The 125,612-nt window shown below is 32.6% G+C and overlaps 4 protein-coding genes across 4 annotated transcripts; 2 read left to right on the forward strand and 2 right to left on the reverse strand.

The window, feature by feature from the left end:
• Positions 1-6,548: 6,548 nt before the first annotated feature.
• Positions 6,549-80,902, forward strand: LOC111418389 (proton-coupled amino acid transporter-like protein CG1139). Its single transcript, XM_071199826.1, has 8 exons — positions 6,549-6,825; positions 14,623-14,684; positions 32,182-32,289; positions 32,346-32,496; positions 48,896-49,017; positions 79,019-79,103; positions 79,174-79,634; positions 79,695-80,902. Exons 1-8 carry the CDS (start codon positions 6,820-6,822, stop codon positions 80,104-80,106), a joined length of 1,407 nt encoding a protein of 468 aa, XP_071055927.1. The 5' UTR covers positions 6,549-6,819; the 3' UTR covers positions 80,107-80,902.
• Positions 80,903-83,342: 2,440 nt separating this feature from the next.
• Positions 83,343-84,738, forward strand: LOC111425128 (uncharacterized). Its single transcript, XM_071199828.1, has 2 exons — positions 83,343-84,013; positions 84,237-84,738. Exons 1-2 carry the CDS (start codon positions 83,671-83,673, stop codon positions 84,596-84,598), a joined length of 705 nt encoding a protein of 234 aa, XP_071055929.1. The 5' UTR covers positions 83,343-83,670; the 3' UTR covers positions 84,599-84,738.
• A 309-nt stretch (positions 84,739-85,047) lies between these two features.
• On the reverse strand, positions 85,048-86,055 carry LOC111421596 (putative nuclease HARBI1). The gene has a single exon (XM_023054764.2). The coding sequence runs from the start codon at positions 86,053-86,055 to the stop codon at positions 85,048-85,050; it is 1,008 nt and encodes a 335-aa protein (XP_022910532.2).
• An 11,896-nt stretch (positions 86,056-97,951) lies between these two features.
• Positions 97,952-121,401, reverse strand: LOC111417663 (RAC serine/threonine-protein kinase-like). Its single transcript, XM_071199795.1, has 3 exons — positions 120,605-121,401; positions 103,702-103,935; positions 97,952-99,134 (listed from the first exon to the last, which is right to left on the reverse strand). Exons 1-3 carry the CDS (start codon positions 121,394-121,396, stop codon positions 98,907-98,909), a joined length of 1,254 nt encoding a protein of 417 aa, XP_071055896.1. The 5' UTR covers positions 121,397-121,401; the 3' UTR covers positions 97,952-98,906.
• Between the last annotated feature and the right edge of the window lie 4,211 nt (positions 121,402-125,612).

The raw sequence follows: 125,612 nt of genomic DNA on the forward strand, positions 1-125,612 counted from the left end.
TGTTGTGTCTTAGGCGACCTCTGACTTGTCCTCGCAAAATCGACAAGTTTGATCCTTAGCTTGCCTATTGTTGAAGAGTTAGTAATTCATCCTGTTTTGTATACCCTATTATTAGACAGATGTCTATATCTATACCACAGTTCTGATATATCAGTTGCTTTAGAGTCTCTTGCAGAGATGATGGAATTCTCAGCATCTAAAGTAGTATGACGCCAATATTAATTATTCTAGTCTTCATCAAACGCCCGGGATTTAAGAGGGATTTAAGAAAGCTTCGACATGAACAAAAATATATAGCTGCTTCTTCGCTAATTGTACTTCGATTTTGGAAATTCTGAACAATACAAATTGGTTCCTTTTTAATATGTCAATGAGAAATAAATTATCTTTTCTAAAATTAAACCTAATATAGTTTTACCTTAATATTGATGCGTGTGGTGTATGCGCAATCTTTAAACACTAAAGGAAGTGTGCTTAATGATATAGGCTATATACTAAAAATAGCAAATATTCAATAAGAGCATTTTGAAAGGTATTAGTATGGTAATTAAGTTGATTGAGATTATATAAAGAGAATATGTTAAATCGATCGAGTAAAAGGGGTGGAGGTGCCGGACGTGGAAACGATCTACAATATTAAGTAAATTAAACGTTCTATGAATGGTCCTCTGAATGATGAAATGAATCCGGTTGGAGTGTCAAAAAATTTAATGGGTGGAACTAAATTATTATACATAGATCGTCTAATTTTGTACAACTATGGACATCTTACCACTAACAAACAAGCTTACCGGTTCTCAGTAAAAGAGTTCAAATGAATGTGGAAAAATAAAATTAAAACTAATTGGTAGTACTAGAGCTTCTTGTTAAAATGAATCAAGATTCGTTACTGCCTTAGTTAAACGTATTTGTTGTGTTTAAACGTTTCCATAGAGTATCTTGTTGGTTTGAGTAAAATGTTTGATAATGAAGAACCAATTTATAATTACAACAATAAACGCAAGATAAACGACCTGTTAGTCGATTACGAATAATAATCACGGCTTCAAAATCGGACCACAATGTCTTTTCGATACAAATCTTGTGTATCCAAGCAACTATAAGGAACCTCATGGACTGAACCTTGGTCAGAGTATGAAACAGCAATACCCAAAGAGTCGCCGATTGCAAATCAACCTAACACCATCCTCATTATTTTTCTAAATAATGCAATTTAGTTATGAGGGTAAAAAACGTTATTGACTCAGAAATATTCTTCTAATTCTTCTAATCTTAAATTAAAAAAATTGTATCATAACACCATCAAATTCGTAAACTTTTTTGCTGTAGAATTTCAGTTCTGCTTCGTGGTAAGAAACAAAAGATGCAAGAAGATTTATGTTTGAGATCTGCAGATGAACACAATTTTTATTTCCATGATGCAAATTATATTCCGGTAAAAATAAATGTTTTTCTTCAATCGGGCGTCAATAAAAAAAATTTCAACAAATGTTCAACAAATTTGCTTGAATTAACTTGCAATTACGATCATTCCTAGACTAATATCACTTCGAAACTTTAAAATTTGTTAATTTAAAAGTCAAATTTTTATGGGAATCTAGTTTGCATACAAATTTTATTAAGCATCCTCTAAATAAAATTATTTTTGATTCATAGAAAGGGGATTTTCAATTCCCCGTAAAATAAGTTAGCGCAGAACTCTACTAACATGGTGATTTGCATCTTTCGTAAAACACGTAGCATTCTTATCGCATTCGATCGCATTCATCGACGTTGGTAGAGATATAAAAAAATCCAACATTATTTTTGGACTTTCTGGCCACGTAAGAAACCGTGCATATAAAATTACTTAATTATCTTTATGAGGCTAGCTAATTCCTTGCGTTTTTTCTACACGTGTTCTTCTTATCATAATCCTAGAGTCTTCTCGATTTGATCTGTAATCCTGTGAACCTAATCAATGGTGGAATGTTGGTTGCGAAATCTAAATTGGTGGTCTGGAATCAATTGTGTTTTAATCTCTTCAACAAAAACTTTTCGAATATTCGAAATGACAGGAAACAATAACATCTCACGCAACAGATAATCGTTAGCGTTCTAAATGGCGATTCTAGGGTTGTTTTTGCTCATGAGTAGAAGTATTTCGCTGTATAGCGCTCGTTTCTCTTCTATGTACACGAGTCTATATCATTTACAGAACAGATGATTCATTTTCAACTCCAAAAGTTGTCCATATAATATAGTTTGCTGGACACTTATTTAGCAGAATAAACCTTACTTTTTGGTGCTTGTTGCATATTGCCTGTTTTTTCGTCGTTTCTGCAACTGCCTTGCCACTGGACACAATAGATAGTTGTCCAATTCAGGTTCACCGCAATTAGGGCATCCCGATGGTACATTTCTGGGCCTAGCGCACTTATTCTACATTTCATATTCCCTATTTTCCCGAGATTATCTCACTGATCTTTTCTCGTACATTCGGTTGTTCGAAATCCTCTTTTGCAACCTCTCTCCCTCCATTCTCGCTACATATCCCACCTACTATAACCGTGGCAGTCTGATAAATTCTGAGAGTGAAGCAAAATCCTTCTTTCGAACTTATTAAGCATTTTTTATTTAGCTCCGTTACCCTTTTTTGTATTTGTGTTTTATTCTTATTAGTTTTCAGGCCAATACGTTTGGTGTGATATTACTCTTATTTGCGTAAGCAATCCATTGTTGGGTCTTATTGTCCTTTCCTACGTCTATCTGTCTTACATGTATTCAAGACATTGTTTCAAACTTTTCAAGAGTTTAAACATATCTGTTACATTATAGTTTGTCTCCCTTTTTATAGATAGAGCATTAGATAGAGCATAACACCTTTTTCCAGTTCTCGAGGACTCCCTCTTCCACCCACATACTTTCATCTATTTCTGGTGCTTTGTTATTCTTTTGTGATTTCATTTCTTGTTCGATTTTCTTTCTTTTCCCTCAGCACTCAGATTTATATCTTGCCTTTTGTTTGGCCTTTCTATATTCTTCATCATACCAGGCTGCATTCTTCCTCTATTGTTACAATTGCTGCTTTAATTGCTTTCCAGTGATACTTTACTGGTTGATGTGGTTGCCCTTCTTGCATTGATTCTTGTATTTTCTAACCTTTCTTTAATTTCCGGTAAGTTTTTTCTTTTTCCTCGGTTTTCGTTGTTTCTAGATATTCTATATCAGCAGCACGCCCCTCTATATAATTTAACATATAATATGATAATAGCTGCTCTTTTATCTACAGGGTGCCCGGAAATTGCGTTCATATATTTAAAGGTGTGATTCTACATAAAAAATCATGAAGAAAACTTCATATAAAGGTGTGTCCTAAAATGCTTCCTAAGGGAGGTAGAGCGCTTTGAAGAAGACGTTCAATATGTGGTTATTTCTCATTATTTCAAAAACTACTAGGGTTAGAAACACGAAATTTTGCATATCTAGCTGTTTTTACAGGTCGAATACGATAATCGAATAAAAAATTAGAAAGAATGTGCAGTTGCGGAAATAAGGGATAGGGGGCGCAATTTATTTCCCATATTTCTTTTTGCTTTGGTCTTTTCACTATTTTAACCTCAAAATTAGAATCTATGGAAAAAAATACATAAAAAATGTTCTGCTTATAAAATGGTCTACGACCACTCGTTTTCAAGATAAATAATACTAAGTAAAATACTGCACACAAACATGTGTATTAAACTATCACTAAAAATCTTAATAGGCTTCTTTCATTGGTTTGATTTCAGCTGTCAAATGGGTGATAAAAAATTACTTCGTACATTGTCTACAAAAATTTCTGCGAATCATGGTTAATTTTATCAAAATGATTCAAAAGATGATTATTACTAATTTTTCATAATAACTTAAAATTTGACCAAAACCTTAATAAAAACAATCTAAACAAAACGTATTAACAATTTAACAAAAATAAAAAGTTTAACTTAAAACATAAACAAAAAGCACTTAAATTTTTAACAAATAACACCAAAAAAAGTTATAAGAATTGTTCAAAAATTTTACCATCCATGTCAATGCAACATCTCACTCGTTTAATTAATGAACGTCTTACTTTCCAAAAAATACCTTGTTTGTTTCGAATAGTGTTACAACCGTCCCTTACACGTTGTTTTAGCTCTTCGACATTGTTAACTGGTGTTGCATACGCTAAATATTTAAGGTAACTCCAGAAAAAGAAGTCTATGGGATTCAAGTCCGGCGAACGTGCGGGCCATGCTACGGGCGCTCCTCGACCTATCCATCTTTCACGGTAGGTTTCATTTAAATATTGCCGTACTTGAACGCTGAAATGAGGAGGAGCCCCATCATGCATAAACCGCATTTCCCTTCGTGTTTGATACGGCACTTCTGCCATCAGTTCAAACAAGGTATTTTGCAAAAAGTTAAGATAAGTTGTACCGTTGAGGCGGTTATCAAGTACATGCGGACCAATTAAATGATCCCCAATAATACCAACCCATACATTAATAGAAAATCTTTCTTGATGTTTCGTGGCTAAAACATTGTGTGGGTTTTCATCGGCCCAACCATGGATATTATGGAAGTTAATGACGCCATCTCGGGTAAATCCAGCTTCATCGGTAAACAACACTTTTTCCGGAAAATTTCTGTCATGGCGCCATTGTTCCATAATCCAACGACTGAACTGTAGTCTTGGGATGCTATCGGTGGGTTTCAAGGCCTGCACCTTTTGGAAATGATATGGATGCAGTAGCTGATCTTTAAATACCTCCCAAACGGTGGTTTTCGGCACAATTTCTTGTACCGATAATCTCCTAGTGCTTACCGTAGGATTGATAGCGACTGCATCGAGCACCCTTTCTTCCACTTCTACAGTCCTCGTAGTGCATGATCTTCCAAAGTCGTAACGATTTTCCTTAAAGCACCCAGTTTCACACAATCTTCTATGAACAGAAGCGAACGTTCGTTCACAGGAAAGTTGTAGATTTGGATATCGTTCTGCGTACAATCTTCGTGCTTCTCCGGCATTTCCATCAGCTCTACCGTACGTAAAGTGAATGTTTGCCATCTCTTCGTTTCACTATTGAACCATTTTGATTTAATTAAACGTAAATTATAATGGTTGTTGCACTAAAATAATTTTATTTATATTAGAATCACACCTTTAAATATATGAACGCAATTTCCGGGCACCCTGTATAAGGACAAAGTACATAAGGATGTATTTGATTTCTCGTTTCCTGAATTGCTGTGACCATCAATCCATATTTTCCTAATTCCTCTATTAATGCTGTTTGAGTACCTGGTTTAGTTAGAGTCCGTATTTTCCACGTATCCAATTAGTGATTCATATTCCTTTTCGTAAGTCGTAGTCGAAAAATCCGTCTTGTGTATCGAGGCAGTTGTTTATGTTTCTGAACAAAATTTTTTTTACAGAACTATGTAGTGAACCCAATGATTAATCTTACAAAGCGTGATCATTTGATACAATATCTCGAAAAAAGTTATTTAATAAGAAATCTTTCTGAAGAAGCTGACACATAATTACAACATCAACAAAGGAAGCAAATTTAACAGATTTTTTTGGGCAGTAGCTAAGATAAACATTACTTTTATGACTTTTCTGGCAACAACTTATTCTCTTGAATGAAGTTTTATCATACTGAGGAAAGTAAAGATATGGCCAGCGATTGAATGGAGTAAGGATGCTAAGTGTGGATCGGGAAAAAATGAAGAGCAATGATCAATTTTGCACTGTTGTCACAGCATGGAATCAACGATTTCTTCCTATAAAGACATATCCATGAATTTCTTATTTAAAATTTGCATGTCAATTTGTAATACAAAACTGTTTTTAAACTTTGTTATGGATTATGCTTTATTAGGTCAATATAAACAATTTTCGTGCATAACATTTTTCTTGGTCAATTATACTTGCTAAATAGCCATAGAACTAAACTATCTGGTACCTCATATTCGACTTTGCACTTTTTATTTTGTACTTTGTATATGAGAGAAAGTAAAAAATTATAAATGAACCCGATTGGCTGTTGACCCATACCGTACCGACCTTGGTGAAACTTGACGTAACGACCTTGGCGATGTATCCTTGAGCTTTTCTTTAAAATTGATTAAACTTCCTTACATGACATCAAAAAATGAACGTATCAAATTCATCAAGTTAATTACTTTTACTTAATAGTAAAATTAATGAATGAATTGATATTAACTGAGGAATTTAACACCATTTTTTGTAAAACGTTTGTTTAACTTTTTGTTAGACTCCTTTGTGTATTTTGATAATAATCATATATCTCTAACTAAATCTCAAATATAATTATTTATCAAGTTTTTGATTATCCTAATTTTTTTAAATAAATATTTTTTTCTGAATATATTAAAATTTGGATATGATTGATGATTGAATGTGGCCCCACAAATTTCATTTCTCTCCCCACTTTAGCCGTTGTCCCCCCGCTTTTTATCCAATGTCCATATAAACTATTGCAGGTGCAATAGCAAATTTAGTAACTTGTGCGATTCCGTTCAAATATAAACCGAAACGAAATCGACTCTCACAAACGCGTTTTGTCGTCGTCGTAGTCGGTGAGAGTCACTCAGTCTCACTCGCTTCTCCAACTTCAATCGATACAATTTTCTATCGATATCGAGGGGGAGAAATTCGAGATTTACAGATTTATACGGTGGTGAACAAAAAATATATAGAAAACTTAGTGGTTTGGTTTCTTTAAGTTTTTGGTTTTTATTTAATATTTGAAATTTTTATTAAAAAAATTTTCAAAAATTAATGCTAAGATGTCGGTAAGTTTCCCTATTTTTTAAACGATTTTATTATATAATAATATAAATATATATTCTTGTATGGAACAAAATTTAACGTTTTATAAACTACAATTTTTTTAAAACGTTATAATATCATTGTTCATACTCATGTTTTTTTAAAAAATAGACATCACAATTAAATACAATTAAAAAGTTTCTCATAATCGATAACGAAATAGATAAATAATAAATATTATTGTAATTTATAACAGAATAGTGATTTAAATTGAGATAAACAGCATATCTAGCTATTATTTTCGATAACATAAAAATTAATTGAAATTTTATGTTACATTTAAACTAATCACTCTAAATCTGTGTTACGTCCCAGAATTATTTCATTAAAAATTTATAGCAAAAAAATATTTAATAAGATTAATTTTATTGTAATCTCTTCACTAAATGCTAACTAAAGATAAGAATAGTGAGATTATATATATATATTAACATAATATTATACTGTGTCCGCCAAAAACTCTACGTTTCTAAAATTTTGTCTATATGGGATGTATAACGATAGTTAATTTTCTTTTTATTTTTGTCTTGTTGAAAAAACATTTTGGAGGAGAAGGATAGTGAATCTATTTGATAATTTCTTATTTAATAATTTTTCCCAGAAAATGTCAATAATATTATTTTATAGTTTTTATATCATACCATAAACTAAATATGGCGATTCTCAAAAATACGGTCGAAATGATTTTTTGATAATTTCGTACTATTCTTTATTTATAAATTTTACAATTTATTTAATAATTTTTTCCTGGAAAATTCGATAATTTTATCTTATCTTTTTTATATATCATAAACTAGAATTTTTAAGCTACCATTTAACATACATATCATATCATGATTGTTAAAAATACAGTCGATTGGACTGATAATTTTGCATATTTGATTTATAAAGTTAGCAATTTCTTCTTTAATAATTTTTTCCTTGAAATTTCAATAATATTATCGTATAGCTTTATATTATTTCATACACTAGAATCTTTAAGCAACAATTTAACATACCTATGATATCATGATTCTTAAAAATACAGTCGATATAATCGTTGAAAATTTCGCATCATTTTTGATTTATTAATTTAACAATTTCTCCTTTAATAATTTTTCCCTGGAAATTTCATTAATACTATGTCTTTGTAGTTTTTTATATCATATCATAAAGAATATGATAAAATATTTAGCTGCAACTTAACATCCATATCATATTAAGCTTTTAAAAATACAGTCGTTATGATTTTTTGAAAATTTCGTATTATTGTTTATTTATAAAATTGACAATTTCTTTTTGAACCATCTTTTCTTTCGATAACATTATCTTATACTTATTATATCATTTCTTAAACTAGAATTTAAGCAACAATTTAAGATACATATGATATCATGATTCTTAGAAATACGGTCGATATGATTTTTTGAAAGTTTTGTATCACTTTTAACCATCTTTTCCTGGAAATTTCGATAATATTATCTTATAGTTTTTATATCATTTCGTAAACTAGAATCTCTAAGCTTCAATTTAACATATATATCATATCATGATTCTTAAAAATACAGACGATATGATTTTTTGAAAATTTTGTGTTATTTTTTATTTATAAAATTAACAACTTCTTTTTGAATCATATTTTCTTGGAAATTTTGATAATATTATCTCATAGTTATTATATCATTTCTTAAAGTAAAATCTTTAAGCAACAATTTAACATACATATGATATCAGGATTCTTAGAAATACGGTCGATATGGTTATTTGAAAATTTTGTATTATTTTTTATTTATAAAATTGAGAATGTTTCTTTTAACCATCTTTCCTTGGAAATTTCGATAATATTATCTTATAGTTTTTATATCATTTCTTAAACTAGAATCTTTAAGCTGCAATTTAACATATATATCATATCATGATTCTTAAAAATATAGTCAATATGATTTTTTAAAAATTTCGTATTATTTTTTATTCATAAAATTAACAACTTCTTTTTGAACCATATTTTCCTGGTAATTTCGATAATATTATCTTATACTTATTATATCATTTCTTAAACTAGGATCTTTAAGCAACAATTTAATATATATTATGATATCACGGTTCTTAGAAATACGATCGATATGATTTTTTGAAAATTTTTATTATTTCTTATTTATAAAATTGAGAATGTTTCATTTAACCATCTTTTCCTGGAAATTTCGATAATATTATCTTATAGTTTTTATATCATTTCTTACACTACAATCTCTAAGCTTCAATTTAACATATATATCATATCATGATTCTTAAAAATACAGACGATATAATGTTTTCAAATTTTTTGTTATTTTTTATTTATAATTTAGACAATTTCGTCTTTAATATTTTTTTTCTGGAAATTTCAAGGATACCTATTATCTTATAATTTTTATGTTATATTATAAACTAGAATTTTTAAGCTTGAATTTAACATACATATCATATCATGATTCTTAATAATGCAGTTGATATGATTTTTTTAAAATACGTGAACGCTGAGTTTTTGGCGGACATTATGCATATGTATAGTTATTTTAATTCAATTTAACAATTTTTTAAAGTTATCACTTATTATTATCTATTTTACTTTTCGTTATAATAATTTATTTAAAGAAATCTTGATAAAATTATAAAAAGACTTAAAAAATGAATATCTTAACAATAAATACTAATTTAAACATAAATGTTTATTCAAATTATTCAAATGACCAAATCGCTTATTATACATCCTCTTTAAGAAGACATTTATCCTTTCATTTAAGAAAAAAACGTGTTTTATCTCTCATAAATAAATCGGAAATGATTTTTTTAACCTTTCTTGTTTTTCTAACTAACACACTAAATGAACACTTTTTGCAACTTTTTTATATCTTGTTTCTCAATATTCTTATTATTAAACTTATTTATTATTATACCTAGTTTTAAAGATGATATTTTAAGCCTTTATTTAAAATATGATTCAGAACAAAAAGTAACGTTCTTACTGATTTTATGTCCGTTTAGTATCAGTTTATTTGTTGCAAATTATGCAATATAATTTTGCAATATTGAGCACCTCAGTGTGTTTTAATATGCTTTACTTTTAATTACTTTCTTAATACAACAATTTATGCGATCTTAATTTTATGAGTCGTTGTTAATGTGCGATTCCTGATTATAGATAGACTTACTTAGATGTTAATGTTAGTAATAAAATTCGCAAACAAGACTGCGTCACTGTAACTCGAATTCACACTGTGCTTGGTTAGAAATCTGTATTGAATTTAAGCACAACCATGCAAAGAATTGTTGACTTAACATATCGTTTCATATCCTTTTTATTGTTACATGGGTTTTAGTTACAATATTATATATTATTAATATAAACATTATTTTGCATTGATCAAACTAATTTTATTATATTGCGTGTTGGTTCACTAATAATTTTCTAGGATTAAGTTCGATGCTTTCCCTGTATATATGAATGAGTTTTTCTTACATTTACTTTTAACGCTCTTCAGACATTTAAAGATATCTCTTCCAGTACCATTTTTTACATAAAGGCTTATTTATGCTTTCTCCTCCTTGAATTATACTTTACTGTAGTTGAGTGTCTTAATTGTGTTTGCTTGTTTGTATCTCTTTATTTAACTACAAATAATCTACTGTAACTGACTTATTAAGTCATCATATTCGATGTTATACCTCAATGTTATAGCCGATATCATTCTTGTATTTAACATTTATATCAACGATATCTTTATAGTAATAAAATACGCTCAATGCTTGATGTACGTTGATGAGTTACAATTATTTAGTCGAATGCAGTACATGTTTATTGTATTTCAAACTTTACAATCTTAACCCTGAAAAAAAGGTGAACGCGATCAGGTGCAACTACATCTTTAGTAGCATTTTAGAGTGACTCAGACATAGATTTCATACTCTACTGAAAATTGATATTTTTAATCATAATTAGTAAACACTTTGCAAATGAGATTAACTTTTTGATAACAAATAAAGTCAATCAATTAGAAAAGTTGTTAGTGGGAAAGCCGACGAGTTGATAGTCAACACTTATAGATTTATCAATTAGCTTTCATCCACTAAAGCATCATATCTTAAGAACTACTTGAGACGTAATGATGAAATTAACAACATTTTAATCAACTGTAATAAAAGTTTAAAATGCCATAAACAATTTCATAATTTCCATAACTACAGTTTTTATTATTTTTATAACGCAACTCGGCATATTTGATTATTGTAGATTTTAAGAATAAAAATTGAAAATATCGTATTTCAAGAACAAATGGAGATATTATCATGAAATAAAGCACATTTTAAAGCAAATATAATGAAGATTTAATACACCATAAATAATTTCTTATTTTACATAAACATCGTTGTAATGATTTGTTAAATCCAACTCTGCACGTTTGATTGTTATAGAAATGAAATATAAATTTAAAAGAATCGTATCTCAAGAACTAGTAAAGATATCGATATGAAATAAAGATCATTTTAAAGCAAATTTGATGAAGATTTAATGTACCATAAATAATTTCTTATTTTGCATAAACATCGTTGTAATGATTTGTTAAATCCAACTTTGCACGTTTGATTGTTATAGAAATGAAATATAAATTTAAAAGAATCGTATCTCAAGAACTAGTAAAGATATCGATATGAAATAAAGATCATTTTAAAGCAAATTTGATGAAGATTTAATGTACCATAAATAATTTCTTATTTTCCATAAACATCGTTGTAATGATTTGTTAAATCCAACTCTGCACGTTTGATTGTTATAGAAATGAAATATAAATTTAAAAGAATCGTATCTCAAGAACTAGTAAAGATATCGACATGAAATAAAGATCATTTTAAAGCAAATTTGATGAAGATTTAATGTACCATAAATAATTTCTTAAAACTCAACTCAAAAATGCAGAGTCGAATTTAAAAAATCATAACAACGATAATGATGGAAAATAAGAAATTATATGGGACATTAAATCTTCATTAAATTTGCGTTAAACTGTTCTTTATTTTACGATGATATTTTTACTCGTTCTTAAGATATGATTCTTTTATATTTATATTTCATAATAATCAAACGTGCAGAGTTGGATTTAAAAAATCATAACAACGATGTTTATAGAAAATAATAAATTATTTATGGCACATTAAATCTTCATCAAATTTGCTTTAAAATGTTTTTTATTTCATGCTAATATTTCAATTCGTTCTTGAGATACGATTCTTTTAAATTTATATTTCATATCTATAATAATCAAGCGTGCAGAGTTGGATTTAAAAAATCATAACAACGATGTTTATAGAAAATAAGAAATTATTTATGGCACATTAAATCTTCATCAAATTTGCTTTAAAATGTTTTTTATTTCATGCTAATATTTCAATTCGTTCTTGAGATACGATTCTTTTAAATTTATATTTCATATCTATAATAATCAAAGGTGCAGAGTTGGATTTAAAAAATCATAACAACGATGTTTATAGAAAATAAGAAATTATTTATGGCACATTACATCTTCATCAAATTTGCTTTAAAATGTTTTTTATTTCATGCTTATATTTCAATTCGTTCTTGAGATACGATTCTTTTAAATTTATATTTCATATCTATAATAATCAAAGGTGCAGAGTTGGATTTAAAAAATCATAACAACGATGTTTATGGAAAATAAAAAATTATTTATGGCACATTAAATCTTCATCAAATTTGCTTTAAAATGTTTTTTATTTCATGCTAATATTTCAATTCGTTCTTGAGATACGATTCTTTTAAATTTATATTTCATATCTATAATAATCAAAGGTGCAGAGTTGGATTTAAAAAATCATAACAACGATGTTTATAGAAAATAAGAAATTATTTATGGCACATTAAATCTTCATCAAATTTGCTTTAAAATGTTTTTTATTTCATGCTTATATTTCAATTCGTTCTTGAGATACGATTCTTTTAAATTTATATTTCATATCTATAATAATCAAGCGTGCAGAGTTGGATTTAAAAAATCATAACAACGATGTTTATAGAAAATAATAAATTATTTATGGCACATTAAACCTTCATCAAATTTGCTTTAAAATGTTTTTTATTTCATGCTTATATTTCAATTCGTTCTTGAGATACGATTCTTTTAAATTTATATTTCATATCTATAATAATCAAGCGTGCAGAGTTGGATTTAAAAAATCATAACAACGATGTTTATAGAAAATAAGAAATTATTTATGGCACATTAAATCTTCATCAAATTTGCTTTAAAATGTTCTTTATTTCACGATGATATCTTTACTTGTTCTTGAGATACGATTCTTTTAAATTTATATTTTATTTCTATAACAATCAGATGTGCAGAGTTGGATTTAAAAAATCATAACAAACATTGTTTTATGGAAAATAAGAAATTATTTATTATTAAACATATTATATATATTATTTACTATTGTTTTGTAATATTTTTAATTATTATTATGGTTTTGTTTTTTATCCTTGTTTCTTTTTGTTTTCTAATTATTGAATTATTCAGTTTACTTAGTTAGTTTATTTAATTAATTGTCACAATGTCGTGTTGTTATTCTAGTGTAACAATTAAGTGGTACAATGTAGTACCTGTTTTGTACCCTACTAGCAAGTTTGAATTTGAAAGGATTAAAAATTTCTTTATCTTTATTAAAAAGGAAATGAATCAATTAGTTTACTTTTAATCTATTTTAGTTATCGTCTTTAATAAATTACTCATTTTGAATTTGGTGCACAATATTTTTGGGTTCAATACTTAGTTATTTCTTTTTGATAAAATTATCTTACATCCGCATTTTGATTGCAATTAATTTCCGTACTTAAAAAAGGGAACTTTTTATGAATGACTAAATTATTTTCAAATTGTTTTTTCCTACACAAATTACAGGAAACTTTAATAATAACTTTAATAATAATAATTTCCTTTTTAAATTTCTTGTATCAGACAGAAAAATTGCAAATAAATTAATTTTTGAATTAAATATCCAAATCATTCAGATTACATTGTCCGAGTCCTCGACGGAAAATTTTTTAATTAAACATATTTGCGCATATATTAAAAATAACTTAGTTTCTACGTTGTTGAATAACTTGAATTCTAAGTATTTTTTTAATTTTTTGTTGTTGAAAATTGCTCATCGCAAAGAAATTGTTATTGTTTCATTTATTTACCTTTCTTTTTTCCTTGAAAATGAAACATTCCATTTTTTTTTAATTTGTAATGTAATTTCCATAATTCTGCCGTTCAAAACGAATTTTAGATGCCAAAAATCTTATTCTAATTTATGCAAATTGGCGGCTTCCTCACGATTCGGTAGTTAACACGTTAAGAACGAAATTATTTCTTCCTATTTTCTCCAACCTCGGACGAAATATTCTTGTTTTTTTTATTTCTCTTTCATTTTAATTCACAAAAAAATTCATCCAAACGAAGAAGTAGAATTACGTACCTCCTTGAAGGTTACCTTATTGTTGTCCTACTTTAAACAATTTTTAACGTCCGTTTTTCACGGTATATAGGTATCATTATTTGGCACTTTCAAAACGTTTTGAAAGTAACTTTTCGATCGAAATTTCTACCGAAAACACTTACAATTATAAACGGTTACTCAACGACACAAATGAAAGTGAAATTTAGATCTATTTTGATGATACGTAGATGTTAGTATTTTTCTTTGAAAAGGGAAAGTAAAAATTTTGATTTTAATTTTTGTTTTTACAGCTTTCACAAAAGGATTCGAATAAATACCCATCTACGTTCACAGTGGATAACTTCAGTTCAACGTAAGTATTGAAAAATAAAAATTAATTAATAACAAGTTTACTATCTTGCACTAAAAATTAATACGAAGTGGTAAAATAAAAAAATATCAAAAAGGGAACGGTTGTACACCTTGAATGAATAAATACGCTTCCTTCAGAAAAGAGAAAGGTTCTTGCAGCCTTGAGAAACAAAGCAAAACGGATATTTAATAGATGATTGAATAAACCACTAATCTAAACGTTAATTTTATCTTATTCGCACCTATTAAACAGTAGTGAATTACCACTATCTATTTATTGTTTGTCATAGCTGCGAATTAAGTTGAAATATAATTGGGTGATTTTTAATTTTTAATTGTTAGGTAAAAATGTAACGCGTGATAATTTTAAATTACTAAGCAACTACGAGAATTATCTTTAAATGTCAAGTAGAGATAAATATGAACTTCATAAACGTGTTAAAATGCAAGGTAAAAAAATCAATATAAAAATTATTTAAAAACAGTGATAAACATGATTAATGCGTGACCGGAATGTACTTAACTTATCTATAAAATCTAATACAAAACTAATTTTTCCACACTTATTTGAAGTACTTATCACTTATCAATTAAAGTTAAACTCATGACAATGTATAGATAGAATATATTAAACATTTTTTTACATTATTCTCAGAATTATATACTACTTAAATCATGACAGAATGATTTTGAAACAACTTCAAGTTTAATAGAATCAAAAGTCAAAAAACGTTTATTAGTTTAGATGAGGTTAATGACATCGAAAACGTTTTAAGTGGGCACACATCTATATCGAAGGCATAAACTTTATTCATAATGCATTCAAGAGTAACAAAAATTGTATCTACTACAAACTTTAAAAACCAAGGCATGTACTCACAACATACAAAGTGTCTCTTAAACCACAACAACTACTTTTATATGTATATACTCGCCGAATTTATGCCCCTTCAAAATCTGTCTTCCATTCATGACGATTATTTTCTCGTTGAATCCAATTAGAACCAATTATTAATTTTAAATCAGGGCAGATGTAGGTCCTTGCTGAACCTTAGTATTGCTCCAAAGTCTTGTTCCTAAAATACAAAAATTTTGTATTTTAGGCGACTTCTGTCGGCGCAGTCATACAGATTATGTTCAGCTGTCTCTGACTTGTCGTTGTAAAGTCGACATGTTTGATTCTCAATTTGTCCAATGTTGAAGAGATAATAATTTAGAACTCTGGTCTCCATCTGTGTGTATCCTATATGTTAATCAACTGTTTTAAGTAGCTTTTTTGTAGTCCACAGCCGAGTTGAGGTTTAATAAAGGGTATCCCCGCTGCCTTTTTGGCCAGCTTGTTCGCCTTTTCATTATCCATAATATCTTTATGATCTGGAACCCCCCGTAAGGTAACTTCATTATCCCTGGCGAGTTTTCTGAGGTTATTGTTTTATGATCAATGTGGATTCACACGTGTAGGCCCAAATTATCTTTAGAGCGGCCCGACTGGCCGCAAAGATGTTTATCGATACCTCTTTCTGTCCCTTCTCAAGGTTCAGAATGGGGCAGAAATTTATTTCAAGAAAAATGGTTGCCCCCAAGCATAAGGTCATAATGCAGCTTTTTGATTCGCTGATGCCTATACCTACTCCGGATCCAACTATCTTTGAAGCGTCAGTGTACCAGGCTATGGTATTGAGTTGAGGCTTACCCTTCGTCCATTCTTCCCTGCTTCTAAACATGATCTTATATGGCTGGTGGAAATTAAATTTTGTGGATTTAAGATCCGTTTTATTTAGAATCCGGTGGTTTAGGCTCCAGTCCCTAAGGTTTTTAAGATGATTATTAGAATTTAGAATTTTAATAATTGCTTTAGAGAATTCATGTTTTTTGACAAGTTTTTGGTTTGTTAAATGAAGGTTATAATCAAATAACGTACAATACATACAATTATTATTATTTTATGTTACTATCTTTTGGTGCCGGCAGAATGGACTAAGGTACGGGTATCTTACATATCCAAAGCGGGCCGTTCGGTCCCTACTCCTAATGCCTTTCGACCCATCAGCCTAACGTCATTTCTGCTGAAAACCCTTGAAACAGTTCTGGAACGGTATATCCGTACGGTGCCATTGGTATCTGGTCGCCACCAGTATGCTTATCAAGCGGGAAAATCAGCAGAATTGGCTCTACACAACTTAGTTGGTAGAGTATCCAGGACGCTTCAGGATAAAGAAATCTTGGTTTGTGCGTTTCTGGATATAGAGGGAGCGTTCAACAACGCAATACCACAATCTCTTGAAAGAGCCGCTCTTGACAGGGGAGTGGAAGCAACTATAGCGGGTTGGATCCGCAATATGCTAGATAGTAGAATAGTTTTACTTCACTCCACGGTGATACGATACGCTTCAGGCCGGGAGGTGGCTGCCCGCAGGGAGGGGTGTTATCTCCCCTGCTTTGGTCCCTCCTAGTTGACGATCTGATTGCGATAGTCGAAGCCGTTGGTGTGGAAATACAAGCTTATGCTGATGACATTGTCGTTATGGTCAAAGGAACCTATTTGCCGAGGATATCTAAAGTCCTCCAGGTGACCCTAGATACCATTTGCGCTTGGTGTAAGGGAGAGAACCTCTCAATAAACCCGCAAAAGACAATTGTTGTGCCCTTCACCAGGAAGCGAAAGTTGGATGGACTAATCCGCCCAACTATCCAAGGTGAAGAAATTCCTTTCTCAAAGGAAGTCAAATATCTAGGAGTAATCCTAGACAAAACCCTGTCATGGAATGGACATTTGCAGGGAGTTTTGCACAAAGCTACACTATCCTTGTGGACTTGTCGTAGTCTTTGTGGAAAAAGTTGGGGTCTTACCCCTGAAAGACTGTACTGGCTCTATGTGACTGTGGTTAGACCTATGATCACATACGGAGCAGCAGCCTGGTATAGGAAAGTCCGACAGACTTCAGCTATCAGTAAACTTTCACGAATTCAACGAGTAGCTGGATTGGCAATCTCTGGTGCGATAGGCACAACGCCAACTCTAGCAATGCAGGTTCTGCTTGGCCTATCTCCTCTGCATTTGCATATAGAGAAAGTGGCTAGAACAACCATTTACAGATTTAAGCAATATGCTCAAAACTGTTCCGACATGTCCTACCAATGGGCTGCGGAAGACATTATAAGCACTGATACTGTGCTATCGATGCCGTCAGATTTGGCGGTATCACTATCAGTGATTAATGCTCGATACCAGATTGTACTGCCTGAGCGGCAGTCCTGGATCGAAAATGAAAATTCTCTGGTTCGGTCAGACATTTGCTTGTACACAGATGAATCAAAAACGCCTGAAGGGGTAGGAGCAGGAGTATACTGCCAGACACCTCGAATTAAGCAAGCCTACAGCCTGGGTACGTACTGTACTGTATTCCAGGCGGAAGTATTTGCTATTGACATGGGTGCTAAAATCCTTCTTGAAAGAGGGGTGAAGAACATGACAGTACGAATCTTCTCAAACAGTCAAGCCGCTCTCCAGGCGCTGCAAGCCGTGAAAACGGTGTCGGCTCTGGTTAATGATTGTAAGAGAACATTAAACACACTGAGTTGTGATAACAGAGTCTCTCTGATCTGGGTCCCGGGTCACTTTGGTGTTGCTGGCAATGAAGCGGCAGATAAGCTAGCACGAGATGGCAGCGCTGAAGCGTTTGTGGGACCGGAACCAGCAGTTGGTGTATCATTTGCGATGGCCAAATATAGGATTGGACTGTGGGCGGAAGAGAGACTTCGCCTACTGTGGACCAGTTCTCCTGGAATGAGACATGCTAAGGTGTTTATCAACATCGCCACTGTCAAACCCGGGAATATTTTGGGACTTGCCCGTAGTAGCATAAAAGTTCTAATGGGTGTTTTTACTGGGCACTGCCGATTAAAAGCACACCTCAACTTGTTGGGTTTAGCAGACGATGTTGAATGCCGACTATGTGCGGAGGAAGCAGAGACGGTTGAGCATGTTTTATGCCACTGCCCTGCCGTTAACCGTATCAGATTCTCGATTTTTGGGTCGCAGTTTATCTCCTCAAAAGATCTGAATGACCTTTCGCCGAGCAAGGTATTAATGTTCGTTAAGAGCATTGGACTGCACGGTGAAATTTGATAATGATATCTATCGGGGTACAATAGATCCTTAGGGTCGCGGTGCAAAGTTGGTTGGTCCGCCTACCCGATATGTATTCTATGTAATGTAATGTACTATCTTTTGTCCTAAATATTTGATCCTTTTTGTACTTCGATGACGAATATTTTGTGGACTTCATTCAACATAACTTTCGTTTTATTTAAATTCGTTTTTAATCCCACTTTTCTGTATTTGCCGTTTATTTAAGTTCTTTAAGTTAATATGTTGCAGTTGCTTTATTAGATACTTATACATTGGCTTCCAACGGATTCATTGCCGATTTTATCTAACTTCCTAACTCCAAGGACTTTTCGTAGGTATTTCATTTCTACTGCTTCTATGTTATTCTTCTGCTGTTCTCTTTGTGATATGTGTACTAAACATGTCAGAGCCCTAAGTCAAAATTGGCTTATATGGTGTTTTATATACGCGTATTTTAGATGCTTGACACCTTTTTCATGTACAGGAATTTCTTGCTTAAGCTGTAGTAGATTCGGTTAGTTGTTTCCATTTGTTTGTTAATTTCAGTTTGCTGTTTTCCATAATCTTCAAATATTGTATCTAAACATTGTATTTGGTTTACTTGTTCTATCTAGTTGTACGTTAATGTTTCGTTGTCTTTTAATATTATCACTACTTTTATCACTACTTCTCCGCTTCTATGACTATGTCATTAGCGAATGTTACGAATAGTGGTGAATAAGGTGTCTCACTTGATTGCGAGTTGTTTTGTACATTTTAATTATCATTCTTACAAGTTTTAAGTCTCGGTGCGCAACCTCGACTTAATTAATTGACATCGGCCGCAGACAATCTCAGCTTAGCTAGACCTGACAACGTTGAAAACTGTTTAGTTGTTATATTGAAGTAGCATCTCTATAAGCGACCACGGCTTTATTATGGTACATGTGTTTCTGATGGTTATTCCTGAGAGTTTTCATTTCAGTATAAATTTTGAAAATCTTTACACTATCTTTTTTAAATTGTTGGTATATGTAAAAGTAAAGATGCAAATTGATTTTCATGGAAGTAACAAAGTTATAATGGTTAAATGGGTTGATATTAAGATGATTATTTTGAGAAACATATTTGTTGGTATCAATCCCTTAGGAAATGTGAAAAGATGGAATAAGAATAAAATAAACGGAAGGTCCGCAAAATAGTAAAATTTTATATAAACATATGGGACGAGTAAATTTGGCGGGAATGCTCATAGAATGGTACAAGTTCCACTAAAATCTAGAAAATACCTGGAATGTACCTATGAACCGAAAAGATTTTCTGTGTCATCATCATCAAGTTTGTACCAAGGCGTAGCCGTTAACTTCCTCAGTTGAAATCAACTGAAGATTCTCGTGGACCAAGTTCTAACGATTTGTCACATGCCATCCAAAGTCCTACCATGATCTCTCCCCTCAGATCAATCTTCGAATTACAGACCACTTCTCACGTTCCCCGGATGGAACAGTAGTTCGGCCATCCAGGATTGTTTCGCCATTTGGCTTGCGTACGGATGAGCACATTTTCCGGAGAGTCCGCCCCCAGTCCTTCAGAGGGGACGTTAAGCCGTCGGTCTCAGTACCTGTCGTACATCTCTGGTGTTTCTCTTCGTACACGAGAGTCCCAAGACCAACAGTTTACAACACACACTATCAATAACAGACTTAAGCAAAGTTTCAAACACAGAAACCGCCGATTCAAGTCTTCAATATTGGAAAATCAAACTGAAATATATTTTATATTTTAAGATCCTCAGTCAATTTTAAATCGATTTTAGTAGGTTTGATAATCATTATTTATTTGGGATATACGATGCTTATACAGGTATATATTATAACATACAATACACTATATTACTAGATTTTGTATGCCCGTGTTCTGCCTCCATACACCTTTTGTCCATTGTGTACTTCTCTTCCAAAGTTCCTATCTCCATTGCTCTTCTTATATCACCATCTTTCTTTTTGCCCGGTGGATCCCATCTATGCTCTGGCATCTTCACTATGTGACCAAACCAAATTAAACCATTCCTTTCTATTCTGTCAAGCACTGTTGTTTCCGCATCCATTCAATTTCTTATCTTATCATTTCTATGTCTATCCAATTTTGATACTCAGGCTCTTCTTCTCAGGTAATCCATTTCAGCAGCATTAAACTTTTTCCTGATGTTTTCATTTACCGTTCCTTTCTTGCATCGGTTTGATATACTTTTATTCCGTCAAATTGAATTTGGGCATAATACAAGTTTCTTACTTTGTAGGAATCTACTTCTAATTAATTGCACTGAGGTATTTGACATTATTAACTTGTTTAATTACCATGACGACCTTAATTAGTACTTTTAGTACATTTCGCGTACAAATTAACTACTAAACATCTGTTTTTATGGTTAAAATGCATGCATGGAATAAATTCTAGTTGTGGTTCTTATCCTATCTGTATTACTTTCTCCATTAATTGTTGTATTATATACAAGTAGTCCGTACAAGATCTTCCCGGTATGAATTCCTTCTGGTCGTCGCCAATTTTATCATCTATGCCCTCAATAAACTTCTCTTGCAGGATTTTTCCGAACTAACGACTCAAGGTGCTTGATGTGCTGAAACCTGTACAACGTTTTAGATCACGGTTACTATCTTCGTTAAATATTAAAACCATGTATGAACTCTTCCATTCAGTTGGTATCTTTATTTGTTCACAAGATTTGTTCATTAAACTCGTTAGTCTGTGACTTAACAAGTTGTCTCCTTACATAATTAGTCCACCTTGGATGTTCCCTGGTCCTACTGATTATCCATTCTTCATTGTTTGTATGTCCTCTTTAACTTCGTCTTCCAATATTGTGACTTTCCTCAAATTCTCGTTATTCCTTGGTTCTCCACAAATATATTAATAATTGCGTTTATGAATAAATCCATACTTTTCTATTTAAATTGTAATCATCAATTGATTAAGATATCCCAAGAATTCGATTTGTCAACATTATCTTGAAAACGATGAAAAAAGCACTAAAGTAAATATGTTGAAAGGTGTAATTTTGGAAAATTTTTTGGTCATTCAAGTTTGTTGTGATAAAATCAGTATCACTGATGTATCGTTCAAAAAAAAATAGTCAAATACTTAAGCTTAATTTAGATAATAAAATCGATTTCAAATTGATGTTTGAGTAATTGATATTTCAAAATATCAATATCTAACACAAAATTCATTTACTTCAAATCAAGCCGCGCGACAATTTACTTTCAAATTTGTTATTGATTGATTACCCTACGGCAGATTGCAATCAACGAACAAGATAAAAGTCAATAATATACTTATTAGAAGATTCTTTTTTGAGCAATCGACATTAAAACTATTTTTATTGAGTAATAATTTCGGTGGAATTTTACACGTTTATAAGTTTTTATTAACATTTAAGAGAGAAATGATATAAAATATATCAATTAAACATTTTATAAACGACAGATACACATTGATATCGACATATATTTAATTTATTAGATTGAGGAAGTGTACAAGTTTTGATTGATGATGTTAAATACCTCTTGAACGTACCACAGACACTCTTTGAAGAGAAAACTGTAACACTGATTTGCGTGATTTGGTGTTCAAAGGAACACTTTGAACTTGATCTTAAATTAAATATGTAATATACTAATACAGGGTGTCCCGTTAAGCGTACGGAGCGGCTGTATCTCAACACCGGTAAGGCCTAGAGGTTTGGGAAAAAAATTCTTATAAGCAAAGTGGTTAAGAGAAATAGCTGGAAATTATTTTGAAGTTCGTAATTCGACCGCTAGGGGGCGTAACTGCCATTGAGAAACATAAAGTTCCCGCTATCTCAGAAACTTAGACGATGAGCTATAACTTTGACAACATCATTTAGTAGCTTGGATAATACTGCATCGCTTTTGTTTTGCGATATTTCTCATATCTGTCATAATAAGGGAGGGGGAGGCCAATGCGTTTTCAAATGTTTACATTTTAATATCTCCTGGACCATTCAGCCGATTTGAATATTTTTGGTCTTGTTTGAAAGAGCATTTCATACTCTTTTAAAAGATATTTTCAGTAAGACCGCTTGGTTTAAAACAAATAAGCTAGAGGGCGTTATCTGCAGCGGTTACATATTTTTGTGATTTTTGAAAGAAAGTTAAATGGAACGGTACTATTTACTTCACAGACCCTTAATCACCATAAAATTTGCTAAATATTAGTGAAAACCGCATCTCGATAACTCCATCCATTCTCGAATTATAAAAGAAAATGTTAAAAATTCGTATATCATAATCGGATCAAGTTACCTTAGGAAACAAATAAGAGAGAACAAAAATTTTATTACTCCTTCACACTTTATCCAAGCTTAGAACTGCTTCAAAACTAGTTTTGAGGCGTGTTGAAAAGCCAACGGATCAATGAAACATCAACAATGATAATAAAACAAAATAAACCAAAATACTTAGAATAACTTAAATTTTTGGCAAAAATAACTCACTAATGTGCGAAATGCCTTCCATAAACCTCGATGCATTTATTTAATCTAGTTTCGACGAAAAAAAAGCGCTGCTTAAGTCTCGGCCCTGGACACGTTTCTACTGGTATTTAGTGTTTTGTCATATTCTCCCTGGTTATTGGGTTTTCTTGAAAAGTCAGGTCGTTTAGTCTACCCAATAGATAAAGGGGTGAAAGCAATGTGGGTTTTGCTCGAACCAAGAATGCATATTATGCAAGTTTACATCAGCTTGTGGACAGATGCTTCATGCATCCATAGCATTTGTGATAAAAGATTTGGATTTGCCCAAATCATATTTAAAAGTCAATGGTAATAGTTCAGTCTGTTATCATAATCGGTATCTGTTAAGGCCTGATGTAAAACAACGTGGTGGAGATATTATTCTCTTGAGAACTCTTGTGGAATTGTTTTCGGAGTTCCCAGATTATGTGGGATCACATTGCACACCAATGTGATTTACGAATTCATAGAGATGTCTGAATGGGCTACACGTTGCCAGTTTTCCGTAATCGCTAAGTCAATCTTAAAAACACTTCTAGAGAAAAATGTCTTTCTTTGTCGTAATTGCATTGCACATTTTTGTCATGCAGTTGCATCGTATTCGAAACATTGAAAATAAATCATCATACGCTCTATCATACGCTTCTGCGTTAGTAAATGGCATGTTTACAGTTACCATGGTTATGTGATTTGTTTTTCTCGATGAGGTAACTGGATCCGATTGATGGCACTCGAGTTTTTAACATTTCTTCTATAACTCGAGAACGGGTGGCGATAACGAGATGCGGTTTTCACTAAAATTTAGCAAATTTTAAGGTAACTAAGGGTCTGTGAAGTAAATAGTATCGTTCCATTTAACTTTACTTCAAAAATCATAAAAATATGTAATCGCTGCAGATAACGTCCTCTAGCTCATTTGTTTTTAAGCAGACGGTCTTACTGAAACTTATCTCTAAAAAGAGCATAAAATGCTCTTTCAAACAACACCGAAAATATTCAAATCGGTTGAATGGTCTAGGAGATATTAAAATGTAAACATATGAAAACGCATTGGCCTCCCCCTCCCTTATTATGACACATATGAGAAATATCGCAAAACAAAAGCGATGCGGTATTATCCAAGCTATTAAATGATGTTGTCAAAGTTATAGCTCATCGTCTAACTTTTTGAGATAGCGGGAATTTTATGTTTCTCTATGGCAGTTACGCCCCCTAGCGGTCGAATTACGAACTTCAAAATAATTTCCAGCTATTTCTCTTGGTCACTTTGCTTATAAGGATTTTTTTCCCAAACCTCTAGGCCTTACCATTCTAGAGATACAGCCGCTCCGTACGCTTAACGGGACACCCTGTATAGATGGACAACTCGGATTAATTTTCGTATACTGTATTTTTAGTTCAATCTTGTTGTGTTTAAACAATTATATGTTATAAATTAAAACGTTGAAATTTATTAAATTCGGCGAATAAATAGATATAATCACGCACTCCACATTACAATTCACATCATTTCTAGACTAAAAAATTGTCATAATGATTTCTTATTGCAGTTAAATTATGTTTTTTTTTGAACTACTTAATCTATGAATGTAACACGTTTTGAATTGTACTTGCATTTTATCAATAGGTAGCAATATATAGCACCTGGTATATAATTTCAAGTAGGCACTCACGTTTTCAATACTAAAACCTTCTAAATTAATTACAAAAATTGTCGATAATTATATTTCTTAACGCTTGGGGTGAGGTCTATTGAAAGTGGTATTTAGTATAATCTAGTTTGAAATTTCAATCAACAACTGCCAAATACTTATAGATACTGGTCGTTGTTTTGATCATTTTCAAACAAATTTGTTTCATGTAGGTTCTTGATGAACCTTAGTATTGTTCCAAAATCTTGTTCCTTTATCTCAGTAGCTGTCAGGTAAACCTTTCCGAAAATTTTGTCTTAGGCGATCTCTGCCGACGCAGTTATACAAAATATGTTCAGCAGTTTCTGACTTATCGTTGCAAAGTCGACAAGCTTGTCCAATGTTGAAGAGATGGTAATTTCGGGACTTGTGGCCGGTCAGAAAACCTGAGAGCGTCCTTAAGTCCCCTTTGCTGAGACATAAAACCTCGTTGGTTTTCTTTTGCGACGAAGTTTTCATACTCTTCGCTTGTCTGTATCCTAGAAGTTCTTCAGCTTTTTTCACAGCCAGATTGGAGTCCAATAAAGGGCGCCCTCGCTATCTCTTTAACCAGCTTGTCCACCAATTCATTACCCATAATGTTTTTCTGACCTTGAACCCACCGTACAGTAACTTCATTACCCCTGGCAAGTTTTTTCAACTTATCGATATATTCCATGACCATTGCAGATCCACACATGTAGGCATAAATTGCATTTAGAGCGGCCTGACCGTCCATAAAGATGTTTATCGATGCCCTGTTCTATTCATTTTCAAGGTTCAAAATGGTGCAGAAATTTATGGCAAGAACTTCAGCCTGAAAATGGGTTGCATCTGAACATAAGTACATCTATATGCCATAATAATACAAGACCGTCAGTTTTATCGGTGCATAAAGACCACTTTAATCTTAAATCGCTATTAAAAGAAATATAAAATATGAGAAATCAACCCAACTCATAAACCCAACTCGTAGGCACAATATTATAATAGACGAGTATATTACACACATGAATGAATTTTATTTATCTTATCAACCGTGTCTTTTATATAAATGCAGACTTATTTGTGAGTGCGTAAGAGGTAGAATTATATAAATTATCTTGTTTTGATGAGGATGCTTTGCGGTCGAAACCAAGTGATGACAGTAGTAATAAAAAACAATTAAAATTGTTTTGCGATCTGCTGGTATCTCAATACACCAATAACAAGTTTAAAGTAATAACAAATGTTGAAAGCAACACTATTCTAAATTAAAAATATAATTGAAAATGAGATTGTAACACCAGCACAAATTGACTCCCCTTCTAATCTTCATGAAATAATACCAAACGATTTATGTAAAATTTTAAATGAACAAAATTATATTAGAAAACCAAAATTAATTCGTAATGATTCTTATGTCTTGGAAGTTTCAAATGCCATTGGAACATTTAAAACGTTATAACGATGAATTTCAATTGAACAATGTTCTAGTAAAAATATTTGTTACTTCAACATCAAATGAAGAACTGTGAGAAACTGCATCGTTCTAGAACAATTTCTAGCATCAACCTAACCCAACCCAATACTATCTGTTACACCGTTACTCTAACTTTGTAAAAAGCACTGCTTGTTGATGCCATCTGTTAAAGTATCACTTGTAGTTGAACTGACGTTCAATTCTGAACGTGATAGTACACCAGAAACTTCAGACAACATATTCAGGCAATATGTTTGTTCCCCGTTCATAGCACTACCATAAACTCCGTAAATATATTTGTAAAAAGTATTATATACGTACAAGAATTGACCACTACAAACCATGGTCCTCCTGGCCGTATTGAGAAATTGAGAACTTCATAAAACAAATTAGAAAATTACATAATCAAAACAAAGTATTGATTCGATTGTACCCACATGTTGTAAAAGACAATAACACAACATAATCCTTACTTGTATGATCGATTAATACCGAATCATCTCTGTCTCTATCTTCTGGAGAAGCGTTAATACAGTGGCCGAATGCGGAAAAACTATGATTGAATACCTAAGATTTTCATATTTATCTTGATATGCATAATTTTCTCAGTAGTTAATGAATACTAGAGGCAAAATGATATTTCAAGAATGTAAAGGATATTCTAAATAAACCATTACTTTTCCATACACACATCTTCTAAAAATCTTTCTTCTTTCAAATCGACACTAGCGCAAGACATTCCAGCGGTGTTGTACTAAACCAGAAAGTCTAGGATTCAATTACCAGCACAAGCATATTTTTCCGAAGACCCCGCCCGTTCTTCGGAGGGGACGTTAAGTCGTTGGTCTCGACACCAGTCGTACATATCTGATGTCTGTTAGTACTCTCTAAGACTGAAGAAAAAACATTCACTAACCCGTCTGGTCAGTGTGACGAATTATTGCGATATAAACATGTAACTATATGCAAACCAGCTAAACTAAACACAAGACAAGGGTGTTGATGATGAGCAAGAGTCCTTACGTAGGAACAACCTCAACATGCTGTATGTTAAAATCGAGTGCTAATCAGACATCATCACATTGATTTGCCATTCCCTACTCCTCCAAGATTTCAAGTTTACAAAAGAATACGCGCTTAAAAAAGCGAAGTACCAAACGCTCAATAAACCACGGATAGACTCATCGAATATAAGGTGTCCTACACTGCAAACTGTAACAACAGGAAAGATACATTCTGCAAGAACGAGGCATTCTTCTAGACCTTCAAATTTATTGCGGAAATAGTCATTATTATAGGTAATCAACAACAAAATTGAAAAAGAGTAATTCAACAGAACCTTTGCACTCATCTACCACGTGATCGACTAGCTGAAGGATTCCCGTAAAAACATGCGGTGCTTTTGAAAACATGTTCTTCCTTCAAATTCAATTCATTACAACAGAAAAGGGCGGTCGTCGGAGAAACTCCACAGCCTAGAGGACGATCAAACACTTATAGCCTTTTCCTTTTGTCTACTCTGTTATACGCTAGCACTACATAAAATTATTGCTAATAAATGACGCGCTTTATTGAAACATACGATGTAGAACTCCTCTAGGATACCAAAAAGTAGTGTTTCAAAACTGTGGTAAAGATAGTCTCTCGGAGAGCAATAAACTCGAAATATATTGTGTAGCTCAACGCAGCGTGAACATTTTGAATAGAGACAACAGCTGGCCACTTAGTCTCAGTTTAAAATTGATAAAAGTAATAAATACAATGGAAAAAATATGTTTACAATAAAACGCAAATTTTGCTGAAAGTCTTGAATACTATTTCAAATAACACCGGACTTGATAACCTTGGTACATATAAAAAGTTGAAGAAATTTCCATTCATTGTTTATCGATGGATAATTAAATTAATATTTCTTATAATTCGTAACCTAAAGAGTAAACAATTTTACTATTTTATCAATTTTCCGACAAACATCAAAATTCATTAGTCTTCTTCTTCTTCTCTTGATCCTTTTGGCTGATGGCGCCAGATAATTCCCTTATATCTGCTAGATTCTTTCCTCCCACTTCTTCCTAGGTCTTCCCCTCCTTCTCTTATCCTTATTCTTTGCTTCAAATACCTTTTTTACTATTGTGTTATGTTCCATTGTAATTCTGTAGGCGTACCTGTTTAGTTGCCTCTTGATCCACTCCCAGTCTTATTTCCTCATTTCTTATCCTATCTCGCTTCGTCTTCCCCGCTATTTTCCGTAAAAACTTCATTTCCATTGCCGTGATCTTTCCTTCCTGTTTATCTTGGAGAATCCATGACTCACTGGCATATGTTAATATTGGGACTGCCACCGAGTTGTACACTTTCAATTTTATCTTCTTATCTATCTTCCCCTTCCCAAAAATTATTCTGTTTAGAGTATGATATACGTTGTTTGTTTTCCTTATTCTTGCATTTATGTCTAAATCTATCCTTCCCTCTTGTGATATTATACTGCCCAAATACTCATACTTCTTCTATCTTTTGCTCCTTAACACGTTCGCTGCCGAGCGACTCCGTTAACCATGGTTTAGATACGAGTTAACTCGTAGTCGGCAGCGAACGTGTTAAAATATATTTGTTTCGGGTTATTTCTTATTTCCTTTTTATTTATTATCACAATTTTACATTTATTTACATTTAATTCTAGGCCCATTTTTTCAATTTCATCTGTTCATATTTCAACTAATTTCTTTGCCTTTTTATGGTTCTCTGCTATCAGCACTATATCCTCAGCATAGAGTAAATTATCCATTTTTACTGTTTCCAAACTTTTATAACCTATTACTGTTTGGTATTTATTTAAATAAATTAAAAACTGCACTTAAACAATTAATTTATTTAATTCACACAATGATAAGAAAAATACACAACTCCAACTATGATATTTATTTGTTCTTGTATTTTTGATCATTCTCTCCATTCATATTATAAGTAATAAGGGGCTTAGGCTATCGCCTTGTTTTATTCCCTTGCTCATGTCAAAAGTGTTTGATGTTTCTCCCTTCAATTTACTATGCCTTTTACTATGTCATTTACTTCCTTGTACTTTGGCTTTCTATTATTTTTGTTAGTTTTTGTGGTACCATTCTAGACACTTAAATACAATACAATACTATGGTTAATCATGTCAAAAGCTGCTTTTAGGTCCAAGAATATTAGGTATAGTTCATTGCCCGTCTCTATTTTCTTTTCAATGATAGGTATTTCGAATTACATATATGTTATCATTCGTTTGTTTGCTTGCTCTGTATGTTGCATTTTCATCTTGTAGTTTATTTTCCACTACTCCTCATCACATTTTTTCTATTATCTTTATGTATAATTTGTAACTTGTAGATGATAGGCATATAGCTCTATAATTTCCACAGAATCTTCCCAATCTTTCGGGATTGCTTCCGACTCCCACGCGGTTTTATATGTTCTTACTCCTACTAAGCAACTCCTTCCCTTTTATTCCCAAATATTTTATCGTCTCCAGATCTATCTTGTCCTTGCCGCAAGCCTTGTCTGTTTTCATTTTTATCATTGCCTCTCCTAATTCTTCCATTGCTATCACTTCTGCATAAAAATCCGCCCATATGTCCAGAATTTCCCTTATAGTTGTCTTTATCTCGTTGTTTTTATGTTTGACGGCTTTTATTGGTTTCCTTTGATCTCCCTTCAGTTTTCTTATTTGATTTCAGATAGTCCTGTTACTTGATCCGTATATTTCACTTAAGCTTGTTCCGAACTCTTCCCAACTATTCTTTTTCGCCTCCTTTACCATATTCTTAGCTGCATCTGTGTTCATTCTGTAGTTTGCTCTATCTTCTTCCGAATTCGTTCTTATGTATTTTTTCCATGACACTTTCTTCTTCTTGATTGCCTGTCGAACCTCTTCATTCCACCAGTGTGGTTTCTTTGTCTGATTATTATGTTTTCTCACTCCACACACCTCCATAGCTTTAAAAATTTTCCACATTTCCTAAAGTGTTAAATTCTGTTTGTTCTAGTTTTTGAAATTCGTTGTTTGTTTTTTCTTCGTATTTTAGTATTTCTTCCTCCTGCCTTAGTTTATGGATGTTTATTTTTGGGTAGGTTTTCATCTCTTCTCTTTCGATTTCTATATTATTAATAGCTGCCATGACTAGTCTGTGGTTGGTTCCCAGTTCTGCTTCTGCTTCAATCTTTACCTCCTCGACTCTGTTTTGGAGATTTCGGGTGTACGTGATGTAATCAATAGTACTCTTAGCATTCCCTTCATCCGCCACAAACGTATGTTTATTTTGCCTCCTCTGACTCTGGTATAGTGTTTCTAATCAATAAGTCGTTTATTTGACAAAACTCCAACATTCTTTGCCTATTTCTATTCATCACTGCCTCTCCTTGATCCCCATATTCTCCTATACTACTTCCCTCCTTGAGTACATCATTACCTATTCTCGCAATCCAGTATCCCATTATAATTACTTTCTCTCCTTATTCTCTGGATTTATCGAAGGTTTTCTATAGACTTGAGTAAAAACCTCGTATTTTTCTTCTTCTGTTCCTTCCGTTGGTGCGTAGATTTGAATTATATTCACCTTTCGGTTTAGGTCAATTCGCAATTCCTGAATTCTTGAGTTTACTGGTGCATATTTATTTACTCTTTTATTTAGTTCTTCTACTATAATTATACCCACTCCCTCCTTGTTCCAAGTTTTTTTTTGACTCCTGAAAACTATAAACTATATTTGTTTGATGCGTTTGTATGCTTCCCCTTCTTTTCTTTTTTGCTTCACTAATTCCCATTATTTCTATCCCAAACCTCTCCATCTCCTCCATTATTTTCCTTTTCTTTCCCGTTAAAGTTGTAATCACGTCCCCATTTTCATAACTTCCTTATTTTCTCCTTGCTTTTCCTTGCGCTTATCCAACTTCTTGCCATTTTCATCCTCAGTAAAGTCTCCTCCTCTTTCTACCCTTAGCTTTTTTAATTTATCGGGCGTCTCCTTTTTTTCTTTTTCCATATCGTCCTGCTCGACTCCTCATCCACTATCTTCCCTTCGTCGTTTGCTTCACCTTTACAATTATTTTGTTGTATTGTAAATGACCTTTAATTCTTTCCTCCTGAGTTGCCTTAGTTCAGTCATCAAATCATATCTCTCTCTCTGCATATTCTTGGAGTATATTCGTTCCTTTCAGCTCTTTAACTTTTTTTGAATACAGAAGGATATCCAGTTCTTTCTCTCTCTTTACAAAACATTCCAGTTTCTCTTCTTTAATTCCCTTTATTACCACATTTTTACGCTATACCTCTCTTACCAGCATATTTATACCTTTCTCCGGTTCCACGATCTTTCCCTTAAGTTCCTCATTTTCCCTTTTGTATCCATTCATCTTCCTTCTGATGTCGATCAGCTGTCCTTTTATGTCTCTGAATATATTTTCAATTTATTCCATATCTGACATTATTCGTTGTTTTATGAAAATATACCCTGTTTCGAAATGATCCACTTTTCCCCATTATCACTATCTATCACTAATGATTCAAATGACTACCGTTTGTCATTTCCTCAGAAAACAAATTAAAACTATCGGAACGATTTACTCACGTGTTTTCTTGTTAAAATATCAGGTGCGGAAGTTGATTAGTAAATAATTAATTTTAGTTTTGTTATTAACTCTGTTTCATTTTTTTTTTTATTACAGAACCAAATTAGCGTCAAATGAAGTCAAACTTCCTATGGGAAGTAGAGATACCATCAATGAAAAAGAATACAACCCGTTTGACCATCGACAAGTTGACCATCCGACGGCGTAAGTGATCTTGTAAAGTTATATTATTTTTTTTCTACAATTATTTTTATTTGCAGAACATCGGGGGCTTTAATCCATCTATTAAAGAGTTCCTTAGGTACCGGAATATTAGCGATGCCAAATGCTTTCAAGAACGGCGGTTTGATTTTCGGTTTCGTTGGTACGATAATCGTTGGAATATTATGTACACATTGCGTTCAATTATTGGTAAGTCCACAAAAGAAATTGATAGAATCTGTATACACTTAAAGATTTTTAAAAGCGATTACTTCCTTCTGTTGATCTGCTTAATATATTAAATTTGATAAATATGGTAAGTGTTGCCAATTCGAGTCGACAATGGGCCATTTAGGTCCTTGATAGCCTTGAAAATTGACCGGAAGCAATAAGTTTCAATCAGACCAACCGCGTGTACCAGATAATTGGCGATTGTCGTAATGTTTGTGACGTTATTTAGACCATGTGTCCTTCAAAATGTCCTTCTTAAGACAATCCTCTTTAAGTCAATTCTCTCTTTAAACTTTCCGCGACGATTAGCAATACATGAAGGACATCGATACCTAAGTACCGTTTGAAAGGTCGCGTAAATCGACCATAAAATACCGGAAGAAATCAATGAAAAACGATTAAATTCCTTTCTTTATTCTTAATTTATACTTTATCGTTACAACAATGAATCAATCCGGTTTGAGAGATGATCTTTGAAAGGTTTCCTTGAATTAATTGTTGAATTCATTAGAGAATGTAATTTTAAATTAAATCTTAACTAGTTAATTTCTTTCAAAAACACTTAAATATACAACTTGTAAATATTTATAAAATACCTACGTAAATCATAACACTTTCGAAAATAAAACATTTATAAACAAGATCATCATTAACGATAAAAATGTATTGATATCTGAAAAATATTTATTACAAAGAATTAATCAGGTTTAAACCAAACCGATATTTTGAGACCGCGTGTAGCCTTTTCAACGATTTATCACTTAATTAACAAATGTACTATTAATAATATTGGTACTCTCTAGAGATTGACGATTTCTTAATACATGTGTCGATTGATAAAAACAAAAAAAAATACATGGAATTTTATCAAGAATCAATCTGTCGTTTCACTACACGAGTCCAATTATTCTTTTTTAAATAAGTATCAAAAAAAACACTTGACCCAAATAATTTAACGATTTTAAAGTTAGATTAAAGATTTTTGCGATAGAAGTAGAAGTGGAATAATATTAAACGTATTAAATGTCTATATTTAAACAAGAAGGGGACCTCTCTTTGGATCTTTAAATTATTATTATTTAAATTATTTACGTGGGTTATTATTTTGAGAACGATGATTTATATTTGCTTAGAAGTGTTCAATAATTTTAAGGAAACTCTGTTCAATGTTACTCTCTGAAGCCAAATTGGTAGATTGTTATTATGCGTTTGAAATATGGCAGAAGTTTGATCAGCAGCATTCTATCAAACATCTCACTAAGAAGCTGTAATAACCTAACATGACGGTATGGTATCAACTAGGTGATATTCTTTCAAGTGCCCCGATAGTTAGCCTTCATCGTCGATATCAGTATTGTTTGTTGGGGAAACATCCGGTAGCTTGAATATCTTCACATGATCTGCTTCATAAAATCTCTACTTGGATTTTCTACAAATATAGTACACGACTTTTAGTGGGAAAATTAAGCCGCCAATATTGCTTCCCACATAATTGAAGGGATTTTTGCTAGAACGTGACAAGCCACATTTGCAAAAATGAGATTTTGCTATTTTCTCATCTTGCAATAGTATCACAAGCTGCATAAAAATGTGTACAAAGTTATTCGTCCAGACGGCTCTACTTATCTTAAAATCTCGTACTTACATTAACACTGCAGCGTTAAAATCTGCAGGTTAGAACTTGACAATTTTGAGAGAACCTATTTAAACTGTGCTATGACCATCGCTAGACTTTACAAAGAGTTTTATGTTCCTTGGTGTCAAGAAGGTGCTTATCGAAAAATGTTTTGTACGGAATATAATATTGGATTTAAATTACCTAAATCTGATACTTGCAAAACTTGCGACGATTTTAATTTAAAAATATCTAACAGTACAATAGCTTGTGAAAATAATGACAAGAAATTATAAAAACTAAAAACACAGTCCAATTTGCACAAAAGTAGAGCGGCTGCAATGCAAAGCTTATTAAAAAGCGAAGTAGAAGAATCTAAGGCAAAAGCAGATCAAAAGTATGGTATTTCATTCGACCTGCAACAGAAACTTTTTACTGCCGAAAGATTTGGCTTTATAATCTGGGTCTTCATCACTGCACTAATGAACAGGGTTTTATGTATTTTTGGATAGAAGAAAAGGTCAACAGAGGAGCGGATGAGATAGGGTCCATTAAGATAAAATTTTTTAAAAATATTAAACCTGGTGTGGAGAATCTTGTAATATTTACGGATAACTGACCAGATCAAAACAAAAATTGAGTCATTATGTCTCTCTGGCTACAGTTAATTAGAGAGAAGCAATTTAAGAGTATCACCCATCACTTTTTAGTGAATGGGCATACTCACTTGCCATCCGATCGTGACTTTGCCTTAATAAAGAAAAGACAGAGAAAATAAGTATAAAGTTAAAGTAACAAAGTTATAGAAGGAAGTAATAAAAAACATCCATTTGTGGTCACGATTATGCAACAAAACGATTTCATGAATTTAGAACCTTTGCTATCTAACATTTCAAAAATGCACGCATTGACAATGGTGAAAAATTAGACCTTTCTGGAGTCTATTCTTTTCATTTTAAAGTAGATGCTCTAAAATCATTCTTTATAAAACACTCAGTTGCCATGGTTTTCTCTCAAGTCTCCTTTTCTGTATTCGTGCATTGAGTGCCTTGTTTGCATTACTCCATTCTCATCACATGTCCGACCCACTTCATCCTTTGTATTCTGATGAATTCCGACGTGGTAACATCTTTGAAAAGCTAAGGTATGTACAGCAACGAGATATGTTGTACTTCCTCATCTTCAGCATACACCTCTGGTCTTGAACTGATCCCAGAATTCTACGCAATACTTGTAATCTGTGAGCTGGTGTATGCATCTTTTATGCCTACAGAGAATTTATAATATACACCTGTATATTATAAATCAGGTATGTGCAGAAAAAAATTGATGGGTTATAGGTCCCCTTTTTGTGAATAAAAAATTCTTATAACACAATGACCCCAAGTTAAGAGTTTGAAAATTTAAGTACTGCTGTATAAAGAATTATATTTTAATTATAATTTTTAATTTGGCACATAAAAGTCATTTTTGAGATATTTTTTTAGAGGTTGTTTATACGAATAAATTTATCACTTCTGTTTTATCACTCTTTAATGGAAAATTTACACAAATTTAGGTTTTAATAGAAAAAAACTTGCTTATTGTATTAAAAACAATAAAATTACAAAACTAGAAACAAATTATAAGTTGCAAAACAAAGTCTGCTTAGTATAATTCATTAACTAGTACTCAAACTTGTGAACCCTTAACTTTATGGTATCATATCTTAAGAAGGACAAAGAATGGGACATTGTGTTATAAGAATTTTTTATTCAGAAAGGGGAGACCTATAACTCCTCAAATTTTTTCTACTCATATCTGATACACCCTGTATATTATAAATTCGACATATCATGCTTTTCCTTCAATCGTTTATTTGCTGTATTTGCTCTTCCCTCTATATATTCCTTATTAGCATAATAAGTATAATAATTATTATCATAATTGTATTCGTGATAATACCCATGTTTTGACCTCTTCAGCCAACTCAAAGAAAGCGATGTAGGTATTGGCGTTATGTGTCAATCTCAATTAAAAATTAAATTATTATACATAACCAGCCTAAGCTAATAAGGTTATTGTTGAAATGGTAGTTGCGGAAATTGATTTTTTTGCCATTTTCGTGGTTTACATCTTCCAGAAAACTTATTAATTTTGGATAGTAAAGGTAAATTTGATGAATTTTTGACTCAATTAGAAAACATAGACAAAAATAAGACATAAATAGAAAATAAATAAACGCTTAGTAAAGTCAATGATTTCAATATATGTGGTAGCAATAGAATAAATGAACTATAGACGGTTGGGTCTGTTGCTCCTGATAACATCTGCCTATAAGATACCTCCTGAGAAATTGATTGCTTGTGTTGTCTCTCCATCTCTTTGCAGGTGCTCCTGCTCTTATTTGACATTCTACGGACGTGGTTACGCCAAAATCTCTCGAGCTGTCTTTTTTATAGCCTTCCTTTCGATCTCACTCCTTACATATTTATGTTTATTAACATTTTATGGAGTCTTTTTTCTTTTACCCTTGAAACATGACCCTCCTATTGTAGTCTCCGTATGCTAGTTTTTAAGTATTTTTTAAGCGGTGTATTGTTTTTGTCTTGAATGTGTTTGCAAGTACAAAATATACAAAGTTCTTCGTCGACACTCTCCCTGTTCTCTGCCAAGCCTTGTTCGTCTTGACTCGATTTGGTGCTTCATAATCTTGTTAGCCATAGCTTTGGTTCTGCTTTGGAGCATAATTTTTATTTAATCTTTATTAAATCTTAATCCTAGTACTTTAGCAGTTTCTTTCATTACTTTGTATGTTTCTACTGCATCTTTCATTGTTTTGCTCATAATGTTGATATCGTCTACATATTCAGCCAATTTATTATTTCCATTTTCCTTATTATATATTTAACAATGAGGTAAAACAGTGTTGGAGGCAGCACATCTGCTTGTTTTAGCCCTTTCGTGATGACAAATGTTTCGATTAGCTTATTTTGTATACGAACTCATGCCTCTATGTTAATGTGACTTCTATTAATCTGACTAGCTTTGTAGTTGTTTGTTAAGTAGTTGCTTTCTATCGACAGAATTGTATGCTTGTTTGGAGTCTATAAGTATCTTGTTGGATATTCACCTATAACCTTTTTCTGTATATCGCGTACATAACAGTAATATTTCAGGGTAGTTTTGAGAGAACAGTTTTTGTCCTTTCTTGTATATGGAGCAGATTATTGTATGGAGCATATTTTTTCTGCCACCGCCAAGACTTTTTTGGCAATAGTGATCGCTGCTGTTTTAAGTCGATTCCATTCTTTTATCGACCTTTTAGACAACTGTCTTTATTATTATTACTGCCGGGCTGAGGGGAACGGCCCCTCTCGTTACCACCACCTATAACATCTATTCTAACTTTAGCCCTCAAAAAGTTTAGGGCAAATGTAGGTCCTTGATGAACCTTAGTATTGCCCTGAGGTCTTGTATCTTTATGTTAGTAGGTGTCAAGAGAGTTTTACCGAAAATTTTGTGTCTTCGAGTATACGGTCAGCTGTTTCTGACTCGTCGTTGTAAAATCGACAAGTTTGATCTTCTGGTTGTCCTTGAACTTCAGACAACTGTCCTTGGTCGTTTACTCTTTGTACATCTAAATCTTGCTTGCATTAAGAGATGGTCTGATCCACAACATGCTCCTCTTTTGGTCATTATATCCAGAATGCTCGTCTCTGTTCTTCTATCTATTAACAGGTGGTCTATTTGGTTTTTATAGTTCCATCTGGTGGTGTCAAGGTAGCTTATGTTCCTAACAGTATTCTTGCATGTTCTGTCATGGAGCTAAAGTCTTCTCATTATTCCTAAATATTCATCTTCCTTTTCGATTTTTGCATTCATGTTTTCATTGTTAATGTTGATGTCATATACTAATTGTTATTGTTGGTACAATGTTTCTTTTATTTTTAGATCTTCGTGTTCAGTTGGACAATACACCTTAATTATTGTTAGGTTTAAATCGTTCTTTTTATCACATTGTCGACACTGTTTATATCACCTGGACTATGGTAATATAAATCTAAAATAGGTCGTGAATTACGGCCCCCATACAATTCTACTCCCCATGGTTCCAAAAGATTTGCGAGTGGTGAACAGAAACGGTCAACAAATAGGTCACTAGAGGCCAATAACACTTTCACTACCTGATTCGTGTTCGGTATACGGCAATGAAATAGTTTAAGTTATTAACTTATCCATTTTGTCTATGTAACATTTATTTTAGTTTGACCAGTTCTGTCCTCTCGTGATATTTGAGTAACTCTATTCTTTTCAAAATGTGGGCTTTTGTCATTGAATTTTAATGGCTGAAGTACAAGATATTTGTTCCTAAAAACGTTTTCTGGATTTCAAAACTCATATTTGAAAACTTTATTTGTTAAAAATAATTTCAAAAATTAATTTTTTAATTATGATTTGAAACATAATAATAAAACTTGTTAATGAAATTATTAAGCTGGTAATTAAATAATACCAGTAGAAACTGGTATGAGAAATTATGTAAACAAAGATTTATCCAAGCGAAAAGATTGATTATCGTCGCGTTTGCAATAATTCACCTGTCCATTTCAAGCCAAGGTTGCGCCAGTAATTGCCTTCATCGCCCCGTTTTATAATTGCAAAACCACAAAAGTCGAGAACTGCTTAAAGACAACAACCATGCCATTCCATTTCATTTGCAAGCATTACCATCTACTAATCGCTCGTGCTCTAAATGGTTCAGAAATGCTTAAATGTGTTTTTGTTTACAAACTGACCTTCTTAACATTATTTTAAATACCATCCACACCGTTTATAAATTTTCCATCATCGTCGTATTAACAACCATATCTCGTTTTATACATAGATAGGTGAGTTTCGCAACGCGACCTTCGTCTTTAAAAATTTCTCGCCAGTTAAACGTAAATAAACGGTCTGGCGCGGCCTGCAAATCGAGGTAATTAACCGTATCGAACGTTATGCAATTCAATCTGCCGAGTTCTTTCTTTACAATGGTTTCAAAGAAGGACTTTTCCGTTTTAGATTGATCGGAAAATACGGGTCACGGGGTAGAGATATCAATAAACATTTATGCGCTTTCTAAGAAATACGATCGAGCAAAAACCTGAAGGACGATGAGAGCTGTATAGTAAGGAAAGCATTGAAAGAGCACATAAAGACTCGATTTCCGCAGCGGTTGTTGAACCTCTTGGGGAAACGAAGTTTGTAAGAAAGAAGAAATCGGTTCGTAACAATGAATGGTCTTTTACGTGCTGACCATAGTTCTAAGTTATATAACAACATGTTTTCTTGCCTGTACATTTACATAAAATACTTGAAAACGGAATTATCTGAAAATCTATTACGTTTCTGAAAAGTCATTAAACTAGATAATCCTTTAGTCTAGTAGGAAATCCGCAGTGATTAAGATCTAATCCAAAAATACACAAGATATGATTTGATAAATGTAAGTATTACTTCAATAACCTATCTGCAATAGAAATCTACGATTGTTAAACGCATTGAATAATAAATTCCTAACACCATCTCTTACGCAACGACGTCGTTTGTCGTAATTTACAAGAGATATATGAGGTGTTCTAATAGGAAGGATAATTATTAGTTCAGTTGGTATGGTATTTGAAGAAGATTGCACAACATAATATACAGTAGGACAGTTATAAAGATTACGAGGGGATTACCAATTGAAAAATAAATCATTAGCGGCTGAAACATATTGGCTTGGATGTACTTTTTGATAAATACACACATAAACCACCATTATCTTTGTTAATCTTGTTTTTTAAATCGCCTCGTAAATTATTCGCAATGTATCGAGACAGTGCGTCGTAAAAAAGGGAATCTCATACAAGTAATAATCCCGGGGATTTGTAATATTAAGCTACTGTCGATCATTTTCATAATGTATTAGTATGAATGTTTGTCGGTTAAGCACAAAGGTTTATTGATACATAAAGGCTATCAGATATTGATCGTATTGGAAACTACTGGAATAAAATTAATCCTACATTGTTGTTGTTATCTATGCCATATACAATGTAGTAGTGTAGTATCGTGATTGCGTGACAATGATGTTTCTTTTTAGTATATTAAATCTAAAATTTAGCAATTAAATTCTGTTATTAAGGTGAATCATTTATGTCGAATTGAAAACATGTGTACTATATCAATAAAACATGTTAGAGTTAAAAAGATTTTCGTCATTAAAGTCGCTTATAACTCATAAACTAAAAATAATAAAGGAAAATATTTGATATATCAATTGTTCATAATGAACCAAAAAGACATTAATCATAAGGAGGTTTAAATTATTTATAACAATATTATAACTAGGAAGTGGAAATCCTCAAAACATCAAAATTTTCTGTTTTTGTCGTTAAAGTCGATCTAACTCAAAAACAAAAAGGGATAAAGAAACATTTTTAACAGACAAATTATTTATGATGAACCAACAAGATATTATCTATAATTAGGTCTAAATTATTTATAATCCTACTCTAGCGAGGGAGTGGAAATCTGCAAAATATCAAGATTGAATATTTTTGTCATTGAGGTTGGCCATAACAATAAAACTAAAAGTGATGAAGGAAAATATTTTCTACATAAATTGTTTATAATGAACCAAAAAGACATAATCCATAACTAGGTTTAAATTATTTATAACAATATTATAACTAGGAAGTGAAAATCTGAAAAATATCAAGATTGAATGTTTTTGTCATTGAAGTTGACCATAACTCAACAACTAAAAGTGATGAAGGAAAATATTTTCTACATAAATTGTTTATAATGAACTAAAAAGACATAATCCATAACTAGGTTTAAATTATTTATAACAATATTATAACTAGGAAGTGAAAATCTGAAAAATATCAAGATTGAATATTTTTGTCATTGAAGTTGACCATAACTCAACAACTAAAAGTGATGAAGGAAAATATTTTCTACATAAAATGTTTATAATGAACCAAAAAGACATAATCCATAACTAGGTTTAAATTATTTATAACAATATTATAACTAGGAAGTGAAAATCTGAAAAATATCAAGATTGAATGTTTTTGTCATTGAAGTTGACCATAACTCAACAACTAAAGGTGATGAAGGAAAATATTTTGTATATAAATTGTTTATAATGAACCAAAAAGACATAATCCATAACTAGGTTTAAATTATTTATAACAATATTATAACTAGAAAGTGGAAATCATCGAAATATCGAAATGTACTGTCTTTGCCATTAAAGTCGATAGTAACTTAAAAACTAAAAGTAATGAAAAAAGTTTTTAACACACAAATTGTTTACAATAAACCAAAAAGACATTATCCATAACTAGGTCTAAATTATTTATAACCCTACTCTAGCTAGGAAGTGGAAATCTGCAAAATATCAAGATTGAATAGTTTTGTCATTGAAGTTGGCCATCACTCAACAACAAAATGTGATGAAGGAAAATATTTTCTACATAAATTCTTTATAATGAACCAAAAAGGCATAATCCATAACTAGGTTTAAATTATTTATAACAGTATTATAACTAGGAAGTGGAAATCATCAAAATATCGAAATGTACTGTCTTTGTCATTAAAGTCGATAGTATAATAAAAACTAAAAGTAATGAAGAAAGTTTTTAACACACAAATTGTTTACAATAAACCAAAAAGACATTATCCATAACTAGGTCTAAATTATTTATAACCCTACTCTAGCTAGGAAGTGGAAATCTGCAAAATATCAAGATTGAATATTTTTGTCATTGAAGTTGGCCATAACTCAACAACTAAATGTGATGAAGGAAAATATTTTCTACATAAATTATTTATTATGAACCAAAGAGACATTATACATAACTAGGTCTAAATTATATTGTATAACCCTACTCTAACTAGAAAATGAAAATCTGCAAAATATCAAAATTAAATATTTTTGTCATGGAAGTCGACTATATCTCAAAAATTAAACGTGGTGATGAAATATATTTGACACATAAATAGTACATAATAAACCAAAATGTCATAATCCGTAACTAGATTTAAATTATTTATAACCATACTTTAGTTAAAATATGGAAATCCAGAAAATATCAAGATTGAGAATTTTTGTTGTTAAAGTATATTATAACTTAAAAACTAAAAGTGATAATAAAAAATATTTTATTAGGTTGAAATTGAAGTTAAAATTTTCGAATTTTGTTGTACTTTTACCGGTTTACTGACCACCATGGTACAGACCATCTTGTAACATCTGCCACAAAAGATGTCCATGCGGAGTTAAATCTTTAAAGATTTGTAAAAAAAAAAATTTTTACGTTTATTTTAAATAAATTTTGTGACAATAATAATTTTAATTTGTTCACCGCTTTATGTTTTCGATGTTAATTTCCTGTAAAATTCATTGACTTTTGTCTCTGATGATGGCTTTTTGCCGAAACTAGTTAGACAACAAAAATATAAATAAACCAGTAAAAGTACAACAAAATTCGAAAATTTTTTCTATCAAAAAATATTTTAGACATAAATTATTTATAATTATCATAACAAGATTCAACTCAAATGATATCTGAAAAACTATTAATTTGCACATAAATTAAGTATGTATAATGAACCAAAACGATTTAATCTATAATCAGTTTTAGCTTATTTACAACCATTTGCTCTAATAATTCCAAAGATAAGCAGAAACTTTTTGTAACGTAGCTAACGTACCTATTATTAATTTTACTACAATTCTACTTTTTTATTAATTTAGTATTTCGGCTACGATTAACATAGCTCAAAATAGAAAACTCTCGGCCGGTTAACGCAGAGTATTCTAAATAAGTACAACATTGTTGAAGTATACCAAAAACATCGAAACAAAAACAAAATCAACGAAAAGGCTTTAAATAATTGAGAACCGAGCTATTGTACTGCTTAACATTGGAAATGCTTTTAATTCGACCTCCTCACAAAAATAGATCATTGGTGTTCTAAAAAACAGAAGCATGATACCTTCAAACAGAAAGATCCATGTGTCACCTAAGGGAATTACGGTTCGCTGCTAAAACCACTATTATGCAATGCCTGTATGAAGGCAAAAGCTTTAAGAATAGATCTAGAGTGTGAGTAAATTTGATAATATGTCCAAATAATCTGACTATGGTAATAGCTACAGACACTCTCTCTGTAAGATAGTAATAAGCATCAGAAACCCTCGCTAATTAGAGAACAAAAGGAAATGGAGTTGGACTGACTCCCGGAAGAAATCAGTTGAGAAGAATGGCGATATAAATAAACAACGAGGAAATCCGTATTGTGCTAATAAAACCTAGAAGACACTAATAAATTACGCAAAGGCCTAATCTAATGAGAGTAAAATTGGGAGTAAAAAATATTGGCAAGCATGGTCACGTCGGCGATCTTATATATAGCACTAACCTGGAGAAAATTCCTAAAACACAATCGCTTGATGAAAGATAGGCAATGGGAAAGATTATTACTTTACACAGGATATAAGTACAAATAATCTGATTAAACACATGTTCAACAGCGATTCCAAATAGGAGTTCACGCGGAAGCTGGTAATTATAAAGAGAAAACAACATGGTCGTATAAGGTCTTGACCTTTTGTGATATATCACGTCCCTTCATAAGTAAACTAAAACCTTACTGAAATCCAATCTAATTTGGTCACGTTTGATTAATCGAACTAACAACACAGTCGCAATAAAATATCGATTGCGGGATAGTTGCGCGTTTAAGAGTAACGCGCACATCACTTTCCATCACTTCTTTCCGCACTAAAAGCCATAAATACGAAATCAAGTCATCTCGAAACACGTATGGAAGTAACACGTATCTCTTGTACAAATATTATCGCGATTACATGATTACAACAACTGGAAAATGACACCCGCGGGCCACATCTACCTACACCCATTATGAGTTATAAAGTATTCATTGACTATAATGTAAAATATCTTCTTACAAAAGCTTAATACTAAAATTGATATTAACAACTTATTAAGCCATATATTATATTATAAATTATGCGCAAACCAAAACTTTTCTTTCTTTAACGATAGAAATCTATAAATTTAAAACTGGCTATCAACAGATTAAGTACTTCTTGCATACACTGACATTTACCTAAATGAAATTGAAGACAATTTTATTATTAACGACGTAAATCCCTACAATAAATAAACACCAATCTGGATAAGATTGTACAGCAACACTTAACGAACTCCGCGCTTATATAGATATAATATAAATAGATATAGTAAATTTAATTTGGAACTGGAACGGGACAATAGGTTAAACAATAAAATAAATTTCGATATTTTTTATATCTGACGCACATTGACAGAATTATACTTTACTCATCATGAAATGAGATAACCCACAGAATTCATAAGTCACAATTGTAGAACAAAAAAATTTAACAAGAATAAAATATAACAGATAATTTAGTATATTTAAATAAATAAATTTAATAATCCATGACAATTTACTTTCTTAGATATTCATTTATATTACATTGCAACTTCATACATAATGTCCTCTATAAATCGCCAATATTTCGTCAAGATATCGTAACAATTCAAATTTCACAATTTTTTAAAGAGGAGTTAAAGAAATTGTTCTCTTTATAAAGTTTCAAATTACGGTCGAGTTCCTAAATTATTATCTCAAAAACGAATATAGATTTCCAAGTACTGTTTTATTGGTGAAATAAAAAAAAATACATCAAATCGTGAGCATGTCATAAAGACCAAAATGTTTAATTTTATAGTCATATAAACTCGGATTGAATTCAAAAATTATTATCTCAAAAACACATTCATGGGCAATCTGAAAACACTTGAATTCTGGTTTATTTCTGGATTCATTCTTTTCAGATTTACTCTCTTTTCCTCCGAGTTAGTATCTGTCGAGTTTCTGAAGTGTTTATATGTTTTCAGTTTACTACGTTTCCAGCTTCGATAACATTTAGATATTTTATCCTCTTTCTTGTGAATTCCATTTTCATTTTATTTTCATTATTGACAGAATTGCTGGCATACGCAAATTTCTGGGACTCTCTTTATAAAAGATCTTTATAGGAGTTTATAAGTAAATCTTGAAGATCATTTATTGAGATTTATTGATGATTGAACCTGACATTAACATTTGTCTCGTTCTGTTCAACTGGTACAGGGTGTCACAAATGTACTGTAGCCCCGCAGTTTTGTTGATAAAAACAGGATGGAAGCATATAGAGACATTTTATTCAAATGTTAACAAACAACAGTATACTACAAACAGTATACAATCGAAGTTCGAAGTATCCAGCCTTCGCCTTCACACAGGCCCGCAGACGATTGGAAAACGCAGCCATCATGGCAGAGAGGTACTCGAAGTCGAGATCGTCCCATGCCTTCCAAAGGGCGCGCTTCAAACTGTCGAGATTCTTGAGGGGAATAGCGTCTCAAGGATCTTAGCTTTGTGCGCGGGTGCTGAGTTTTGTTAGCATATCCAGGGGAATCTGCTGAAGTGAAACGGGCTCCAAAGAAGCACTTCCTTCATCAGAAATTCATCAAAATAGTTTTGGGAGTTGATGTTGGCTCAGCCACCCTTTCAGAAAACTTCCCAACCTCACGTAATCGCTTCTTAAACCATTCACTCGAGTATTCTGTCGTTTTGTCGCTTAAATGTTTGCTGAGTTGTGCCGGTGAGAAGCGTTTCAGAAGTTAGAGATAGCCTTGAAGATGAATAGCCTTTATATGTTCCGTCGAAGTGTGAGTCTTTTGCATCTTGGTGCTACGATGACCGAAATGATGTTTGACGATCTTATGCATAGATTTACGGCTGATATCCAGCTCGTTGGTCGTTTTTCTGAGACTCCTCTTGGAATTCGGTGGACTTTGTCCCAGAATTTTACGCTTTACTATGATGAGTGTCGCGGTAGTCTTTGGTCTTTCACTTCTACGACGATCCTTCATGCTACCTCTGATAACGACGGATTGTACATTGTCTAGCGCAGTCTCAAAAATGTGGCACAGCCATCCTTGGGATTTTTGGAATGTTGAGTCGAACATGCGACCAAAATTTCACATCCTTACAACAAAATTAATAAAATGAAAAGTTAAGCTCCCGGACTTTTGTGACAATCTTAATTTTCCAAGATTTCGCTTTGTTACCGCGCCTCTATTTATTTTTTGGTTCTTTCTTTCTAACTTCGTTCAAGAGGATTTTTCTTTCATAATTTATTTCAGTATTTTTACCTTAAGTAGGAAATTTTTCTTTTCTTTTTGATGCTTTCTGCTATCTTATGCTTTCTTATGCTGATGCCTCTTTTTTTCTCTTTACTCTATAATTTTTATTTCTTCTTTCTGACTTTTCTGACATCATCTACGTTCGTTGTGGAAGCTGTAGCTACCCAGACTTCTTCTTAGTTTTTGTTTTATTACTATGTTTCTGCTCCTTCTATTCTCGTCAACATTAATACCTTCTTCAGTGTATTTTTCTGTAACTTCCTTAATTCTGACTTTTTCTTTAGATTATGGTTTCTTCATTCTGGCGTCCCTGACATTTTCTATATTCCAACTTATTTCTAGTTTTCTTTTCATTCCAACCACAAGCCAACAAAAATGTGATGCTGTAGCTACCTCGAACTGGATCTTACATATTTAAACAAATGTGAACTTAATAAAAGCAACCTCTTTTTAGAATATAAATAGAGTCTTCTGGATTGTTTATAACTTCTTTCTTTTTGGCTTCATTCGGCACTTTTTCTCTTCATCCAATATCTTCTTAGTGTAACTGTATTTCTGCGTTTCTAACTTGCCTTTGTTACTTCTGGCTCCTTCACTATAACTGATTTCTTCACTGTCTTTTGCTCTTTCTTAAATCTAAATTTTTTTCTGATATCTGGCCTTTCTGATATCTTCTAATTTCGGCTTATTTCTATCTTTTTTTTCATCCTGATGCTTTTGCATTTGTTTGGAGTTTCTGGTCTTTGTGGTGTTATTTAATTCTTTCAATTTTACCAACTTTTCTTAATTCCGTAGCTTTCTCTCTTTTCAGTTCTTTGTTGTCTTTAATGTAACTTCTATAGCAACTTTTAAATTCTGGCTTATTTCTAGATTTTTCCTTTTTAGATTTATTCTCTCTTTCTCCTAATAAGATATCTTCTGTATTTTTGGTTTTATGCTGACTTTTTGGCTTGCTAAAGTATTTCACTTAAATATAATTTGACTGATAATTTAATTAAATTAAACCTACATCATTAATCTTAAAATGTTTATGAAACAATTTCCGTTTACTCTTACATATTTTAGATGTTATCATAAGATTTATATAGAATCTTATTAACATTGTGCGAACGCTATAGGAAGCATTGAATTAAAATTAATTTCAAATTAATGACAACGGCTTGCAACAGTTTTACTTCAACTTGCATCTACAGGCGAATTTTGCAATCTAATACACTTCACAACACGAATGCATTATCTTCTTTTGTAACCAACATTTTTTTTAGAAAGTTACTACATTATTTTAAAGCTATAATTTTTCAGCTTCATCTTCAAACATGATAATTAAAGGATTTAAAAGTAGGAGAATGGAATATTTTTGGCGTTCTAGTTCTTAAAAGAAGAACTAGATCATCAAATTTCGAATGTGAGATCAAGGTTGAGTAATTAAAAACGTTTAAAAAAGTTTTACAACCTTTGTAAAAACTAACATTATCGCTTAATATTCACAGGTTATTTAAAAGTGAGCATTTCCTTGAAGCAAATACGTTTTGTTTGTTACAAACGGAATACTTTTAAAATTCTTGGCATAACTAAAACGGCATATTATTTATTATTTGTTGAATTGAGACAACAAAATCAATGATAATTTCAATAACAACAATTATTTTACGAGGTAGACAATAAAAAGAAGATTTACATCATTAACTTTTGAAACTAGTTGTTTTATTACAACATGATTGGGACATCCCCTGTATGTAATGTTAAAATACTTTAGATACTGAATATGTACTTGACATATTATTAGAGAATAATGTGCGACACTTAGAAAAAAACGTTATTCCAATTTATACATAGAAACTTCTAAGAAATGTTTCTGTTAGAATATTTATTGTGGGTTGTCCCAGAAATATATTTCGCTAACTGTAAAATTCCGCAGCTAATTTACACGTAATTTAAAGCCCATTAGATTCGTTGACAATCATTGTGTAATCCATTGCAATTCTATATTTAATAAATAGGTCCTTTCACTCGTATGAGACATTATGTCACGTACAAAAACATTTCAGAGGAAGAAAAATAACCGCACAAAAATTTTTATGAAGTTGTAAAATTAAATTAATCTAGAAATTATTAATATAAATCAAAATACAATACGGATTTTTGTGTCCGCTAATGATTATGGTATTGATATAAAACGCGATAAAAAAATCATTTGACTCATTCTATGTCGTTAAATTAAATCTAACATCGAGTCTTAATGATTAATATGTTTTTTTTTTCTCATTACATTGTACATTGAAGAAAAATCTATCAATCAATCTTTCAAGTACACACGCGTGTAGTAAACAAATTAATTCCTTTTAGTTAGTTATAAAAAATTTACATACAATGGACAAAAATTACATTATATGATTATACGTTTTTTAAATGACCATTATAACCCTCACCTATTTTTTATGATTTCTTTATGACTAATCTAATCTTGTTTTTTTTAAATTTATTCTATATAAATTATTTTTTTTAGGTTGCTGCGTCACACGAAATTTGCAAAAGATCCAAACAACCTGTCCTCGGATTTTCAGAAACCGCCGGCGCCGTATTTGAACACGGCCCGAAGAAGTTAAGAGGTTGGTCTACGACCGCAAAGTAAGTAAAAGATTTTTATTATTTGAACAAACAGAAAGCAGTTGGTCAAAATTTTATTTTGGATTTATATTGTTTGCAGAAAAGTTAGTTGAACTGAAGTTAATTACTATAATGTATGAATTAAATCGATTTATTGCTTTATCTGATGAATCATACAACAATATAAATATTATAATTTATAACGTTGCGTATCGTTACTAAGAAAGTGGCATTATTCAAATTACTTGGAACTTGTGCTTTTTTCCGGATTAAGTATTAACATACCAAAAATTCCGATTACTTACTACGACTTATACGTTGTTCATCAATGATCAACGCTCACACTACTTTTTTCAAATTAGAATTTCTATTCTAGAATAGTTAACTCATAATGTGTCTGGTATTATGTTACCCTTATCATTAAAGAAATAGTTAGCTTTTGAATTAACTCCTTGGTCATTAATTACGATGGTGAAGAAAACATTTCCATATTCTAAACCCGAAATGTAAAAGAAGTATTTATTGAAGCCATAATATTCAATATTTCTTCATAGTCTTCATCGTACGAGGATCTAAGTCTTATTGTTAGTTACAACGAAGTTAAAATCTTCCCATTCTGTTCTACAATTTCTGACAATCCGTTTTAGTCTAATCCTTTCCATTCGTGAAATGGTGAAATAACCGAGTAGTACTTTTCTGCTTGGCAAGGCGCTGAAGATTCGTGGATTCCTTTTTAAAGCTTCAAGGTCTACTTGTTAAGAGACGAAAACTAAAGACAAATTCAAGGAGAAGTTCTTTTTGTGGTATCCTTAGTTCCATGTGAGTCATCTGATACAGGATGGTCCTTAACTACTAGCAAGATTGTATCTATCTCGGAGTGCAAAAGCAGACACCATATGCTGGACACGACTTTGACAACGTCACAAGATTGTGTTATAATTTTAAACGTACAATCATCGATCTACGTTACTTGTACAAGAATGCATAAACTCGATCTAGACGAGAGGGTCACGCTATTCCAACTTCTACGATATCATATTCAGTGATAAAGAAAGGTACTATCTCGAGAGAAATTTTATTCAAAAGAATGCTTAGTGAGGAAAATGAAACCGGAATTTTTGTACAAACAAATTTTATTCGAAGTATTTCAATGGGCTAGCTACACATGTTTGTACTTTTCTGACAATTTGTGGATACAACACCAAAAAACACTGTTGCTCTTTTAAGACAAATCACTCATCGAGCAATGTTCGTGAGAAATGAAGTACTGATTAGCAAGTTCGTGTCCCATCGATGCAAATAAGAAATAATCAGACGGAGCTAAGTCTCGCGAAAGTACTTCCCTACTAAATGCCTCTATTCATTTTTTTCCAATTACTTTGTGTGTGCATTTTGTACACTTTGTGTACCAAATGTCGTTAATTTAATCCATCATTTGTTGTTGGTAGGGTTTAGTATTAACGGTTTCGTCAGATTTTAGCAGCTCATAATAGATTACACCTTGGTAATCCCACCCAACATAGAGCATTGTCTTCTGTCCATATTAGTTTAGTTTGTAGTTATCCATGATCTTTTGCGCTTGGAGAAATGACTTTCCTATGTATCTGGCGAAGAGGATTTCGCAAGCGGTTTCTCGGTATTCCTGTTGTATTTCATTCAATTCATGTAAAACCCATCTTCTGGATCTTTCCTATGGCTTTCACATATATGGAGACGACTTCTCGTGAATTCGTCCTAGCAATTTACTCTATGTTGTAGCATTAGCAATGCACTGATTTAGCATTGTTATGTACATCTCAATACAAAATTGGTATAAACTGTATTACTAAGTATTTGGACACATGTAATAGTAAAAAGATATAAACTTTATGCGTATTCAGTGGAATGTCCTCGTGCAGCAATTACAACCTCACCACTCCTGAGTATGCCTTCCACAAATCGTTGTATGATGGTGCTGGTATTTTCTTCCACTTGGATTGGCGAAGACGTAAGTTCTATCAACTATTTTAGGATTTTGAGGTTCTCTATGAAATTCAGGTCTGTGCTCTTAGCAGACCAGTCCATTCGGGTAACCTCAGTCGATGGTGGAAGTCGTAACAAGACATATAACGTTGACGTCCTGAAAACAATATGGTGCCACTCCGTGAAACGGTCATAACGTTGGAACACATTATTATCTGAAATTTTATTGTGCAAAATTTTTTTGACTAATTAATTGCGCTTCAATACACTACTTATTATTGTTATTAGAAACTATCGAAATATTAAGATATCACTTGACATGAAAAGATTATATTGATCCAAACCTATTCTTAAACATAAATATCCATTTATTGGAGATAAGTACATGATTATTTTATATTAAAACTAAGATTTTATTAAACAATTTAAGATAAACTTGCTTGAAAACGATGATAATCTTTATAAATGAACATAATCTGTATCTGATTAGAAATGGCGATACGTTGATTGATATGGAAAGATATTCTTACGTTAAAATAATTATATTTGCTGATAAAATTAACACATTCTTTGCTACTATTTATACCAATACCAGGTTGATACGATTGAGATAGATTCTAGTATTTATGATCAACATTATGATGAAAAAATTATCCCTCATTTAAATGAAAGTTTAACTGATTTAGAACAATATTTTATGAGGAATTGCCTCTAATAATATGGGGTACATGAAACTGCTGGTTATTCTACAAGACAAGTAGCGGTTAAATTTGTTATCAAAAATCTATAAATAAAACGGATACGCAAAAACAAATTTATCATCATTAAATTAATCTTTTATTGCAATTAAATGTCAGAAACAAAACAAAAAAAACAAAAGGCCAGTAAGAATCGACTAACTAACAATTATGTCAATAAAAAGTCAAAAGGGGACTTCTTTTCACATTATTTCTAGTATAAGTTTAACACACGCATCATCTTGGCCGAACAGAATAGGGTTTCTTGTCATCTTTTGTACGAATGAAAGGATTTAGCTGTCATTTGGTGTACTCTCCTTTACAGCATTAATTTATTTGGTGTCACCGCAATTTTATCATTTCTTTTTGGAAATGTTAGTCGGGAGCAAAGATTGCATGTATCACAGGAAGGTGATTTAAATCCCAAGTTGAATTCAGAAATAATACGTTGAAACATCGTGGAGTTCGGGAAAAACAGCTGTTTGATTACCAGCTGATGATTATATTCTTTCCAGATTTCACAGGTTTACAAATATTATTCAGCTGGTTGTTTTTTAAACAATTGAAGTGCATAAAGTAATACTAATGTGTAATTTGGTCATCCTGGCAACTTTGAGCCTGTGGAGGACGAATTATACAGCATAAAAACCGTTTATTGTTGTTTTTGTAGTCCAGAAACGCGTTATACATTACAGGTATTATTTCGTGTCCTTTGGAACCTTCCTTAAGAGTTGATGACCTCAACGTCATCTTTTATTCTGTTAAATTTAAATTACTAGTACACACTAAAGACAAAAATCTCTCTATGACAGAATACGTGAATATTAATATTTTGACATTCTGCCAAAATGTTGCTTGTTCTAGCTGTATAACTTTGACATTTTGCTACTAATTTTTGTTGAAGGCAGGATAGGGGCAAATTAAAATCTTCTATTACTACATCTTCTTCTGAAATATCTGATTTATCGACTCACAAGTGGTTTAGGAAAGCTATACACCATGCTGCACGCTAGTAATAAATAAACATAATCCTACCTGATTAAAAAAAATTAAGAACAATTAAATAAAAATACGTGTCATTGCAACGATTGTAGCAAATTAACTGACGTGTGCATATAAGAAATTAGCAGGTACCACAAGTTTGTGGTAAGACTATGTCCCAGCCGTTTGTACCCCAAATAGTGTTATAGGGATGTTAACTATATACCGAGGGATGTCCGAGACGTTGTTGAGGACTGTCGTAGATAAGGATCAAATATTGAGAAATATTTGCGACAATGTGGAAAGTTATTATAGATGAGTTTATTATTAAATGTGATATGAAGGGATGTTCGGTACAATATTGTAGGATGTTAGAATAAATATTGATAGTTATTAGAGACTACAATGAGTGCTGCATGCCACGATGTGGAAAATTATTACAAATATTTAGGGAAGCTTGGGACGTTGTAAAAATGCAATAGGGTTTGTATTGAACGGAGTCATAGATGACATTTGAGCTCATATGTCATGTGACTGAAATAATATTCTGATTGATTCAAATGAGATGTTTGTTTCTGCTTGAGTTGGATATAATCACATGTTCGCTTTTGCATAGGTTTGTGATTTTGTGACATGAAATCAATAAGAAATACAGGTAAACGTCGTTTTGCACCGGTTCGGTTTACGCCGATTCACAATTACGCCGGTTGGTGGCGGCGTGGGATTCCCCGGTTCGCCTGACATCAGACGACAATAAAAAAATATAGAGAAAATGGAAAAAATGTTGGCATTGTGGGTTGATGATGCTAATCAAAAGAATATTCCTGTAACACTAGCAATCATATGCGAAAAAGCACAGTTAATTTTTCTGATTTAAAGGCGCAAGAAATCACTGACGAAACTTTCTTGGCAAGCACTGGGTGCTTCACGAGATTCAAATCTCGAACCAATATCCGTTTAAACCTCGAGCGGCGAGCGCTGATGTAAAAGCAGCAGCAGGTTACCTTTAAAAGTTTCAAGAAATTGTGGAACAAGGGAACTACCCTGCAGATCTCATCTTCAATTTTGATGAAACTGGCCTCTATTGGAAGAAGTTGCCATCGAGAACATTTATTTCGCGAGAAGAACGTAGTGCTCGTGGATTTAAAGCCGCCAAGGATAGACTGACTGTTCTCTTGGAATCAAATATTTCTGGTTCTTTAAAATTTAAGCCAATGGTAGTGTACCATTCCCAGAATCCACGGGCTTTTAGAGGTCTTGACAAAAGCTAAGAGGGACGAAGTGACAAACAATTGTTTAAACGGCGTTTGGTGTAAAGTTCTTCCTGGATTTATACAAGGTGCAAGTGTAGAAATGGTAAATAACATTAACATAAACGAAGACATTATCAAGTTTACACGCGAATGTGGATTCGAAGGCGTAACAACTGAAGATGTGACCGGACTGTTAGACGTGCATGAATAACCAATCTCAAATCAAGAATTGGAAGAGTTGATGGAGGCATATGATCGCCCTCAATCAGAAAATCCCGAAGAAGAAGAAGAGGATGAGAAAGAAAATCCTAAAAACCGACTATCTAACTCGTATCTTTTCCTCTATAGAAAGGTTAACAGGTGAGCTCTGTGACATAGATGGGGATTACAATCGAAGCGCAAATGTTAAAAGAGGTGTCATAGCTGCCCTTCGACCTTATGTTATGATTCTGCAAGAAAGGAAGCAACAATCAAAGCAAATGAAACTGGATTTTTGGATTTATTTCAAAAAATTTATTATTTATATCAAGAGATTATTATTTATTTTGAATATATATAGGATATGTATTAAATAAACATAACAGGAACCTAACCTTATACTGTCCATTATATTTGTGTTCATTTTACGCCGATTTTGATTACGCCGGTGTCTCTTCCTCCGTTCAGAAATAAGTTTACTACAAATATTGTTTCTAAGAAACTTTTGATGGTCATTTAAGTAGGTATTTAAACTGAATTGTTAATGTCTTTTACATGTTGATAAATCCCAAAATCAAAACATATAGAAACTGGAAGATTACCCATTCTCTGTAAATGATCTTTATTCATATGCCGCACTTTGTAATTATTGCCTTCATCTACTTCCATGGTTTCTACCATACACTGTTGGTGCGAAAGGAAAACCTTATTCAAAGTATCCGAACTCACTTCAGAAAAGGCTTTTTCAACAGCAAAAATTAATTCGTCTACAGTTTTGCAAGCCGATTGTTGCTACAATGACTGAATTGCTTTAAAGAAGCTTAAATCTAACACGTTTGTATCGAAACTATTGGGTGGCTGACATAATATTTTGATTTTGAACCCAGTTCTATTTGAAGCTTCATTGTCACCAGGAAAATTGTTTGGCGACGACCGGATTGTGGCCATTTTGCTTGAATTTCGGGCAATAATTTTCCAATAATCTATACTCTTCTCTAGTGACATTAGAAACTACTTTCGTTTCAATGATCCCAGCTGTCTGATTTTTACTGCTTCGTTTAGCAGGTTCGAAAAACACAAAAAGTGAAATGCCAAGTTTTCCATCCAAGTTCTTGTTTTCAGAATGATTCCAACGTGGACGAGCTACAGCGGTTAAGAACATAACTTTTGCGAGAAAACGCTTACTTTTGCAGGTCCTGTGTGGTTCCTCTTCGCCTTCAACTAGATAATCTAGATCCTTGTAACAATAAATGGAAGTTGCGCTAGAATCTAATTTTGGATTTAGACGTAAAGTTCTCAGTTTTCTGTAGTGGCCTTATTCCGCTTTCTTCTAATAGAAGCATTTTGCATCAGAAATGAAGGATTCATTTATGTTATCCATCTTTGAGTACGAGAATTCACTTCAACACTATTGCACGAACACAACTCGATTTCAACATCAGTTTTGTTATGTTCAATTTGAATGTTTCAAATATTTTATTTATTTTTCATATTGTGTTGTTTGCAAAGATTTATATTCCGTTTACTTTGTATGTTATTGATCCACTTTGAGTTCCTTTTAGTAAATAAATTAAATTACTACTGTGTACAATAATCTTGAACTTACCAAAATGTTTTCATTTTGTTAATTTAATAAATATTTACTTTTGAACATCCTTAAATACCAATGTTAAAAACCTTGAAATACATTTTTATCGAAACTTATAAAAAATATTTCATCACTTTTAGAAAAGTTTCTTCCAATATTGGTATATAACCTGATAAATAAAAAGTTACCTTCTTTCGTTTATCGTTAACGATCTCTTCCCCATTGAAAATCATCACTCGTACGATACGTGACGACATTAAAAGCGTCTTTAAATCGACAGACCGTCATAAATTGCGTACTTTCTTCTTTTTCCGACGCCCCGCACACCACCACAGTCTGCAAACCGGAGTTTTGTTTTCATTCCGGTCTTGTATCATCATATGTCGGCCATACGTTGACATATATATTTTATGGCGCAACAGATCATAATGTTCTTTGAAGTATGTTTTACAACTTCAAAAATTAAGTTACCTCCATTAAAACTTAGTGTTAAAAAATGATTTATTTCTAAAATGATTTTAATGAAGATTGATGGTTAAGACAAAAAATAAATAAAAGATTCAAGGTAACCGTATAAAAAACAGACAAAACGATGACCCAACAAGTGTTTTCGACTGTTTATGATTGTTTGAGTGATGATTCATACTAAAAGCACGTTGATTGCTAATTATTGAGAGCGAAAACACGAACGAGGTTGATTACCGTGATTCCGGAATGTATCACATTTAAAAAGTCACATTTATTTCTAAAGAATTATTTGAACACCAACAAGATGTACTATTCTATGTCATGTGTGTCAAGGATAATTATTTGCAAAATTTCATTAACAAAACTGGTCGACTTTGTTAGATATGTGCCGCATAATCACACGACTTTAGCATAAATTACTTCCAACTTTTTTTGTGCAGTTACCATTCTCGTCACGTCTATTTGCCCCGTTCAAATTAGGCCAAGGGTCACGGAAGTCCTCATACAAATTACAGAAAATGATCGCGGTACTTCCAAATCGGACTTTTTTGAACTTGAACGATGACAATCTGCTACAGTCGTTTCAATTCTTAAATAGGAGTTGCAGGAAGCGCATGTTGTCGCACGCTTAAGCCGTTTACAAAGCGTTTTGATGAATTGATGGAGTCGTGTTAGAAAAGATAATAAAAAAAAATCTTTATGTATGCAACGGTTGACATTGTACTGATATGGTTAAATTGTGTTGGATACACAATGAGATAGTTTAGACTGGGTTATTACTAGAAAATATTGCGTAATAAATAAGATGAGTTACTCGGATGCGTCAAAATGAATTGTATTATGTAAAATACGTAAAGAAATTTTATAACTATTACTTAACTGGTTAATTATAATTTGAGTTGCAAATTAATCTTATATTATTACGATTTTATTGATGCGGTAGTTGTAAATGTAAATATATAAGTTGTTATGCAATGGTATTGTAATTTTTACAAAATTATAACATTTTAACTAAAATTTTTATAATCGCAACAAATATTTTTTTTATTATTTTTATTTTATACTTAAATATATAATTTGTTATTTCTCTTAGAAGACATTTTTACATCTTCTTTGTTTTCAAGTTTCTTGTCAAGAACCAAATACCACAGATTAAAGACATGGCACCAGTAGAACTAAGCCCGCTTTTCTAAACTGCTATATTAAACTGCATATTTTTTTCAAGCCATCATTAATTGCCTGGAAAAGATGGCAATTAAGAGCTTCCCTAATAAAAACATAAAAGTTATTTACATAATTTTTTTTGAAACAATTTATTCCCCATATCAACACATACTTGTGATACATATATTATATCATAATATATACATCGTTTTTTCTGTAACCTATCTTCGCCATTCGTTGTACATGGCCATACCATATAAGTCGGTTTCTCTCAATATCTTTGGATATACCAGCAAAGAAGATCTGGCAAGAGGAAGTTAGAAGAGCGATGAGTGACAAAACACTGAACTGGTGAAGCAGTGTGATCGTGTATATTTTGGTTTCTCTGTGGCTCATCAAGACAAGTATTGGGCACCTCATATATGCTATGCGACATGCACAAAGAATCTTACAGGTTGGGTAAAAGGACCGCGATATATGGTTTTCGGAAAACCCATGAATTGGACAGAGCCTGTAGATCACGTATCTGATTGCTACTTTTGCTTGACTAATATAAATGGAATGAATATGGCGTCAAAACATACTATGAAATATGCAAATGTACATTCTGCATCACAACCACTCAGATAAAAAAAAAATCAGATAAATGATGCAGCAAATCATGTCATCTATTTACCTTCATGTAGTGCAATTGAAGATGAAATTCATGATCCAACCTATGTGCCTGAAGGTAAGGAACTTCGTTTCCTCACTCAAGCTGATCTTAACTTAAAATTGTCAAAAAAGCAGTCTGAAGTATTAGGATCCAGATTGAAAGAATCTAATTTGCTTCTTCCAGATACTAAAGTGTGTCTTTTTCGTAGCTGTGACGAAGAACTAACAAAATATTTCTCACAAAAATAAAATTTTGTGTATTGTAATGATATTACTTCGGTCATGAACTTGCTAGATATTGAATTCTTTTTATAGACTCGTCAAAAACCAGTTTAAAAGCTGTACTCTTGCAAAATGGAAATAGATTACCGTTTGTTCCGGTAGAATATGCTTTCGGTATGAAAGAAACTTACGAATACATGAAATTGGTACTAGAAAAAATTCAGTATAATCAATTTTCATTGAAACTATGTGGTGACTTTAAAGTCATTTCTTTACTTCCCGGATTGCAGCTGGGTTTTACAAAGTATTGTTGCTTTTTATGTGAGTGGGACAGCAGAGATCCAAACAATCATTACCGCAAGAAAAACTGGCCAAAGCGCGAGTGCCTAGGCTTGGTAAAAATTTTTGTTAAAGCCATGGACCGCAACGGTTCAAGTTTTCAGGACCTCAGATCAGGGAATCGTTCAAAGAAAACATATTCGAAGAAAAGTTGAGTCCGTTAGAGAAATCTGCAAAAAGCAAGTAACTACAAAGATATGATAGAAGAACTACTTTCGACGTATCAAGCATTGGGTTGTAATATGTCACTGAAAATTCACTTTTTATACTCGCACCTCGACTTCTTTCCCGAAAACCTAGGAGACGTTAGCGACGTACTGGAGAAAGGTTCCATCAGAATATTTCCAGCATGGAAAAACGATACCAAAGCGAGTCAAAAATGGACTCCTCGTATGTTGGGAGACACGCCTCAACCCAAATACTCCAGAAAATCATCGTTTCTAGTTGTCAATCAGTGTTATTGATTGAAGATACTTCCTTATCGCGCTATCTAAATATAAATCTTGCGACAACCTTTTACTTAAGCATTGGTGAATATTTTCCTTTTCAAGTAAAAAATACTTCGCATCTTCACATTGTGGTATATTTTACATGAATTTGCCAAGTTCAATATTTAAGTAGTTGGTTGTTTCTTAGGGATTTGAAATACTCTACAAATTTTTGAATATTTTTAATCTTTTGTTGATTAGTCCTGAGTGTCAATCCAGACTTAACATCCATACGTGAAAATTGGCGTAATTAACATAATTGAACATTTCTGTTTTAGGATTACTTTGAATCATTCTTTCAAGGGATGGGTTATACTCATATCGGTATTGATTCTTCTTGAAGTGAAGATTTTTGCTTTACATTTGGTGATATTTCATTTCAGCAGTCATTTTGCGAGCCAATTTAAGATAATGTCAACTGATTTTTGAGCTACTTGTATAGCATCATCGAGTATATGGCTTTTAATAATAAGAAAGGTATCACAAGCATACATAGGTATTGTGGACTCAATTTTAAGGATGTCATATTAATTAAAATCGGCCCTAGGACATTGCCTTGCGATACTCCCACCTTAGCCATTTTTATTTCGTATAGCAGGAATTTATTTTCACAGAGAACGTTCTTTCGTCCATAAACAAATTATTTTCAGTAAATAGTCTAGTATATGAATGGTTTTTAACTTTGGCACAAGCATAGGAAGCCAAACCTTATCGGAAGCTTGTTCCAAGTCGAAGAATACATCTTCATATCGTTACTCACTTTCTACATATCCGCTGATTCTACATAGCTGGTTAATCAACCTTTTCCAATAGTTTGGACATTGTTGACAGCTAGCTGATGGGCCTGTAGCTCTCTAAATGTTTCTTTCTCTTTATTAGGTGTGGTAAACATAAAAATGTGAGCATGCTTCCAGGAGTTGGGAAATTAACCCGACCTAAGACAAGCATTAAATATCGTTGTTAGCACAACTACTGGAAATATTTTAATACAATATTCGAAATACCATCATGACCCGGTGATTTCTTATTATGGAGTAACTTGATGAATTGCTTAATTTCATTTGTAGATGTAACCATTATATTTCCGTTTGCCATGCCGTTGATGTTGGTAACATTTTGGGAAACATCTATCTAAAGTGCTTCATCGGCATTATCGTTCTCTGCAGAGAATACTAGATAATCGGCCAAAATAGCATATGTTCGTTCATCAGGTAGTTCATATTATCTTTGGTGATATTAGGATTAATTACAGGTTCTCTTAGGATTTTCTTGGTAGCTTTCCACAAGCATGTACTATACTGTTAATAACAATACATACGATAGCTGTCACACATAAAATCAAATGGGAGCTCCATTATATTGGTATTGAAGGCATTTTTGTTAGTGGTTTTCAAATATGTGCTATTCGCTTTTCATATACTTTTGTTAATTATTTCAGTGACATAGGTTCCTGTTTTACTTTCGAGCTAGTATATTATAGGTAGTATGTGTAATTTTGTGGTCATAGTGAAAAGTTGATAATAGAAGTTCTTAGTTCTTTTGCGAATATACAAATCTAAAGTAATGTTTTTTGGAAGCATAAATTCCTCTGTAATACTTCATGGACTGTGACATACTCAAATACACAGTAGCTAACTTGTCGATTTTCATGTGATCTTTTATCCTAATAGTCAAAACCTAAAGTTTGTAGTAAAAGTTGAAATCAAATTCAAGCCATAACTAAACGAAATAATTCCGTTTCTATTTCACCCTTCCAAAACAAACTAGTCAAAAAGGTGCCTTTGACTATTTCATCTTCTTATTTACAAACACGAAATAAGCCACTAGCTTAACAAGCTCACAGTTATAAAAATGCTTACCTTGCAGAGTTTCTTAGCTAGTTGGTCAATCATTAGATGATCAACCCAAACACGATTATTTCCCTACTAAAACAGATTACCTACTATCGATAATAATAATAGCGGTTATACTTCTGAAGTTGTAGCTAACAATATGCTCAGTAACAAGTGATGATACTCAGTAACTTGGTGATTTCCCAAGCGATACAAGGAAATGATGAGTAACTCACAAAAAGACTACTTCTTCATCAGTACGTGTGATGTAGTATCTAGAGACTAAGGTAGTTAAGGTATTTTTTTATGAAAGTTTCTGGCGTATAGTTACAGTTGACTTCTTCTAGAGTGTTTCAACAACCTTTCCTTTTAAGAATCCTACTTTAGGTAATAGTGACATGGTAACCAACTACACATCTGGAATATGTAGTGTCAGCAGATACAAGACTTTTTATTCGATAGCGTTGTAGTGCAGTTGGTTGTACACTGTGAGGTGTTAGATCATAATCTCTCTCCAATGACGCTGAAGCCCAAATTAAGACTCCTTTATCTTTTGCCTACAACACCGATCAAGAGCTACTCTCTTCCAGGTTCATGATTCGTTCTGCGTCCTCCATCACTTCGTCCTTCCATATAGATTCTGCATTCAGCTGCTTAATAGCCTTTTTGGCATTCTATCCTCCTTAGGACCACTGACATAGGATGATTGTATTTAATTTCCTTTTATTTGAGTGATTACCTGAAAGACTAATTGGCATGCCTTAAAATAAATAAATATTCTCTGTTGAAAAGTCCTATCATTTTATACCATTTCATGTTAAACCATATAGTTTTTATCAAAACTTTCCATAGTGCAGATATACAAAATGTTTAGCCATTTATTCATAATCAATGATATTCTGGGTATCTTGATCTCTCATGATAAGTTGACTAGTGCTCATAGAATCTCCCATGTGTCTGGAGATGGTACTATTTGTACATCTATACAGCTCAAAATAATCTTAATGTTGCAGCAATTATATGATGTGATGGCTTTCTAGTCCTCGGCTATCTCTCAGTATCTTCAACTGTAAAAGTATTACGAACAACGGTTTTATTAATCGAGTAGCATCATATTTAATAAAATGGGTTAAAGTTTGTTTGCACCATGGAAAGACGTAATATCCTGCTACGAAATTAAGCATAAACGTTGATAAACCAGTATTACTAGTAAGCAAACAAGAAACATATATCTTGAATGTTCTTGCTGCAATTTCCACAGAGTGCAATGTCGTTGAGACACCTATACCAGCGCATCCGCCCATTCTATCACTAAGAGAAGACCATCAACATACATGAAATTAAAGTAATGAATGTAATCAACAGAATCCGAACCCGACAAGAATCAAAGATTGTATTCAATCTCTAAAACATAACTAACACTTTGGCATGAAATAGCCTAATCTTTGGGAACAACCCACAGAAAGTTATAGCACAAAACCTCATCTTAGCCAAAATTGATGTGCTCCAAAATATATATTGATTTAAAATTTCTCTTTATATGATTTATTGTAATAACAGTTATCAAATTGTACACGAACTCAACAGTTTTCTCTTATATCACAAAGATTAGTTGTAATATTGAAGAATTACCTTAACAGATAATGTTATCGTTTAGGAGTGTATAAACTAATTTATAATTTAATCCATTTTTCTATATGTAGATGTTAAAGAAAAATTTTACTGTAAGTCGTAAAAGTTTGTAGGTTAGTCAAGAACGCGAAACCGCACTACTTATTAAAATTTATTTATTTGAAAATAACCTTTGTGGTTGCACCTCGTAAAAAGTACCTCGTTGTTAAATAAATTATCATAATCCACAATTTGGAATACAAATTACAAGCGAAGGTTACATCTTTTTATGCGACAATGCGTAATCAGAAAAAGAATGGAAAAACCGAAAATGCGCAAACTGTTCAAATAATTTCTTTTTATCGAAAAGTACATCCGTAATTATGACCGTTTTTACGACTTTTAATAAAACTTATAATTGGACGACGCTAAATCCAATTTCCTTTCCCGCTAATCAGCCAATTCTTCTTCTCTTTAATTTTACGATCCGGTATTGCTATAACTTCCATTCTCATAAGTTGTCACAAATAATAAAAAAAACTTTTTATAACTATAAGAGTACTAACTACGAGACTGTAAATGCGTAAAATAATATTAATTAAATTAATTTGAAAAACAGCTTAAATTTTTTTTATTCTTTCCATAAAATTTCAATTTTAATTTATTACGAGTTTCCTATTATTTAATATAGAAATAAAATTTGTAGTCAAATCACGTTAAAGTGACAAGACACGCGCTCGCTCACATAGAGTAATCGTTTTAAATATGTTTAAATGTTCTTAAAAGTTTTGTAACGATGTAATCATAAAATCGTCGTTCGCATCAGAGAGTGGCAAATGAGGCAATGAAAAATTCCAACCTGTGCGTTATGTAACTCCCTGTAAGGATTTACATTTGCGTGGCATTCATCGGGGGACATTTCAGCACGATCAATAAATATGTTTATTATCGAATTAAAACGTTTCGATTGCAACTCCTACAGCTGTTCGTTCGGTTTGCTATCTTTGGATTTGCATATTATTGGTTTCAAGGTCGTCGTCTTCGATCACCCGTTTGCAATGACCGTAACGTGATGATGACAATGTAACGGATTTCTTTTGAAATTTATGTCATGATTGTTATTCTCTATGTTTCGATTTATTTGGCGCTATCAATGATTGGCGATTTTTATTTCGTATTTTTATAATCGAGCTTTATTAATAATATTATTATAACAGTATTAAATGTTTGCTATTAGTGAGATAAGGGGTTATCATACAAAAAGTGCTTTGCCTCTATTTTGTACAGCTTAGTATACATAGAGAAACATAAAAATATCAATATTCAATCGCTACATGTATATGTTTTAAAAACTTTACAATATTATTCTAAAAATATGTTACATATGATTTCAGCTTTTTTGTTTAGTTGTAAAAAAATTATTTGTAGGAACAGTTTCATAGAGTAATAATGGTCGAACATATGAGATATTAAACTTTAACATTGCTCCTAATGTGAGTAATGAGTTTGTTAATGATTCAAGCATAAACTGTGGATATATATCCTACAATATACTATATGCTTACATGTACAGGGTGATTTATTAGCTCACTATCAAACTTTGACATATGTCCTATTTCAATTATTTAAGAAATTATAAAACTTTGTTGCCATTATAATATGTCAGTTTGCTGTAAGGTTTAATTATTACATACAAGAAGAAACTCAAAATGTACGCTTATAGCACTGAAGAGTATGCTGATATAATTTTCGTGTATGGTTTTTACAATGGAAATGCTCGACAATCAGTAGGAGAATATCAAGAAAGATGCCACAGCGTCATTTGCCATATTATTCAGTTTTTAGCGATTCTTTCAGAAGACTTCGAGAAACAGGTAATTCTGCTCCAGCAAAAGCTATTCGACCGCATGTAGTTAATGTAGATGACGAAGAAGCTGTAATTAATGCTGTCATTGATAATCCTTCCATCAGCACTCGAAGAATAGCACACAACATACATGTAAGTCAAAATTTTGCATGGCGCGTATTGAACCGCGAAGTCCTTCATCCGTACCATAAACAAAATGTTCAAGGTCTACAGCCAGAAGATAATCAGCAACGGATAGCATTTTATGAGTAGTTATTACAGCAACGTGCCCAAAGTAATGACTTCATTTCAAATGTTCTCTATAAACATAAAAATTTTAAAGTGGTATAATTTCGGAAATACTTGAAATAGGACGTATGTTTATTAACATTTTTTTGGTAATTGCATTAGTTATCATATGTCAAAGTTTGATGATGAGCTAATAAATCATCCTGTATAGGCTAATAATATATGTATACACTAAATACAGGCAATACATAAAGTTATAGTTGGTATAAATTGTGTGCAGAGCATTCACGGGCAATTTGTTATTGTAGGTGGTGCAAAGACATACGATTGCAAGTTGTATTCATACGAAATGCAGTTCTATATTAAAATCCGTGCAGGTTATTTGCAGTGTATATGGAGGCTATTGTTAGTTGTACATAGGATTGGGAACCAATAAATTCCTAATAAATCATCGATAGATTTTTCAGGGGAGATACTTCTTGATTATGACAATAGTATAAGAATTGTATGTAAAATCTACAAATCATCAATGAGTTTTATTCAGAAAGTGGGCCTCCCTTGTTAAGTTAACAGAAAATAATTAAAAATATACCCATTAATGCAGAAGCTATATACAAAATGGAATATTATTTGCAGCATAATTTACTCCTATATTGGAAACCAGATGAGTACAACATTTAGGAAGTGTCTATTTAGGATATGGAGATTCTCATGCATCTTCACGCAGAACTGCACAAGCACATTATATAAGTCCAGTAGCACGGTATTTCTGTTGACAATACAGAACAGAAGCACATAGAGACATAAAATTTGGAACGCTTGGGGAACACAGCGGAGAAGTACTCGACGTTGAGATCATCCCATGTCTTCTGAAGGGCGCGGTTTAGATTGTCGAGATTATCGTGGGGAGTAGCACAGACCATGGTCTCAAGGACCGACCACACGAAAAAGTCGAGACGGTTCAAATTAACGAATAAAGGGCCACACCGTGGAGGTGATCATAGCTAGAAAATTGAATCTGGCTCCAAGGAAGCACTTCCTTTCTTTGAACTCAGCCGGTGAGTGTGTTTCAGAAGTTCGCTATACGTCTAAAGGCGAGTGGCGTTCGTTTGTTCAGTCAAAGTGTAAGTCTCTTGAATTTTGATGCTACGAAGCTCCAAACGATGTTTCTTCGTAGCTATTTGCTGAGACTCCTCGCTAACGGACCTTGTCCGGACACCCATTAGCATGGTGGTAGTCTTTGGTCTTCCACTTCTACGGGAAACTCCGGTGATTTTTCCGATCTCCTTCTGAGTCACCCCGGTCTGGCGCAGTCTCAAAATTGTGGCACTGAATTCATCATGAAAAAGTTATTGTTATTAGTTCTGGTGTGATTAACCAGAACTATCTATTGGAAAAGAGACGTTCTGAAGTTTCTTACAAAAAACAGTACTTTTGAGAGCACCCCATAAAATGCTGGCCAGATTAATTTTTGATGGATTTTTAAATCTCCATCGAACTTAAAACGATATATTCTCAAACAAACTTCAATCGCTACAATATTCGTTTAAAGTTTGCACAAATGCCTGAAACAACTTTTATGAGGTTGCGAAAGAATAATTGAGGTTGAGTTATACCAATATTTTATATTATAAAGTTTCCAAGATGCTGATTTAATTTTGAATACTTAATTTGAAGGTTATATCTTGCCCAATCGGCTGTTAAAATCATCCTTGGCGTTTATTAACATCATCTTTTTTGTCGCTCAACAGCGTCTTTGATTTTCCAATATCTCTGATATCTCTCAATACCCACTTGACCTATCGCAACACCTTTCCAATATAGTCGCATGCATTTTTCATTGTACTCTATGACATCCTCCTACACCGTCTCTAACATCTCCCAACGAAATCCCTGATATATCATAATATAACTCTGGCTTCTGAAAACATCTATTTCATCTATTATTATCTACATCTAACATCTATCAATATCGTTAAAGAATTCTTGATATGTTCCAACATTATCTGCCATATCCGTCAACATTGTTCCTAATATCCAAGAATACAATCCCTGATCTTCCTCAACAACAACTATAACGTTCATCTTGACATATCTAAATACTGTCCTAACTCTCCTCAACATCTTCGCTAATATTTACCATTTATGATGTCTTGACATAGTCTCTGAAGATAGAATTTTTTCCCTTTACACATTTACTGGTATAACTTTATTTTGTTTATTTCCTTTTTGGATTTCCATATTTGCAGAACTAATTATTATCTAATTTTGTACTGGAGTAACCATATGTTCACATCACATAACAATTCAGATTATTAATAGATAACTCATCAGATAAGGAACTAGATGCAATTTCATATCTACTAGTGTTGCCGATTACGTATTAATAACATTTTATCAGTTTATGAACAAACGACAAAATGCCACAGAAGAGCATGTTGAGCTACATGTTTATTTTTTTATGTATGTTTCAGCTATCTAACATCAGATTTAACAAAATTAATTAACAAATACTTAACCTTTAGCGATCTATTAGTTTTAGTACAGAGACATTGCACGGTTAGTTTAAAAATGACAGATTGCCTGTGATGGATAATATTTTGATATAATAAAAATACAGAGTGTGTCAAAAGAAAGTTAATATTTCATTAAAAAAACGATGTTTTAACTTCACCGGCCGGGATAATGAAGCTAAGATCGCTTTTGGCTAAGATTGTCATGAATGAAGGAAACGCATCTTAGCTGTAAGAGTCTATAAATAATGATACTAGTTCTATTTAATCTTGTGCCAGCAGTATTTATATCTCTATCGTCAGTTTAGACTATGATTAAGTTAAACCATTTGCGGAATTATTGTGTTTATGAGTTGTTGATTTACTAAATAAAAGTTATCTAAAATTGCCGTTAGTTCAATTAGGTATATCTACTCCCCCATTAGTAGTATTTAATCATCTGCCAGCACGATCTAGTATTAAGTCTTCTACAAGGAGTTTCTAATCATTTGTCATTATAGTATTCCGCCTTCAGTATCTGATCTTTTATAAATAAATTCTAGCTTTCCATTAGCAATATCTAATTTTTTGTAAGCAATATCTAGTCTTTTGCAAGTAGTATCAAACTATATTTACTTTTCTAACAGTAGTATCTAGCATTCTGTTTGCAACCCTTTGCTCCCTATTTACAATATAAGATTTTTTGCAAACAAAATTTGGTAATCTGCAAGTAATATCTAGTTTGCTACCAATAGTATCTAATCTTCTGCAAACACCGTCTAGCTTTTTATTGCCAGTACCTAGTATTTCATTAATAGTTTCTAGTCACCTATCAGCCGTATCAAGTTTTTTGCAAACGATATCTAGTTTTATATAAGTAACTATAACTCCATTGCAAGCAATGCCTTTCCTACTATTGGGAATATTTGATCTGCCATTAACAATATCAAGCCTTCTCTCAGTAGGATTCAGTAGTTGGTCTTCTACAAGCAGGTTTTAATCTTTTGCAGAGCTTCTACCAGCAGATTCTAGTATACTTAAGGTATAATCTACCTTCCAGGGGCAGTATCTAGTCCTCCATGGAGTCTATATATTCTTTAACTTTTGAGATTAACCACAAAATCTTTTTTCATTTATTTATGCGAATCGTTTCGAAAGTCATAAATATTTATAACTATTAAATAAATAAATAAAATTATAATACATAGTAAATACTGTATAATTCGACATTGAACTAACCTTATTTAATAAACATGAAGTCATCTAATTGTCTTTTAAGCCGATTACAATAATTCACAAAGAGAACAAACGTATAAACATACAATAAAACGGAAAATATCTATGTAGAATGCGCATGGAGAGTTGTTACACAACAACTTTATAGCGACACATGTAGAAATCCATTTAGTGCACGGATTGATTGCAGGAATTCGCACGGGAAATGTGGAGTAAAAGTTGGAAATGATACGTGTGTGCGTCTGTCTGTGGAAGACACGCCGTCTGGCCTAAGTCCAGCGGTTCCGTCTACTTTAACTCTCTATTACGTAAACTGGAATTACCACGAATTCTAGAACTCAACAAATATATACCTGTGTATTTCAATTTTCTATTTCAATTAAGTAAAACACTGTATGTAAATCAAAACATAGTAACAAGAACATTGAATAACCTTGTCTTTTCAAAGAAGATCCATACATAATAAAGTTAATAGGAATTCTCTGAATACGAATATTGTTAAGTACGTCAATCTCGTAAAAAAATATACAAGTAAAATAAAAACATTTATTAGATACTTAGCATCTATTATAATAAGCCTTTTATTGTTTTTTCTTTTATTTATTGGCTTCTTTAAACATTATTATTGAGTCGATAAAATGAGTTATTTAAAAGAGATTGGATTATATAAAAAAAAATCGGACAAGAATTTTGCATTCCGCGTATTCATCGGATGATTGTGAAAGAATCGAGATTACGACGTTTTCCGGCATCATAGGAAAACTTTTGAAAGTCTCTCTCTACTCTGCTTAGTTCGCCTGTCACTCAATCTCATTATAAAACGTGAATAGAGTCAGAAAAACTGTAATCTTCGAGTGATTGCAGGGCGGTTAATAATATGGTGTAAGAATATATTATAAATTCCGATTGCGTTTTTCGCTTGATTAATCCCAAACGATTGGGATATATTTCAATTTTATATACAGTAATATTTAATAAAATTATTAAAATACGCAGAAACGGATTTATAATTCGTATAATAATTAAAATCGCTATTGGTGTTGTTGTTATTGTTGTTGGTGCAATCCAATGTTAATCGAAGCGGGTTTCGTGTACACACTTTCACTTTGAGTTTACCTTCTTAAATGGCATTACTCGATACATTCATTGCTTATGTATTAACTTTTATAGATGGCGAATTATTATCGTAATACTGTTATATTAAATTAAACTATTTTTGTTGTCGTTTAAAAAGAGCAGTATTTTAATACGGCATTGCTCAATAGATCTATTAAGTTCTCAGTAATATATTGTAAATGTTACGCAGTATTTCGCATTATGTTCAATAGCATCTAACAAGGGAAGTGTCACAACTGTGTCTCACCGATTTCGATGCAATTTGGTACAGTCATAGAATGGGCCAAAATAAGGTTCGCACATTTTTTTATACGTGCGGTAAAAGCCCCTGGGGCGAGTTATAGGGGTTGAAAGTTTGGAGAAAAAGTACGTTTTCACTTATATTTTGAAAACGAAAAGTGCTATCAAAATTTGGTAAATTGTAACTGATATTCATTTTAAAAGAGCTCTCTTTTGATGTGTCACACATATAGCAGAGGGTTAAAAAGGGCGAACTACCCCTATTTTTTTGGAATTATTTAAAAACCACCCTATCGATTTTGGCGGCATTAAGTATACTTCTAGTGCGTTCAAAAATATTAGTTAAGGGTTTTTTCCCATTCGCCCTAGATCAACCCCAGCGAAGTTACGGGGGTTAACATGTAAGCACTTTTCGTAAGAATGATGTGATAAAATTGTCAGGTATTTTGAAAATACTTTAAACAAAACCGTAAATTAGTCGCACAATAAAATGTTTAGTGTAAAATAAGGCATAATACACCATATAGGGGTTGTTGGGGTTATCCACCCCCTTAAAAATTAATTCTATCCCGGGCGTTATTTGTCGATTACGGCGAAATTTGGTACTGTGTTTGTTTTATATTTGAAGTAAAAATTTTTGAAAATGGTTATAAGGGTTACAAATTAGGGGTAGTTTTTTGTTTATACCTCGAAGATGAAAACTGCCATCGTAACTGTGGTATTGTTTTTTAAAAATCTATCTATCGATGTTCCACGAGGTAAACTACCCTCATTTTCTTTAAATAATAAATATAAAACTACTAGATAAATAAGATATTTTATTTATTTATGAGTTAAAAAGCAACTGACAAAAAAAATAGTTCAATATACCAAAGAAGTTTATTCTACATTACTAATTGACGTTTTTTATGTATTATATTAATTTTCAATATTAAATTTATTTTTATTCTACGTAGTGTTGGCAAAAATGAAAGTCGTGGAAAAAATGTTTTAAACATAAGGATTTTTTACACCATGCACATGTTATGACCGCTATATCCCCACAGATATCACACGTTGGCTTCTCACTCGAAAAGCAAACTTCCACGGGATTTTCAAAATGGTCTGGTCTCTCCTCTATATAGCCACTTGCAAACCATGCGTATTTAAAAACATTTATAAACCGAGGGGAAGCCAACTGGTTATGCGTCAACGATTGCAATTTTAATATGTTATCCCTCTGATGTAAATTGACATCATACTGGTAAAGAATAATCTGATCAGAGAATCTTCTAATAAAATTTTTCCATATTCTGAAACCAAATACATCTAGGGGCTGTATTTGACCTGTTGTCCCTGCAGGTATAGATAAATGTTTAAAATTAGTACCTGATGGAGTTATTTCACTAATAACTTCAGGACAATGGCCACTCCAAGAATCTAATAATAATAATGATTTAGAACCAGTATTTGGAAAATATACATTTTGGAGCCAATTTTTCATGTGTTCTGAAGTTAACTTTCCAGATTTTGATGCCAAAACGTATATATTGTCTGCTTTAAACATTGTATTTGCTACCCTCGGTCCAAAGCTGCCAGAGGGTTCTTTTAAAACAATAAAAAGTGGAGAAAGAAGTTTCCCATCAGCAGATATTACGGGTTGAATTGTGTAACTGTGCGTTGTAGATGACACCGACTGGACCACACTTTCTACGGTTTTAACTCCTAAATCGCTTAATGTTCTTCCCGAATGGAATTCCAAGTTAAAACCGCTCTGATCCGAATTGTAGGTGTTTTCAGGTCCATATATTTGGATTTGTAGCTTTGCCTCTTTAACGAAATCTTTTGCTAAAGTTTTTACTCGATCAACATTTCCAATTTGTTTTTGGGATAGAAATTTTGTTATTTTTCGGCTTACTAACCGATTTGCTTTCTTAAAACGTTGCACCCAGCTATGAGATGCTTTGAACAGTTGAGGAGATAAATTCTTTTCATTTCTAGCTTGTATAGCCCATCTGCGTATATCAATATCATGTAGTGGCAATTTATTATCTACGGCGGCTCTCGCTTGATTAATTACAAATTCGGTAATTTCTGCTAATTTTTCTTTGTATGTCCCTCTTTCTTCAATATATTTAGACCATCTGTGCAATTGGGTCTTTGACGTTACTTTTCGGTATTTGTTTTTTACGGTTTCTAGTTTCAAATAACCTTTCTTCCCACTTGTCCAGTAATTTACCGCCTCTAATTTGTACTCGTAGTCGATGTCATCCTTCAATGGACAATGAGCATCAGTATCTTCTACAAACCTGTCAGTTGTATCCTGGTCTTCAATAATTTGCTGACCGTCATTGATGCCATTGGATGAATCGAAAATTAATACAGTTTCGTCTTCAATTTGCATATTGTAGTCTTCCATACTTTCCATTAAAATACGCTGTATATTTTCTTTTAAACTAACTTCTGCTTCATTTACAGGAGTCTGGGGAATATTCATAACAGTAAAAACTGTCATTAGCAAATTTAAAACGTTTATTGGGTTTATTGTAACCATTGCTTCTGTCAGTTGCTCTGAAACTAAAATCTACCCACTGGGCACACGTTCTTTTATACTAGAAAAAACTATTTTGAGAAATGACCTTTAGCAAGCGGCACTAAAAAAACAAATATTGTGCCAAAATTTTTTTGGTAGGTGTATTTTTGGCAACATTATGTAGAATAAAAATAAACTAATAAACTATATAAAACAAACACAGTACCAAATTTCGCCGTAATCAACAAGTAATGCCCGGGATAGAATTAATTTTTAAGGGGGTGGTTAACCCCAACCACCCCTAAATGGTGTATTATGCCTTATTTTACATTAAACATTTTATTGTGCGACTAATTTACGGTTTTGTTAAAGTATTTTCAAAATACCTGACAATTTTATCACATCATTCTTACGAAAAGTGGTTACATGTTAACCCCCGTAACTTCGCTGGGGATGATCTAGAGCGAATGGGAAAAAACCCTTAACTAATATTTTTGAACGTGCTGGAAGTATACTTAATGCCGCCAAAATCGATAGGGTGGTTTTTAAATAATTCCAAAAAAATAGGGGTAGTTCGCCCTTCTTAACCCTCTGGTATATGTGTGATACATCAAAAGAAAGCTCTTTTAAAATGAATATCAGTTACAATTTACCAAATTTTGATAGCACTTTTCATTTTTAAAATATAAGTGAAAACGTACTTTTTCTCCAAACTTTCAACCCCTATAACTCGCCCCAGGGGCTTTTACCGCACGTATAAAAAAATGTACGAACCTTATTTTGGCCCATTCTATGACTGTACCAAATTGCATCGAAATCGGTGAGACACAGTTGTGACACTTCCCTTGTAAGTAGTTAAAAGAAATTTCTTGATACGATATTGGTATAAAACTATTTCCTTATTATGTATGCCACTTAATTAGTGAGCGATTAAACAAACATTGATGATACCCGAAATCAGTGAATAAATAACTTATAGTGCAATATATAAGTTTAGCCATAATTTTATATGTATATTCTAATCAGGTTACAGTCTTGCATATTACTTGAGGGTTCAATAAGTTTAAAAACGGTAACAAATAAAGAAGTACTCACTCGAGGAAACAAAGAACGCGAACTATTTACCACAATTAAAAAGAGAAAACCTGCATATTTGGGACATATCATGCGACATGATAAATAAAAATAGAGAAAAAATTGAAAATGTGATCGCAACATCCACAAGCATTGTAAGAAGAAAATGAGATTGAGGTTTTAAAAATAATTAATTTGTTGTTAATTTGTCCGTTGGGTTTTGACATATTTTGGTTAGATGGGAGTATCCTTTAACAGATGAGAGAGGTTTGCATTTTGACCAAATTAATTGTGAATAAGATTAGTGTTGAGTTGGGTTGGAAAGGATTAGGTTGGGTTTTAGGATGAGATTTTGGAAATATTACGTTTAAACATTTGAACGTGGTGAAGATGAAGTGAAATTGTATGGGTTTGCAATTGCTCTTCTAAATTCAAAAGTCGACATCTTTTCACGAAACGTATTATAAATAATGTTGGCATTAATAAAAGCTATATCAAGGAAGCCCCAAAAGAGACGGTGCCACCATTTTCTCGATCGTCGGTTCATACCATACGTCCCTCTCAGTTGATCTACTATGTCCACTCTTCCCGTATGCTTATTATAATCGGCCACTATAGACGGACATTTGACATCTACGCGTAAATTATCTTTTTGCGTTCGTTTCACATGATTTCCTTTGTATCGTGAAAGTTATATGCATAATGCACCACACTGTTGTCCATCCATTTGAAAACTCTTACATCTGTTGTGAACACTCGAAAATCAGAACCACCTCTTTTCAAATTCTTGTCTTCAATCATAGTCTTTGAAAACCCTATTCTCTTTTGTTGAATTGTACCACACGCTAAAACTTTGCGTGAACTAAGCCAAAGTTGTTCTAACAGGGAGATGGATGTAAAATAATTGTCACGATAGACAATTTTATTCTTATTCCAATCAGGTTTTGTTAGAGATAATACAACACGTTCACCGAGGTCAAACTTCAAAGTCTAATATATATGCATTTTGATCTGCTTGGCACCAAATTTTATATCCTCTTGGTCTTACTTTATATATTTTATCTATATTGCCACGTAGAAGAACATTAGTGTCGTTGGTTATTATTGGTAAACCTAGATCAGGACTTCCATTCCAATATTATTTCCACACTGGTAAACCATGATAGGCCAACAAAAAATTTATTCCCATAAAAGAAAGCAGCAGCAGAAAACTATGCTGTCGATTACATCTCCCAGTCAATAAACGTCACTAGGACTAGAACAATCACTAAACTCATCTTCTACCGGACCACAAGATAAGTTGCATTCTGGCATGATATGCTCCTTTTCGTAATTCTTGTTTACTTGTTTGTTTTCCACTTTTACCCTTACCTTTACCCTGACTTTTATTATTACTACATGGGTCCGTTTCAGTTTCATCATCATTTTGTGTAAACTTTTTTGAACTCATTCTAAAAGAACGGCGATTGCCATCTTCGTTATTTGGTGTTGATGGGACAAAACTATTATTTTCTATCTGGTATACTCTTCCACATCCAGATCGGTTTTTATGACAGTCATAAATAAAAGCCGGGGTGATTTTTGCCCGCTCGAGTACCTGAAAAGACTTATGACAGTCATACAAGGACAGGGTAGAACTTAAATTTTTTTAAACTAAATTTAATAAAAAACCAAAGTTTAGTTATAACAACTAAAATTTAATTATAAAAACTAGTATAAAAGTCTTAGAAAAAAATGATATTTGATTGAATTTTAATTTTTATAAATCACTAATTGTACTTTTATACTGGTTTATTATAAGTAAATCCGCTTTACATGTTTCGACTAATTAGTCATCTTCAGAAGCGTTGTCGTAATATAAGAAACGGCGTTCAAAAAACTTCGTATAAAGTATAAATTAAGATTTTAAAAATTAAGATTTTTATTTTTGTAACTTTTAAGTAACGTCGTTTTTAATTTTAATTCTTAAACTTTACATTTACATTTTAACATGTTAGTTCTATAGTTTTTTAAAATTTAATATTTACAATAATTGTTTTGAATATCACCGTTTTTGATGTGCTGACCTTATTTACGATTTATACTTTATGCGAAGTTTTTTTAAGTTTTTTTTTTTTTTTTTGAACGACGTTTCTTATATTACGACAACGCTTCTGAAGATGACTAATTAGTCGAAACATGTAAAGCGGATTTACTTATAATAAACCAGTATACAAGTACAAGTGATTTATAAAAATCAAAATTCAATCAAATATCATTCACATCTACTGGTAAAATGGATTTTACTATTAACATTGATCAAATTAGAAAAAAATATTACTTTTAGGAATGTCTAAATAAGAGAATAACAAAATTTTAAAGAATCTAATTATTCTCCGCCCTCTTTTGTAAGTAGTCAATGCATGCCTCCTCAAAACATTTCTTAGAAAAAATATGTACTTAATATTAGAAACACAACAAATAAGAGAATAATGAATATTTATATATGACCCTATTATTTTTCTACAATTTGCCAGTAAAGTGTGGTCCTTAATGCCGTCCTGAGTGAGGAATCCCAGCATTTTACAATGGGGAACTACCTGTTACAACCCCGTCTTTGTTAGTTTTACAACTACAGTAGGAAAGTGACAGAGTCATAAAAACCGATCGCCGTGTGGAAGACTATAATCAGTTACTATATTATTTTCTGCTTCTGTTTGATTATCATCGGTACATGAAGTCGAAGGACAAGGTTGGATTAGATTTGGAAGAAGCACCTCCAAAGAAAATTCCTACATTGTCATCATCGTTGTTTTCTATGTCTATTAGTACGCTGTTATCTAAAGGTAAATTCACCAATTAAACTTCATCTGCAGTCTTTTGCCATTTGATTGTTTTATCGGACATTGCGTATTTATTCTTGACGGTATTTTTCAGACCTCTGAAATAAAGAGCGTTATCTAAGCCAAAACATATATTATATTCATAAATGTTGCGTAAAACAACTAAACTAATCATTATCAACAACTGCTAACCTGCAAAATACTGAATGTCTTTGAATAAATAAAAGTATCGTCGGGCACTAAAAGATTAAGGTACGGCAAATACATAATATTTAGCTATTCAAGAATAATTTGAACACCGCTACTAATCCTTAAAACCATGGCAAACTTTGAGACTAGGTTTACCAGAACGTGCTTCCAGGAGAATTTATTTCCTCATGTGATACACATGCATACTAATTGGTTCATTTGGATCTAAGGTGCTGCTTAGATGTGACTGGATGATAAATAAATACGTATATGACTTTTCACACCTCCGATCATTTCTCTCAGGTAACAACAAAAGCTTATTCAGAATAAGAACTCCAACATCATTCCCCTATCTAATAACCGAATGGAAGATCGAGCATCTTCTACATTATCTCAGATTGATCTGATCCTCGAATTGAACATCAGTAAGGTTGCAATATGCTAGCTTCAATTGCTAAACTAATAAATGAATTTCTAGTGAGAAAAGTACTCTTTTAAGTATATTTATTTAGTCATTAGGTTTTTATTAAATAAAAACTTCGCCAATTGGGCCTCTTGAATAAAGAACCTAATCTAAATCTGAACTGATTAAATTCCATGAACCTAGAATGTCCAGTATCAGTCTCAACGATGGGAATACCCCGGTTCAATGATTCAGTAGGGGCCAAGATGTTATTCTTTAAAAAAATGGGTATTAGTTAATCTTGTAATAATTTTGTAATAATTGTTTCAAAAAAATAAGGGATATCGTTTTTATTCAAACATTCTTTTCTTTCACTAATACGGCGGTAAAATTGTATTTTGTGGGTCTACCAACGGCATTTCTTTAACATTCATTTGTCCTGGATTAAATCGATTCCAAACAGGCCTCACTTTTCTTAGGTAATAATATTATCCAGCACGACTGCCCCATAAATACCGAAAACATTCCAACCACTTTCAAATCTCCACATATTTTTCAGTGAACAGCTTAGTTCATATTTTATCAATTTAATTAGAACAGTATGTCATAAGTTTCTTTACAATTCACAGCATGATTGTAAAAAGTTTTTTTTTATTAACATTTTTATTAACAAAGAATATTGCTTTTAAGCTATTTTGGGACGAATAATCGTTCAAAGGACCTGGTATATCATGGCAGACACAAAACTCGTTCTTTTTAAAGAAGAAACCATCGTAACTATTACTCTTTTTCCTGCAATATGTTACTTTTATCCTAAGTGTGAATAGGTTCCCTTGTTGCAATCGAGAGGCAAGAAGCTCTGACTCCTTTAATTCAATGTAGCTAATTAAACGTGGTTTGTTATCTTCTTCCATTAAGAAATTTTCATCAAAGTCTACGTCAACAAACTCTTCCTCCCCAGTTTTTCATTACTTGATATGCAAGACAAACAGTATGTAGTATGATTTCTGAATGAAGAATTGATTTTGTGTCAGATGCAATATTAGCATTAACAATTTGATGTTCGTTTTTAGAATTAAAACTTGCAAGTCTGTGTCATACAAAACTAGCATTTTATTCCGGCAACTTTCTTTTATACAACTTTCACAAAAAAACGCGTGGAACCCATGTCTTCTCTTGCTTCGTCATAGCAAAACCAAAATAGTGCGGATATGTCAATTTCAGTACTTCTGACACTGGTTTTTCTTTTTTTGCAAAAATAAACCGTCCACAAACGTAACAAAAACACAAAAATAATTATTTGTAAACTAGATTCTTATGCTATAGAAACCAATGAAAGAAGCTTCATTTGGTGTCATTGAGTTTAAATCGTACCCAAAAAAAATAGTAGTAGCAGATACCTCTTTAACCGTTAGTAATTCTGTATTGCTAAAGATAAAGTTAATATTCCAAAGCTTTTTACAAGTCGTTCCATAGTCTAGCGGTGTTATCTAGCAGTTCTTATTAGTTTTAAGAAGTAACTGTTGGCTATACAACGCATTTCGTCACTTATTTCATGGATACATAGTCTTGGAAACTGGCCCTTGATCAGAATTATCGACAATATAAAGTCGCCTGGTCAATCTTATCTTGCCTAGATATGATATTATATTCTTTGTGAATTGAGCAGTGCTTCGAGTTCGTCAGTCTTCTATTGTGACTCCAAAACCAAATACTACTATAGATGAGTTCACTTTAGCTGTTGAGAGTTTTTATGGTGATCGTGCTAAACTGCTTGAATTGTCCAATTTCTATGGGTTAAAAGTAAATGTTACGAAAATTCAAGCTACCGTATTTAGTAAAAAATCTTTTGTTAAAACAAATTTCTTATTTTTAATAACTCGCAACTTATTGTTTCTAGCATCAACATTAAATTATCTGATGAGGCTAAGAATACAGGATTTGCGAATGATTTTATAGAACTGTAAGAGTTAATTTCATAATTTTCCAAAACACAAAATACAAATTGAAAAATTAAGGCTTATTTGCAAACATTATGAACTTGGCCTCAAGCAACCTCAACTTCATTATTCAATAAAAATCCACAACCTCAAATAATAAAGCTGAAGCCACTTGGGCCACAATAATGTTAATCATAGAGGTTCAGCCTTGGCTTAATTAGTCAAAAGATCTTGGTTGCATCATTAAATAGGTAGTAATAAGGAAAAGAAAGATAAATAAAAATACAAGTCCAAACAGAAAATTAACCATCTTGTCCAAAATTAGTTCAGCTTTTTGTATTTATTTATATATTTATTTGATATTATTTTTGAATATAATAATTAACATAATTCCTTATCTTTTCAGATTAGTTGTAGACATAGCACTGGTCGTTACTTACTTTATGGGCAGCGCAGTTTACGTAGTGTTCATATCCACTTCAATCAAACAGGTGAATACTTAAACTTTAACAAACCCATGACAAATTGAATTCTTTTCTAAATATTTTCCTTTCATTTCAGCTCGTAGATTATTACCAACCAGATTTAGGTTGGGATGCGATTCCATACATGTTCCTATTCCTTGTTCCATTGATAATCTGCTGTCAAATTCGTGAATTAAAGTACTTGGTTCCATTCTCTTTCCTCGCCAATATTTTCCTCGTTACTTCATTCGCTATCACACTCTACTATATTTTTGATGATATGGAACACATCGGCGAGGACGTCGAATATGTCGGCACGATCAATACGATCCCTCTTTTCTTCAGTACTGTTATTTTTGCGATGGAAGGAATTGGCGTCGTGATGCCCGTTGAAAATAACATGAAAAAACCACAACATTTCCTTGGTTGTCCTGGAGTTTTGTATAGCGCTATGACGTGCGTTGTTGCTTTATATACGGTTATTGGATTCTTTGGCTATATGAAATACGGTTCAGAGACGACGGCTAGTGTTACTTATAATATTCCAACTGATCATGTGTAAGTAATTAAAAATATATATTATATATTTGTTACTAAACGTTATTTATACTTTTGCAGCTTAGCTCAAGTAGCAAAAGTATTGATTGCAGCAGCCGTATTCTTCACATACGCTCTTCAATTTTACGTTCCAATGGACATCACATGGCGAAAACTTTTAAGAGACCGTCTCCAACCGCGTTTCCACAATTTGGGCCAAGTTTTAGTTAGAACTGTAGCCGTAACATTAACCGCAGGTGTGGCAGCTGCCGTCCCCGATTTGGAACCGATCATCGGCCTCGTCGGATCGATTTGCTTCTCAACATTGGGTCTCTTAATCCCGTCGATACTCGATATCGTTTTGCGTTTAGAAATCGGTTTCGGTTGGATGAAATGGCGGTTGTACAAAAACATCATTTTGATTTTGTTTTCGATTTTCGCTTTGGTGTCAGGTTCTTATGCCAGTATCTTGTCTTTAATAAATGAAGAATAATTTATTTGTTTTTAATAAAGTTAAAACATTAAAAAAATTAATAGGTTGTAATGTAAGATAATATTTTGTTAAGATACCAGATACAAAATTAAAAACAATATCATTAAAGATGTTTTATTGTAATTTTAATGTTATCTATTATTTTTTTTTTTTTTGTAAAGTTCTCTACCTTAAAGGCAGGATACGACAAGTTTTGAGTAAATAAATTCGTTTTTTACGAATTCTTGCAGGGTGCTTTAAAATGTAAGGATTAAAATGTTAAACTAATCAGTATTAAGTAAGAACGTAGTTTTGTAAAGGTATCCTGTGATACAGTTTTCTATACAACTTCTTTCCATTTTCCTTTTGAAGATAAAATTGTCCCTCCATTCACAAATGAAATAATATACATTTTTATTTTATAATTTATTTAAATTAAAGATGCGAACTGTGATTTTAGGATGCCATTTTTATATTATTTTGATGCCTATTTTATTTCTATCTCTTTTAACTTTTTCCAAAACTTTCTAACCAAAACTTTTATTTATAATTTACAGGCTCTTTTTAAACACTAAAACTTCTTTCAATCAGATATTGTGATATTACAATATATGACACGCACTGCGATATTCGAGTTAATAAAAATAAAAAAGTATAAATAAATTAAAACGTTGAGATATCCCATATAGCTCAGTGTAAAAAAATACTTGTATATTTTAATATTATGTACTATACCATTATAAGTTATTAATTGTTCATGAGATTTGTAACAAAGTATATTAAAAGAAAGTAATAATAAATTTTGTTTAAATACTAATGACTAATAATGGTGTTTTTATTTTTAAAAAAGTAATTCCATTCTTATTCCCAGAAAAGCAAATTAATCAGTAACTTTTTTAACATTAACAAAAAGTTTGAGCGTTAGTTGAGCAGTTAGTCGTAATCGCCAATATTTTGCTTCCGAGTAAATCTGGATTAAGAAATAACATCAAATTTAATTGTAAAACATATCAAACAGATCAAAGAACAAATTGAAATTGTGAAGTTAGGACGATCGAAGAAGATTACAAGGATGATGCATTAAGAAAACTAAATATCGGTTTTCTTTGTTATTGCTGTCGGATGATGGCCATCGTAGATGAAGATTGCTAAACGTGACGCAAAAATTCATTCGTTTAGCTACTTAATAGTAGAGGTAAGAGACTATTCAGAAAAAATATCAACTAGATCTACTCAAGTTACTTCTACACTAATTGATCATATTCTTGTTCATGATGATGTTTCTTTTTCTGATTCTGGGGTGATGCCTGTTCACACTGTCTCTGATCACTGTATGGTTTTTGTTCGGGTTAATGTTGAAAGTGGGTCTAGTAGTTCTCCTGAGGGTTTTACTTATAGGGATTTACGGAACTTTAATCATGAAGTATTTGTGCGTGATCTTATTTCTTTACCTTGGTATCAATTAATACGTTTGGAGGATATTAATGACAAACTCTCTTTTTTTAACAACGCTCTGGTAAATCTCTATGATACTCATGTGCCTTTACGGACTATTACTAAGCGAAAAAAGTACTGTCCATGGGTAACTGACAATGTTAAGCTTCTCATGACATTGCGCAATGAAGCATATGCCAGATTCCGGGCTAGCGGCAACCCTGAACATTTTGTTTATTATAAACAGTTGAGGAACTTCACTAATGCCTCCCTTAGAAGAGAGAAGAAAGCTTACTTGAATTATGTTTTTCGAGATCGCACTTCGAAAGAACTTTGGAACAATTTTAGAAATCTAGGAATTGTTCGCAGTAACACCCATTCTGTCCCCGCTAGTATTGGTGATGCAGATCAGATTAATGACTTTTTCTTGTCTACCCAAAGTGATGAAGTTGGCGATCCTTCTCTAATAAACAATTATGAAAATACCTGTCTACCTCAAATTTCAGAAAAACTTTATTTTACCTTGGAAGGAGATATTGGAGGAAATATCCCAAATAATATCTACATTCAAAACCAACGCTATTGGTGTGGATGGAATTGGTCTTAGGATGATCTTGCTTTGTTGTCCACATGTACTACCTTATATTTGCCACATTATCAATTGTTGTCTTGAAGACTCTGTGTTTCCCAATGCTTGGAAATGTGCACTTGTTATCCCAATCCCGAAAACTAAGAATCCTGCACAGTTGGCCGATCTGCGTCCTATAAGTATCTTACCTGTCCTCTCCAAGATTCTTGAGAGGATCATTGCTCTTAGATTACGTAAGCATTTGGAAAGGTTTGATATTTTACCTGTTTTCCAATCTGGATTCCGACCGGGATTTAGCTGTACCACCGCGCTGCTGGACGTGACGGATGACATTTTTGGAGCTATTGATAATAAAAAGGTCTCAGTCCTCATTCTTTTAGATTTTTCTAAGGCTTTTGACCGTTTAAACCACAAAACCTTGCTAGCTATCTTGCACTATATTAGGCTTTCCAATGCGGCTCTCAAATTTCTTGAAAGTTTTCTTGCCGACCGCTCGCAAATTGTTACTTTCCATAATGCTCAATCTTCTGCAGTAAATATAATTTCTGGAGTACCACAAGGCTCTATTCTGGGACCACTATTATATTTGATTTATACATGCGAACTAGCTAATGTGTTAAAATACTGTACGTCATATATGTATGCGGATGACACACAATTACGCTGTTCTTTTGAACTAACTGACTTGTTAAATGCGGAAAGAAATATAAATATCGACGTAGGAAACTTAATTCAACTTGCAAAAAAGCTTAATCTTAGTGTTAATGGCTCTAAGTCATTCGTGATGGTTTTCGGTGCTTCGAGTGCAGTCCGGTATGTCAAATCTAACCTTAATATTATAATTGACGGACACACACTGACTTTTGGGGACAGTGCGAAGAATCTGGGTATGATCATTGAGGAGGATCTGAGATTTAGGAAGCATGCTGGCTCCCTACTACAAAGAGCATATTCCACTTTAAAACTGTTATATTCTAATAAGCACATTTTAAGCACTAAACTAAAAATTCAATTATGTGACACGTTAGTGCTCTCTATATTTAATTACGGAGCTCCTATATATTATTCTTGTTTGGACAGTATAACCACTTATAAAATTCAAAAGTTGCAAAATTCATGTTTGCGATTTATTTACGGAATAAAAAGATGGGAGCATATATCTCACTCGCTTGGTTGAGTGGGTTGGTTGAACATGGCTCGTAGAAGAGTTCTTCACTCGTTATGCTTGTATCATAGAGTCATTGGGTGGTATGAATAAAAAGCGAGCAAATACTCTTAAGTATAAGCAACAGCTATAAGCTTATGCTGAAAGTAAAAGGTCCGAGTATAAGCATTTGCTCCGATTTGTATGAATAATGATTTGCTTTTACTTATGAGCATCTGCTTAGATCAAATGAGGATTTGCTCGTCTAACTCGTCGTGACTTGTATAAATCGGTGCCGCAGTTGTTATACTTACGCTCTTAGTATTTGATGTTTGTGTTTATTTACCTAACCTAACATACTGAATTATACCCTTAGAAGTTTAATGCTTTGTATAAACCAGTAATTTGTAAGACAACAATGTCGGCAGAAGAAAATGGTGACGATGTATCAAGCAACAATTTGCTGGTAGCATTGCAGTTGCAAAAAAGGCCGGAAATTCTATGGAAAACACAAATTCCGCAGAAAAAAACATTGAAAGATGAAGCCTTGAGGCAATCAGTTCTTGAGCTAGAACGTCAATTGGGAAAACCATTAACCTCTTCTCAATTGATGAAAAAAGTAAACAATATGAAAACGAGGCTAAAAAGCAAAGTGGACAAAAACAAAACCGGGAATAAAAAAATCGTTTTATGCCAGTGGGAAAAAATTTTGCACGAATTAATGGATGGAGAGGATAATCCGACTATAAGCAAAATTCCTGGTAAGTATGTATTTTATTTAACCTGTTTATATTATACAAATATATGTATCGCGTATATATTCATAAAACTTTGTTAAAGTTAATTCTTTACATAACTTACCTAACTAGATGTATAAAAAATGGCTCTTTGAAACACTAAAAATTTGTACGAAATATGAAATAGGTAGTTATTTTCATTCATAATTTTAAACTAATGGCTAAATATGTTCCGTTTTTATTATAGGAGCAAAAAGTATTGGACCTCCTACCACCAAAATAAACAAAAACAACGAAGATTTATCATCTTCTATATTGCTTGAATCTGAGCAGACGGATGAATTTAGTCCCCAAATAGCTTCCCTTGTGCCACCTCGACCTACAAAACGTCAAACGAAGAAGAATTTAGAAACATATGAAACAGAAGAAACTTCCAAACTCACTACTCAGGAATTGCAACGATTGGTACTAATCGAACAATTGGAGACCATTCGTGTTCAAAGGCAGTATTATCGAGAAATGATGCAAAAATCCAATACCGGTCGCTCTTATTATGAGCCTGATGGAAACGAAAACGATAATGATGTACCTAGGTACGCAGTGCTTTAAAGAAATAATAAATTTGGTTTAGATAGATACTTTGGTACTAACAATATGATATGATTCCATGCAAAGATTACATTTACAAAACATGTTTTTTGTTAAGGGATATTTGTTATTTTTATAAAATGATTTTTCTTAAGGGCTATTGTAGGAAAAATACTTGCCATACAAGAATTTTATCTTTATTTCATATAACACGTTTTTTTTCTGAGTTATTGTAGGAATTAAAAAAAACATTTCATACTAAGAATTTTCTCTTTATTTAACATAAATAAAACATTACATTCTTAAGGGTTATAATTTGTACCAGAAGCATTTTATTTTTGTTATTGTTGTACGGCGCATAAAAATATTTTTTTGTATATTTAAATTTGTAAAGCATAAGTATTTAATAAAAATATCAATATATATGTTTTTTATTTTAATTATTTCAAACTCTTATAATACACAAACTTCTACCTCAAATTCTGTGTAAAGATAACATCAGCTATTTCAAGTCTTCGCTCTCTTGCACGCTGAAGAAGACGATCTTCTTCTAATTCATATTCTTCGCCGTTATTGAGATTTTCTTCATCATCATCATCTGGAAAATCTGCATCTCCTAAATATTTGGCAATGGTGTGTAGTACAATGCAACAAACAATAACGAAAGGGACTCTTTCCAATTTAACACGGCACATATATTTTAGAATTGGAAATCTTCGCTTAAGTTGGCCGAAACATCTTTCGATAATCACCCTTTCTTTCTTAAACAATCTGTTGTAAGTTCTTTCAGATTCGTTATTTGGGTTCTGAAATGGTGTCATTAGCCACGGTTCCAAACCATAACCGTCATCTCCTAATAATATTGCACCAGGGAATTGTTGCATAATCAAACGTGTTTCAGAATTTCTCCAAATTCTAGAGTCATGCACAGAACCCGGCCAACTTGCATCAACACTAGTAAAGATTTCTTTGGAGTTGCACGTTGCTTGCACATTTAAAGTCGCCAACCCCTTTCTGTTGATGTATTCATCACCGTGATGGATAGGTTTCAATATTTGAACGTGTGTGCAATCAATTACGCCTATCGCACATGGAAATTGAAATGTCTCCTGCCACCTCTCCTGTGCTTCGTTTACTTGGTTCAACGTTGACGGAAATTTGATCCATAAAGGAGCTTTTTCGAGTATTTTGTTAATCACGAACGTAATTGTTTTTGATACTGTCGACTGATGAATTCCCAATTCTTCAGCAACACCAGTTTGGAAACCAGGATTGGCCATATACCGTAAAAATATCTTAATTTTAAGGTCCGACGAAAGAGCACCTCCCCTTCTTTCGTTGTTCTCGCCCATAAAGTGTGTTGCAATGTAATGCAAATTTTCTTCCTCAAACCGGTAAAATGATTTAAAATCTCGGTTATCAGCTCCTCTTCGTACTTTGTAATGTTTTTCTGCCCGTAAATTAATAAACTCTGCCATTATTACCGACCACTGAAAGGGTGCATCTAGTACTGAACTAGATGCACATTTTATCGAGCATATGCTCAAAATGTGAAGCAAAACCTCCGTTTTATTCATATCAATCGGAGCATATGCTTAAAAGTAAGTAGATGCTCATGCTCAGAGGAAAGTGTTGAGTAAAAGCTTTTACTTACATTTTTATTCATAAAATATGTAGCAAATGCTCGAAATTTTGCGAGTATAAGGTTTTACTCTCCTTTATTCATACCACCCATTATGTTTAAGAGTCCACCTTACCTATATAATAAGATACGCTACAGAACTGATGTTCACAATGTCAATGTTAGGCATCGGCATGCTTTAACAATACCAAAGCACAATTATGAAATTTATAAAAGATCGTTCTCTTATTGTGTGCCTAACATGTACAACCCTCTGCCGGATTCTTTAAAACGTTTATCTTGTAAAAGATTCAAGATAGAGCGGAATAGCGCCGGTTCCTTTCCCCCTTTCTTTCTTTTTTCTTTTCTTTTTTCTTATTCTCTATTCTCTTCTATTCTCTCTGTCTTCCTTCGCTGCCCTTTCTTTTCTTTTTCTATTTGTTTTCTTTCTACAAATTTATATTATAATTATTATACTATAATTTATATTATATGTAAGGAATTTGTTTTACTTTTATTTTAGTTATACATTATATTATATTTTATTTTTTTCTCAACTCATTTCGTTTTGGTTTTGTTCTTTTTTCTCTTTTTCTTTTTCTTTTGATTCTGCGACGTACATCGTATTGTGTCGTTTAGTTTTAGTAGTATGTAATTTAATTTGAGGATTGATGAAACACAGTAGGCTTACACCATTGATTGGTGTTAGCCAAACTGACTCAATTCTCTTTGGTTCATTGTTTTGAATTAAATTGTATATATCCAGTGTATTTACTGTTATTATGTGAACCAATAAATATTGTTTATTATTATTTATTATTTAAATGGTGACTGGAAGACTGAGTGGAGGTAGACTGAAAAGCTGATAACAAAAGGAAAAAACTGGAGAGAAACTTTAAAAAGAAGAAATAAAACTGATCAGAAAGAAGGGAGACTGAAAAAGACTCGTAATAGAAGAGAAAGTAATTAATTAAAGAGCCTAAAGAACTAATTAAAGAGAAGGAGAAAAAACAAAAAAAGAAGGAGTCATAAGAAGCTGAATAGAAACTAGAATGAAAAACTCATAGAGAGGAAAGAATGGGAAGAATGAGACTCAGAAAGAAGGAATTCCGAAAAAAATTTGTAATAAAAGAAATAAATAAAGACATTCTGGAAAGACAGAGAGGCAACCGAGCAGAAAGAGACTAAAACGGTACTGAACAGCAACTGGAAAAAGAAGAAAGATAGTGAATACGAATTGTAATGAGAAACAGAAACTATGTAAAATGGGGAAGACTGGAACGGGACTGGTAACAGAAAAAAAGAGACTGAAAGGAGGAAAAATACTGAACTGTAACTGCAAGAGAAGAATGAAAATGAATAGGGATTGTAATGAGAATAACGTGAATCTGTAAAAAGAGGGGAGACTGGAAGAAGACTGTTAACAAAAAAAGATGCCAAGAAACTAGAACGAGAGTGTCAGAAAGAAAAAAATTTAAAAAACAGACTCGTAATAAGAGAAGAACTGAACGCATTTTGATAGAATAAGAGGAAGTCTGGGCATATGGACTGAAAAGAGATGAAAAAGACTCTATAGGGAGAAAGTTGTCTGAAGAGGTGGGTTATAAAAGATATTGATGATTAGTTATTTAACTTTTTCTTTATTAAGGCATCGTGCAAAATTTCTTGTTGATGCTGATTACAAAAACTATATTAATCGTACTGAGTCTAATATTGCACGTAATCCAAAGAATATTTGGTCTTTTCTACGGTGATGATTGCTCTTTGTTGCTAAACTATATTTAATCTGTTTTTACTGCAACCATGGTTGCTGCTAGACCTGCTAGGTTTGGTAACGTTGTCGCTGCTAAGAATTTTGGAGTCTTTCGCTTTGATGGTGCGGTGGACGGTGCTATTAATAAAAAATTGTTATTCATCACTCGCAAATCCACTTACTATTTTGTTTAATAAATCTTTTAATAATCTAAAGTGCTTGTGGTTTCCTAAAGAGTTGGAAAAAAACATGACATACGTCATAGTCATAATCTTTATGTCTGGTAACCGCACCGGAACCAGACTTTATACTACGTGATACTAAGGATATACACTTCTGAACGTTATAAGGGCGACATATTAGAACAGATCAAAACCTGTCTACATAATCGTAGTGGTGTCTGAGGTTATAGATTTGGATGACTTCACAAAATGTAAACATCTGATATGTTATTTAGAAAAAGTACTTTATAAATGAGATGAGCTTTGTGATAATAAATAAAGTCAATCAATTAGAACAGTTGTTGTCAGTGGGACAGCCGAACGGTTAATAAATCAACGTTTATAGATTTATTAATCAGTTTCCATTTACTAAAATATCGTATCTAAGAAAAACTTGAGGTGTAATGACGGAATTAACAGCATTTTAAAGCAAATTTAATACAGATTTAATACACCATACACAATTTCTTATTTTCTATAAACATCATTATTATGATTTTTTAATTGCAACTCTGTATGCTTGATTGTTAGGATATGAAATATAAATGTAAAAAAATCATATGTCGACAACGAATAGAGAATCTCTATCATCATGAAGTAAGAGAACATTTTAAAGGAAACATATTTCTCATCTGTCAGAGATACTCTTGCGCGAAGTATAACACAACGACAAGAACTTTAAACATAACATAAGTACTAATTCTAAAAGTTTGTTCTGGAAGTCGACTACTGAAAGTGAAGTTATAGACAAATTGAGTCATTAAAGATCAGTTCATATACTTAGAGGCGTACTTACATAACCTATCAGAAACTATAATAAAAAAAATAAAAGATATTATCTTTGCTCCATTATCAATTTTAATAAATGGGTGCTAACATGTTTTCCACATGTTCTAAAAAAATCCGTGTTATTCCTATACATAAAACAGGTTGTCACAGAACTAACAACTTATAAGCCCATCTCGCTAACATCATGCATCATTGCATATCATTGTACGTTTTAAATTTCTGCAACATTCTATCAAGTTGTCAGTACAGTTTTTGTCAAGAAACTGTTTTGCATTTGCTATATTCACCAAGAAGTCTGTGATGCATTAGATAGAGCATCTACTGTCATTATAGATTTTTTTTGGATTTAGCAAAGGCATTTTGATGCTGTGGCTCATAATATATTGATTGCCAAATTGAATTTATATGGTCTTACACGGGTGTGTCTTGATCTTGTCCGTTCTTATTTAGCTAATAGATCACAGGTTGTTGTTATAAATCAACGACACAGCGATAGTCGCAATGTTTCATGCGGAGTGCCGCAAAGATCAATCCTGGGTCCTACGCTTTTTCTGGTAAGTATTAACGACTTATTCATTCATAGATTTATAGATGAACATTTGTTGTCGTACGCCGATGACACAGTTCTTCTAGTTTTCGTAGTTTCATGGTATGACGCTGATACTAGACATATGTCTTTTATTAAGTATTGGCTAGGTAATAATTATCTGTCCTTGAATCCCCCAAAATCCCAACACACAATTACCCACAAAATTTTAATGAGATTCATATTTATAATAAAGATTGCATAGCCCGTAGTCATAATTGTTCTTGCTATGGTAGTAGAAAGTTATACAGTAAACCCTCTATATAGCGAACACCGATGAAACGAAATTATCGTTATTGCGAACCAAAATTATGCCACAAATGTCTTCAACACATTTTATATGGCACTTTTTCATTATAACGAAATTTCATTATAATGAACTACGAACAATTATTTCATCCGTAGAATATAATTTCAATACAAACTATTATCGTAATTGCGAACACGAAAATTTTCCTTGTTTACTCAGTCTAGACCATATTCCAGCTAGTTTTTAGTGTTTAGCTTTGGAAGTGGACGAGTTACGACTTACTTGCTTCGCGAACGTTTCGGGTTGAAGCCAAGATGTTTTTAATATTGATGAGACTGGTATTTTTTGTAATCTAATGCCAAACCGTACTTTGGATTTTAAATTCAAAAAATGTTATGTGGGCACTAAAAGCAAAGAAAGAATAACAGCAGTTTTATGCTGCAATGCTGACGGAAGTGAAAAATTAAAACTATGGATAATAGGAAAATCAAAAAATCAAGATGTTTAAATAAATTCGATCGTTCCCATTTGCCATGTCATAATACTGTTCAGAAAAATGCCTGGCTAACTTATGTAGTATTTCGAGAATGGTTTCTTCGTTTTCAACGCAACATGGCAGCTCTAGACATGGCATAATTGCGGCTATGAAGAAACGATATCGTGCACGACTTGTTAGAACAGCAATTTTGGCAATAGAATCAAACCAAGAAAAGCTAAAATAGAATATTTTACAAGCGATGAGAGCGTTGTCAGATTCGTGGTGTAGCTCGTTAGTAGCTTTTTATTGATTGACAGGTTGAATTTGCTGATGTAGAATGGGAAAATTATCAACCAATCATGTCAGTTCAACTGATACAGGTTAGTTTTAATGATTAAGTCAGCGTTGATGGTGCGATAACGACTACAGAAGCAATAGACATAGACTTAGCAGTAGTGAATGTAGACCAAGAAACCGAAGAACACGATGAAGAAGAAGTTAATATAATAGCACCTTCAAGAGCTGAAGTTTTAGCCGCTCTCTATACAATCCAAAGGTAACACAAATATTATTAGTTATTCAACTATGTAATTATTAACATCTCAATTTCAAGATTTGCTGATTCAGAAGAGAATGTTTCTGAAAACTTCTTTGAATACAATTACTGAGGAATACCTAAGAGAGGAACAACGCCCATTCTGAGGCAAAAAATGATAAGTGATTATTTAAAAAAAAAATAATGTTTATTATGATATGTGCTTATTATATTAAACTTATTACACAGTCGATGCTAATATATTTACGTAAACCTACCCCTAGAGCCTACCCATCATCATTCATTATAACGAATTAGTTCGTTATATCGAAAATACGAACACCTCATTATAACGAATGGTTTGCTTTCCTCCCTGCGTGTTCGCTATATCGAGGGTTTACTGTAGAAAGGTCGAACAAAACCAGGTACCTACTTGGACTCATAGTGGATGCCAAGTTTAAATGGAATTTTCATATTTTATATATTTTATATTTATTTATTCAATAAGGTACAAAAGAGCGTACAAAATATCGTCACAAAAAAGAAAAAGAAAAAAATAAAAAATTACAATTCAAAATTTATAAATTCATTTATAGAATAAAATTCTCCTTCCAGTAGGATTTTCTTCACTGTGCTTTTAAACCTTTTGTGATTCATTTCCTTTACTTCTGTTGGCAGTGCATTGTATAATTTTATTGCTATATAATTGAAAGTTTTTAACGTTCTGGTTGCCCGATGATACGGGATCGTTAAATCTTCTCTGTGACGTGTGCAGTAATTATGTTTGTCCGAATTTACGGAGAGTTTTCCTCGATTTTTGTGAATGTGTTCTACACAGGCAAGTATAAAACACGATGGTAAGGTCATAATTTTTAATTCTTTAAAATGTGTTTTACAACTATCTCGTTGCGGTATCCCCAGTAAGATTCGTATGGCCTTTTTTTGCTGTTTGAATATTTTCTCCATGTCAGTTGAGACACCCCATGCCATTATACCAAAGGTCGCGATGCTGTGGAAATACGAAAAGTACACATTTCTTGATTCCTCTAAAGGTAAGTTCTTTGCTATAACTTTTAGACAGTACAGCGAGCCAGCCAATCGTTGTTTTAGTTTTGTTATATGATCCGACCAAGTGAGAGTTTCATTCAGAGTTACTCGCCTCTTCGTTTGATATAAAAGGTGGGCATTTTAGTTTTATCCGTATGCTTTACATATTGTCTGTTCCGTTTTTAGTTTTAGGATTTTTACATTTGTATCTCTATTCATAAGCGAAGTATCGTCGACATATAAGCACATTAAGTTTGTTGGGATATTTTCTGGTAAGTCGTTTATATACAAAAGAAAAAGAAGGGGTCCCAGTACCGAGCCTTGCGAAACACCCGTCGTTATATCTTTCCATTCTGATTGGCGATCTTTCCAGTATACACATTGTCTCAGAGCTCCATACTGAAACCCGTATCTCACCAGTTTATATAACAGTATCCCATGATCAACGCTATCAAAAGCTTTACTAAGATCACAGAAAGCCACCTGTGTATTGCTGAAGATCAAAACCCTGAATAATTTCTTTTAGCAAGCTTAGGAGTGCTGTAGTGGTAGATTTATCTCTCTGATAACCGTGCTGGAATTTCGTTATAATATTGTTGTCCTCTAGATAATATTTTATATATAATAATATTTTTTCCTTTAGTATAATTTCAAAAACTTTTGATAGGCTTGGTAATATTGATATGGGCCTATAGTTTTTACAATCATTTATATCACCATTTTTGTAAATCGGTATTACTTTAGCGATCTTTAATTCTGAGAGAAAGACCCCCTCCTTTAGACATTTGTTTAGTATTTTACACAGTTGTTTGGAAATTGTTGTATCTATGGACTTTAATAGTGTTACTGATAAACCATATATGTCTTTCGTGTTTTCATTGTTTAGAGCTCGTATAACATTTATGGTTTCTTGCTCATCAATTTCCTATCTCCGCCCTTATACGAGATTGAAGCCACCGTTCGAGTGTTTGTTTTGGTATTGGTCCCACTGACAGTGGCGTGTATAGTTTCGGCAAAATCAGACATACACAGTGGCGTACATGAAGAAATGTATAGTATTATTATTTTTTTTTTATTGAGCATGGTTGAAATGTTTATTAAGGAATGTAAACTTTGAGTTCTTTTGTAACTAATTAATTTATAATTATAACCGTATTAATTGTGAACGGTTTATTTCTTACAAGTAAATTAAAGATTATATGATTAGAATTTTACAGGTAATGGTACATGGTAAATATTGCAGTAAAAATATTGAGTTTGCAAAATAACATTGGTATTTTGTTTAAAAATTTATATTACATGATAAAAACTTAAAACTTAATTTATAAATATAAATTTTAAAATAACTCTCATTGATTTGAAAATAATATTTGTTTGTTTAACATATGTCAAAGCCTAGGTTCTTGATTTATCAACTTGGTTTCATTAAATAACTTTATGTTAATAAATTTTGTTGTTATTATCTTTATACAGTGTATTTCATGCCCATCAATAATAATAATAATAATAATAACAGTTTATTTCTCAAATATACAAAACATGGTACATTCAATTCCTCAATAAATAAAAAAAAAAATAGAAAAGAAATACATGAAATTGACTTCAAATTCCTCTTCCTCTGCTAGGTAGTACCCGGCATCTTACTTCCATAGTATTCTTGAATTGAATAAATTTCACTTTCTATTAGGTGTTTCTTCACTTCTGCTTTAAATTTCTTTTCGTCTAATTGTTTTGTTCTTGATGGTAGAGCATTATATAGTTTTTTTGAAATATATTTGAAAGTATTTTGTGACTTCTGTACTCTGTGTAAAGGTGCCAGTAAATTGTTTTCATATCGTGTACTGCAGTTGTGAGCGTCTATATTTCTTTCCAATGTCTCTCTTTGCGCATGAACATATTGTAGACAAGAAAAAACAAAACAGGATGGTATTGTCTGTATCTTCAACTCAATAAAATAGCCTCTGCAACTTTCTCTATAACCCAATTTTTTAAGTACTCTAATTGCTTTTTTTGCAATTTAAAAATCTCATCCGCTTCACTAGATGCGCCCCAGGTAAATATGCCATATATCGCCATACTATGAAAGTACGCAAAATATACATTCCTTATTTCTTCCTCCGATAAATTTTTAGCTAACATTCTTAAACAATACAGTGCCGTTGCCAATTTACCTTTCAATTTTTTTATGTGGTCCCTCCATGATAGAGTTTCTGATAGTGCAACTCCTAGAAACATTGTAGTATTATCTCTGACCTCCTGGCTTTGTTTTGTGAAGAAGGTAAGTGTATGTGTTTTTTCTCTGTTCAGTTGTAGATTATTTACTTCGAACCAATTTTTTGCTTCATTTAATGTTATATTTGTTTTTTCTTTTAGGTCTTCTAAGTCTTTAGAACTATTTATGAATGAGGTGTCATCAGCATACAAACACATTGAGTCTGCCTTTATATTTTTTGCTAAATCGTTTAAATATAATAGGAATAAAACTGGTCTGAGCACAGAGCCCTATGGTACTCCAGTTTCTACGAGAACAGTAGAAACTGGAGTACCACAGTTTCTACTGTTCTCCATTCAGAAATTGTTCCCTTCCAGTGTGTCTGTTGTTGTCTTTCTTGAAGATATGAAGCAATAAGTTTATTTCCATTTTCGTTTATGCCGTATTTTTTCATTTTTTTCAGAAGAATTTGGCGATTCACTGAGTCAAAAGCTTTACTTAGGTCACAGAAAACTAATTGTGTATAATTTTGCGTATCAAAACCAGTTATTATACTTTGGATTACACTAAGCAGTGCTGATGTTGTTGATTTTTCTTTTTGATATGCATGTTGATATTGTGTTATTAGATTATTGTCCTTTATGTGGTCCATGATCCTGTTTTTTATTGCAGTTTTAAAAACTTTGAGTATATGATGTCTGAGCATCATATTCTTCACCATTTATGATACCCCAATCTGTTTGTTGCATTATTAAGTTCAGTGCTTCAATGCGTTTATTGTTTATTTTCCTTACCTTTATAAAAACTTTATTTTCTGTTTCAGATTTTAATTGCAATGTTGCGATTTGACTTAAATGGTCACCTAGGTGCATGTTAACGAAGACGGTATCTTGAGCATACATATACCTATCTACAAAGATGTTATCTATACATCGTTTCCCACGTTTATTGACTTGGTAGTTAAGAGTATCCGCAGATTAAAATCTTTATTCATAACGCTGACAAATTGTGCAGCAAATCGGTGCCTTGCTTTGGTTTGTTAGCTTGGGGTATTTCAGTAGAAAAGTACCTTCATCATGTGCAAGTGGTTCAGAAATCAATACAACAGATCTCACTATTCAAGCCAAGCAGGTTTCCTAGTGATGTTCTGTTCGGAAAATCAAAAGCTCTAACAATGAAACACTTATACATTACTGCTATCTGTAGATACATTTATCAAAATAAGCACTGTTTATCTATTGTGCTGCCAATTCATCTTTATTCCATGAGATCTAATATATTGCAAAAATCAAATGTTTCTGTGCATAGGAAGACTGTAGGACAGCCTATGTTTTCTTTTATAGAGTTTATAACTGTCTTCTTATAAACTACATTCTGACGGTTCTTATATCGACAGCCTTTTGGAGAGTCTTCATCTATTAATGGAGGTGCATTTTTCAGGTTCCGGAAGTTCCGTATACTTACAACAGGACACCAACCATGAACCTACTGCAGATGATTGGATTTCAGCCGAAGAGATCTGCAGGGAGGATAAAATACGGTGGGCCATCAACAGGTTCTCGCCGTTCAAAACACCACGGCCAGACGGTATTATACCTGCCCTTTTACAATGGGGTTTGCAGGACTTAGTACCTCACCTGGTGGAAATCTTCCAGGCATGCCTAGCGCTGCGCTATATACCCAGTCGGTGGCGTGAGGTCACAGTGAACTTCATACCAAAACCGGGTAAGCTTGAGTATTTCACACCGAAATCGTTTAGTTAGACCAATCAGTCTCTCCTCCTTTCTTTTGAAAACTCTGGAAAGACTGTGTGATCGCTACATTAGAGATTTCTGTCTTCCAACTAAACCAGTAAATAAAGAGCTTTTGATAAAACAACTTTCTCTGGTATTAACGAAGCCTTGTTAGAGCATAATGTTCCACCGACTCTTTGTGGTTGGATTGAGAACTCTCTTAAACATAGGATAGTTCAGCTTAGGGCTGGCGATGTCAGTCTTCAAGGAGGAGTTACTCGATTCTGTCCACAAGGGGGTGTACTATGCCCACTTTTGTGAAACCTCACCCTGGATAGCCTCTTGAACCGCCTCACTGAAGCCAATTTTATCACAGTTGGTTACGCAGATGATTTAACCATTCTTGTCAAAGGCAAGTATATAAACGTGCTGTTTGATAGGATGCAAGTAGCTCTTAAATTGATAGAGACCTGGTGTGACAAACAAAGACTCTCTGTGAATCCTAAGAAGACAGAGTTGATTCTTTTCACACGGATGAGGAAGGTTGGCAAGCCCAGAATGCCATCCCTTGCTGATACTCCATTGGCATTGTCAAAAGAAGTTAAATATCTGGGCATCACGCTTGACAATAAAATGACATGAAGAGCCCACCTAGATAATAGAGTTAAAAAAGCGTACGTTGCATTCGGTCAATGCCGGAGGGCTATAGGTAAGACATGGGATTTGTCACCCAAAAATGCCCTCTGGATTTACACGGCTGTAATCCGACCTATGCTTACATATGGTGCAGTAGTATGGTGGTCAAAGACCCTACAGTCTACATCTACTGCTGCACTTATTAAAGTACAGAGACTTGCGTGTTTGTATGTTACAGGTGCGCTGCGGACTACCCCCACTGCAGAGCCATGGAAGCCACTTCATCTGTTCATCCAAGAGGTGGCATTGGTGACCATAATTCGACTGCGAGCAGCAGGAATTCTAATGGGTGAGAGAAACAGTAAAAATGCCAATCTCTGGAACGAAATGGTGGAATACTCACCAATTCTGGATTGTGTAACGGACATTACACCCCTACAACACATTTTTACGAAGAAATATCTCACCCACCCAAGTTCCACAGAAGTAGAGGTAAAAAACAGTCTTAAAATCTACACTGATGGTTCAAAGAGGCGGGAAGGAGCTGGAGCCGGAGTCTTCTCGTACGATCTCCGACTCCACGTATCTGAACCTCTAGGTAAAAGTACCACCGTCATACAGGCGGAATTAATTGCCATACAACTTGCCGCTGACGTTATTGTCAGATCCAACTTGGTAGGTAAGACTTTTACAATTTATACGGACAGTAGACAAGCTATTTTGGCCCTCAGTAGAATAACAATTACTTCAGGACTTGTTATGGGTTGTCATCTGACATTGGAGAAGGCCGCAGTGCATAACTGTGTTATACTTCAATGGATAAAAGGACACTCGACTTGTTCAGGTAACAAGCACGCTGATAGCCTTGCCAAAAGGGCTGCCAAGCGAGCGCCATGTTCGCCTGAACCGATAATCGCTCCGTCCTTATCAACTCAGATTGAGATAATTAAAGATTTTACCCACAAAAAGTTTATGAACTGGTGGGATAGGGTTAAGGGCTGCCATCTGTCTAAGGAAGTATTACATTATCCTTCAGCAGAGGCAGCCTTGTCTTTCGTAAGGCTTGGCAGAAACGCTCTACCAACTGTAACGGGACTCGTCACGGGTCACTGTAAGGTAAACAAGCATCTTTATAACCTTAAGCTTGCTGTTAGTCCTCTCTGTCGCCTCTGTAAAGAGAGCGAGGAGACGGTCCGACACATCTTGTGTGAATGCCCCACTCTGCAAGACCTCAGAATGAGAGACTTCGGAGAGGAATGGCCGACCACAGATGGCATCAGGAACACACCTCTGAGCTGTATCCTAGCCTTCGGAAATTTCTTAGGCTGGTTGATGTAGCCGGAGAGAGTGTAGGAGGACGTACAAGGGGCCCGTTGGGGCCTAGGTGCTGTATGCGGAAGCATACCCTCCGCTCTCCTACATACATACAAACTACATTCTTCAACAGTATTATTAACATGATTTTTTAGCGTTATAAGGTTAGTTTCATTATGGCAAAAATATAAAAACTTGATACTATTTTATTTTATTTATTTTTTGACTTACTAAAAAGCAATAATGTAAAGTAATAGCGAAAATACATTCCGTTTACATGTATGCATCCAACAATATAATAACTATAATAATATATTAACAAACCCTCACTTTTCGCTCACTCATTCTCTTATTTTTTAAAACCATTCATTCTCTTTCTTACTCTTTTTTTTTAACTCTTACATTTATAAGGAAAGCGAAAAAATTAACAACAAATCAACAAGTTTTCTAAACTCTTACAGTGTTTATAGTACTTTCGTATACATTTCTTTTTTAATATACACATATTTTTTGAGTACACGATTTTAAAATGCCAAATAGTGTTTAAAATAAAGCAAAAGAAAGTTGAAAAAGTGGTCATAAACAAAGTATAAAGAAATTTAAAACTAGATATATTATTATTACTATCATTTATATTCACTCCACGTCCACATATTTATATAATATATATATTTTTTAGTTTATTTACTTTCGGAAATGTATAATTATATATTTACACAAACCTGCAGTGAGTTCATATATGACTGACAAACACTTTTTCCACTTGAAAAATTAATTAAACGATATTTAAAAAAGGAACATAATTTTTTTTTTAAACAAAATATTCAAAATTATTTTCTAAAAGTTTTAATATCTAAATCCACCATGTCAACTCATTCTCGAACACACTGTAGATTTTTAATGAACACCTTAAGATGATGACAATCAAAATGCCGTGGGTTGTGCTTAATTTTTTTTTTAGTTGTTTCATCAGTTATTGTAACGCAATTAAAGTAAATTGACGTTTTTTTATAACTCAATATAAAAAATTACTATCACAATTCATTCAAAAAAACTTATTTTTAACATTTTTCTTTTCAAAAATTTACAGTTCTTAAAAAAATAAGTACAGTACTTACCAAAAGAAAATACCTATTTATATTAACTTTACAAAGTCACTGCATGGGGGCGATACTGCTGATACTTCCGCTGATTTGAGCGGAAGTGCCCAATGTTGAGGGGTTTTGGAAACTGAACTGAGGAAAATAAGGTTCTTCTTGAATGGAACTAAGAGGACCGGCATTGTCCGGTGGGGTTAATTCAACACTTTCACCTGTAAATTCCGAGTCGAAATATCGGGTGTCTGTATCACTGTCCACCTGAGGTTTAAAAGGTGGTGGAATCTAAAAAAAAAAGGTAAATTTAAATAATTTTAAACAAACTTTTATTAATAATCTTAACCAATTCTTATTAAATAATAATAATAATAATAATAAATGTCTTTATTGCACATACCATTGTATACAACAAAAGAAAAAATATATATAATAATAACAAAAATTGTATCTATAGTGTAGATATATTCTAAACTAGAATGTTTAACAACAAGAGACCAAAAAACTTAGTACCTAACACTACAAAAAAAGAAAAGAAAAAAAAAATGGCATTGTGCAATAGGCGGGTTCCAGATATAATCTGTTCAACCAACCTTACCACATACATAAACTTAATATTAATTATACTACACGCGTCCCACGACAACGACAATACAATTTCTTGAATATTCCTCCCTCTCCTGCTCTGAACGTTAAAAAAAAAATGCATTCAAATGAATAACTATGACAAGGCTGCACATTGCTCCAAAAATTTATCTTTATATAGTATTTTTTTGAAATTAATGATATTTAGTTTTTTGATCATAGGCGGTAGCGTTCCATATGACTTATATATGTGATACGTAAAAGACCTGTGAAACAAAGAGGTTCTATATTTTGGTGGATATATGCCATATTTTAATCTCGTTTGTAGAGCATTGTTAGCCCTTTTAAAAGTAATCCTCTCATACAAGTATGTCGGTATATGTGTTGTGACGATTTTATGAAACAAAACCAAACTGTGCAACTCCCGGCGGATATCCATTCTGTGCCACCCAACATCTTTCAGTTTGTGTGAGATTCTGTCATACTTCCGGATTCCAAAAATGAACCTAAGGCAACTATTTTGAACCTTTTGTATGCGATTCGATGTAAGCACATCTATAGCGGAATGATACACAGGCGCCATAAAGTTGAAGTGAGACAGCACAAGAGAATCACATAACTGTTTTTTTAATTTTATCGAAAGAACGGATCGGTGAGGATAAAGTTTTCTTAAACATGAATACGACCTTCTCATGTAAATATTAATTTGAGCTTTAAATCTGAAGGTGTTATCTATTGTTAAACCCAGGCATTTTGCTTCCTTAACAACATTGATTCTTGAACCATTTATATGAATATCAAGATCCAAGTTCAGCCCTGTGACCCCTCTCCCTCTCCCGAAACATACACACGCAGACTTATCAGGATTAATCTTTAGTTTAAGAAACGTCGCAATATTAAATATAGTAGACAGGTCCTCATTAATACGTATCTGTGCTAGATTCTTATCATTTTCATGAAATGACAGATAACACTGTATATCATCAGCATACATATTGACTTTACAATATTGTACCCGACTACTAAACCGCGAAGTGTACAAAGGGAACAAGAGAGGCCCCAACACCGAACCCTAATTGTGTGAGACAAATCATCACCGATCCTTACCCTTTGAGACCTATCGCAGAGGTAGTCACCCAACAAAGATACCGCCTCTGAACTCAGCCCCAAATCATACAGAATCTCACCCAAAACTGCATGATTAACGGTATCAAACGCTTTAGAAAAATCCAGGAAGACTACAGCAGTGTACAATCCATTGTCTGTGTTCGTAAGAATATCATCAGTTAGGCGCAACATTGCAGTTGTACAACTATAGCCACTTCGAAAGCCAGATTGCTCCTGAGGCAGCAAGCAATTACTCTCCAACTGCTGCTTCATAATTTTTTCAAGCACCTTAGATAACGTTGGAAGAATACTTATTGGTCTCAGATCTTTCAGTTGCTTGGGATCATCAACCTTTGCCAAAGGAATAACTATCCCTTGCTTCCAAAGCACAGGAAATTTACTCTCCGAAAGGCAGCAATTGAGAAAATGAGTCAGATACGGCAAAATCAACGGACAGCAGAGACGTATCATTCCTATGGAAATACCATCACACCCAACTGAAGCGGATGTGATAGAAGCCAGAATAGACCGCACCTCTGCCTCATTTACATTTTTAAATACAAATTGATTTTGACATGCATTATGCTTATAAAAATCCAAATTAACAGATGGCAAACTATCCACAAGCTCGTTTACACTATCTACAAAATAACTGTTAATACGGTCAGCATTCTGCATATGCGACGGTAAGGACGACGCCCTGCTATCCGTCATAATTCCAAGTCCTCTAACTTCATTCCATATCTGTTTAGAACTTCCTTGTTCTGTCAAATAAGCAAAATAAGCACGTTTTTCGTTCCACACAGCTGCAGTGGTGTAGTTACGCAGAGATTTGTAATAATCCCAATCACCTCGACTGCGAGTCCTCCTGAATTTCATCTTTGCGCGATCCCTCAAATTCATCAAGAGCTTTATATTATCTGTCAACCAAGGACTGCGTGGTTTAGTAAATCTGTAATTCCTCAGTGGAGCATGAGCGTCAAACAAGGCAATTATGTTATCATTTAAAAACTCAAGTTTCTGATCAATATCATCCATATAAAACATAAAATTAAATGGTATGGACTGCAGATCAAGCAAAAATCGTTCCTGACTAATACGACTCAACAAGCGCATGTTTCTATAAAGTGGAACACTCTCAGGAACATTCACATTCATCACACAGTACACCATGTCATGATCGGAAACGTCACAGCCATTAACTCCACTACTCAGAATTAAAGACTCGTCAAAAGTAATAATTAGGTCTATTAAAGATATGCAGTTCCTAGCCGTCCTTGTAGGTTCATCAATGAGCTGAGTTCCACCCAATGAATCCATCAGAGACAAAAATTCAGTGGTATCACTTTTTTCGAAATTTAATAAGTTAATATTAAAATCGCCACAACAAACAATTTTATCCGACATACTTAAATAATTTGTAATAGAATTTTCAAATTCATTGAGAAAATTTACGTAATTAAAGTTAGGCGGTTTATACACGCAACCAACAAAAAGATCTACACCACCGCAACAAACTTTTATCCATAGTTGCTCGATACTAAACGACGTATCCATAATTACATATTGAAGGTCACTCCTAATATAAAAACAGACTCCCCCACCAATAGTTTCACGATCCCCACGGACACAATGAAAACCATTTATATTAATTGCAGAATCTGGAATCTCATTATGTAACCAAGTTTCCGACAGAGCCAAGACATCTATATTATTGATCAAAATTAGATCTTTCACAACTGCAACTTTCGGAAGCAACGATCTCACATTCAAATGCACAACCTTGACAAGCTTATTTATCATTTTAACAAATATAATTGCAATTACAGCATCATATCAAATCAATCAGTATTATAATTTATAACCTAAGTAAGTGTGAGACAAACAAAAAGTAAAAAACAAATTAAGTAAATCGCAAGAGAAAGAGAAAAAAGCAAAAAGAAAGAAAAAAACAATTAAATGAAAATTTAGCGTTATTAAATTAACGTTATTTAAATTAACTTTTTCTTATATAAATCAAGAAATACCCAAGCAAGCGCCGCTTATCTTAAATCTCAACGATTCGATTTCAATCCGCGAATGTAAACGTAATATACTTAGCCTCATTTATTTTGACTTCTCTGCTGTCTGGTCACCCTCTTACTCGATGGCGCAACGTCCCTGATGGCTAACTGAGCACCCTTAAGTGACTCCAGCTCGTCTCCGTGAAGTATAACACGATTTTTCCCATCTGGACACTTTATAATTATCCGGCCGTCTGAAGTCCATACATTAGCCTTTCCGAAAGTAATACCTGCCTCTTTGAAAACATCCAGGCGTCGCTTTGATAGGGACTCGGTAATGAGAATGTTACTACCTTTAAAATTTTTTTTGTGTCTCCATACTAACGCTCTATCCCGGTAAGAAACAAACTTAATGATGATGGGTCGGCTCCTTGTCGATCCCTTATCAAAACGACCCAGCCTATGACATCTATCGATGATGGACATCGTTAGAATCCAATCAGGAATCCTCAATTTAGAGAAAGTCTGCAGCACACTAACTTCTAAATCGTGATCAGATTCGTCGTTTTTCTCCGTGATCCCATAAAGCAACAAACAATTTCTTCGACTGTAGTTTTCCAAATTATCGACTCGCTTATCATGATCCACCAAAACTTGTGAAATTCTCTCCAAATTGGCATATATCTCCGTTTGAAAAGCACTGAAATCCCTTTTAATGGAATCAATAGTTACAACAGCTTCCGGAATAGCTTCGTCTTTGTAGAAAAACGTTTCACCTACTGCTGTTAGTCTAGAATTAAATTCTAACATCGATTTCCGGAACTCTTCCGCCAAAGAGGAAAATTCAACATTTTTCCCGGTCATTTAAGATTGTTTGTCAACCTCTGGTTTAAACACCACAAACCAGTTGTAAGAAAAAACACAGACAACACGTGTTATCCCGGAACTCAGAGTTAAAGAGCAACTTCGACAAAAACTTGACTATTAGGTACCAACACCAATCACTGATTAACAGTCAAATTTACGTTAAAATCGGACGACTAATTCCCCGTGAAAACTACTATTTTGCGGAATGAAAAGAACACGTGCGCTCAACTCGACATCTCGATATGAATCGAAATCAAAATCAAAAAAAAACAAAATATGCTTTAAAGTTTTACCTTTTTATGTTCCAAGTCTCTCCAATTGATACAACTAAAAAAGGGGTGAGCCATAATCTCTTTCGCATCTTCAGGACCACCTCCCAGTCTTCTGGATGGCGTTTTGACCAACAAGCCAGATAATAAATCTCTAGCGTCTGAGCTTAGGGTTCTTGGATATTTTACATCCCCCATAATAATTAAGGCGAAGAGAGCGTCGTGATCTCTATTATAAAAAGGCAATCGGCCGCACATCTAAAAAAAAGAAACATCAAAAAATTAAAATTATTATAGTTTTATAATTTACTACTTTTTAGTAATACATAGTACAAATTTCATAATCACTAAAACTTTAACATTTATTGATTTTAACCTTTTAGAGATTAAATGGCAATCTGGAAAGGACAATCAAGTTTAATTTGACACAGTCTAGTCGCGCTTTACAAGTTGTGCTATAGAACTGAGGACTTTTGGGAATTCCTTGAATAAGCAAGGATGGCGAACATGTTTAGTTTGTTCATTTCGAATTAAGATCTTGCTTCCGTCATTTCTTATGGAAACATTTTAGTGAGTAAAAAGTTTAACATTAATTATTATCTACTGATCTCACTTCTTTTCAGCTGGAATTGACCACCGATACTGATTCTTGTAAAATGTCCCAATTCTAAAGTTCCTTCTTTATTTCTTGTTTTATTTTGATGAGCTGTTTATACAACTTGATGTCGATTAATAAAAGAAACTTTGTCACCTTCAACACAAAGTATAAATCGAACTTATTTCAATATCACATTAAATATAACAAAAATAATTCAACTCCATGATTTATAGTATTACAAATAACTATATCTCCATTATATTTCTGAGCAGAAATGACATTTTAGGCGAGTAGGTAAATACAAAAATTAAATTTATTAGTCACGATATACGAGACACAAAAAGAACTTAATTAAGTTTACGAGCAGAGACAGAGGCCACGTTGGAATATTAAAAGTTACGTGAATTATGTTGGTACCTAAATTGGAGTCTGGTAAATAAATTTGATGCTGTGTGCATAAAAGACATCTCCGGTACCTAACGTCCGTTCATTATATTTAGAGAGCCCAACCAAGTGAAACTCGATAAAGTTCGACTAAAGAAGGACCAAGCAAGGGTATGATATCGGAATTAAATACATGGAGATTAATATGGATTTGAGTGATAAGTTATATGGTCGATGTCTACGTACCGAAGTTAACGGAACATTAAGGATTGATGGATTAGTCTGGAAGAGACAAAATTGTTACCTGTGGAACCCTTATATGAAGACTGAGATTTGGACTTACCCTAATGCTCTACGTTTTTGCGCAAAGGTACAAGCGAAAAAGGATATATAAAAAGCAATAACTAGAGGCGGTGGAGCAAAATTTACGATATAATAGTATTTTGTAGAACATTTTCGATGAAAAAACAACCAATTATTTCTAAAGTTTGAGAATATTTCTAATTTGACCATTCAAGTAGAAATAATTCAAATACATTTTAATCTGATATTCAGCTTTTTATGTATTAGCACATCAGGTTGAAACTCGTTTTGTAAGTAATTATCTTTAGCTTTAACATGTTGCCACAAGTTCAAGCAGTCTTGAACAATAATTATAAAAATTCTCTCTTCTGTTAGTTATTTCACAGTGTCTAATTTAATTAAAAACATTCTTAGAGCATTATCAGTTACAATAACATAATTAAAAAGGAGATATGGAATTATCTTCTCTGTCAACCACTTCCTATAATTACGGATTCATACAGTAACGGTAGCCTCTACATGTTAAAAGACAGTTTGGTATGAAACCCATTTCAACACCAGCATGAACAATAGCTAATTGATTCCCTTTAGATATAGTTAATTAACAAACCGTTAGTGGTATTTTCTGTCTAACTGTTGGAGTTAGTGAAAAATATGTTTGTAAACATCTTAGTAATAAAATAAAATATTTATAGTGATAAAATATTAAAGAGAAATTGTAAGTACTTCCGGTGTAACAGCCGCTTTTCCTGAAGAGAGTTCTTCGTTAAATAAACTGGATCATTTAGTGAAGCATCCTCTACCACTCCATCCAGATGTACAAAAACATGTAATGGCAAGTTATTAAAAAACATGCAAGTCACACTCATTTCGGAAATAATGAATTCATTAAATATTGTTATCGGCAAGGAAGCTAAAATGTAGATCGAAAAAATGGATGAATATCGAATTATTCTGTAGCGAGGCGGCGCACAGTGGTCCGAAAACACTCAAAACCCGATCGAAAATCAATTTAAAAAAAATTTTTATAGTGTTGTTTTTTTAAATGTTACATATATTTTAACTATTAATAGACTCTTAGTGAAGTTTATGAAGTCTTTGATGTTTTATAATAGCTACTGCGCGAAATAAATTGCTATTACAATTACCTTATTTTATATAAGGAAATTTTTTAGAAAACGACACAACTTTAGAAAACAAAAAAGATAGTATATCACTACTTGAAAATATTGTGTCGTTGGTTTCTTATAAAGTACAGAAAGGTCTTCATTTTAGGCCTTTCCAAATTTCAAAAGATGTTTGTTGAAAAAAATTACAACCATTTCTATTGACGTCAATAAATACTTATATTTTTTGACCATTCAATCTTTTAAATTAAATATCTTGCGAGCGAACAAAATCGAACAATTGTAGCTAACATTTTTTTATTGCTGAAGGTATGGTGTACATAGCATAAGAAAGAAATCTTGCGCCAACGTGCGCCTTAACCAAAAAATTGGCAGTCAAAGATTACTTAACACATAATTGTGGATTTTATTTATCAAGAAGCAAAAAACAAACAAGTACGCAGATTTAGAGAGTGTCACACAAGAAAATGTGGTAGACTTCAAACAAATGAAGATTTATTTAAAAGACTATTACTGAGCTCCGATCCATTTATTAGTAACTTTTATAAAGAATGTTCAGAAAGATATAATAATATGAATGAAGACATGAAAAATTTACTTATAGTGGACAAATCTCTAGAAGAAAAGGAAGGTAAAGAAGAAGATGATGATGATGAAGAAAGTGAAGAAGAAGACAATAATGATGAAGAAGTAAATATAGAGGAACAAGATCTAGAAAATGAAGAAGACTCACACAAATTGAGATAAATTTTGTTATGTTGGTGAATATAACAAAATATTTTATATTATCTCGAATAATTTGAAATGTATGTGGACTATCTCAGTATCATGGGAAAATTCTACTATAAGTAGGCTGCAAACTTACGTATTATGGTCTCCAATATCACTTCAAATTAAGAGCGATGAGTTTATTCTCGAATAGTTCTTAAAACATTTTTAGTAAAAGCTAAGTAAAATTGAGCTATCTAACCAACTAATTCTGCCAATTAATTTTGCCACATTTTTATCAAATTCCATTTCTGATAGGGTAAAAAAATATGGGGCGTTCCATTTAAAATTTTCGACTTTCTTACCATTGAATATGGAGAAACGATAATTCAATTTTTGACCACCCTGTATAAGATACTTTAATACAACAAATGACAATCTGTTTGACAACATCTCAAGAGTAATCCTGCCAATTTAGAGCTTTTTTGAATGAACGTTGGCTGAGATATAAGGTTTTAAAGAGCATAAAGTAATTTGCCAAAGAAAAACTTAAAAACAAAATAACTCGAAAACGAAAAATGGTAGGTACCAATAACTTTTATCAAAGTCAACTTATTTTGTCGAATATAATTAAAAGGTGCATTAAAAACTATAGCATTCCATTTAAAATAACGAAGTTGTGGTCTACATCCGGCAGACCGGAAGTGGCGGCCATTTTGAAAGTATTTTAGGTCGAAAGCTTCGAATGAACAATCCATGTTGTCAAAATTTCAAACCGCTACGAATAGTGGTACCTAAAAAAGTTCTAACGAACCAGTTACGTGAGACATCCGGTATAGGTCCTCTATAAAACAATTTAGATAGGAATTTGCGATCACGTAATTACACAAAAAAATGTGAAGTAATATACGTCTAATGTTTTGCACAAAATTTTATAGTAATATTCTTCTTTAAAGTCCTAATTTATATGAAAAGAAAATGAGTATGAATTTAAATAAAGTACTGCTTGCGTAGTACTACTTCCGGTTGACGAATTTAATTCAAATTTTGACACAACATTACCCTTTTGGTCTTATAATCATATGCCAAGTTTCATAAACCTAGCTAATTGCTAACACCAAAATAATATTTTCGATCGGGTTTTCTTACCGGGTTCTTGACCACTGTGCGGCGAGTCTCTATCCATAAAGATCCATAAAAAGCAGTAAAAGAAAAGTTTTCTTGGAAAAGTTCATTTTATGAACAACACAAGCTTTATTGTATGGTTCTGGAATAGCAGACGAACCGATAAGTCATTGGAATTTTGAAAGAATCAGATTTTATTATTCGAAAGTTTAAACGCCATTTTCAAAAACTACACCACCAATCTTCATAGATAAGATTGAACTAAAATTAAAAGAAATTAAACTCTCTCTGACAATCAAGTATCTGACTGATCATCGTCACCCGCAGTCCTTTGAGTTTTCCTGCAACGTTAATTACATCAGTTACGCCAGTTCTTCTTCGTAGGTCTTCATTTCGTACGTGGTCGCTCAATCTTTCTTTGCATTACTTTGAGCTTCCTGGCAGTGGCAACCGTTAATGTTAAAGCTTTAGAATCGTATATCATAACCAGTGCTGCCGGTTACACGTAGAAAGCCTTTTCAAATGTATGTGAATATCGCTCTTGAAAATATCTCTAAATTTCCTTAATCCTTCTGTATAGTTCGCTTTCTCAATACATGAACATCATAGCCAAGATATACGTAGCTATCAACCCTGTCAACCTCATTATCACCAACGTTGATATTAGAACTGGAAACAAAATTTGTTCAGCATAAGTTTTATCTCTCCAAGGCTATCCGAAATACGGATTCTATTGTCCGCGAAGCGCAAATTACTCGGATATTTGTCGTCACTGTTTACGTCTTTTTGTGTCCAATTCAGGTGTTTAAATGCATTCTCCAGGACTGTGATGAACAATTTGGGGGACATTGTATCGCCTTGTCTTATCCCACGACCAATGGGTATTCGATCAATAGTAACATGCAATTTTACAAGTCATTGTAGCATTTTTGTAGATGTTAGAAATATCTAAGCTAGTTCTATCTCCTTTATAGTAATATCAGGCATTTTCTCTGATACTTGGTTGACAATACCCTTTTCATATATGAGAAAATCTGGTTCGTAATTCTCGTCAACCTCATGAAGACTTTTATGTAGCATCTGATAGTTCTCTAATTTCTCTACAATGTTAAGTATTTCCTTTCTGTTTGTTGTAAGGTTTCCTTGTATGTCTATTAATTTACATATTTCTTTCTTTCCGTTCTTTTCATTTGTGGTTGTTCTTTCGTTTCTCTTGCTTATTCTCTTTTGCATCAGTTGTCTAGTTGCTCCACTGATTTTTTCGTCTTTTTGTGTTTTAGGTACTTTTCCTGAGTTTCTGTTATAGCTGTGACTATAACGTCAGTTAAATTATCCACGTTTGTTTTCATATGAGGCTGTTCCAATACATTACTAATACACCATTGGAAACCATATATATCCGTTGAAGGGTGCCAGGGCTTTCTGTTTAATTTAATAATCAAGACCAAGCGTCTCAAATTTTGTATTTACACTTGAATCAACATAGGCGGAAATCGCTGCAATAACCATTGCCAAATTTAAAATGCGCTGATTCACAGACTTACAAAATCATCAAATATTTACTACAAAAGATATTCAATCCTGGATATAGCAGGCAGCTGTCAAATTGGAAGATATTCATCAATCTGAAGTACTAAAAAAGCGGGTGAAAATACCAAAGATTCATTTTTTGATTTTAAAGAACAGGAAAAGCTGAATATATTTCGACCAGGTCAACCTCGTTAATAAGTTTAATAGCCTCAATTTCTTCAAAGAAAAACCGATATGGAATAATAAAATATTTAAATAATCAAAATAAAACAAGTATAAAGTAAACAAAATATTCGTGAAATATAATTCAATATTGCCTTCTTCAGCTGCAATAGAACGATCTCCTCTATGGTGACGATCTCTTTTGCTCAAATTGTAAATGCACCTAGACGGCATGCATTGAGCAACTCAATATTGAGAAACTTGAATTACTCAAAAATAAGGCATTTCAATTAAGATACCTGACGTTAATTCCGGTTTGCTTTTCCTTTTTTGTGTTTTTCTTAGATATTGTTTTTGTCACTTTAATTAGAAATTGTTAATTATGTAGTACTTACTTTTAGGTATGTTATGTTGTGTTACATATTACATATTCATATTAAATATAACCTGCTTAATTGCAACAATTTTTTTTTAATTCCAATTAGGATCTACAGTTTTTGTCGTGAATTATTGTTTATGGTTCTCATTGAAGAATTATGTAGTTTGTTTAGCTTACCCACACAGTCTCAAATGCTTTGATTGTACTGTGCTAATGAAGTGTAACAAAGCATAAAATTTAATTGGTCATTGCCTTACTCCTTCGGTTTTTACCTTACTGAGAGTACAGGGTGTCCCAATTTCGATGTCCGCATAGGCTATCTCCGAAATTAAAAGAGATAGAAAAAAAGTAGCTTACATGTCATGATCTCGTTTTTCGAGAAAATGCTAATTCCGAAAACTCCGAACAGCTATCGTCTTTTGTTTTCGCCCTATCGGCAAAAACTGAAAATTTTGCAAAAACGACAATCGCGAATATCTCACTTATTATCAAAGATGGAGTATTATAAATAAAACATTATATGGGCAACTTTTTACGAAGAATTCAGTGGCGTAGGTAGAATTTTTTTCCCATCTTTTATTTTCGAGATTTTAGACATAACTTTATTTTTTTAAATGGAAACCATAGTTGGCTATGACTTAAAATAATTTGTTATTTTCTTCTGATAACAAATATATATAGTTTGTGGGGTATATTTCTTATAGTTATTGAATAATTAACAAAAATTCATTTTGTTCCATCTAAATCTAATGTATGTATTTAAAAGTTAATGTTGCTATGGTGATAACCATACATACTATGATGGAATATAATGTATCAATTTTTTTTGTTCTTTCTAAAACTATTGTGTGTATTTAAAACTTAATGTTGTTATGGTGATAACCATACCATGAGGGAAAGCATTGTTTCCAATTATTGTCAAAGTTTGTAGCAAGGACAGTAGAATAATCTAACAAGACTGCTACATCCAGTGTAGTCGACTATGGGTTGGTTGCCCGCACTCTACGTCACACTATTTGCCACGCCTGGTAACTGTCTATGTTTTTAGAGGTTATATGAAGGACATTAATACGTCTAAAAACATAAAACTTCAAAACTAATATGAATACTTCTAGGATATAACCTCTCACAGCAAACGCATAGACCATGACAACAGCTGGACGTGGAAAATGGTGTGACGTAGTTTCCGGGTAGGCAGTCCTGTCCAGTAACAATGGATGTAGCAGTCCTGTTAGATTCTACTGTCCTTGAGTTTGTAGTAGTATTTGATAATTCATTAACTACTCTGGCATTATGTGCTGGTGCTCCGTCATATTGAAAATATATCATTTGAGACATATTTAGTGGCCTTAATATATTGAGGTATTTCCCTGAGTTTAAGTTTTTATGGTAGATACTATATGCCAAAATTCTATTATCTAAAAGGGCGCACCATACATTAAACCCCAATCTTCTTTGAACACTCAGAGACTTTATCGGTCCAGATAACATTTTGAACAAACAGCAGATTATTTAATTTTTTTAAATATCATCTACAAAATTCTAATCTTCGATTGACATCTCCGGCACGTAAATAATGAGTTAGCCCCGCTTTGTATGGTTTATACTTATTTTTCTTTCATATTCGGGAGCAGCGGCTTTTGGGTCAGACGTCTTGTTGCAATTTCTCTTGCAGGTCATTTTGGTATGTTTTTGTATGTGGTTTGGGAAAGGACCAAATATCTATTAAATTTTCTGCTAATAGGCTGAAGGTTTTTTCGTGCGGTTGTCTTCTTTCTGGATATCTTGTGAAATAAAATTTCGCGGCTAACGTCGCATTCTTATCTGATAACATATAGCATTCCATCATGTTACATTTTTCATAATTTTCGAAATTCATTGTAAAGTTTTATTCAGTTTTGTTATACTTTGACACTTAACATGCTGGTGCATCGTACCAGCACATAATGCCAGAGTTGTTATCGAATTTTTAAATACAAACTTTGGTAATTATTTGATACATTATGTTCCATCATAGTATGTATGGTTATCACCATAGCAACATTAACTTTTAAATACATACATTAGTTTTAGACAGAACAAAATGAATTTTTGTTAATTATTCAATAACCATAAGAAATATACCCCACAAACTATATATATTTGTTATCAGGAGAAAATAACAAATTATTTTAAGTCATAGCCTACTATGGTTTCCATTTAAAAAAATAAAGTTACGTCTAAAATCTCGAAAATAAATGATGGGAAAAAAATTCTACCTACGCCACTGAATTCTTCGTAAAAAGTTGCCCATATAATGTTTTATTTATAATACTCCATCTTTGATAATAAGTAAGATATTCGCGATTGTCGTTTTTGTAAAATTTTCAGTTTTTGCCGATAGGGCGAAAACAAAAGACGATAGCTGTTCGGAGTTTTCGGCATTAGCATTTTCTCGAAAAACGAGATCATGACATGTAAGCTACTTTTTTTCTATCTCTTTTACTTTCGGAGATAGCCTATGCGGACATCGAAATTGGGACACCCTGTACATAATAGTTTTAAAGTACTTAGATCTGCAAGGTTTTGTTGTCGGTTAACTGAGTCATTTTCGAGAAAAGAATAGAATCATAATCTGACCTCAGAATTTTAATTAGGATTTTGAGATATCTGAGGTTATGTACAAGAAAAATGTCTTTTGGCTATTTTTGAAGTTATATACGGGACGCACAATATTTTTTACTCTATTCTGTCCATTACATCATCCAGTACTACCCTTGCCCCTCAAAATGCGTTATTGAATGACACTGAACTATTTTTCCTTCATAAGATATGACCCTCGAAGTTGAACACTGAACGCGGTATGAGTATGAGTACCAGCCTCCAGTGCCGCCGGTTTCGCGCGGCATAGATACTTAACTTTTAGATCGAGAGAAGTCATTTATTGCGTTCTTCTCTGTAGGTGGTAGCTATTTATATATCTATATACGGTTTATTGTCATGATGTGAGTGCCCTTGTGCTAAAATGTGAACTGTTACATGACCCTACCAATTGGAGGTTGTTTATTGATTTCTCTAAGAGAAGTTTAAAAGAAGTTTTGCTGCATAACTTCAATAAATACGCTTCCTTATCTATCGATCATTCCGTACACTTAAAAGAACCATACTGATACAATGTTAAAACTATTCTTGTAGGTTTTAATTATAAACAGCACAAATGGGATATGTGTGAAGATTTGAAAATTACTGGCATGCTTCTTGGACAACAGTCGGATTTTACAAAACGCCCATGTTTTATATATTTATGGAATAGCAGAGATTTTGGAGTAGTTAGTAAAGGCGCTTAATAAAAATGGTGCTTGTTTTAAGTACCTTGTAGATAAATATCTCAACATTCATTGACAACATTCGAGAATTGATGAAAACTACTGATTTTGAAAATGTAATGATGTTGGATAAAAAAGATGCCTGAACTAGCTTCAAAGATGTTGTCAATGGTCCCCCCTAAAAAACTTAGGTTGTAACATGAGCGTGAAGTTATTTGTACTCTCATTTATATTGGTTTGCTGACAATATAGGTGATGTTAGCGAAGACTAAGGAGCGCATTTCTATCAGGATATAAAAGAAATGGAAAGAATGTATCAGGGAAAATGGTCCATATCTCTGCTAGCCGACTATTGCTGATCATTTTAACGTGATGAGCCACTTGCTCAATATAAGAGGTGATCTGGCACAAGATCTATGGAACACAAACCAAAAAGTATATAAATACAATACAAAATTCGACTGGCGTGTCTCCCGCATACGACAGTACGGATCCATATGCTGGGTTCCAACTTATTACGTCATTTTAAAATGGCCATAACTTATCAAGGAAAAATCGTACAGCACCATTCGAGAGCGCATTTTAAAGGGTACTATATGATGAAATAGATAGAATACAGCAAAATAATATTGTGCTTCTCACACATAACTTCTTCTTGTACATATCCTCAAATATCTCAAAATCCTGACATGATGGTTCAATTCTGAGAACCTGAAAATTACTTCGGAAATGATCGTCAGTTAACCAATAACAATCAACACTCCTTTTTTGCAGGTCTGTGTAATTGTAGGAATTATAAAACTTCCAGCATTCACATCATCTTTATAATGAATTACAGAGATAAGAAAATTTAAGTACTCTAACGAGCATAATAATTTTGTATAGATCATATTTACAGCATCGTTTTAGTCAAAAAATTGGAATCTGTAGTAGCTACATGATTCGTCTCAAAATAATTATGCACTGTACATAATACTCTTTGATTGTAAGTTAATTTTTTTTTCACTTCATTCACTCCATTAATTTTGTCACTAGTTGTGTACATCAACTGTAAATCCCGGTGCGAATCCTTAAGGCAAGCTGCTAAAGCCAGCGTCGCGAATTGGCTGCTTCAATCTTGAATAACATGTTTATTGGAAACTGCATTTGGTTTTCTAATATCGTTGGCCTACGAAGGATCACTCTTTTTATTCAAATTTTGAATTAAAAAGAGGGACTTGAGGGACTTTTTAATTCTTCTTGAAATTGCTTCTTCTAAAGTACTCTTACAGTCTTTATATTAAATCTCTTCATGACATGCTTATTTCTTGTGCTGAATAACATCAACAATATTAATAATAGATCAACTTATTAAACTTAAATCTTGAATCATTAGAAAGCCGGTTAATATTCGAACTATTTTGAGGAGGCAAAATTGATAGCATTTTGTATAAATATGTTTAAAATTTGCATTCTATAACATCTTATGTAACTCGATTAATAACATTAAAATCCAGCATAACTCCATTACCACCAATATACAGGTGTCCCACGTAAGCAACAAATAAACAGAAATGCCATTAAGAAGCCGAGATACGCAGTTCTTTCTTATTGTTAGACAAAAGTTGTAGGAAATTTAGCACAGTATAAACGGAAAATATTTTTATACATACAGGCTGTTTCATAACGACGTACTGAAATAAACATGTGTTATTTTAACTGGAATGATATAGTTTTTATTGCGTATTCTGATTCTACACACAAAACTAAGTTGAGTTTGATAAGACATGTTGATACACCTAGTGAGTTTTCGAGAAAAAAAATCGCAAAGTTGACAAAGTTGCCGGCACCGTAAAAATCGGATACTTTTTTCATTTAACTCGTTGTGAAAAGAAAACCGTGGACCCGAAAATTTTCAAATTAACATATGTTACGTAGAAATGTTCAGTGATTACAACAAACTTGGGCAAGACTAGTTAATCAGATAGAGAATTTAATTCTCTACAAATCTTCAGTACATGTCCCTATACCTATCAGTTGTAGTTTGTGGGATATTCTAGAATTAATCAATATCATGCAAAGAATGGCAGATCTTGTTCATTTTCTCATTAGTAGGCCATGAAATAAGACGATAAATAATTCACAACCAAACTTTATAAGTGTTCAAATATCTGCCATCTGTGCTTTATGCATAGATGAAGCCGATTTACTAATTCTGCTTGAACATTATCTAGTGTTTCAGCAGAGACATTTCTAAAGCTTTCCCTTATTCTATTCTTCATATCTCCTTTCGTCGTTGGAATATTAGCGTACCACTTGGGTTTTGACGTATACCCAGAGGAAGGAGTCGCGGTTAGTTAGATCAGGTGATCTTGGTGGCCACGGTATTGGACCTCCGCGACCAATCCAATGTTTTCCATATCCAATATTTAAAAAGTTTTGAGAAATGTTCCGGAAGAAACGTGCAAATGCCCCGTCGCGTTGAAATATCATTTTTTGTCTAGTTTCTAAATTTACATCTTTCAGCAACTCTGGCAACTCTTCTAAAAATGTTTTGTAAATTTGTCCTGTCAGTATGCCTAATTACTTTACGGTTAAATATTCCGCCCTAAACATTTAACGACCATACATTTTGATTATTTACGCGCCTTAGCCATAGAGGATTTTCGGTTGCATATTATGTCGGTTTATTAACTCGTTACTCAAAGTAGCTTCATCACTAAATAGAATTGATGATACGAAAAGAGAGTTTTGATTTATTTCATCTATTGTTGTCGTACAGAAAGCTATACTCTGTTAGCAAAATCATCTCCATGAAATCCTTGGTGGTAGTTGTGAAGCCTTATAATTCAGTTTAGTGAGCTTTTACTCATATCTGTTGCTATATCGATCTGTCGTGTACTCACATGCGGTTCTTTTACAAACTCAATAAAACATTTAGTTCGTTGTTCTCTTCTCGAACTACATAAGACTTTTTTTGGCGTTTAGGTATGTCAACACTTCCATTATCTCCAATATCAGTTCATTATCGAAACATCGCCTGCTCGGAAGTTGGGCATTTGGGTTTCTTTCACGATATACTTGAGCAAGACGAGTATTTTGTTGACATTGTTCCAAAATAAAAACCATGGTCATAAATCCGTCTTTTGTGTAATTCATAATCAAGCATTAACCAATAAACATATAGACTATTAATAACAATATGACATTTAAAAATTCGTTTAATGAATTTTAATTTGAATTAATTATTGTAATGTAATTTAACACCTGTGAAATTACAAATAATTATGGCGGCATCACTTGAAAGCTGTCAAATACATATACATATTTCATGGTCTACTAATAGAAAAAAGAATAAAATCTGCCATTCTCTGCATGATTTTGATTAATTCCGCTCTATCTCAACAATTGCAACAGATAGGTATAGGGACATGTACTGAAGATTTGTAAAGAATTAAATTCTCTATCTGATAAGCTAAACAAATATGGGGTGTTATTAATTAAATTAGACGGATTAGTAACGTTTTCACGTTCGAAAATTGTTTAATTTTTGCAATAATTAATGTAAAAGTTTAAAATTCCCCACCCCCAACTAGGGATGCAAACGATACATCGATTTTTCGAAAACATCGATGTATCGTCCATAAGTATCGATGTTTTAATAGCGATGTTGAAGTCCATAAAACATCGATACATCGTTCATTATGAACGATATTTTATCTTCGATGTTTGTTAAAATAATCGACCATTATTTCCATGTTTGTATAAAAGAGCAATGAAATATTTTCCACTGTTAGCAACTTCAGTGTCTAACGAACGATTATTCACAGAAGTTTTCGCAAAAATTAATCAGGAAAGGAATCGCTTATTAGGCACCAGGTTGTCAAAGTTAAGGTTCTTGAATTCTATACTTAAAAATAAATTTAAATAACATTATCTATGTGTTTTATCATATTATAATAATGGTCCGCGTTATACATCACTTGACTAAGCGACATTTTAACCTTTTTAGAGATTTTCATGCTGTCTGGTAAGTAAAGGTGTAACATCTTAGAAAAAATACAGAATACCGAGAGACCTAAAATACTATTTGTTTTAAAGGATAAAGCTAAGCGCCAATCACGTTATACGATTTCAAGTCCGATTTGCATCATACGTCTAAGACCCGACTTAGATACACCAAGAAATTCAACAATAGAAAAAATAGATGAACCTACAATTTCGAGTCAGTGTCCTTTTCTAGATGTTAGTATAAAATTGAAAGTTTGTCTTTTATTTTATATAGAATTTAAGTCTAACAAGTTTCGGCTCTTAGCCACCTTCAGAGACTCTACAAATAGATTAACATCTCTCATCTTATCCATTTTACAAACGACAGCGGAAGATAGCGCTAGTTAGTATAAGATATCACTGTTGCACATTTTTATTGCACTAAAACTAGAACTAACACTAGACCGAATATTTCTAGTTATAGGACTAGTGTTAGTTCTAGTTTTACACTAGCACTATCACTAGAACTAACACAAGATCTAGAACTAGAATCATTCGGATTTAACCGTCTTGAGAGACGTGGGAATAAATCCGAATGTTTCTAGTTCACGGTCTAGTGTTAGTTCTAGTGGTAGTGGCAGGTAGCGCTAGTTAGCATAAGATATTACTATGTTGTATAATTTTATTGAACTAAAACTAGAACGAGAACTAGAAACATTCGGGTTTAGTCGTGAAAAAAACTTTCAGTTGTCAATATCAACTTTAATTTTATTATTACCTTTAAAGTGAGTCCAAACTTGACACATTTATCTCAAAAAACCAAAAAATTCGAACTTTAATTTTGACATAATTGTCAACTTCATAAAAAATCCTTTAAAATGAGTCCAAACTCGACATATTTAATTTTAATATTAATGGAAATGTAATCACTTCCGGTTTGAAACGTCCACGTCAATTTTGACATATTTGTCATCTTCATTAAAAAACCTTTAAAATGAGTCCAAAGATGACGCACTTATCTCAAAAAACAAAAAAATTAGAATAAAAAACATTAAGCCCTAAGTTAGCAACAATGAAGATAGCAATTTAATTTTTAAATATTAATACCAAACTTAATTTTTTATTTTTTTTTATATACTTTTGTTTTTGTGACAAATATTAAGACATTTTATAAAAATTATGAATATGTCAAAATGACATTGACATTTCCAAGCGGAAGTTGCTTATATCTCGATTAATATTGGAATTAAATATAACATGTTTGGACTCATTTTAAAGGATTTTTCACGACGATTACAAATATGTCAAAATTGACATTCTTAACCGGAAGTTGACCAAAACTTCATTAATATTGAAGATAAATATGTCGTGTTTGCACTCATTTTAAAGGATTTTAATGAAGATTACAAATATGTCAAAAGTGAGGTTGACATTTTAAACCTGAAGTTAATTATCATGTAATAGAACTTTTATAACTGAAGTTAATCTAGAGTTAGTCACTTTTCCGCACTTTCTTTATATTTTTAACATGTTTTTTGGGTCATTTCACATTGATTAAAAAAAGTCGTCGATTTTTAAGCCACATGATGATTCTTGAATTTTTCCCAAGTTTCTTAATATTTCTTTCGTTAAAAAAGAGCGTTCTTAAATTTTAATCTGTAAACTTGTAACACTTCGTCCTTAGTTTCATTTTACAACTTTTTAAACATTAATTTTGTAAATTAGTAACTAATAATCTGATTTCGACATTGATATGTGATCTTTTTTAACAAAACAAAAAGAAATATTAAGAAACTTGTTTGTAAAATGGATAAGATGAGAGATGTTAATCTATTTGTAGTGTCTCTGAAAATGGCCAAGGGCCGAAACTGGTTAGACTTAAATTCTATATAAAATAAAAACCAGTTTAAAAGTACAAAATCAAACTCTAGATTATTTTCCTCAAAAATTTTTACACAAATCGTCATCATTTTGTCTCTAGTTTTAGTGATTAAATTTATGATAATAAAGTTATTATTATTATTATTTGTCGCTTAGTCAAGTGATGCAGAACGCGGTCCAAATATTATTGACTATTATGATAATTCTTATAATAAAAATTCAGCCACTGAACATTTTTTTTAAACATCGATGTATCGGTATAATACGTCGATGTTTTCGACATCGATGTTTTACTTTTGGAAAACATCGATGTTCTAATATCGATGTTTTTATGAGCGATTTTGCATCCCTACCCCCGACTCCAGAAGACGTTTTAAGCAAGAAGAAAGAAATCACAGACGTTCAAAATGTGACTTTTGTGAGGGGTTTTCTTCTTGCGCATAAGATTCGTAGCATTGTCTCTCTCCAGGAATTTTATTGATTTTTATACGCTCCAATCATACGCTCAAATCTGAGTGACGTACTTTCGAGTTCGCGTCCTGTAGTTTCAAACTTTATTTTTTTTTTTTTTGAAAAACTATGCCTCAGAATCAAAAAATTAAAAATATAGTGTCAATCAATTTTAAAAAAATTTCGAATAAGCCAATAAAAAAAAATACTTAACGGCCTTATTGCTAAAAAAGTTTCTAATTAAAATAACTCAAAAACTAAAAGCACTAGGTATAAACATGTCTTATCAAACTCAACTTAGTTTTGTATGTAGAATCAGAATACACAATAAAAACTATATCATTCCATTTAAAATAACATATGTTTATTTCGGTATGGAACATTCTGTATGCATAAAAATATTTTCCGGTTATAGTGTGCTAAATTTCCTAAAATTTTTGTCTATGGAAAAACTGCATATCTCGGCTGCTTAATGCCATTCATGTACCTTTGACAACCCAGTATACCAGTATTGCATATACCAGTTATTTTTAAAATCTTTTGTAATAAGAGTTTTGAAGTATGACAACGTATTAAATTAACAAAAAGTAGTTTTGATAACTACCAATAGATTATTTCCAAGTATCAATTTTAAGTTTTCAATTCCTATCTAAGTTAATCTATGTAAATAATGAAATGGTCACATCATTGACTATAGTCCATCAATGAGTATACGCAGCTACATATCATTGCCTCGCGAATTGATTATATTCTATTTGATAAGTTGCTACAAATTGAATATAACTTGCCAATATAGACATGTAGCATCATCACAAAAGTCAAGGCCATTTACTTGTACCAAACTTATTTGCAGAATAGAAAGAATACAAGTTGATATATATGTTTATATACTGTAGATATACAGTAATAAATCATTTGATACAATGATCTTGACATTTGCGACAAAGTAATTCATTGTAATTATACGCCTCAAATACATAAAATAAAAGTAAATTGTTCATTTTACCATTTCATACATGACCACTCCAATTCCCCACCAGTCCACAGCTCTTCCATAATCGTTGTCTTCAATAACTTCAGGTGCTAAATACTCGGGGGTTCCGCAAAATGTCTTTGTCGTTCTTCCATACGTAATATCCTCTTTACAAAGTCCAAAATCGGCGATTTTAATGTGTCCGTCTTTATCCAAAAGGAGATTTTCTAATTTTAAATCCCTATAAATAATTCCTATTGAGTGTAAATAACCTAAAGCCGAAATAATTTCGGCGCCATAAAATCTTGTTCTATCTTCAGAAAAAATCCTTTCCCTCGATAAATGGAAAAACAGTTCGCCACCGTTAACATATTCCATAACAAAACATAACCTATCGTTTGTTTGAAACGAATATCTTAGAGAAGTTAGAAACGGATGATTTGTAGATCTCAAAACACGACTTTCCGTTTGAGTATGTGCCACTTCGTCTTTCTGTATGATAACTTCCTTTTTTAATATTTTTATCGCGTACAATCTACCGGTTGCTTTTTCTCTGCACAAAATCACTTTTCCAAATGTTCCTTTTCCTAACACCTTCAAAAACTCAAAACTTTCCAACGTTACTTTTCTTCGTCCCGTTGACTTTGAAATCGATGTTCCTTGAACCGAAAATTTCTCACTTAAATCGTTTTCAGGCACTTCATCCAACGTTGAAACCATATCGATATCATCACAACTTTGATTTGAATTTGATAAACGCTCCGAAACTGATTTTATAGCTGCCACCCATTCCTCTCTACATAAATACAAGAAAAATAGAATCATTAAAATGGTTTAAAAGTAATTAAATAATTTAAATTATATAAGATAATGTTTTAAAATAAATCTAAACAAGATTGGTTTATAATTAACGCCAGGTTACATAAACTGGGCCTCTTAGCACCTTAGACAGATGTTTATAAAAACCTCCTGTCTTCTAGGTTTAATAGTATAAATATAGTTTTTCTGTTGTGGTTTGGACTTGCAAATAAATATGAATAAATCTGCATCAACCAATGTTGTGTACGGCGAATCCAATAGAGTCCATGATTAATTCCTAACAACTCGAGAAAGAATCAATAACTACGCGAAGAATGCACCAGATGTGGAAATGATAAAATCTAAGGGACTCGTCCGAAGAAGGAGAAGATCGCCATAACATGCCAAATGACTCAGATGGATGAAAGTTCGAAACTAACCGAACTTTCGAGATTAGTAATCAGTCATGCGTTATCAATGTTGTCATTATCATACCAGCTGGTTCGCACCATTCAGTACAGCCGATTCAATCGAAGAAAAATTCTCTGCAGACAACAACGCATCTCCCAAAATCTGTAGAATATCGATGCTACCAAGGGTAGCAAATATAATGTTTAAAGAAGACAATATTTACGTTTTGGCATCAAAATCCAAATTAGAAAGTTGTCTTCCCCTCGGTTTATAAATGTTTTTAAACACGCATGATTTGCAAGTGGATATCTAGATAAGGGACCAGATCATTTGTAAAATCCCGTGAAGGTTTGCTTTTCCAGTCAACGTCTGATATTAGTGGGATGTAGCGGTCATAACATGTGCATGATGTCAAAAATACTTATATTTAAAACATTTTTCGACGACTATCAGTGGGTACGTGTACAGGGTGGTTCAAATTCAATATCTAAATAGGCTAACTTGGAAACTATACAGTTAGAAAAAAAGTAGCTTACATGTCATGATCTCGTTTTTCGAGAAACTGCTAATCATCTGCTAGCGCCGAAAACCTTAAAGCGCTATCGTCTTTTGTTTTTCCCCTAAGGCCAAAATTGAAAATATCGTAAAATCAACAAGTGCAAAATTATCTTGGTTATTATTATAGACAATTTTCATTTTCTTAAATGGAAACAACCACTGATTATTCGCTTATAAAATTCGTTATTTTTTTCTGATTACAAAAATATAGGGTTTGACAGGTCTATTTCTTATTGTTTTAGAATAAAGCTAAAAATAAACTTTTTTTTAGTGTCGTCAAAAAAATTTAATTTATAGTTTCCTGTAAATTATAACTAAAAATTAAAAATACATATTTCTGATATTTGAAACAAATACATTTGTTGAACTATTTAATTTATATTTGTTTTACACAAAAGTTGGAATAGATCGCATTATTTCGTATTTTTTATTAATATTTAATATTATTATTAAATGACTTAATAAATTATTGATAGATGGCGATCATATAATTTTTTTTAATTCAAAAAAAATTTTTTGAAATGCCAAATTAAAAATCCTGTTTTTTAAGATGGATTACGAAAAGTTTAACATGTTAGAATGTTACATATTAGAAAATAAAGTAAATTTTATATAAATTTTAAGTACAATAATTTTTATTTATAGTACCGTAATTTACAGGAAACTGTAAATTTAATTTCTTTGACAACACTAAAAAAAAGGTTATTTTTAGCTTTATTCTAAAACAATAAGAAATAGACCTATCTAACCCCATATTTCTATATCCGGAAAGAAATAACGAATTTAATAAGCGAATAATCAGTGGTTGTTTCTATTTAAAAAAACGAAAATTGTCATATATCAAAATCTAAAACCAAAAACTTTTTTTGACTACGTCATCAAATTCTCTGTAAAAAAGTGACCATATAATGTCTTAGTTATAATACTCCACCTATAATAATAACCAAGAATTGCACTTGCTGGTTTTACGATATTTTCAATTTTGGCCTCTAGGGGAAAAACAAAAGTCGATAGCGCTTTGAGGTTTTTGGCATTAGCAGTTTCTCGAAAAACGAGATCATGACATGTAAGCTACTTTTTTTCTAACTCTTATAGTTTCCGAGATAGCCTATTCGGACATCGAATTTGAACCACCCTATACACTCATTTACTTGTTAAAACAATGTATTTTATCTCTTGGTACTCTTAGAAGAAATCGAGCACCAAACAGTCATTTGCCTCCAGATAACGTTCTAAAGAAGAAGGACCATAATTGAAAAAGTTGCAAATATAAATAGCGTAAACATATCACTTGTTGCTTGGTATGACAAAAAGCTAGTCACAACCATATCAACCTATGTTGGAAGTCAAAATGTGCCTGAAGTTCAAAAATGTTGTCGGAAACAAAGTAATTATACAGGCTCGCTGATATGTATGGAAACGGTCAGTTATCTCCTAAAGTAAGATAGCTAGCGAAAAATGTGAAGATACAAAAATTTTAGTGTATTTTAAAATCCATAAAAGACAAATTAAGTACACAGGGTCAGTCAAAAAGTTATAACGAAACAAAATTACGGCTTCTTTAATGGAATACCTGTATATTATTAGATAATTCAGTTCATCGAAATTCTAAACAAAATTCATGTAACACATCGTAGACCTTAACTTAACCATTTTCAAGATATCGAGCTTTTAAAAATTTACAACTCCTACATGGGAGGAGTTGATCTCTTGGACTCCATGTTAGGCCACTACCGAATACACATTAGATAGATCCAAAAAATGGTATTTGAAGATTTTATTTCATTTCTTAGGTCTAATATGTGTAAATGCTTGGCTTTTATGGAGAGAAAGATTTGCTGATTCAGAAATGTATTTGCCACTTTCTGAATTCAAACAAGGAATAGCTGAAGTGCTAACAAAATCAAAAACAATTTTAAAAAAGCGCAGCAGACCAAGCAATCATTTACAGCCTAAACTAAATCTAAAAAAACGGTGTAAATATCCAGAATGTCGAGAAAAATCCTTTGTAATGTGCACAAAATGTAATGTTCACCTTTATTTGAATAAAGATAGAAACTGTTTCTTTAATTTTCATGTAGAATAAATTTAAATCTATAATGTTATATTTTTTGTAATACAATTAAAACCAAATATTATACTAAATGTCTTGTTAATTTTTGCTTATACATACTTCAAATCGTGCCATTGCTACATCGGTCTATCTTATACAGGTGTTCAAAAATTTAACTACTGTTTTACCATATTCAATTGCAAAAAAGTCGAAAATTTTAAATGGAACACCCCATATTTGATTAGCTTATCAGGTAGAGAATTTAATTCTCTACAAATCTTCAGTACATGTCCCTATATGTATCTGTTGCAGTTGTTGAGATAGAGCGGAATGAATCAAAGTCATGCAAAGAATGGCAGATTTTATTTATTTTTTCTATTAGTAGGCTATGAAATATATGCATTTGACAGCTTTCAAGTGATGCCACCATAATTGTTTGTAATATCACAGGCGGTAAGCATTGACTTGATCCAAATTAAAAAAAATAACAAGTTAACGATGCCAAATTAAACGAATTTTTAAATGTCATATTTTTATTAATAGTTTATAGTTTTGTTGTTTTTAAACTAGGAGGAGCATTTTAAATTTCTCACCAGGATTACCCTGCACGTGATTGGTTGAATGCGAGGAAGGTTTATACACAGGCAATTTAGATTTTGAATTTGGAGGTTAGGTTATTGATCATTCGACCGTTTCGTGTCACTATTATCAATTTTGTGTTCTTAAACCCTTTTGCGTGTAATACTTCAATTTAATTGAGTGAAATCTAATTATATTTTAAAATAAATACACTCATAACTTCAATGTTAATTTGTATGTTTAGAGTTGACGATAACAAACGAAAATAAATACAATAATAAGTAATAAAAAAATAATAATTGTTAATTTAAATTTACCGCTAAAAATATCTAGTGATATTTTCTGGTGATATTTACTAGTGTAAATCTGACTTTCGGATCAAAAAAATTGTATATACAGGTTGATTCACATAAGAACCGATACAGAGCAGGGACATGTAGAGGACAATAAATTAAGATGATTTAACGCAACTTATCTCTATACTAAGTTGTACCCCTGAGGAGTTATAGACCTTCAAAGTTGGGTCTTAAATTTTTCAAACATTGAATATCTTCGTAATACATTAAGCTAGAAAAACCAAATTTGGTATACGTTATAAGTGTACCAAAGGTATTAATTGGTAGCAAGTTGAGACCAATTGAG

The sequence above is a fragment of the Onthophagus taurus genome, chromosome 11 (genome assembly GCF_036711975.1).
Source record: "Onthophagus taurus isolate NC chromosome 11, IU_Otau_3.0, whole genome shotgun sequence".
NCBI lineage: Eukaryota > Metazoa > Arthropoda > Insecta > Coleoptera > Scarabaeidae > Onthophagus > Onthophagus taurus.

What these genes read in the sequence shown, in the direction of transcription:
- LOC111418389 (XM_071199826.1), top strand. An exon ending in GTGGATAACTTCAGTTCAAC is followed by an intron (nt 14,685 to 32,181) that starts GTAAGTATTGAA and finishes TTTTTATTACAG; the next exon opens with AACCAAATTAGCGTCAAATG. An exon ending in GGTTGGTCTACGACCGCAAA is followed by an intron (nt 49,018 to 79,018) that starts GTAAGTAAAAGA and finishes TTATCTTTTCAG; the next exon opens with ATTAGTTGTAGACATAGCAC.
- LOC111417663 (XM_071199795.1), bottom strand. Translation starts at nt 121,396, where the DNA reads ATGATTCTATTTTTCTTGTATTTATGTAGAGAGGAATGGGTGGCAGCT. An exon ending in GAGTGGTCATGTATGAAATG is followed by an intron (nt 103,936 to 120,604) that starts GTAAAATGAACA and finishes TCTTTTTTTTAG; the next exon opens with ATGTGCGGCCGATTGCCTTT. An exon ending in GAGACTTGGAACATAAAAAG is followed by an intron (nt 99,135 to 103,701) that starts GTAAAACTTTAA and finishes TTTTTTTTTTAG; the next exon opens with ATTCCACCACCTTTTAAACC.
- LOC111421596 (XM_023054764.2), bottom strand. Translation starts at nt 86,055, where the DNA reads ATGGCAGAGTTTATTAATTTACGGGCAGAAAAACATTACAAAGTACGA.
- LOC111425128 (XM_071199828.1), top strand. Translation starts at nt 83,671, where the DNA reads ATGTCGGCAGAAGAAAATGGTGACGATGTATCAAGCAACAATTTGCTG. An exon ending in GACTATAAGCAAAATTCCTG is followed by an intron (nt 84,014 to 84,236) that starts GTAAGTATGTAT and finishes TTTTTATTATAG; the next exon opens with GAGCAAAAAGTATTGGACCT.